We start from the raw sequence: 115,892 nt of genomic DNA, 5'->3' as shown, positions 1-115,892 counted from the left end.
CAGTGACATTGTGCTCAGGTGGTTTGGGTGTTCAAATATTTACAGAAGTCAGTTTGTTTAGAATTTTCTTTCAGTAAAACCTTAACCCTATTTTCTGGACTTAAAATGTTGATTCAAAAATAATTACAGGGTCCTTGTAACATATTTCATCCCTTAATACTGCTGAATACTCCCAGTTTTATCTCTACCATTTTACTGTGGGGATTATGATTGTTTCCTATTTGAATATTTTCACCAACATTTGCACAGAAATTTGCTTTCACTTTTGTTGTAACTTGTTTCCTTGGCACAGTCAAACTTTCAGAATCTTATATAGCACAATAAAAACTTTTAATCTGATATTCAGGTTTAGGTGAGCAGCTGGACACAAATATTTTTTAGTGCTGTTAGAGTCAAGACATACCATGGTACAATTTTATTTTAAAAATGTCAGCACTTAAAACACTGTTTTACAATATGTGTGGCAAAAATTATTCACTGAAACAGAAAAGAAAAAAACATTCTTAATGCACTTAGAAAAAATTAGAAATTCTTCCCAGTAAACTCCAAAGTAATTCAGATGCACAAACTAATTTTGTGCTTCTGTCAAAGGGTCCTGAACAGCACAAGTAGGGAAACAGGTAAGCCCAAGTCAAATGTATTTATCCTCTTTTCTCAGAGATTAGAGCTAAGGCCAATAGTTCATTGGGATTAACATTTTATTTGCTATAGATTTTGAGAAATAATTCAATTTCCTCTCTAGTTTTTATGTTGCAGTGTAGCTGTTTCTATCTAAAAGAAACAAACCATCCAAAAGAAAACCCCTGTCCTCGCCCTGCTTGCTGTTTTTGATAAGAAGTAAAGCAAACACATCTCCATTTGTGGTTTATTCCTAAACCATCTTCTCCCTCCCAAAAAACAAGACAGGCTCGTTAATATAAGCAAGAAGACTAAGGAAAACAACTTTTCATTGTGTCTCATGTGTTAAACTGCCAAAAATACTTGAAAGTCAATTTGACAGGGAACTGAAATTGAATGGTCTCTGATGGGAAAAGTAGATATTTTATAGCAAACTACACTAAGAAAAAAAAATCAAGCATTTGGAAATTGGGACTTTGACAATTTTCTGGTTCTGCCTTGCATTTTGAAATGAATGGATGGAATTTTCCTTCTGAGGAAAATGTGGAAAAGGGAAAAAGGGACCACTTGAAGGGTAACTAGAATTTTGGTTTTCCTTTTACCTTTACACCAGCTAAAATACTCTCTGTTTTTACCAGAAATCATTACATGTCTTAAGTGAATATTGGTCTTGTATCCACAAAACATAATCATTACAGACACCAGGCCACCATGGTGCTACAGTTCACTCCAATTTTTCAACCTCTTATGCATGGCAAGATTAAATTTAATTCTGGCCTACCAATCAGTCTCTTTAGCCAAGCAAATTCTCTTCACTCTTTCAGATTGCTGGGTGTCAGGTGCCTAAAACTTTCCTGTTGCCACATTAGTGGGGCAGAATTATGCCTGCACTTTGAATGAGGAGTCAGTAAGAGAGGAGGAGCTGAATTTGAGGCAGTTGATGGCCAGGCAGAACCTGTATAAGTGCTTTTAGGTATCAGCATTATCATTCCAATTCAGCCACAGGCTTAGTGCCCAAGTAGGTCACCTCTGGGATGGATCTTGACTTTGGGGCACAGTACAAAGGAGCAGATTAATCTAAGAGGCATTTGTATGAATGGATGGAAAGACTGCATGTATATTACTAAACCAGGAAGAGTTTCCTGGTTTCCAAGTCTGTGCATCTCATTTTCCTGTGGATTTCAGGTTGGTGTGGACAGAAGGGCACAGCAGCCTTTCTTTTCATCTCTGCTCCACAGCCTGGCCTCTGCACAGAGCAGAGGTGTGCTGATGGAGCAGGGCCATAGCACACACCGTCAACACTCTGGGATGGGTGTTTACAGGAATAGGGCTTTAGCAGGAAAAACAAGCTCAGAAAAATAGACTCTCTGCCAAAACAAGGCACATAAACTCATTGTATTTCCACAGCCAGACTCTGCACATCACAGTTGGTTTAACTGCACTTCATTAACTGTTTCATTAGCAGGAGCTGGTGTCTCTTCTTCCAGCTTTCACTTTGTCTGTGCACTCTGATCATGCAGCCTCGTCACTTCTCCCTCAGTTCACAGCTTCTCTCTGCGATAGCATGCATAAGTTACCATACAGAATTCAAAATTTTCTCCTGTCAAAATTTTGCCCAGTTGTTCTTCTGTGATGTTTCTTGTTGATGATTTAGAGATTTATGCACCCAATAGCCACTGCCACCAGGCAGTCCCATCAATACTACCTGGCTAGGTTTGGGTTAGCCTGGCTTCATGGGCAGTTTCTGTGGCTTTTGGGAACTCTCCCTCCTAGATGAGGAATGAAGTCTGACTTGAAAGATGGGAATTGTTTCAGAGGAAGAAACTGGTTTCAGAGGTGCTATTTGTGTATATTGTGTGGTGGTTAATGTAAACCAAGGGTTAAATTTCTCATTGTCCTGTTCTATCATATTTTATATGCACAAACCCAGTGGCACAGGTGTCAGGCAAACAGAGGAAGTCAGTATATCCCACACCTTTTTCTGCTCCTGAATTTCCATTTCCTTCTTTTTTCCCTTGCTCCTCTTCTGTTACTGGTTTGTTTAAATGATGTGCTCTGTAAGGCAGGACAAGGGGCTTCACTGAAAAATATTTGGCACTTTGTCAAAATGGAACATAGAACCCTTAAGAACCATATCATAGAGATTAATGAGCTCAGTAACTGCAAGAGAAGCAGCAGTGGTTTTCTGAGGAACTGGATCCTGTGTCTCAGGCCTCCCAAAGAGCAAGAAGGTTAATTAAATCCAAGCGCTTTGTTATAACATTAAATCCTCAAATATGATGTCAGTCTTCAGGTTTCTACTGAGACAACTCTTGGTGAATTTCTTTCAAATATTTAAGCAGCAGGAAAATGAAAGGAAAGCACTATAAGTGTATCCCTAATTGCCTTATGTTTTGAAGCAATGTCCATTACAGGGGAAAATCCACATTTGAAAATGCTCCTGCTGAGTTTGAAAATTATGCCAGCCATCCTATTTTGGGGAGGCAGGGAGAGAAAAGATAAACAGGAAGAATGGTGTTGATGAAAGGAAATATCACCAGCAGCTGAGGGTTTGATAGGAGGAGAGTAAAATTATTATAACAGGTTTCAGTCAGGATGAAGACAAAACCAGCAGTGTCTACAGGACATTTTGATTCCCCTTCTCCAGTGTTACCTGACTGTAAGATAACCAGGGTCCAGGGGTATCATGGTAGATGCTAGGATCCCAGGATTTGCTAGTAATAGCAGTCATGAATTTCTTGTATCCTGTCATTCATATAAAATCCAAGTAAAGATTTGCCATGAAAAATTTTATCTTTATATTCTCTATATCTGACCACAGTCTAACATTTCTGCTGGATGTAGTGGGATGTAGTGTGCCTGGCCAGCAGCCACACAAACACTCACTCTCCCATCCCCAGCAGGACTGGGGAAGAAAAGAAGAAAAACAGTAATAGGAAAGCACATGGTTTGAGATAAAAACAGTTTATTAGGTGAAGAGACAGAATGAAGCAAAGGAAATCACTCACCACCTCCCATGCTCAGAGCAGCCATTCTCCAAGCAGGAGCCACCTTGGAAGCCAGAAGTTTCCCTTTCTCTGTCCCAGTTTTTCCTGGTGACTGTGACCTTATGGCACTGGATTGTATGTAAGGAAAAGCCCTTTGGCCAGCTGGGGTCAGCTGGCCCAGCAAAGTCCCCTCACAATCTCTTGCCTATCCCAACCTACTTGCTGGAGAACAGTGTCCAGTTCTGCTTGCTTTTACAATAATCTCATTTAACAGATTGTGTTGGTTTCCCTGCAATGACTTTGTATAGGAGTATGCCAGAGATATTAATGAAATACTATCCAGACTGACATATTGTCACCACTACTTAAAACTGAGCCTGTAGATGGACAGTCCTGGATAGGATGGTAGGAGAGAGCTTATACGTCTGCTTTTTTACCCAAGTTTTAAGTTCTGTCTGACCTGAAAATTATTACAGATGAGAAACTTTATGGGGAAGATGAATATTTGAATGTTCAACAGTAGCAAGGTTTGGAATGAAAAACTGAAGGAATTTCTAGAAAAAGCCTCCCTTTTCAGGCTGAGCATCAACTTTCACCTCTGGGGAAAGTTCAAACAAATTTTTCCGATGAGGTTGAAGGATAAATCTTTGCTTGTAGGGATTTCTTACATTTTCCTTTGATACTTTTGGTAATTAATATTTAGGGAGAAATGGATGTTGAAGTCCATGGGCTTCCACTGAGATGACCATCACTCTATACAGTGTTTGGGCTTAAAAATAAATCAGTGTAATAACTGTAACTAAGTTTTACAGAATTAGTGAGGGAAACTTTATCCCAAAGGAAGAATTATTCAAGGAGTCAGGAGAGAAGCAAATGCATAGTTTTATGTTTTCACTTTGACTTGTGTCAGCAGTCAGAAAACTGTCACCAAAAAGCACAGAAAGTTTAACTGAGGAAATTCTGGTTTTAATTAACTAATTTCATGAAATCACAGCCACCTGCAGAAACAGCAAAAAACAACAAGATTTTTATATTTGGGAAAATAATTTTATAATATTGTCAATTCCTTTTTTTTTAATTAGTACTTCAAAAGCCACCTTGTCTTTCTGAATTAGTATGTCAGCCACAAATCATTAGTGGTACATAATAATCAAAATGTTGGCTTTTTATTTCATATTGTTGGGAATGAATCATTGACAGAAATATACTTAATAGCAACAAAACCAGAGTGGGGAACCTATTTCCATAGATGGTCTATTCAAGAGTATTTTCATTCCATCCATAGATTTCTGCAGCAGGATCTGCTGTGTTTTGTGAACTGTTGCCAATCACCAGAGTTAGGAAAATGTGGGAAAACAGAGAAGGTGACAGTAACTGTGGAAGAGCTGCTGTGTGTCCCTGTTCTGAAACCTCTAAATGACCACAGACAAACCAGAGGGAAAAACCATTTCAAAATTGAAATGTGCAATCTAAGACCTTCAAGAAGAGTCAGGAAAAGTGGACAGCCTTTAGATGGGGAAGGAAAAGGAGAGAAATCATAGTAATGCTGAAATTCTTTAAGAAATGAGTCTACAGAAATATGGGCCAGCAAGCCAGGGCTGAGCAGCTGGAGCAAGGAGGATGAGATGCTGGCCTGGAAGGGAGAATCAGTACCTTGCTATTTGTCCAGCATAATCTTCACAATCTTTTCAACATCAGTCTGTGCCTTCTGGGACTCCAAGAAACCTCCTTTCCTGGCAGTGCCTCCCTTCTAGTACCCCTTGAGGCAGACTTTCCTCCTCCTCCAAACAGTTTGCTTTGAATAGTTCTCTAAAATCCTACTCATCCAGGGAGGATGCCACAAAAAGGCAGCGCATTTGAGTTATCAGAGACAGCTCTACCTTGCAGACATGAGAAAGGCATTTGGACTCAGATCAAGTGCTGAGTGTGTTACAAGCACACCAACCCACCTCAGTAAAGAGGAACAAGTTCAAAGTGTGAAATTTTGAGTAGGAAAGTATAAACATCTTTACCAGGATGTTAATGTTACGTGTCTAATGGTTTCAGCAACTGCTCTTGCTCCCCCTGTACCACATGAATCACATAAAAGAAAGAAGAGGAAAAAGCAGACATGACAGCCCTTACTACAAGCTAATTCTGAAGACCAGAAGAATTCAATCTGCAGCTGAGCTACCAGTGCCCTTGCCTCCTTTTCTTCTCCCCCAACATGTCATTTAGATCCATTTCCCAAGCCACTCAAACATGTTTAGTAACTAACTAGAAATAGTGCAGTGATCTTGGAGCCTTTCACAGCTCCCTGAAATCCAAACAACTTTTCAACCAGTATGAGTAGAAACAAGGTCAGGTGCCAGCAGGCAGAGAAGGCTCTCAAGCCCCAGAAGTTCCTGCAGCTCTGGACTATTTTCACAATAGACCCGAGCTGCAAAACAGAAACATTTCATCTGCCAGCAGGGAGGCACAGGGCTAATTAGCAGGTCTTGAACAGCAAGATTCAAACTGAGAGCATCCAGCACTCTCCCTGTTTTTTCATGGATGCTATTTCTATCACCTGCCTCTGCTCCCTGAGCACACACCTCTTCCCTGCTATCCAGCCCTGCTGAGCATGGAGCTGTAGTAGCTGTCATGAGAGCATCAGCTCAAACTGTGGAAATGGAAATCAATTCTCCTCACTCATGAGAGAGGTTTGTGTCAGGAGTTCCATTCTCATTTATGCCATGAGTATGAGTGGCAGAGAGCCCACGGTAGAGTCCCAGGACTGTCACGCCCCAACATAATTCTGAACTTCCTCTTGAAACTGGAGACCTTAGAAGAAAAGGGTTGTTTGTCTGGAAAGTTACCCTATCCTGAGAGGAGTTAGAAGCACAGAAAGATAAACATTTGAACACTGGCTGTTCCTTGGAAGAGGGAGAGGTGAAGGGACACCACCATGGGATGTTTCCATGCACAACTCAAGTGCAGGTGCTTAGGTACCACCACCAGCAAGGGGATTTCATCACCAGACACAGGAAACCTGTTATGGCCTGCCATGAGGGCCTGGAGAGAGCACGGTGTATTTAATCTGTGCACAGCCAGAGAGCTCCCTGCTCCCAGCTCACAAGGTAATTCACTGTTCTTTTATCAGCTGTACTCTGCAGTCTGCACCTGGACTCTCAGCTGGGGACTGACAACCCTTTCCTCCAAAATATATTAATTTCTTTTCATTTTTAGTTACTACACAATTAGAAACATAGATGTGTGGTTGCTTTAAAAAACACATTACAGGAAACATTATTAAATTACACCTTTACTAACTATTATGCTTTTGTGCAAACATATAATAGTTCTGGGTTGTTTATTTATTGTCCTTGTTAGGAGTAGCTTCTGAAGAGTACTGAAGTTCGTAAGAATGAGACCATAAAATTTCTAATTCAATTTTCTAGACAATAAGGATCTATTCTAAGGATTGTCTAAGGATGATTGTTTAATCTCTGCCCATCACACCAGCCTGAGGAAGAGCTCACACATGTCCAAGGGATAATGTAAAACTGATGGGAATAAGGAAGGAGGGAATCTTAGAATGAATTACACCATTATTTAAATACTCTTCTCTGCATTCATCAAGGGAAAGCTCAATTCCAAATTAGAATGTAAAATTATTAGTAGTTAAATTAAAATGCATTATTAATTAGAAATTAGATTCCCTTGCAAGCTTATCTTTGGCAGGTCCTCCCTGGGTGGCAAAATTGAAGTACTACAAGAATAATGAAGTCTGAAGAAGAGGCCCAGAAAGCCATTTGTAATAAGCACAGAAGTAAATATTCTGATGAGAATCCTCCCCTTCAGAATGCTTCTTTTTATTTTTGTGTCCTACCATGACAGCAGGACCCTCTCAGAGGGTTAAATGGATGGAGTATGTGTGATTTCATGGAGAAGGAGAAGGGCTAAAAACCAGAGACTCAGCAGTAGCATTAAGTTTTGAGATCGTAAAGACATCCAGGCCATACAGGATATTTCCACTACAGGCTTCTATTCCAGGCTTTGATCCTATTAGACTCTGTTGCTCTTAGGAATAAAGCTACTGAGACAGCTGTAAAACAAAATATATCATTGATGGGAGAGAAAGGACAATGAAATCTCTCATCAGTTCTTGCTCTGACCCCCCAAATAATACAGCAGCAAATATTTCAAACAGATGATGCTGCTCAGATCCAGATCCTGTAGCAGCACTGCAAACAAACCTTCAGTACTTTTAACACCCTGTTAGTCCTTTTCAGCTGTGCCTGAAGACATGAAGATACTGAGCCTCGCCCTGAGCACCAAGCTGAAGCTGAGTATAACTAAGCTTGAACCCTCCTCAGTGAGCTGTTGAGAAATGAGATTTCCTCTTGCAAGTGGAACAAAAAAATTCTGATATTTCATTTTTGTAAATGTGCTATATACTTATGATGTTTTGTATCTTGAGTGGGAGTGAGTACTGTTTTGTCACAGGTTGCACACCAAGTACAAGGCTCTTCTAATGGGTGGAATAGCAAATCTCCTTGTCTGGGGGACACAGAAGGGAAAATCTGGGTGTACTGATTGTTTGGGTGACACTTCTGAACCTGTGCTGAAATCTCTGAGAAGCCCAAGGGAATTAAACACTGACTCCCATCAGACTGAAAAAGAAGTCATGTGCCTAATCCTATTAGTGCCTGTAAAATTCCCAGGCCTAACATTAGCTCCAGAGGTTACTCCACTGAGAGTAAGCAAAACCCCCCATATTGGTTCTGTGCAATTTGTTCTCCCTAACCACGTTATCGCTTTGGAGTTAACAGCAATAATTTATGTTCCATTATGTGCAGTACTTAATTTAGATAGGCCAGCTGCCTTCCTGCATGGCTGCCAGCAAAAGAGTGTACGCTCTCAGGAAATAACAAATTTGCAGGTTTCCCTTGCCTGCCTTTCTAATCTTACTGGAGTTCTGGGCCAGGGTGCTGGGGGCATGTGCTCTCTTTGTTCCCATCTAGCAGGGAACTAACCCTGGTGTGAGCAAGATTCCCTCCCCAAAAATACAGAGTTCCAGTCTGTAGCACAGGGTTGTGTCTTTTTCACACCTCACAGCTGAAGAATATTCAAAAACCTTTTCATAAAAGCATTTCTTAACAGTTTGAGGTCTTCTCCATCCTTAAATTAATCAGAAAATAAATATGGGATTTGCCAGATAAAATCTTCTATTGTGTTCATTTAGAGACTCTTGCTCTGACCCTACCTGCTGACAGAGAGGAAGCAGTGCATCCTTCTGGCAGATTATGCCATTATAATCCCAATATATGTTCTGTATTGAAAACATTCAACATTTTAAATAACAGAAAATAATTAAATTTTTAAAAAATCAGAATGTTGCCATAAAACTTTGCAATTAATGAGAATTACGTGATTATGTGCTAGGTGGAACATGAGAACAAGAAAGTAGCAAAGCAGGAAAGAGTTTTGCCTACCCTTTCAGCATCAATTGTATTTTCCCTATACATCAGTTTTGTGCAATTGCTTAAAGTAAAGCCTTTCACAGCTGTGAGAAAGCCCAGCTGTGCCTAAAAGAAGTCAGCCTTGTTTGGTCAAACATGACAGTTGCAGCAGTTGTGTGAAGAGAGGAATAACCTTAGAGAGAAGGATTTTCCCCCAGGGAGCCTCAGGGGATCGGCTCAGCTCTGTGGCAGAGTGGACCCTGCTTTTATCACCTACAAAGCAGCTTTGCTGCACAGAGGCAAAGGGCAGCAGTCTCCTGCCTTTGACAAGGAGCTCTGACCTGATAGGAAGCAAACAAGAATTATAATTTTCCTGAAAGTACTAGTGGAATTCATATTTCATTGCAGCAAAGGTGGGAGGAGGTTTGTATGTGTTCCTAAACTGATTTGTTTCTTTCTTCTACTGATCTTCCTTATAAATGGAGCAACCACTAGCACTTAACTACTTGTAACTTCATTGGAGAAGTGAAAAAAAAAAAAAGAGATGTCACAACTAAGCCAGCACTGAATTTGGCTTTTACAAATGTTGCCTGACATCAGCAGAATGAAAAACAAAGGCAGTTCATTTTCACACCACAAGTCACAAGGCAAAGTAAAAGAACCTGTCCTCAGAGTGAGCTGTGCTCCCTGTATCCCATCAGTCACATGCCATGTCTGCACAGAGGCCATGACCACAGATGGCACAGGGGCACCTGCTTTTGGCACTCTGCTTTCTAGCAAATGCCTCGGGAAGCAACGTGCTTTGTCTTTCCAGCGGTGAGCAGAAATGCCTATTCCAGCCCTGTCAGCTCAGGCGTCACAATTCCAGCTCCAGCCCCAGCAGCCTCATCATAGCAGTGCTGTCCCTTTGGCACAAACCTTAATCACAGCAGAACATAATGATGTTGGCAGTATAGGGGACTGCTATATGTGCACGTATCTCATATCATGTGTTGATATCATATATGACATTTTTGTAACCCCTAGCAGGAGAGAAGGCTCGGTGGAGATCAGTGAGGGTGATGCGTGTGGGGGATGAATAATGGAATCATAGAATTTTAAGAGGTTGGAATGGACATTAAAGATCATCTAGTTCTGATGATGAACCTCCCACTAGACCAGGTTGTTCAAGGCCTTATCCCAACTTGCTTGGAACATTGCCAGGGATGGGGCATCCACAACCTTCCTGGAAAACCTGTGCCAGGGCCTCACCACCCTCACAGTAAAGAATTTCATCCTGTCTAACCTAAATTTCCCCTCTTTCTGTTTGTACCATCACTCCTTGTCCTGTCACTACAGTTCCTGACAAAGAGTCCTTCTCCAGCTTCCCTGCAGCCCCTTCAGACTCTGCAAGGTGCTCTGAGGTCTCCACACAGCCTTCTCTTCTTCTGGCTGAACAGCCACAACTTTCCCAGCCTGTCTTCAAAGGGGAAGTGCTCCAGTCCTCTTATCAATGCTGTGGCCTCCTCTGGACTTGTTCCAACAATTCCACATCCTTCTTACGTTGGGGACACCAGACCTGGACACAGCACTGCAGGTGGGGTCTCACCAGAGCACAGCAGAGGTGGAGAATCTCCTCCTTGGACCTGCTGCTCATGTTCCTTTCCATGGAAGCCAGGACAGGGTTGGTTTCTGGGCTGTGGTGCTCACTGCTAGTTCATGTTGAGTTTTTCCTCAGCTATCACCCCCAAGTCTTTCTTCACAGGGCTGCTCTCAGTCCTTCCCCACCCAACCTGCAGGTGTGTCTGGGATTGCCCCAATGCAGATGCAGGACTTTGTACTTCACTTTGTTGAACTTCATGAAGTTCCCACCGGCCCCACCTCTCTGGCCTGCCAAGGTCCCTTGCTGTGGGCTGTGACACACCACAGCAGTGGCACTGCAAGCTGACTTCAGCTCTGCACAACAGGGACAGGGGAGGCCTTTGGTTCAGATCAACAGCTGCTAACAGCTGAGTGGATCAACCAGTGGTCTGAATATTTCCCCAAATCACACATGGAGTGATAATTAAACATTATCCCCTCCATGTGTGGGATGGCTAAAAGAACCTGGGCAGGGAGCACTGGACTCTGACATACAAGATAGGATGTGATGAAATCCAGAAGAGCATTTCGTTAACTCATACCACAGCTATTAACCTTGTATCTACCTACAAAATCCTGTTGCACAAAGATTTGTTTCACAGAGGCACTCTGTCAAGCCTCTCAGGAACAGATTTCAGTTTTAGAACCCTGCAGAAAGTGCATCAGCCTGTTCCTCACTCCAAAAGCCCTCTGTCCAACATAGCACTCAGGAGGGTGGCACATCTGAACTATGAACTTGCTCCCAGTGCAGCAGCTGATTGTATCTGGTGTTGAGAACAAAGCATTGCTTTTATGGAGTTCCAGGCTGCTTTCCCAAATACATTAATGCAGTATTGGAAGAAAAAGAGTGGAATTAGTGAGATGGAAGTACATACAGAAAAAACCACCACCACAAGCAGCCTCCAACGGTGTTTGCAACTTAAAGAGAGGGTGTGTAAGAAGCTCCCACAGCCTAAAGGTCACTGTGATGTGAACTGCTTAGCACAGAAACAAACCACCTGACAGCATTCCCTGTGCCTTCATTCATGGAGCAAACGTGTTCTTCCATTTCCACAGCTCCCTTACACAGTGCTGGCTGTCAAACATTGCAGTGCCACACTGCCCCACTGACCTCCCCTTGCCCATAAACCCCACTGCTGACTGCTGCTTACAGGTATAGTTGTGACGTCTGACACTGGTTGGTTCCAGATCAAAATTATCATCTTCTAAAAATGAATTATGGATCCAAGGAGATCCGATAAAGGCACTGAGGTAAGAAAAGCTGTATGCATGAGAACACAAAAGGAAGACAAAAAAGTTTCTGCTTGCATACTCTTAGAATGGAAACCTATCCTCTCCACAAAAAATAGGTCCTCCCACACAGTGACACACGACACCACTCATCTGTCATCTTAAGGCAGCTCAGCCCAACCTAGAGTGTTCAAAGGGGAACAGATCAGGGAAGAGAAGACCTAAAGGAGAAACCAAGAACCCAGACCTTGCAGGGTAGCAAAAAGACCCAGGAATGTGATATTGTGACACAAATGTCATTTGCTCAAGGATTACATAGGCTAAAGAAGAGCTGACGGTCCAGGGAACAGAGCATAGTAACAGTGTATGATGTTGGAGTACACAGGAGGAAGTGCTTTATCTTCTAGTAAAAAATAAAAACTTTAAAGATGTCAGATTTGAAAAACTGGTTTAATCTACAGCATTTCTGCACACAGCCACCCTACCCTGCTGCAGTCTCAACTTTGGTTATAAGCTTTGGGGTTACTTTGGAGGATTCTTCAGGAAAGGCAGAAACCTCCCTCCCCATTCTGATCTTTCAGAGGAGCCATACAAAACTTTATATATTGCTGCTCTAAGTGTCTCAGAAGTGAACCATCCCTCTGCAGTTCTCAAGGACTGGCTTTGTGCAGGGAATGCCCATAGAGTTAATCTTGTTCTTGCCTCCCATCCCCACAAAACGATCCATCCAGGTAATTGCTGCAGACGTGGTCGTCACATGGGTCAGTTTGCAGGACTGAGATCAAAAAGTATAAATGGAAATGAAACCAACCAAAGCAAAAAGAAAATAGCCCTTAGTGCATGTTTAGTTACAAAAACCAGAGTGGGAAGTAGGAAAAGGATGCAGATCTCCCAGTTACATTATGGGCTGCTCAATAAACACTTGAAAAAAAGCCAGATGCTGGGCAGTCACGATTTCATTCAAGCACAATTAAAACCCCTCTATTCCATCATAGTATGTACAAAATCACATAAATAAACAACTGAAAGTGTGAATGAGATTCTAATATACAGTACTTTCACACAGCCAAAGCTATTTTATTTTACAAGACGAGGCTTTTGCGTTCATCTTTTTTCTGAAAGCCCAGTAAAAACAGCGTAAACTACTTAAGCAAAATTTAAGAGACAATTTACAAAATAAAATTTGCATAGCACTATAAATTTGCGTGTTAGGGCACAGTTCTCTGTAAAAACTACAGTAGGTGACAGGGTCAGGTTTTCTTAATAGCTTCTTGTTTTTCACCAGATTCAGACACACTTCTTCTGAACATCATAAAATCAAGTGTAGGAAACAACTGTAAAAATGTACAAAAATATATACACATGCACAGTAAATGCATACCCTGTATACAGTTTTATTACTCGTTAGATTTGGCTAATAATGATCATCTGTTGACTTACGCTTCCCTCTGAATGACAGATTAGCAACACATCAATCAGCTTAAGGAGGGTGATTTTCCTCGAAGAGAAGGTTTTGATTAAAGCTACAGTACTTGCTGGTGATCTGAGGGGTGAGCGAGGCGCCGGCTGGCAGCGGCCGCCGGGCATTCAGGCGAGTTCAGCATTCAGATGTCACAAGGGACAGCTCGGACACAGCTGAAGCGAAGGGACACGAAGGGACACAGCTTGGCTCTCTGCACAGATGCACATGCACGGAATAAAGGAGGTACACAGAACCCGCTCATGCCTTGGGGAGTAAAATTTAATTCCTGATTAGGCTCTGCTACCTACTCTTCCTTCCTTCGCAAATTGTATTTTAGTAATTTGTAACTCAGTGTGTTTGCCTTAAGAATGCATGCTGGCCAAAATGAAAAAAGTTGTGTAAGACTGAAAATTGGTAGTGGTATTAGAAGTATTCCCACACCAAGGAATACTTCTGATTTAAATTTTAAAAGTACTATTATATTCTGATTGCTGCTGAAGTGTCTAATTTTAAAATACACTTTTCTCCTAATAAGATAAAATGATGCTTCTGCTAGTGGTTTTTAGAAATAGACTATCTGCACTCAAGTGCCCTCAACAGTGAAAGTGCACAAATAATCTTTCTTTATAGTTTCAAAAACTGAACAGTGGCTGGTAACTACAGCTATAACATTTTAAGAAACACAGGCAGCTTTCTAAAAGCCTACAGAGGCCAAGATCAGAGAAACACGTTTGTCTTAGATGCCAATCCCATGTCTTCCCAATTCTGAAGTATGAAATATTTTCATGACTTTTTCTAGTGGCTAATACACGTGGCACAGACCCTGTAATGCTGACTTCCAGAATGTTCTCACTCCAAACCACAGCAGGTAAATAACACACAACCAACAGCCTGCAAGCATCTTGTTGCAGAGACAATCAGATAAACCAGCCTTAAACAGGGCAGAATGAGAGTCCCTATCTGAAACAAGCCCTTAGGAGGAATTCGGATCCAAATCACGTGAACGTGGCAAGGGTTATTTTGTAAGTTGTTACACGGAGATCTCACATCCCCAATAGTCAGAGCTTGGCTCCCACACAGTTGTCTCTGCTTTGCAAAGCTCCTGGTGATCATTCAGTTTTCTCAGAGCAAGAATTTGGCCGGACCTGTCAGTGTTCCTGCTCCTCCCAGCGATGCACCTTGCGGTGTTCCTTCTCCCTCACAGCTCCCAGCAGGGCTGTCACCTGCTTCAAATCCCAGCTTCTCTCAGCACCAGCAGCCCTGGAGCACCGCCTGTTATGATCAGAAGGTTCAGGAATATGGGAACAAGCAGCTTTGACACACTGGGTGGGAGTATAAATTCAGCATTCCCATCCCAGGGATGAGCTTCTTTGTACAGGCACACAGCAGAACTTGCAGCAGTCATCTGCTGGGAATCAGAACCTTCACACCAGAGGACAGAAGCACATGGCATCCAGGAGATGCTGTGAGCTATCCTGCTGCATCCCATCTTCAAAGGAGATAAAGGAATGGATTCTTCACTTTGATCTGTGTTGGCCTCCAGCATCTGCATGAAACACTTGGGCGAGGTCTGCCCAAGCTTGGATTTAGATTTCCTAACAAATACTTCTCCAGGATGCCAAAGTACATCAGACTGTGTCTTCAATCTGAAACGCTCTGTGTAGTGTCAAGCCAGCATTATTAAAAGCCTCCAACCCCACATTTCTTCAAAAGGTATATGAAGCAAAACCAGGTTTGGGGTAGTCCCAAGACAGAAAGAGTACTTTCAGCAAATATCCGATGGACAGTGACTCCCTGGCTTTCTCATTATTCCAACTCTTAGTAAAAACCTTGTCCCAACTCCCTTTCACCAGAGGGACCTGTTGCTAGGTAGGGAGGGCCTGTGTGAACAGGCCTGGGAAGGTCTTCTCTTCCCTGCTATAAGTTTTGCTTTGAAGCAGCAAAGTTGCATTATCACATAACACAAAAAACCCTGTCAGTTCAGACCTAGAGCTGTCAACCAGCACCAAAATTCAGGAAAAGAAAACCCCAGCCATGTGAGACAACTGCTGTAGGACTGGTTGAACTGGTGAGCTCCAAGCTCCTGCTAAGAGGTTGTCACCAAACCATTTGCAGAAGATACAGGTGAGCAAATATACAGACATTGGTGATGGAGACAAGAGGTACCACGTGGAAGTGAGCAGTCACACTCACTTCTCCTGTGAATACCAGGCAATTAGGACACAGGCAGCAGTCAGATTCATTGGTCAGCAATTAAGTGTAGAGCCCTTCGAGATAAGTTAAAGCAGAACAAAGGAACATTGCCCATGCTCTTTGTGCCAGAGACAGATATTTTGCTCAGTGATGCAAAGTCAATTGCAAGAGCACATTCAGCCCACAGTGAGCAAGAGAGAACTGTAATCCTACCGAGCCAAGGCCTCTGGATACCACATCCTTCTTCAGCATCAGCTCTTTGTGCCTTTCTAACTCAGAGATGCCACATGGCCAGCAGTCCCCAAGCTCTCACCAGGTTCTCAGATGTAGGCCAATGTGACGCTCCTTTGGAATTGTGAATCCCACTTGGAGAGCAGCATCATTGCTGTTGGTGACAATGACAAATGCTGCCAAGGCCAAGAGCATACATCTATCATCTGTCCATGTTAGTCTGAGAACCATTCCTCTTCGGAGTCAGTGCTGAACTCCATAGCAGTCAGCTTGCAAGTCCACACTGGAAAACTCTATTTACTCCAAACAAATAAGCAATGAATGAATATTCTGAAAGATGGAGAAAAAACCACTCCCATAGCTGTAAGTTTATTAAACCTAGCATGGTTGAAAAGCAAAAGACGAAAAACATGATATATTTTTGTTTATTATTGCTCTTAAAGGGCTTGGTAGTCAAATATACAAGCTATGCTCTATTAAACCAGAAGAAAATAAGATATAAAATCTATGCTCACTTTTCCAATCCAATCCATCTGCTAATCTTCATTAGTGACATTAACTTCAGCTATTTCCAGTCATTTTAATTTATACATACTCTGTGTACGTGTGCGCGCGCGAGTATAAAAACCCCTATTTGAGAGATAAAATTCAAAATTAAGAGATTTGTGTTGGTTTTGTACTGTTTTGTGCACTGCTGTAGATTTCAGTTTTTCAAGTGGTTACTGATATGTCTGTTTAGAAGAGCAGAATTTAAGTATCTGATGATGTATTTATTATATTTTCAAAAAGAAAGCATGACCAATAAGTTATGATAAGAAAATATGAAATATTGATTATTCTCCTCTTGATATACATGCACTAATCCCATGATCCTGAATAGGGAGTTACATGCACTAAGAGGAGAAAAGGATCCTGTAAAGAGAAAGGCTATTAATTCCTTTCTCCTCTAAGCAGCTCCCCTCTTCTCAGCATTAAGAAGGGATTTATTTTGTGAAATTCTCATCATGCCCATTAATATACTGTTCAAAATGTAAGTATAAAACATAGTCAATGGTCAGCCTGCTTAGCAAGCCTTTTCTGCTAAGCCAGTACAATTTATATATACTCAGTATCATCTTCAGGAAGCAAGTATACAGCATTAACATCTTTCTAGGAAGCAAGAACTATACCCATTACTGAATTACTTAAGAAAAAAAAAAAAAAAAAAAAAAAAAAAAAAAAAAAAAAAAGAAAAGAAAAAAGAACCCCACACTGTTCTCAGTCCTCTGGTTAAAAACAGGGAAAAGCCAGAGTTAACTTTATCAGCATTTGGATGTCTGACTGTATTTGAAGACTAAGTACAAAAACATCCAGCAAGGAAAACAGAGTTATGGCTAGGCTCTGCTCTCCTCAGTTCCCAAAGCATATTTCAAATCCCACTAACATTTGCAAAAGATTTGCAGCCCCTCTCTTAGGGAAGATTTATTGAGGGGACAAAGATGACACACTAACATTGGGGGTCTGGGTACAAGGATTCAGTGAGGTGGAGTCTAACAGGAGACAGACAGAACTCAGGTCAGCCTTCAAATGCTCTTGTTGAAAAGACCACAAATAAAAATCAGGTGCATGACAGAACAAGTGATTAATGACCCCAAGTAAAATATTTTTCTAAGTTACAAAATTGCTCTTCCAGTGTTTGAAAACAGAAAAACCTGTGGGAGAAGAGGTTACATTCCAACAGTTAAGAGCAAATTCGGAAAGAAGGTAAATTATTACTCTCTTATCTTGGTTACTGGAGCAAAGATGAAAACAACAACCAGTGCTTTGATAAAATCTGCTCTTTACAAAAGCGAGATAAATATTCTAGTGGCAGCTGGGTTAAAGATACAGACCCTGAGGGTTAGCTTCTGCCCTCAGCTGTAGATCTGCAACTCATTTCACCCTCTTCTGTGAGCAGCCAAATGCAGATTGTGACCTTCAGATTTGAACATACAGGTATAGTTACTACCTGTTTGCAAATAATTCTCCAGCTATGCATACAGCAGCAACCTACAGAAACCTCCAAATGTGCGTTTGTACAAAAGGGAAAGGAAAGGAAGAAGGGAAAAAAAGGAGACAGGTACAGACATGATTCTGAGCTCTGATTTTCAGTGAAAAAGACCAAAATGTCAACAAGCAAAACTAAAGATACTTAAAATCCCTGAAGAGACCTTGTACTCTAATGCTTTAACAGCACAGCTCACCTTGCAAAAAACTTCACATGAACATCCAAAGCATGACCAAGTCAAAAGAGCAGCACACCCTATCCTGACACACACAGGGAAAAGTCCTGGCCCCATCTCAATCCATGCTGAAACTCTCAGCAGAAGTTCAAGAGATGCCAGCATTCAAAATTTGACTGCTACAGACCTCTCCTTTTCACATTTTTTACAAAAGAAGACATTTTGAAAACTATTGTGCTGTTTTCTAGTGCTGCCTCCCAGTTTAGTGAGAGAGGTTGGACTTTGGTAATGAGAGATGCAAACAGAAATAAAAGGAGAATTGAAAAAATGTCCTTCTTTGCACAACTCTAAATCCCATGGTCAACCACTAATTTAAAAAAAACAGCCCAAACAGATTCAAAATTATGGAACATGTTTGATGTGAAACAGGGCAAACAGCACTCAGGACTCAAGACCTAATTTTGAAATTAAACAGCCTTGAGCAGTTAGCAGGAGATAGGATGAGAATGTTATCCTATTGGATCTGTTCTATGGGATGTGCTGATGGATAACATGCTGCTTCCAAACTCCACTATCCATTCTTCTGCATTACAGAAGTCTTTAGATGTTGCCTGAAAATAAAAAGTGTCAGTGTAACATACAAACAGGATTTCATCTGTAGCCATGACAACACAGCCAAAAAGACTCTAACCCAATGAACACCTGCCAATTCATTTAAGGAGGGTGTTTTTTCCTGGCTCGTTAGTAAGAGAAGTTGGAAATCAATAAACGTTACATTGGCTTTAGCAAGAGGAAACATTCAATGGCTCCTGTTGTAAAAGTGAGTGTAGTGCTCTTGACAGAAACCAGTTTTCAGTCATCTGAAGATACACATGGCCATGGCCAATGCCCTCTTTTCTCCCTCACCCCAAGTCCCCCAACAAAGCAAGAAAAATTAGTTTCTTCTTCCACCCCACCCCAGATTTTCTCCCACATCTTGACTACAGTAATCCTTGAACAGGCAGAAGGTTGGTGCATTCTCTTCAGCTGATGCCTCCAACTTCTTCATTCTTGGCTCAAGTTTTATTCATTAATATTAGTCATCAGTTATTAAGAAAAAGATAGTTTCTAAGTGTTTGTTGTTGTTTTTTAACTGAAGTTAATCAGATACCATAGTCTGGTTATATGTGCTGAACTGCAGCCATCAGTTATTCCTTTTTCTTGAATTCCTGGTTGCCATAGCTGGAGCCTTTTTCTATTTCAGTTACTCCTATCAGTCTACGAACTCCAAAGGAAGCTTTAAAATATAACAGAGAAACGAGAGGCACATTAAAACCAGTCCAAGCATCTAGGCAGTTACATGTAAGCACACGAGCAGAACCCAATCCCCAAATCAGCAGAGACCAACAGTGCGCTCTACGAGGCTGCACAGGGACCACAAAGAGGGACAGTCCAGATTTAAAAATAAAATTAATGCTTCTCTTGGTTAACAGGACATGTAGCATGAACACTGGAGCATATCCCCTCCCTCTACTTCCCCTTCTTTTATTAGGGCTTTTTTCTTGCAGGGGTGGGGAGAGAAAATTTGGTTGTATTTATGTGTTTTTTGTTTGTTGTGCTGGTTTTGTTTGGGTTTCTTTTTTTAATTCACAGACAACTTGTCCAGTGAAAGTATTTTTTCTTTCAGGCACCATAATAATGGGATACAAGACTCACGTGCTACTACTGCAGTTTTTGCTTAGGATATGAAGGCAAATTTGCCCAGATTAAAGCTTTTGAAACAATAAAAATGCTGTACAATAGAAAGACTAATGAGTGAGCTCCAAATATTTTCCTGCAAGCCCCATTCTCATTAATTAATACACAGAACTTATTGGAGGTAAAGGATCCTGTTATGTGTCACTGAGCTTAGCATCTTCTCTGCTTTTATTACCTGCTCCTACAAGTCCCAGGAATGCAAGGATAAGGAGAGGTGATCCACTTGCAAAAACTCCGAAGCCAAATGTGAAGAGAGGAGAGAGGAGAACTGTGGCCCAAAAAAGAAAGTTTAGGAGAGTCCATGGTCTCCTAGGAGGTTTAAACTGCTTGCCAGGAAATACACCTTCCTGATTATACATCTCTTGCAAAGCATCCTGGGGCAAAGAGAAAAGAAAATGGGTTCATAATGTTTGCACCAAGCAGCCCAAGATTAGTCAGCTCCAGGATATCACCAAGGACAGTATCTATGGTACAAACTCATCAAGGGTGCACAGCACCCAATTCCATCTGCTGTCACTTATCTGGGCATCTCTGTTGATCACCCAAGTGACCTTTAAGCCTTTTGAAGGCAATTTTGGCACCATAAAAAACTGAAACCTTATCATCTTCTCCACTACCAAATACCTTCATTTTGCCTGTTAATTGCTTAAGAATTTAGGGCAGCTTCAGGCCAGAGACCATTTCAGACACTACCAATCCCCTTAGCTGGGTGCTTTTCCTTCCTGTTTTTACTTCCAGAAAGGTCAGCATGATTCAGCAAAGCACAGCAGAAAAATTCTGCATGGAGAGCCAGGAGGGGAGGGCAAGGAATGAGCTGAGAGCAGAGACAGCACCACACCAGCCCTAATCCCAGCCCTGCAACAGAGCCACTGCATCCCGAGCTGTGCCTGCAGAGGTGCAATCCTGGAACACATCAATCAAAGGAACAAGGTGCTCACCACCTTCCCTCAGTCTGTAAGACTGTTCTTTAAGGTTCCCAAGCCATTACCAAGGATGGCTCAAGTCTGGCTAATTTTTTTTTTTTTTTTTTTTTTTTTTTTTTTTTTTTTTTTTTTTTTTAATTTCGCTTACAAAGGACTGAGAAGTGCAAGGCATTCCTTGCCAATAACAGCCTTTGGGGGACACACCCTCTGTGCAGGAAGAGGATTCCAGTTACAAAGTCATTGCAATAAACTGAATGAGAGGATTCCAGTTACAAAGTATTGATAACACTGTAAGATCAATATGTAAAATACCCATGTCCATAAGCAATAACTCCCTGTCAACATCTCCCAACAAAGCTGAACAGAGGTACAGCCAGCATCAGGAGGGATGAGAAGAAATAGTGTCATTGCACCAGAGGAGAGTTAGATTGGACATTAGGAAAAAAAAACTTTCATGGAAAGGGTTGTAAAGCAGTAAGACTGTCCAGGGAACTGGTGGAGTCATCATCCCTGGAAGTGTTCAAAAAACCCACATGGATTTGGCATTTGAGGACATGGTTTATTGGTTAACATGGTGGTGGTGGTGGTGGTGGTGCTGGGTTGACAGTTGGACTCTGTGTTCTTAGAAAGCCTCTCTCAACCTCAAAGATTCTTTGGTTCTATAGATCTGCGATGGGGAGGTGGGGGGTGAAGATGATGAGCTACTGCTCTTTGTAAAATAACCTCTCTCCTTAAATGAATCAGAATTCAGATATTCAAACAAATTAGGTTGAAATAAATATAATGAAACTCAGAACAATTTGCTGCCTACCTAGAGACTGAGCATAAGTCTGGCAATGCTGCAGGTCATCATAGCTGGGGAAAGCCCAGGATACTTTAACTTTCTGTTCTCTGCTGTCTTCCCACAAAGACCAGCAACACAGAAATCAAGATAGATTTTTCAAGTTCAATAATCCACCACTTAGGGCTGGACAACAATTACAGCTCTCTTGTACTCCCCACAGAAATGTTAAATCTGTGGTCGAGAAAAATGGATTTTTCTAACCATCTAAGGTTAGAAAAAGAAATGACACAAGGAAAAGCTCTGAGCCATCTGAAGGCATGCTGGGCATGTGTTTTATCAGTCCCTGGCAGCAGATCCCAGGGACTGTCTGTCCCATGTCACACACCACTGCAGAAGTATTACCAGGAGGCAGAAGGAAAGTGACAGTGGAAGAAAAATGAAAGCAAAGAACAATTGCAGCTGAAAGCTGGGACAGGCTGTCCCTGACAGACAGTTATCACTCTTCTCAAGTGCCTAGAAACACCCACAGGGAAAATGGAGCCTTTAGAAATGCATGACAGAGATCCAAGCATTGAAAAATATAAAAAGACAGTGGATTGCTATTAGTCTTCCACAGCTCAGGCATATCTCTGAATTCTATTGTGCTTCCTGAAAGCCACTCACTACCCAGCCCTCTGCTGCCAAGGGGCTCCTCGGTCCTGCTCCTTCCAGCACTTTGAGGGATAGCTGCCTAGTTATACATAATATCCTCTCCATCCAGTGCAAGAGTGTGTATTACTCACTGCCTTAATACACTCCCCCGTGCAAGTCCCGAAAGACAGAAAAGAAAGTGAAGCTATTTACCTTTTCCTGGTAAAGCTTATGAAGCCAATTTGCAGCTTCCTTTTCATCTTGAGGGATATCTTCCAGAGGAAATCTCCTAGTTTAGTAGAGAGATTTAAAAATGGAAAGAAGAAAAACAAAAAAAAAAAAAAAAAGAAAAGAACAAACAAAAAAAGAAGAAAATAATTAAGGGAAAATCCAGGTATTTGGTTTTATGCCTCTCCTCGGGAAGATCTTCCATTCAGTAAAGGGGAGAAATCAAAGGCAAGAGTGTCACTGATGGCAGAGATCTTAAAAACAGGGAACTGGGACTTAAAATCTGAGGTTTTAGGTTGGGAATTGGGTGCTATTTAAGACAAAAGAAACTGTACAAGCTCCTGTCAGTTTCAGAGCACATCAGTAAAATAAACATTTCCCATTCCAGCACTGTTCCTCCTTCACCAGATCCATCACTGGCTGATTCCCAGGGAGCTCAGACTGACGCACTCGGAGCTGGGAAAAGACAAGCAAGTGGAAAACCCAAGGATAATTGTTTGCTACATTTTGGTAGTGAAAACCCTATTTTGGAAGCAATGGGAGAGGCAACTAAACATTCACTTTATACCATCTCTAAGGCAAACATCTGCAGTGACTACACTTGTCCCTCTTTGCCTCTGCAGCCCCACAGACTGAGGCACACAGTTCTGGGGGTGGGTGACAGTTTTGCCCAGTGTCAGCCCTGACCTGACCTCACTGAGAACAGGTGCCTTGTCAGAGCCTCTCTGTAGTGGTGAAGAGCCAACCATTCCCCTGCATTCTTTTGTTTTCTGAGACCAAGCCAAGCCAAGCCCCTTCATGATTCTGTGAATTTGTTCTAACACGTTTCTAATGATTTCTGTATCCCATAAGCCAACTGAACACCAGATCTGGCAGATTTACTTACATGAGCTCTAACAAGAGAAACTGCTCCATTCATATAAATAATGCTCAGTAAAAGCTCAGTGAAAAGTCATTTGCTGAAAGCTTTCTGGTGAAGTTGCCATGGTGTTGCTGTCACCACTAGAGGGGACTCACAGCAGTAACATTTGGTGATTTCCTGATGATTTCCTCTGGAGGCAGTCGGGATAGAGACTGGATCCACTGCAGAGCTAAGCTGCTTACCTCTGCACAGGTAACTACGTCTGCACATACCAAGAACAAGAGCTTATGTGCTTCCCTTCTCTGAGCTATAGTAAGTCTGTTGGCACAATAAGGACATGTTCCATTTTCAGCAAAACATCTGTAAAAATAGTCTCCTAACTCTCATAGCTTCTTCCCCAAAACAGAGAAAAAGTGTAGAAAAGCACCTTGAAAATATTTATTCCATCCACAACTATTTTAAATCAAAATTATCTAAGCACAGCAATTTGTAGGGTACAATTAGTAATTTTACCTGGCAACATCATCCTCAACAGAATTTTACAAACCTGAATCTCTTCTAACTCTATTGAAAACTACATTTCTCTTCTTTCCTCCCATTGCCTCTCCAAGATATAAAATAAAATTGCACCTCCATTAGCAAAAAAGGATATTTAACTGAAGGCTGCCACAGTTCAGTGTATAATTAATAATTATACAGATGTGCCTCCATGCATGTGCACCTCAGATCCATCCAGATATCCTACAGGTACCTGCCATCAGTGTGGAATAACAGGTGGAACTGCCTGACCAGCTGTTTTGGTGGCTGGCAAATTGTCTGCTCACTTTTCTCATCAGGAATATGTTTGGCAAGTGTAAATAGTGAAAATGAAACCCCTTGCAAATGAGCAATTCCACCTCTCCATGGACAGCTCCACAGTCATCTTTTCAGCGGACAGACTAAAATGTTGTGGATGTTGCAGCAACACACAGACCCAAGGTCACAGGGGAAAGATGTGGGGGGAAGGAGAAAGGCTTTTTTTTTGTTTGTTTTAAACTTTTAAAAACCAAGCATCAACCTCATCACCAGAATACAGCAATGTTTTCCAAAGGGTGGGTGAATCCCCCAGAGAAGCAAACTGTCTAAAGAACTGTGGAAAGAACAACCAGGTCATGTCTCAGGTCCAAACATAAAAGGGAAAAGAAGAAATTCAACAGGATTGGTCGTTTTTATGATCACAAGGAAGCCTTTGAAGCAGAAGGCAGCAAGGAGAAAGCAAGAAAGAGAATGGGCAGACGTGCATGCAAATTTGTACATGCTGCATGGGGCTAGGTGTTAGCAGCTACTCTCAGAGGCAAAGGAACAGTGAGGAACAGTGAGGCAATGTCCCACCTCATTCATAGGATGTCTGAACTTCAGCATTTTTAAATTTTTAATCTGCTGATCAAACCATGTGAGTGAGGGAGAGAAACTGGCATGTAAAGGAGCTTTAGACTATTTACTACAAGGGACCACTGAAGCTGAAGGACAAGGAGAAGGGGACTACAGGAAAGGAAATGACCCTTTAAAATTTGAATACACTTCAACATGCTACACTGTGCATCTTAGGGCTCACCTCCATCAGTATATGCTCACCTTACACACATATCTGCTTCATATTTCTTTCCATAAAGAATTCCTAATAAAGATGGGTTCTTGTTTCCTCTGAAATTTAGTGTTACATCATACACTGCTGAAACTGTTGGGGAAAAAAAAAGTAAACAGGGCTGTTACACCAGCAATTCTAGCAAGCACCTTCTGGCATCCCTGCTTGAGACAGCAACAGAGCCTTGTGCAAGCCTTGCATTAATGATGTGTCAGAGTCCTCCACTATTTTGTGTTTACACATCACATTTATCTGCACCAGCCCCCTGACACTCCCAGCTCTGTAAAACACCAGATGACTTGATGAACTAAGCAACAAAAAAAAGGTTTTTAGTATTTTTTAGGACTAGTATCTGACAGTTCTGTGGCAATTTACAAATTACCAGCTGACACATTGGATCCTCATTACTGCCAGCTCACTAATTGTAATGAACAACAGAGCAGACTATGCTGGTGCTAGGTAACACATTCCAAGTGCTGCAAAGCTTGGCAGTACCTGTTCCCCTGAGACACTGGACAGCAGTGGTGAAACCTTTGGTTCTGGGCAACAGGTGGTATTTCAGTTTAGGCAACCCCTTGGATTCAGCTACTTCCATACTGATGCGGTGCTTGGTCTCTGTGAAACGAGTTCCTTCACAGTACAGCAGAAACTGTGCAAGACAAAAGCAAAAAAAAAAAAAAAAAAACCCAAGCATATCTTGAGATATCAAAAGAAATCAGCAGTATACTGAAAATTTGACCAAGAAAAGCATACATGTGCACACACTTCAATTGTCTCATCTCTTCACCAAGTATTAGGCATAAGCACCAACTCCCAACTCATTTACCGTTACCTTTAGATCTAACAACACTTGTACCAAATTTAAGGTGACAAAAAGACAGCCCTAATTGTGGCATTTAGAATGCACAGAAATTGGGAAATTGATCCGCTCAAGTCAATTTTAATCATGATTTCAATTACCAAGCAGGAAGTCTTGATTTAAATAATCAATGCTAACTACATTTTGCACTTATATTTTCTAGTTGTTTTCCCTAGAGACTCATCCTTGGTTCTCAGTTGTAGAATCATTAAAATGTATAGATTTGAAGCTCAAGTTCAGTCTTGAGATTTTCTAATTGGTAGGGTTTATTCTGGTTTTTTTTCTTCCCCACATTCATCAGGAAGATATATTCAATATAAATCATATCCATATATTCAAGCAATTAAGTAGCTTAAAATACATTTTCCAGATTCTTACTTTTTCTATCTTTGTAATGGTAGAAAATTACAATGGATTCACAATGTTCCAGTTAAGGCTTAATGTTTCACTATTCATTTTAACAAGCTGTACTGGATAATACTGAAAACTCACTTAAAATGCATAAAAAGCCTCTTAATGTTTTATAAGCCAAATAATTGTACATTACTTGTGCTCCTATAAAAGCAAAACTGGGAATTTATCAAAACCTTTGCATTCAAAGCTCTAAGAAGGTTAATGGGTTGATTACACCACTGTGCTGCTGCAGTGAAGTTCAGCAGCATTGCACACAATGAAACAGAGATGTTTTACCCTTGGTTTTAAATAATGTCAAAATAAAAAGGAAAAAATGTAACTGCAGAAGGAGATATAAGCTTGCCATATGTTCTCACAGAGACTTTTTGGGAAACCTGTAATTTCACAGATCAACGACCACACTAACAGGAATTTTCTATCAAAATCCCTAATCTGTGGAGTCAAATTCACTCACTTCTCCAAAAAATATTTTTTGTTTATGTGTCTTTTCAGCCTACCTGAGGAAATATACAGACATAGCAATCTTAGTTATACAGATGTAGTAATCAAATATAAGTTTTTTTTTAAATAGGCAAAAATAAGTTTGGACAGAATTGTTAGCATCACACAAGCCTGATTTATAAATGATTCTCAAGCTTCTGAACTGTTTCCCAAATAGTCTCCCTTTCCAACAGACAAACAGCAGTTTTCTACCAGTATATCCCAAAAGACCTCCTGAAACAGAGCATGGCTTTTCTGTGACAACTCTTGGAAGTGGGCACACCTTCTCCTGACACACAAAGCCACAGGCACCAGTCTGTCACCGTTTCACTTCCAGCAGCCAATACCAGAGGTGGGACTCACCACTTACCCACATATATTCAGGATAATCAGACAAACGTTTCAATCCCTCAATAACTGTATCTCTGTCCTCTTCCCATTTCCTTTTGCAGAAAACAATCTCAAGGAAGTACCACGTCCAGCCGATTAGGGGCACATATAGCAGCTCTCTCTTAGCAAGAACTTTGGAACTCTTGGAGAGAAAACGAAAGCGACAATCCAAAAATGTCATTTGCTGATTTGTGCAACGAGATCAAACACATTAAAGCTACGATGATGGAGGTGTATCTAGGAACTTAAATGCAAAGAAACTGTTTATAGAAGGGTTTTAAACAGACCTGTGACCCTACAGAGGAAGGGAAAGCTCATGGTCCACATACCCCCAGCACTCCGAAGCGCTCCGTCATCGTCCAGCCGCACAGGAAGTCGATCTCAAAGTTGTGGTTCAGGATGATGATGACATGTTCCTTCCCAAAGGTTTTCACCGTGGCCTCGTCTGAGAACAGGGTGCACTCTGTGCCTGACCACCATTCCAGCAGCATTACCAACTCTAGCAAACATGATGAAGGTGGAGAGAGGAGTTAGGGGTACCCCTACAGAAAGCATTTAGAGTTTCATCCTCAGCCCCATTCACTGCCCAGCCTCTCCTGACCCCAAACACAGTCAACTTCCCAAATCCACCCAGCAGAGATGAAAGAAAAGCTTGGAAGGGTACAGACCACACCATATTACCATCCCTAAGCAGTATTTAAGGCACCAGACATATGCATTATGGATAATTCAGCAAGCTTTTAACAGCAACGAGTTTGGGCATTGCATTTCAAATGCAAAATTTCATGGCCACTGGAAAAAAAAGCCCAAAGACTTTTATGCCTGAAAACAGACAGTGGAGCTGTTGATTGCTCCACTAAATGAGCACAGTTCCTCCCAGGTGGAATACAAATTATGCATAGATGCAGCCTGATGCTTTTACTCCACATGAAACAAGCCTTATGGAGGTAAACAGACCAATAAAGGTCTTCTAAAGGGATGCAGTGACATAGATCTTCTGTGATAGATTTTAATATTACAACACAGGGCTCTAATTGTTCTGCTTTATGATCATCAACACAGAGTTAAAAACAGCAGAAAAATGAGTGAATTTATCAAAATATCTGGGCAAAGACAGGAATGGTAAATTTTGTCTTTCTTTTACTGCAAAAGAATGAGCCCTTTTCCCTCCATTTACTCCAACTTTAAAGTATCACAGCAACTCTTATTCCACCCTGAACATTTGTTACCCTTTTTTATTTTCCACCTCCCCTTTTTTCATCATAAAACCCCTTTCCACTTAAATTCAGCATGCACTGACTGTAGTTGCTATGGTTAGCTTATTTCCCTCATTTCAGTACATCGAGGCAGATGGAAGGCATTGCTTGCATCATGGGACAACTATAAAAAGTATGAGAATAGTTCATCCTCCCAGTAGGAAGATTTCCTTCCCTGCAAACCGTAGTCATTGGTATTTTTTCATTTCAATGAGATATGGTTGAAATAAAAATGTGGTTGCACAAGTAAGGCAGTTAAAAGGAGTCCAACCCCTCCCACATGACTACACCTGCAGGCTCCCCCTCTGTTCCCTCTATCAGGCTCTGCCAGGAGGTTTTTCAGCTTCCCATTGGGACTTTCTGGTTTTGCCAAACAGGGCAGCACCTTCCTGCACAAGGACCCTGATCAGTGGGATCAGACAAGGTCATCTATCCACACTGCTAAGCAGAAGTTTGGGATCCAGTCTTGCACCACACCAGAGAGAAGACAAACACAGGATTTAGGTGAATAATGGGGAAAACCAGTCCTGGTCTGCTGAGGGTACCGAGCTCACCTAGCACTCTCTTTTTCACTCATGACCACTTACTCACCCACCAGGTTATTCCCCTGTATCACTTTCAGCACTTGCTCATTTGGAGGCATGACAAAGTTATGTACCTTGCTGGCCAAGAGAGCTTAACCCCTGACAACTGGAAATATGGCAGAGGAAAGACAGAATTGTCTTGTTCCTTTACACCAGGTACAGGTTTCTATCACTGCTTCCCAGCTTTGCATGCTTTGTGTTCACTCACCTTCCTTTCTCTGGTTATCCTGGCTCAGTAAAAGGGGAAAGAGGACAGCAAGAGTGTCCTCAGATCACCTTCCAAGCAGGTGGCCAGGAGAATGGAGCAGTGGTACCAAACACATCGTGGTGCTCTGAGCAATTTTCCCTTTCCATTGCTGACTGTGTACCAAGGAGGAACATCTCCAGTACTTGCTACATTTTCTCATAAAAATTATAATCACCTGGTTGTGTTTCTTCTTCAAAATCAGGAAAAGAAATCTGCAGAGGCCAAGTGTGGATGTGACTTTCTGCAGAACCTTTCTCCCTAGAACAGTGGAGGATTTGCCAGAGCTCATACTGAGAGAGGAGAGTTGACGAGCCAAAGGATTAACACGAGGAAACAGATTGTCCTTAACAAGTGTGCTGACAAATGATGTAATTATAACCAGGAGTGGGCTCGTTTCCTTTTTTTAGTGTGTGGGTTACAGCTCCTTTGCGTGGCACTGATCCTATCAATGCTACAGCAAGAAATCCTTCTGAATGAAGGAATGGCAACACTTGCACTGCCCAGGACAGTTCCTACAGGGAATAAGCAACACCTTGCTTCAACCACCCCCTGCAGCTGGGGGTCCCACACACCAAAGCAGGTGCATTTACAGCCTCACAAGCCCCCCAGAAACAAAGCAAACCAGGGGCACAGCACATCCCTCAGCTGGAAGTACCAACATTTGAGAGGTCAGTTTTGCAACAGGACTAACCCAAACATGCTGCACTCTCCAAGGGTGTGATTCATCTGAAAGGAGCTGACGTGGGAGAGCTGCAAGTACAGACTACCTGTCACGAATTTATGGGTTTATGTTGGGGCCAGAGCCCGAGAGACTGCCTTCCCCAGATGTCTGTCAGGAACATTGGATAGAGTCTCTCTCCCTCCCCTTTGCAAGCTGGGCTTTACGTATTTGAGAGGAGATACAGTAAGAACAGAGCCAGGTTTTCAGTACAGAGGCACATACAGGATCACCTGTGTATCCCTCCCTGCACACTGATCCTCTACCAGCTGGGCAGAGCATTTTCTCTTACAGACCCTCAGCCTAAAACCACAAAGAGCTTGGAGAAAGTGAGCAGAACGTAGCATCCAGAGCAGAACACCAACCTACAGGTTCCTTGCCAAAAGGCTTCTTCATACTGAAATATATTTCATTATGAATGGCAACACTGGAGCTACTACACTTACACAGCTTACCTAAATTGCTATAAATCACAACTGAAGAGCATATTCTGTCAGCTCTTCCATTACAGGCCATCAGCTCTCTGCAATCCCACATAACATTTGCATTGATTTTCATAGTTTAATTTCCTAACGTGTTAATTTATAACAGGCTATAAACTAGGGGTTATCCTACATACAAGCCATTATCTACTCAGCTTCTCCAAACCTCTTTGAACAATGGTGTGGGTTATTTCCAGTGTTTAGAGGATATAAGACAGCAGTATTTAAAGTGTGTTTTTTTCATGCACAATGCTAACTAAGGGTTGAGCCTAAAGCCTTACAGGAGCAAGCAGCTCATACCCTCAGAAAAGCCTAACTATTAATGCAGCAATAGTTTTCAGCATGAGATCAGATTCTAGATTATTAAAAGCACAAAAAATTCTTACAAGCAAATTAAAAATAAAAACTACTATATGTCCCCACTCTCATCCATCCAAACTAACTTTGAATTTTCTACTAAGCTCTTCTACTACAATACCTTTTTTTCCTAACAATTTGCCTGTTAGTCTATTTAATTTCCTCTCTCCTGTGCTTCTCAGTAGGAAGGACAAAAAGCACAGTAAAGGTAGGGACAACACACTTAAAAAGAGACAGAACCAGACACCTCAGAGAGGTTTTGTTGGTGATACCTCATACTGATGATTTACGAAATGTGGGTGCCTGTCAGTGGACTGCTGAACTGTAATTTCAGTGTTCATTCTGGTGACTCATTTACCCACAGTGGGAGTTGGATGCTGAGCTGAGCACTAAGGTAAGTGGCCATGCATACTGGGAAGGGATGGGGAATGGAAACCAATTAGATGATTCACTGCTGAAACAGGAGGTGACATTTGGGCTAAGGAGTTTTCTAAACTCTCTAAACATTTTCAGAATCCAGCTCTGTGAGGAGAAGAAGAAGGCATCCGTAGGGAGGAAGTTTTGCAAAGGTCTGACAGAGGAGAACAAAGAAGCTGCACCCAGTGCAGAGCTGGCCCATGGGCAGAAGAAGAACCACTGAAAAAATGTTCACAAGGAGACCCTGGCCTCAGAGATGGGCACTGAAGGGTGTAAGTGGATTCTGAAGTTTGTCACAGCTCAGCTACAGACACATCTACAGGAGATACTTTGGGATAGACCTCTCCCTCTGCAGCCCACACAATAAACCTGGGCTCCTACATGATCAATACTGCTCACATGCTCAGTACCTGAGCCAGTCTCACAACTGTCCCTTAGCTGATACTGGATGAAGATGGCACTGAGACACAAGTAACAACTCCTATCAGTCCAGATAAGGTTGGAGGTGCAGAGGAGCTTTACTTCCCACTTTTCTGAATAACAGAGTGACAACACACATCAGACCCTTGACTTCTGTATGATTTCCCAGTATTCCAGAAAAAAAAAAAAAAAAAAAAAAAAAAAAAAAAAAAAAAAAAAGGCTGTTCTGACCTGCTCTGAAAGAATCTACATCTAACTTACCACTTCTCTCATCTCTGTGTGCAAACAAATACATGTGCATATATATATTTCCTTTGGTAACAAAGGCAAAAGCAAGAAAAGCCCCTCCCCAGCCCAGCATACTCACGGCTCCACAGGGAATAGGCAAGGCGACAGTTTACTCGGCGATAAAGCTGCTTGTTGATGGGCCAGAGGACCAGCGTGCATAGTTGAATGAAGTTAATGATCAGCCCACTGACAACAAAGACGAACCCAATGAGGAGGTGAACTATGAACTGGGTCTTCAGGAAGGCAATGAAGCCCATGATAACCACTCAGAAGCGTGTGCAAGGGCCGTCACTCAGAATAACTGTCCTGAAAGAGTGAAAAAAAAAAACAAGAGAAGAGTCAAATGGAATTGATTTACAAGCTCTGAGGAAGGACATGGCAAAAGCCCTGAAACAGTCCAGGCTCATTCATCAAGAGGAACCCAACCCAATAAACACTGTGCTCTCCAAGCCTGCCTCATGCAGGTCTTCACACAAACTGGTGATGGTGCAAATCCCTGCACAAAATAGGAAGGAATCTTTATTTACAATTTACAGCCCACCAGGAAGATTATTGTTGGCTGAAGAGACTGATCTCACACTTCTCTTCAAACAAATACCACATAATTGGGAGTTAATGCTGCGAGGAACACAGAGCCCTGCACTCACAGTGAGCAGTGGGCAAACAGGGGCTGTACCTTTAGGGATGCTCTCCAGAACTGCAACAGGAGCCTCACCCTGCAAAGAGCAGGGCTGGTCACACCCAGCATCAGTCTGGCCAACACTAAGGCACAGAAATGGAAATGTGGTACTCCCACATTCAAAACCCATGCTGGAGCAGGTTTAATAACTTCTCACCTTGTCAAGCCACAGTTCTGTGATCAAATATACCAGTTAGTGTGGGGGGAAAATGTAAAATGATAAAAAAGCCTTAGGCTATGTAGCAGTATGAACTTGATCTGGATTGGGCATTGGTGTAGAATCTTGATTCCACCAAATTAAATTAGCACTTAACTCTGAGCATGTTCCATATTTATACCAGGTGCAGAAAGACTGGCAACACCTGAACCAGCAGAATGCCACAGCAGCTTAGACAAGCCTGATCCACCACAAATCCTGCCAGCACGAAGTTAACCCAGCAAACTGTATTTACCAAGCCACCAAGCTGAGTTTATTGCAAGCCCCACATTATCCAGCACTGGCCTGTTTGACCTGTTGGGTACTGGAAGCCCTGCAAAGCCAGCCAGGCTGTCAAACTGCAGCCTCGAAGTCTCACCCAAAAAATAAAAGTTTGACCCTGCTTTTCTGCCACAGCCAGAGCTTGCTGATGGTTTTCATGCTCAGCTTTTACAAATGTGGCAAATGACCAGATCTAGCAGTAGATGGTAACAAATATTTTTGACAAATCAGGCAAAGGTGATGTGGACCTGCTGTCTGAAAATAAAGTCCCTGCCAGCTGTGAGGAACCAAATCATTTTCACTCACCACCTGCTTGTGGTGTGCTGCTATTTATAAAACTCTACAGCAATTTTATTGTGAAAGCTTGTTTTCTATCCTCTCTTCTGCCAATCAGGTACAGCCTTTCAAGGCACAGAGTGTCTAGTTTTTGCACAATTAACATCCATTTGCATCATTAATAACCTACCCACTTCAGAAGCACGTAAGAGAGGCAAAAAAAAAAAGCCTGGTTGAACACAGCCAGTATTGTACCTATCACAGAAAGCAAAACAAAGTAAAAGGAATAGTATTGGAGCTCATGATAAATAATCTAAATTCTCCCAGTGTTTTCCTGTAAGGATGAAAGAAACATTTCTTCCACTAATAAATTACTTTAAGAACAGCTGTTGGGAAGCAGAGACTTTTGTTTGAAAAGGAACAAGTGGAGCCCTCCTTCTTCTTCCCTCCCCAAAAGGCTGCAGTTATCTCACACAGCCAAAACACCACACCAGTGTTCACACATTGCCTTGTGGGAGGCAGCCATGGCATCCAGTGACTCCCTAGCACTGGGCTTGTTTGTCTTTTCCACAGGCACACTCAAATAAATACTGCCAAACATTAAACACCAAGTTCTTCACTTCCAAGAGTCATTCTCTTCATCTGGTGTATCTCAAAAGCCAGCTCAAGCAAACAAGAAAAGAACAATTCCCTCCACCCCCACAAGCTATTTCTTGAGTTCTTGCTTGCCCTCTGCAGAGCCACTTGCAAGCAGCTTTGCTGATGACTGTGTCCAGTGTCAAACCATTCCAAGGTCAGACTTGAGGATCCTGGAAGCTCTTCCAACATGATTCTATCTATGACAGTCATTAGAGCAGCACTTACAGCCTTCTTCCACACAGCCTGGCCCCTCTCAGGCAGGGGCACAAAGCACACACAAATGGCACAAGGAGAAACAGGAATGTCAGGTATTATCTATCCTCAAATCAAATGGTTTGGCTCCACTTCCACAGCCTCTTGGCTTTGAGCAGAGTCCGTGGCTGGTGTCTGTCTCTTCTATTAAGGACATTGCTATTTTGCACACCCCAAAGGACATATCCCTCCTTACACTGTACCAGGATGGTTTCTGCAGCTTTGTTGGACATGGAAAACAGGATTTATCACTCTTGCACCAGCATCCTGCCCCACACGCTGGGCACCATAGAATCAATATGGTTGGAAAAGCCCTCCAAGATCATTGAATCCCATCTTCGACCAACCACTACCTCATCAACTAAACCACAGCCCTAAATCTCACATCCAGTCACTTCTTGAACACCTCCAAAAATGGCAAGTCCACCATTTCCCCAGGCAGTTTCAATGCTTAAACAACACCTTCCATGAAGAAATTTCCCCTGATGTCCAATTTGAGCCTTCCTGGCACAGCTTGAGACCACTTCCTCTAGTCCTGCTGCTGGTGTCTGATCCTTCCAGTTTTGCTGCTGCATATAGAACCTTCCAGTCTCTGTTTTGACAATCCCTCACTTAACTGTATTTGACTTTTAAGATCATTAGAAGTTAACCTTAATCCAGGAATTCTTTAGTTTTCTGCATGCCTGCCCATGTAGGACAGCCAGGCAATTTAGGGACAGGACAACAGGCAAAAGGTGGTCAGCAGCTGTTCTGTTGTATCCCATGGTCAGGGTGGGGGGAGGATGGGGAAATCAGTATTTGCTGAAACGAGGAAAAGCACCACTTCTGCATTTGACATACGTATTAAGATCAGCTTAGTGAAGTATCTAGGAAGTAAACAGCTGCCCCAGTCTAAAACAGCAAGTCTCAGCACTATTTTCTTTTTTTTTTTTTTTTTGAACCTATCCATATAATCAGCTTTTTTAAAGACCTGCTGGTAAAATCTTATTTTTGCCTTTGTTTTCCTTAAACATTGTAACTTCCCAGCATTGACCGTTCACCACAAAACCTTCATTTCCTCCTGTACAGCCAAACTGAGAACTATGGGGAATTTTAGTACTCTCCCTGCTTTCACAGGATCAGAGAATGGTTTGGGTTGGAAGAAGCATTAAATATCACCAACTTCCAACCTGCACACCATGGGCAGCGACACCTCCCACTAGACCAGGCTGCTCAGAGCCCAATCCAGCCTGGTCTTGACCTGTCTGCTCTGATGAAAAAGTTTTTGAATGCTTTGCATCCTTCAGGGCTCTCTCCCTTGTTTCTGTGCCTCTCAAGAAAAGGGCAAGGAGACAAATGTCTTGGTGTGGTGGGCTGACCCTGGCTGGAGGACTGGTGCCCACCAAGGCCACTCTATCACTCCTCTCCTCACCTGGATAGGGAAAACACAACAAAAAGCTTGTGGGTAAAGGTAAGGACAGGGAGAGATCACTCACCAATTACTGGCATGGGCAGAACAGACTCGGTGTGGGGAAATCAGCTCAATTTATTACCAATCACAGCAGAGTGTGGTAATGAGAAATAAAACCAGATCTTAAAACACTTTCTCCCAACCTCTTCCTTTTCTGCTCAACTTCCTGATTTTCTGTATTTCCTCCCACCCAGCAGTGCATGGGGACAGGGAATGGGGCTGAGGTCAGTCCATTACTCATCTCTGCTCCTTCTTCCTCCGAGTGAGAACTTCTCACACACTTCCCCTGTTCCAGAGGGGAGTCCTTCCCACAGGAGCCAGTCCTCCATGAGCTTCTCCAATATGAGTTCTTCACCCGCTGCTCCAGCCTGGTTCCTTTCCATGGGGTGCAATCCTTCAGGAACAGGCTGCTCCGGAGTGGGTCCCTTGCAGGGTCATAAATCCTGCCAGCAAACCTGCTCCAGCCTGGGCTTCCCACAGGGTCACAACCTTCTTCAGGCTCTCGCGTGGGCTCCTCCAGGGGCAGCAGGTGGATCTCTGCATCCCCATGGATCTCCCTGGGCTGCAGGGGTACAGCTGCTTTGACAGGGTCTGTAGGGGAATCTCCACTCCAGTGCCAGGAGCACTTCCTGCCTCTCCTTCTGCACTGACTTTGGAACCTCTTGGGCTTCTCCCACATATTCACACTCCTCTCTCTGGCTACAATTTCTGCTCTGGAGTTCTTTCCCACCTTTCCTGTTCAGTACAGAGGTGGTGGTACCACCACCTCTGATGGGCTCAGCCTTGGCCAGTGGCTCTGTCCTGGACTCGAGGACAGAGTTGTGTCTTGAAGCCCCACGTTCACATGGATTCTCTGGTTTCCAAAAGATACAACCTGCCTCAGTAGAAGTCAGAATATAACCTTTATCCTTTACCCAGCTCTCTACAGTCATGCAAGTCCTAATGATTAAACTTCCTGGAGACTTCTACCTCTGCCAAATGTCACTGGAATTTGCCACCAAGTTCAAAGTCATTAGAAGGGAGAATGACAGAGAAGTGTGACTGCATTCATTAAGGAATCAGTCAAACGCACAACCTGCACATTACAGCATTTCATGACATGTAGCTATTTATAAACTCAAAGTTAAAAATTAAGCCACTAATCATTCTGTAAGACAGTATATTCACTTTGAACTCCAGATTTTAATTAATTTCTTGCTGTCATGTGTGTGCAGTCCCTCTGAAGTTCATGATGTTTGCATGAATATGAGCAGGAAATTAGAAACTGGTCCACTGATCCTAATACTACAATCAGTGAGAATTAATGTGCTAGACAACAACAAAAATTGTGGCAGGCAGCATTTACATCTCCAGACCTTTGCATTCAGTTTTTCTGAAGATGCTTTTGCCATCTCTGCTGTGCCATACTTACCTCCACCCATGAAACCTATTACAGATATCTTTTGCCCTGAATATTTTGCCCCTGCCCTGAAATCTGGTATTTTACCTACTTTTGCTATTTGAGAAATGAGTGAAACTTTTAGATCACTGAATTTTACCTTTTACCACCACATTTTAAAATCAAGTGAAGCTTTCTAAGCCTCCTTGATGTCTGTACAAACTTGGCAAACCCTGCCTGTGAGGAAGGGTTAATGATGCTGCAAGTCTGAAGCAGTACAAAAAAGGCATTTTGTTGCCCATCAGGAGTTTCCTGATGATTTTTCAGAATTCTACAAACACTGTTCATCAAAAACACACAAGGAAAATAAAATCTGTTTTTTATTCAAAGTGAGATCTACCTGTTGCATGAGCTGCTTCATGACTATGGGGACAGATAAAAGCAGCAGAAACCAGGAGCTCAAGAAAATGGCTTTTCCTGAGTATGCTTTCTACCTATCCAGCCTTTCTCATGACCCAACTCAGGCTACTTCTTTTTCAAAAGCATGAAAATCGCCAGTCTAAGTGTCTGTTCCCTCACCTCCCCTGAGATCAGAAAACCCAAGAATACTCAGCAGCTACCCAAGAGTCAGAGCAGAGATATGAGGGACAGCTTCCAATGGCCCTGCCTATACTTCTTTGTCAGATAAATAAAAGTACAGATCCCAATCTGGTTATTTTAGAATCCTTCAGAAATGCCACATTACCACATTGGGGGAGCAGGTTATTTCTCCTGGACACTTCTGGGACATTCCACACAAAAATATGTTGACCATCTTATGACCAATGCTTACAAGTATTCAGTTACTGCTAGTAAATAATTATTCCTTGCAGAATACACAATACTCTTCTAAATTGAAAGACAAAAGTGCAGTGGCTATCCAGCTTTTAAAAGCGAAATGATACATTCATAGCAAACAGCTCTGATAACAGGGCAATATTCAGGAAGACAACAGGTCATTGATGGACTCCCACTTCCTGCATTGTACCACATCTCCTTCTGGGATGAGGAATTTGGGAGCCTGACCCCTGTGATGCAGAAGCCACACAAAACCAATGGAGAGAGTATTTACCAAGGGCTTTGCCCCAGATTTCAAAAAAGCATCCCAAGACTCCTGCCCACTCTGCCATGGCACCACTAAAAGCAATCTCCACTACTCAGGCCTCATTTATTTTAGAACCAGAACTGGCAACCACAGGTGTCTAAGTAGGCTGGAAAACAGAGTTAAGATCAACTGCAGTGAGTCAGAGAGAATAAGCAAATAAGCAAATAAGGTATAACAACAGTTTTGGTACCCATTTGAACAGTCTGTACCAGGGATTCTCCAGAAAAGCTGTAAAAATAGGGAGCTACTCAGTGGCATCCCACACAGCATTACAAACTGTCTACTAGAGACCCAGCCTTTTTAACCTAAGCATGACAGAAAGATTATCTTAGTTTCTCACACAATAAAGGTCTAATTTCCCTGAACGTGCCTCAGTGACATGCAAGACTGATTCAGAGTTCATTAAAAATCCTGCTTGCCATGAATTTTTAAAATTGAAGGGTATGGAAAAAAACCTTAAGCTAACCTGAGGTCACAGAGATGTAAGTTTGTTTTTGAGTTGTAAGAACTAGTAATAAGATCTCAAAAAGAAAAAATGGTACCATAATGAAATCAGATGAAAGCTCATTCCTTGAAATGTTGTCCATCTTGGCCTTGAAACAGCACCACAGCCAACTCCCAGAAAAAGTCAAGAGTGGAAGATTATCACCACTATCTGTCTGAAATATATTCCTTACTTTGGGCTTGATCTGAAGGCATTCAAGCCACAGAAACTTCCACTCATGTCAATAGGTTTGGCTCAGTATCTGTAGAGATTTCCGATAAGACTATTTCCATCAAATAAAAAGCTTTTGGTTTGACTCATCATCCTAATGAGACGCCAATACTTTGAGGTTAATAAAAAAAAGAAAAAAAAAGTACTGTGCTTATGGCTCTGACATTCATCATCATTTCACAGGCATATAGAATTAGACTTAATGAGAAGTTTTTACATTTCCTTCTTATCTTCAAGATACAGGTTGCTCTAAGAAAAACTACCAAGATAACCAGTTGTTTAACTCGCATTTTGTAGTGAGAAGACCACAGAATATAATGACAAAGAAAAGAAAAATATTCAAACAACTCAGTCCAATCAGAAGTGAAAAAAACCAGCTCTCAATACTACAGATCACTGCACCTGAGGGGCAGATTTCCCTCTTCCCTGCCCTAAATACAATGTTACTGACATGACTGAGCCTCCTCAACAGCTGCAAAAAGCACTGTGCTTATGCCACCACTAGGGATGAAATTATATTTTCTCTAACTTGTTGCTACAATATTACAGGTGAAAACACCAGCAATATTAAAATGGCTGTTTTCCAAATTTAATTTCAACCATTTCCTTGTATCACACTTGGCACAAAAAAGAGAGAGCAAGTGTGCACAAATTCAGTTTCTTCTCAGCATACACCCTTCAGTTAACATTGCTTCTATTGAACAAATGGATTGAATAACCAAAATGAACCCTGACTTGCTTAGAAATCTGCTGGCTGCTTGACAACCCCCACAAAGAAGCAAAACTCCTTGCAGAATTTCTCTCGCTGTGAGCACCTCTTTATTGACAAAGAAAATAATGGTATTTTCATAGGGATTTTCCATTCACAACAGGGAAACGAGAGAGATTTTGTCACGAGTTCCCTGGGTAAAACCAGCTCAGACAACTTTGAAGTCATGGCTGAGTCTCACCAAAGCAGGCTGACTTCACTTTTCCCACAAAACAGCCTCCCATACTCACAAGACATCACAGGGCTCTCTCTGCACTGAGCTTTCCAGGGAAGGCATCACACAACTTCAACACTTGGTTGTGCACCTGGCAGAGTCCAGCACATCCCTCTGGCTGCCCTGGCTGTCTCCAGACCCTGGCAGGGGGCTCAGAGACCTTGGCACGAAGTCAAAAACACCTGTGGCTTCAATTTTAGCCTGTGGGAGAGGTTGCCAACTCTGTATGAGGAATTACAAGCCACAAGGCTTTGAGCAGTGTGATAGGTGAATTGACACAGGGTGAAAAAGTAGAATTTTGGGCTAAAAATGTGATTGGGGTAGAATGTGATTCAGGGGTACAAGCTGGAGGAGCTTGGGCATGTCCTAGTCTTCTTCTTCTTGCCCTCCACGTCTTGGTGTGATGGTGACACTTTTCTATTGGTTTAAGGTAGAAACACACTGTCTAACATAGGTGATAAGTATTGGCACAGAATTGTAAACAGACTCTAGGTAACTTTTGATATAAAATGTAATCACCGCCCTGAGGGCAGGCAGATTGCCATGGCCTCCTTGCTAGACAGAGCTTGGCAGGTCAGAGAAAGAATGTTATAGATAAGGAAAAATACACAACCTTGAGAACTCGATCCTACACATTTCAGACTCCTTCTCTGGCTGCGCAGGCAGGAAACAAGGACTTCTACAACCTTGGGGTCATTCCAGCATCGCAGACCCCAAGATGCCCCCAACCTTTTTTTCCTTCAGGAAGACAATCACTGCCTTATGTTTAATAAACTTACAATAGCTCCTATTAGAGTATGTCACTCACAACTGCTGGTAGGTGTTTGTGTGCTGCTTCTCCCCTGGATACACACATTTGTCATCCCTCAGTCTGCAGTCTCACACTTTTGTGTCACTATGAGCAAAGCAAAATTAATTTTTCTTATAACTATAATTACAAAACCTTAATGGCTATTAAATTTAGATTAGATAATAACGGCAAATTTGGCAAGTTTGCCTCATTTCTCACAGGTTCAGATGGGTCTTGTGGGTATATGCATATTTACAGATATTTGTGAGAGCTCTTGTAGAACTCAGCCTTAACAAACCTTGTCCCAAACTTGAATATTACTGATCACCAGGGTTTAACCAACTGCAAGTTTTTGAGCTCAAGTTTTCTTTTACCTGCTTGCTATCAGGAGGAAAAGTAAACAGCCTGTAACTTACATTGTTCTACAAACCATACAACCACATAATTAGCCTGATTTTGAAAACCAAAATCAGGTAGACACAGATTACTCCTGGGTTCATCTTAAGTGGAAGGCACAGAGACATGAGCCAAGGCAAGGGGCATCCATGCTTCCACCAGCACAGCAAGACACAAGCAGGATAGAACAGCAGAAGATAAGACTGCAACTTCAAAGAAAAAGGGATTAAAACCAGGGGAAAATACCAGCCCACTGCAAGACATTTACACTGAAACACACGAGCTAGAACGCTGTCATATTCTGTATATTTTAAGAAATAAATAGGAACAATTATTCAGCTTTGCAAATTCCTCCTGGCTCCAGACAGACAGCTTAGCGTGACTCACTGAGGAATGGTTGTCAAACACCTTCTGCCAGCCTTGTTCCTCCTCTTGGGAACTTTTCAACTTCTCCCTGGCCTTGTCTGCTTGATGGCAGCTACTCTCCCCACTTGGCCACTCTGGATAAAACTCCCTCAAGGGAGAAGCAGGATGCTAATCCTTGGTAGCTCCTCAGTTCCCTATTCCTTCCCTTGTGTCGTACCTTCCTCTTTCTTTTACACACACCAACAGCTTCCCAGGCCTGAGCAAGAGCCCTGCTTTGTGCCACAGTGGACCTGAGCCCATCCCATCACTGCACAGTGCTGCAGGCACTGCCTGCCCACCTGGTGTTCAGTCTGTGTGCCAACCCACAGTTCGGAAAAACGCTTCCAGCTTGCTTTGAGAGTAAAAGCAGGCTGGGAGAAGCTCTTGGAGAGCTCAGCACACTCCAGCAGGTCTAGCAGGTCCACTGCACTTCTTTAGAAGACAGGCAAATATTTTCAGTCCTGGTAAGTGCTCCCTGGACTCTCACCCCGAGTGCAATGGCAGGGTGTCCTGCCTGAGGTAAAACTGGGCGGATTATGGCAGCACTGGGATGCTCCTGCTGTTGAACACTCCCTTTCTTTCCTCAGACAGGTTCACTCACCAGGGATAAACAAGGAAGGACATCACAGAATCACAGGATGGTCTGGGTTGGAAGGGACTTTGAAGCTCATCTCATTCCACCCCCTGCCATGGGCAAGGACACCTTCCACTACCCCAGGTTGCTTCAAGCCCTGTCTAACCTGGTCTTGGACATCGAGGATGGGCAGCCACAGCTTCTCTGGGCAATCTGTGCCAGGGCCTCACCACCCTCACAGGGAAGAATTTCTTCCTAACTTCTAATCTAACCCTACTCTCTTCCACTTCGAAGTCATTCTCCATGTTGTGTCACTCCAGTTCCTCTCTGGCTTCATGGAGGCCTCTTCAGATCCTGGAAGCTGGTCTGAAGTCTCCACAAAACCTTCTCTTCTCTCTTGTCTTATCCTGTCTCCACAGGGAAGGTGCTCCAGTCTTCCTCTGAACGTTGTGGCCTCCTCTGGACTCGGCCCAACAGCTCCATATCCTCTTTGTGCTGGGGGCACAAGAACTGTACACAGTATTCCAGCTGAAAATCCTGGCTGAAGAAGCAAGCAGAGCACACAGTGCACCCCTTTAACCCTGTACACAAAGGGAGGGATATTTGGGAGAGCCAGGAGCCAGCTGGAGCTCCCTGCACAGCCCACACATCATTTAATGCTGCACTTGCAGTGAACAAAATTGCCACCAGCAGCACCACAAGACATTTAAACAGTTTCGAATGCTCATTGTGAAAAATAAGCCATCAAATCCCCCAAATCCACAGAGTTTTGCATGCTTTCTACTCCCAAAGTTATACCCAAGGCATGGGAAATCCTTTCCTTAGTGACAACACACAGCTTTAGGATGTTGCAGATGTAAAACACATCCCCAGAGGGACCTGCTGATTGTCCACTTGCTCGTGTTGCTCTCTGCAGCCGAGCCATGACTGACCAGTTTGTGTCCAGCACCACACTGACGTGGCTCTGAGGTTTATGGAGCTGCGGGTGAGGGAGCAGGAAGCAATGTTTCTCCCTGAAAGGAGCAGGATGGAGGGGATGACCAATTTCAGGCATGTGCTCACAGTGTGGGTACTCTGGAGATCTCATCGATTCAGCAGGTAGCATTGTACTGACACACCAAGGAACGACCCTCAGCCAAAGGCAGCTCCCACTGTCAGGGCAGAAATCCCTGGATTTGAAAATCACTTTGCTCATGTATCAATATACACGCAGATAAAAAAACATGCTGAGGTCCAGCAATTTCCAGGATAGGTATTGTAGGCCTGAGGGAACTTCACTTTAGCCCAGCAGTTATGCTGGTATTTGGCAAGAAATGATCTGTAGAAAATCAGCATAATCAGAGAAAGGGTGTGAAGTGGAAACCAGGAAAGCATGGATCTCACGATTGAAAAGTAATGCCACAATTATGGCTGGCCATAATCAATGCTCTTCTCAAATCAGCTCATCATTTATTCCATCCTGAACACCTCCGTAAGTGCTACACTCTATCAGCAATCCCACAAATCTGTGATAAAATTTGCATTTGGACTGAAGCACTAACGTTTCTTTTTTACCGGCAATGTGGCAAGAGCATCAAATCTCTTCCCTCCCCACAAAAGTGAGTGCTGCCAGTCGAATTTTTCCTGTTAAGTCAATGCATAGATCAACCAGTACAGAGTAGTAGGAAAGTTAAGATGAACATTTTAGACATACTCCTGCAAAAAGGACAGACAAAAGGAAGCAATTCTTCCCAGTTCTCAGCTGGAACAGACTCCTACCCTGAGCTTAACTTCTCAAATGCTAATAAAGTGGCACATATTTGGTTTCTCCACTTTTGTTCCCCATGCAGGTCGCTGTTATCTCTGCACAGACACCTTGAATATTGTGAAACCCTGACCAGGCTGGGTGCTACAACTTCCCCCTCCACTTGACACGAAGGTGGGCAAAACCAGCAATAAAGTACATATCGTGAGTCAAAAATACAACCCAGGATTTTAATTTGATTAAAAAACAAAACAGTAAAACACACCAGACACAAAAAAGCAAAACAAATTATCTGCTTAAAATGATAAAAGAGGGCAGAGACCAAAACTTATAAACATGTTATTTCACAGAAGTAGTTGGAGTTGTAAGTTACCTCTGCAAGTTCTTCTCATATAGATGAAAAATGGGGACTTTTTTTATTTTGAAGAACTCAGGACTTTTGCACCCCGACTGGAAATCATGTCAAGATTTAACCACCAGGAAATCATATTCTGCATCTAGCAGCTCTGTTATTCTCAGCCTTTCCCATGGAGCAAATGCTGATACTGACATTTTTCCCCTCAAATGTAAGCATTTTCCATTTCTCTTGCAAGGAAAGACATTTTGCCTTAATTACTTCTGGTTTTGATAGAGCTAGCAGGTGTAGTGAGTATTTTCTTCATTTCAACTAGTTCATTCAAAGTTGAAAAGCCAACTGGGAGTTGGGAAAAAAAAAAGAGTCTCTTGCAACCTCTGAATAAAAACAGGTGGGAGAAAATGAGGTCTCTTAATTTTAAAGCAGCCAGACTTACCTTGGCACTTGGGTCTTGTTTTCTCCCTTACATTCTGGCTGTGGCTGCTCTTTAGTGAGAATACTATCCAGAGTGGATTTTCACAGTAATTCAATATCTTTCCAAAGCCTTTTATTCTTTCTGAAGTTATTAAGACGGACAGTGTGACTGCATGGGTGAAAATACATTTTTATGAATACAAAAACCTGAAGCTATCACAATTACAACTGGCACCATAAAACAGGATTTAGTCAGATTTACGTCTAGACTCTGATAGTGACACTTTTAAAGTATTAACTGAACACTGTGGGGAAAATACTAAGAAATAGTTTGAGAGTAACATGCTTAGATAATATGTCATCCCCTTGACTCCTGATTTCTAATTTGAGATTAACATCTGCCTTGTATCTGGTAATTAAACCTCTCATTAGGTCCCAAATTCTGAAGTTCAATCAGATAAAAAAAAGTTTTCTTTGTTAAAAAAGACTAACTCAAACCAAACCAAACAAAGCAGGCTGAAATACAATTATTTCAGAGAGAAACTTTAGCATTTCTAACTTCAGCATTTCTGTATTCCTATGCAGGGATTTTCAATTTCAATAGTAGATTTGCTGAAGTGTCCTTTCCTGAGTCACCTGCTCTGCTTTGTGCAACTCTCAGGTTGCAAAAAATTTCAGTTTCTCCACCCTTGTTGAAGTCAGAGTTTCACTGACAGCAAGTGGCCAGAGCAGAGCTATGGAGCAACCAGATGAGCTGGAACATAATCAATTAATTAGACACAGCAAATAATATTGGATTTTTTTTCCAGCTTGCCCCAATAAACACTACAAAGCCAAGGCTTTAAAGAAGTTAAATATTATATAGAATGGCATCTTTTAGAAAATGTTGCCTGTTTCCAGATGAGTGTATGGTTTCCCCCAAAGACCAGAGTGCACAGCTCCAAGTGTCACTCCCCTGGATGGAGGAACAATTTCACAACTGCTGAACAGAAAACCTGACCCATGGGGCTGCCACTACCAATATCACCAGTAAATTAAATCCAAGGAGTGCACAGGTACAGCCAAACCTCCTGCAAAACAGCAGCTGCCCCACACCCCTGTGCAGCAAGGGGCCCAAACCTCATTCACAATTGCTCAAGTGAAGAGAAAGGGGAAGATACATGAACATGGCTTAAGAGCTGAGAAACTGAGGAGGAGTACAGACCATGCTCCCCCCCTCAGTCCACAACATGAACAAATCTTCCATCCATCACTCTCCACCTCCATGCCAGAATATTTAGCGTGTTATTTCCGTCCCCTCACTACATGCAACTACAGGAGTTATTTATACCTCAGAAGAAACCCGCCTGACTTTATTTTTCCCCTACTTGCTGAATCCACAGAGTAAAATGACAATCTGGTGTCCTGACACCATCAATCTGATGCTAACTACTATCATGGCACAGAGACATAGTATTATATTAATAACCATAACCACTACAGCACTTGGATTTAGTCAGACAAGATGAGCTTACTAATTGCCAGAAAAACCCCTCTGAGCTGGGCTGTTTGTTTCCCAGTCCACTGAGCACAGAAGGAAGCTGCATCCATCCCCACACACATCACCCTGGTGCAGCTCTGCCCTGCTCATCCGCTTCCTTCCACCAGACCTGCTCCCACTGGACAAGCAGAGCAATCACCAGCTAATCCAAAAACTTCCCAGACGTATCAAGAGGGTAGTAAACCTAAAATATCCTTGCTTCATCTCCTTCTCCACGTCAACATCTATTTTCAGAACTGTAGCTTCTATTATTGATCTCTCGAGAACAAATGATTTGTTTTTAATTTTCCCCTCACCATGGCAATATGTGCACCAAGTGGAAAGATGGTCTGTTTAGTAAAGTGCATTTGATGCTATTTCTGAACTCAAGATACAAAACAGTATCTTCATGGTTTGCAAGTTTTATTTCTACAATAATTTCACAAGAACTCAAGTACTCATTAATTTTTCTGACATTACAGGCCACTTCCCCAGTCATGTTTTCGTTTCAAAAGAAGTTTTGAGCAAGGCTATTATATTTTAAGAACAACAATTTTTTCCTGACATTTCATACCATCATTTCTAGTTAGTTTTCTCTGCAAAGTTTCTCCCTCTCCTCTGTGTTAATGTATTGATTTTTGTCATCCTACCTGCTCCTATGTACACAGTGTTGGTCTTCTCAATCCTTCCCTGGATAACAGCTCCTATGAGCACTTTATGATCTCTGTTACACACATGAAAGTTTTGCTTTCACCTTCTGGTTTTATAAATGTATTGGACTGTGTAAAAGCAAAAAGAATACAAGTATGATAGGGATCTGAGGGAAAGCATCTTCAAACAATTACAGATCCATATATATTTCAAACTATAGGACAGACAGGAGAAAGGGAGTAACTCCAGCTGCTGATAGCATGTGTTTCCCTGGCATACTCCTACTGCAGGATGAGAAATCAGCACTTCATACAGACGAGGCCAAACCATGATCACCTGCATTGTTTTGAGTCTCTCCGGGCAAAAAAGGGCCACCAAAAAAAGAAAACCCACAGGCTTCTCCCAGGTTTACTTCAGTTTCAAAGTCCACCAAACTTTAGATGTTGGCATTTTCAAGTGGCCTGTCCCAAGCAGCCACCTCTGGAAAAAGTGACTCATCATTCCCTTTTGGACATAGACTAATAAGATTCTCTTTAAAAGATGACACCAATTTATTTTACTGCCAGCAGTGTTAACAACACAGAACAGTGGGTTCAGCACTGCAGCCAGTTGTGTGCAAAGAGGCCGAGGAAACACCATCCTTGGGCATTTTCAAAACCCAACTGGACAAAGCCCTGAGCAAACCAACATATTTCTGAAATAAGCTTGGCTGAAAGCTGCCTCATACTCAAATCACACCCACCCAACTATAATCTATCTTTGCCTTTTTTTTTTTAATGACAAGCCCACAATGACAATCTCCATAGAATAAAAGATGCTGAGTTCTCTCATTTGACCGTGTGAAGCCATCCTGAGACCTCTCTCCTTGAAATGTCATCAGTGGGCTGTACAGGAAGGCAGGCATTGCACATGGAGCAATAATAATTAAGTCCAAACTGTCTGAGTTTTCACTCCACTTCCCAGGTGTTTTTTGCAGCCTGCAATGAGCTTTAGGTTGCCATGGCTACTATTACAAGCATTTCACCCCTCCTTTAAAACTAATCACATCGCAGCTGCAATACAGACACACCCTGCCAGGTAAACTCAGCCACAGATTCATTTTTAACTCTACCAGCTAAATCTAAGATGTGATTTGAAACATTCATCATTCTTAAGACAGACCAAAGTTTAAGTATTACTTACATTTATTTTGCTGCTCTTAATCCCTTTGCTAGCACTGAAATGATGGGTGTCTCTGGCAGTGTCTTCCAGATGTCACAGTACTAAATCACATCTCTCTCACATCACAGCCTGACATCATTTGTTTGCAAAGAGCAAGCAAATCAGCCATGGGGGACCAAATGCCTGGGGAACTGTGCTGCTGCACATCCTCAGTGGAAAGGGAACTGCTGCCTCTCTGGACCAGAGGTCTGTAGCAGAGCAATCACTGCATGAAGCAGGATCAGCCAAGTCCCTGAGGTCAACTTGGTTTGTGTTCAAAAGGAAAAAGCAGCCTGTGCAGTGTCAACAGCTGCTCTTCCAGCCTTTCCTCCAGCCTTTAATATCTCATGTTTTATCTAACCTCCAACTCAGACCCATATATAGGAATCTCTGTTTAGTTCCTGGATAACAATTGCTCTGGTAGCAGAGAAGAGCTTAAGTAGCTTAGAGAGCTGCCTGCCAGAGAATGGAATTTAGCATGTTGTTCCAAAAGCCTGGCTCCTTATGAACTTGGATTTTAGTGTTGACAGTGCTCACATCCATGTAGAGACATGGGCAGCAAAAAACATCCAACTTTGTCAGAACAGGCTCTTAGCAGCCCCTTTCTCCTCTCCCAGGCTACTTCCATGAAACTTGTAGTATTCCAGTTATTTTGGAGACACCCTCATAGACACTTGCCAGCCAGCCAAGTGTGTCTGGAAATTCCTCCACGAGCTCAAAAGATATCACTGCAGAGAGAGACAGATAAATGTATTTGAACAGGACAACACTAAGTTTTATTTCCATAGCAAAGCAGCCTGAAAAGTCTGCCAAGCTCAGCCTCTCCAGCTCACCACATTTAAAGACACATCAGTTCTATGTTAGCCCAGATAAATTCATGGTTTAGGCACGTGGGCACGGTCACAAAATTCTTTGGGTAAGGAGCTTTCAGTTGAGGTTTCCGTATTTTCCACGAGCAGCAGCCACAGCACAGAAACAACCCCCTGAAATCCACATTGAGAGCGCTGCTCAGAGCTCCAACTTCTCTGCAAACTCCTGACTCAGAGGAATACTCTTCGCTCCTCAAAGTGCGTGGTTTGGTGCTACAGGCTGCTTTAATCTCCAGGCACTTATCTCAGAGACAACCACTCAGTCAATGTAGGACACCTATCAGCTCAGTGCTTCACTTTAAGCTGCCTAAATAAAGCAGCAGAGCACACAGTGGCTTTTACACAGTTATATTTCAAGCACAGGCCACTAGATTATGGGCACATTACCCAAAGATGACAGATAACACAAACCCAGCCCTAACGTGACAGGAACAGGGCTCAGTGCTCACATTTCACCAGTTTAGTGTTTACAGTGCACTCCCCAAAGCACCAAACCATTCCCATGGCCAGGGGCTTCCCATGGAAACAACCTGTCCCCACTGTCTGTGCAGCACCCTCCCAGCACGTAGAAATGAGGAACCTCCAGGTTATTGTGGCTGAAATACCAGATAATACATTCAGTCCAAAAACACCATCATGGGACTTGCTAATAAAATCCAAGTGAAGATAGACATCATGTGCTAAACTACTGCTTCAAACAACAGAAACAGAGACAGCAAAGCACCGGTACAGTCAATAAGCAAAAAAAAAAAAAAAAACCCAAAAAACACAACAACAAAAAACCAACCAAAAAAAAACATGGGGCAGTGAAATTATGTAGTTCATTAAAACTAGAAGTCTAGCATAGGTGTCCCTTCTCAAAAAACACTAATCTATTGCAGCGCAAAATACAACAGCAGCCAAAACTTTGTGATCTGAATTATTTTGCTCTTAAGGTACATTAGTAAAATCAAAGCATTAATGGCAATTTCAGGCATTTGGGCACCTCACTCAAGCAAAAGGCAGCTCTAGGAATGAGGTAAAATCACTGTGTCAAATTACCTTCACTTCTAATACAAAGTACACCAATTAATCAAACTAAATACATGTTAGTATTCCAGGCTCCTTTGGTGGCCAGAAGCTGAAACAGAAGGCAGATTTGGCAGCAGGGGAAAAAGAAAGGAAAAGCATTTCTTCCAAATATTTTGTAGCTTGGAAATGGTCAATTAAAACACACACAAAGAAGTAAAGAGGATTCTTATGAGTTTATCCTATATATTAAGTGATGACAAGCCTACACATAGTGATAAATACATTATTTATGGGCTAAGAGATTTCTTGATTGGTGAAAAAGGACAATTCTTTTAGGAGCTCATGTGGTGGAGAGAATTTAACCAAACAAACTCTCTGAAGCGACAATGAGCAAAGAAGAGAATGTGATGCCTAATGCTGTTATAATTTCTGCGTGCTTTGGTTCTGCACTACTGGGTGCATCCTGTGAGGATTCACACCTGGTATCAGAAGGAGCCTGCGTGCAGGGACGTGGCTGGGTAATGGAAGAACCCTCTGGATTATTCCCTAAACAGCTGCCTGTAATGTTGAGACTGTGGTGGTCCCTCTCCCTTTCACCACTGCCTGAGCACCAGCCTTCACATATCCAAGAAATGCATATTTATCTTTTTTTTTTTTTTTTTTTTTTTTTTTTTTGGGTGGAAGTAGAAGGGACATGCTGATTTCCAAGGCTTGGGGTGATACTGCATGAGAAATGCAACAAGGGAGCCTCAGCCTTGAGGGTGCCACAAGTCCCAGAGGAACAAAGAATCTTCACTTCCTCAGATGAATTCCTTAGGGAGGACAAATTAAATTTAGCCCAGAAAATGACCAAAATGCATCTGGTCCAGCAAGTAAATAAGGGTGCTCCAACCCAGGAGAAGCAAAAGATCAGATGGAATTACAGAAAAAAAAAACCAACCAAAAAACAAAAACCAACCCTGAGTTAATCTCTCAATATTCAAAGTTGATTCCCTGCTGAACTGGTGATCTCTGATCTTAATCACCCCAGCTCCATCTGAGCATATTCTAAGGGAATTGCAGCAGCCAAACTAACATATTTAAGAATAAAAAGGAAATAATTAGTCTTTCTAGCTACTTCCTACAGGGCAGACTTATGTTAAAATTTAATGAACTAAAATATTTTTCAAAGTCAGCTTTCTTCAAGCAATAACAAACTAAAGAGTTAAAAATACCCAAACCAACAAAGGCAAAAAAGCACTGTAAGGTACTTGCATCAAGTCTCATCTACATCTAATCAAGAGGTTTGAATGAGCTCTCTTCTCACAAACAAGCAGGTGATGTAATTAATTTTCTCCTGAACCATGAGGTTGTCGAAGAACAGGATCTGACCTAATACCAGCTAATTCCTGCTGTGTGCAGAATTGTAATCTCTCCTGCAAACCAGATTTGACCTGGATTCAAGTCAAGAATTTTAAGAGGGAACAAAATAAGGGGAACTAAAGAATTCTAAGAGATGTGTGCATGTTATGCTTTATGCACAATGCACACAAATTTATATTTGCATCAGTACGAAATCTAATTGTTGTCAGATGCACACATCACACCCCAATACTGAGTTAAGACAAGAAGAATTAATTAAAAACTACACGGGGTTCATGTATGTACTTACCACATTAAGTTTCTTTTGTTAAAATAACATTTAGCAGGACAGCTATAGATGTCCTTAAGCTCTAGATTTCCTGATTTTTAATGTTAAAACTGTAAAGTCACTTACACATTTGTTTTCTTGCACATTTTGAGGACTACAGAGACTAGTAATCACATACTTTTTAATTCAAGCTGCCACACTGTATAGCTGAGAGTTTACATATCTGCAGAGAATCACTGTAAAGCTTAAATGTAAATAAACTCATTAATATTACAAGTGTGTGCATACACACACACACACACACAGAGGATTGTAGGCTTGTAAGTAGTACAGGCATAACTGCCTGGAGGAAAAACTTGGCAAAACAAAACCAAGTTGATCCTACACAGATTTGAATGTCTTTTGTTTTTTAAACACCTTATAAAACAAACAAACCAACTCATATATCATGCTGGAAGCTTGTTCCCAGCAGTGTCACACCCCTTGGAAAGTTCTCCAGGCACAGCCATATTCATTCCAACTCCAGCAAGCTTTTCCCTTTACAGTTGATGTGTATTTTTTCACTGAAGCCAGTCACCAGACTGCACTTCTCAAAGTTGCTGTTTGCTCCAGACAAGGTTTTAAAAAGTTTCAAGATTTCTTCTGGCTGAACATCTTGGACATGTGTGGAGACACAGAGAAACAAGGCCAGCCCAGAAATGTAGGGGAGCCCTGCCCAGCTCCTACGCTTCCCAAACCCAGTCAAAACACCCAGGCACATGTGGGCTCCTGGCTCTGCTGCTCCCAACCACCACCCTCCCAGGCCCAGCTCACCCTCAAGGGGCAGAATCTTAATTTTCACCTGCCTGAAACATCCCTTTTCCATGCTGAAGACATACATGTCCCACAAACACCCTACTACGTGGTGAGCCTGTCAGCCTAATTTCCGTGTGAGAGACGGCTGCAAGAACACTAAGAGCACAAAATAAGAGAGAAAGAGCCCTATAAAGGCTTGCAGAAAAAAAAATGGAAATACAGTCACCATCTTGCCCGAGTGGCATCCTTAGCCACTACGCTCTCAGCTGAATAAAAACACAAAAACTCAGAAGGCAACAAAACCGAGTCCCATGGTAACAAGGGCACCAGAGCAAACCCCAGCCACAAATTAGTAATACACACCAGCCTTCCAGAGCACTTCAAAAATTACCACCACTCTCCAGCTCACCCCAAGGAAGCACTCTAAAGGACAAGCCACCACCAGCACAGCTGCAGTACAAAAATCCAACTTACCAATACAAGTAATAGGCTAAAGCCAGGACAATCAGTGTAGCGCAGACTCCAGCTAATAAGCATATACTTGACTGGTTTACCAACATCTTCCCAATTTGTTATTGATTAATAAACAGGCAAACAAACAAAAAAAAGGAGAAGAAATGGAACGGCAAAAACACACGATGTGAGTCTTGGCTAGGAAAGCGAATCAGTCTTGACATGGAGGAGGGATTATGGTGACAAAAGCACATTGAGGTAAATCTGGAAGTGCTTCAGCTACTAAAACTCCCTGCTCAGCAGCCCAAAAAATCAGCTGGGTGTCCTCTCTGCTACATGGCTTTGTAAGCCACTGAACTAAAAAAGCCCCTCTTACCTCAAGAATGAAGGCATGAATGGGGCAGAAGTGGACTAATATTTAAAACAGGTAATACTGCTCAATAAATATTACAGTCAGGTGGTGTTGCTGGCAAAGCAAGCTTTTGCTCTAATCCAGTAAGCTCCTTACAGGAAATTACCAAGCTACCATCGACCGGATTCGCTCGCGTGGTCGTGCGTGTGCTCAGCACGGCCACTTGACACTTTCTGTTTCTGCAGGAGCAGATGAAAGATTTTAACAAATTCCACATTTCAGTACAAAGGAGCCTCCCACCACAGCACCCAACAGATGACAATGGCGTTTCCTCTCTCTTCTCCCTGCTCCACAATCAGGGCTTTTGGAAGGCTTGAGCAGGCACAGCCCAGGAGTTTGGTTAACAAAAAGGAGATATCGGAGCCTGTAGAGGGGAGAAATGAGGTGGCAGCAGCTACACCCTGTGCAGGAACATGATGCTGGTGGGGTGGTAAAGCTCAGGGCCCTGATGCCTCAGGTTTAGCTTTTCTATTTTTCAGATTCTGTTCTGCTTTAGTGTGTATGTCTAGGCTTCATGTCAGGGGATGGTGAGCTCTCTTCTCAGAGTAGGTAGACAAAACAATTCCTGCTGTAGTTGGGGACCAAGGACAAATGATCCAAATCTCAGGACCAAGAGCATAAACAACAGTGGACCAAAGAGAAAAACAAGAAGGATGGGACTTAATGGGCTGGAGCTGTAATTAGACAATTAACTCCAATATGCTAATGGACCAAAACTCATAAAAGTGTGAGACCTCGTGACAGGTTGTGCATTTTGTGGCCATTTTGGGTTGTGCTGTCCAAGGTGGATCTATTGAGGCCTCTTAATAAATACCTACTTTATTCTTTAGCTCCACCCAGTCTCTGTTCTAGGTCAGCCTTCACAAGGCATCAGCCCAATCCAGATGCTCTGCACCATAATCTGGACAGTCCAGGTAAAGAGAGACTGGAGGGCACATCTGTACCAGGATGCAGCAGCTGGACTGAAGAGTGATTCCCATTTAACAACACAGTCCTCTATGAAGATGCAGCATAACTCACCTGGTCAGAGATAGGCCTCTAAAGAAACAAAATCCAAACAAAATCTAGCATAAATACCAAAAATAAAAGTTATGTGGAGGTCACAGGCCCCTGACACTCATTTTTTGACTAAACTTTAGCAACAGCACTAAAGAGGGCAAAGTCATGGTGTAAAACCCTCTTAAAAACCTGGCTGCCCTGGAGGTAGAGTCACATTAGAAGATTTCAATAAAGTTGAAAGAGGCAGCACAAAACCACTTAAAATGGAATAAGTAAGAATGTTTTTACATTCAAAGAACAGACAGCGCTTTGAATTATTTGGCTAAAAAGGAAAAAAAACAAAAACAAAAACCAAAGAAACAAACAAACAAAAAAAAAAAACCAACAAAAACAAAACAAAACAAAACCAGAGGCCGTGAATGTAAAAGTTACAGACAAACAGGAACTTTTATCTGATTTAGCAGAGCTGGGTAGAATAAGAATGTCAAAGCTGCCTCTGAATCTAAAGCACACAAAAATTAAATACAACATACTCCAGAAAGTGTGGTGAATAAGAGTTCAGTGGAAAATCAGGATAGAAGCACCACAGCATTCATAAAATAAAGGAAAATTTCAGGTGCTCTCCATGCACCAAGTCAATAGGTCCTCCTGTCCTCTTACATCCTGCACAAAGTCCAGGTCTGTTGCAAAACCTTTTGCAACCTCACCTACCGCTCAACCACATTTCTCAAGCAACTCCAAGGTAAAAGTCTTACTATCTACATCTTTGTCAATGAAGGAGATAGCTTGCAACTAAATTCCTTGCTTAGAGATAATCAGTTTCTGTGGGCTCCAAAGGAATTTTTACTGATTGTGTTCCCCAATCTCATTTTGAGATTGGTCACACTGCTTCTGTTCTCAGTTGCAGAAATCAGGTTATGTCAAATAACATCAAAATAAACCCCAAAGCCCAAGAGACAAACACACACACACAGTTCAAAGATGACAGGAGGGTTTGAGGCATGCAGAGTCTCTAAACTGGCACCTGCAATGTTTTCATAGGTGAAGCTCAATCATCAGTTTCCAGGACTGCTGATCAATACTTTTCCAATGCACAACATTCATTAGAGAAAATGCACATAATGGATTATGACTGGGCACAGGACAGCATTGTGATTTTTTAAATGAAAACAAAACCCAAAGTAGCAATTATCAAGAGGCCTCATTCGGGAAAAAAAATAATTACGATATTGGAATAATTGTCTATATTTGGAACAAGGCTTACTTGGTATTTCTATTATAAAAGCTATTCTAAAATTATAGTGCTGGTATTCAAACAGCAATTCTATAATACCAGCCCTTACATAACAAACAGAAAAGGAGTTATCTAACAGAAGTCCTATTAGTACAAAATTATTTGAGTAATAGGCCTCTTGCAATGTATAAAATAGATCAATGTTATGTAATTACAAAATGCTGCCAGTCTTAGTCTCTGATTATTAAGAAAAAACCTCAGTAGTATCTGCTCATCTCTAAGACTACATACAATGCTCCTCTTCACTCCAAGTGGTTGAATTTTCAGGACAAATGGGAATTCATCCTTTGTATTCAGATAAAAATAAAATACAAAGGCAACTTCAGGAGTGTTAAATGCATTTGCACACCAAGCTGTGAAACCTAGGGAGCCACCTGCTAGACAGATTGGGTGAATCTGGAAAATGCTGGGTGGCACAGGCCCATCACTTATTGAAACAGGGATGCAAAATCAAGGAGAAACAAAAGAGTCTCACCTGAGAGATGTTATAGGGAAAATGAAATACTTTGCTTTCTGGATGGAAAATTATGCAGAAAAAAAAAAATTAAGCCTCAAACATATGACAGAGAGAAAGCCAGCCAGGAGACATCTGTCTGCATGCAAATGTGCTGTGGCTGAGCAAGGAGAACCCTCTGACTGCTGCTACAGAGTCTCAGCAATCACCATATTCATGCCTGCCAGCCCCTGCCCAGGTTCAAAGCTTCCCTTTGAAGTACTGAGCACTAATTGGGAAGAAATGGAAATTCTGTCTTCCAAGAAGTGCTGAGCTGCTTTAAATTTCAGGTATAAAACACTGCCTTCTGCAGAAGAGGAGCAGTGTGATTTGCTCTCTGATCCACGGCAATGCAGGATCCGTGATGCAAGTGAACGGGCAGGGCAGGAAAGCTCCTGGGGCTGTCTGGTGGCAAAGCCACCACCTCCTGAATCTGTGTCCAGAGGCAAAGCCACCACCTCCTGAATCTGTGTCCAGAGGCAAAGCCACCACCTCCTCAATCTGTGTCCAGAGGCAAAGCCACCACCTCCTGAATCTGTGTCCAGAGGCAAAGCCACCACCTCCTGAATCTGTGTCCAGAGGCAAAGCCACCACCTCCTGAATTAGTGTTCTCAGAGGCAAAGCCACCACCTCCTGAATCTGTGTTCTCAGAGGAAAAGCCACCACCTCCTGAATCTGTGTTCTCAGAGGCAAAGCCACCACCTCCTAAATCTGTGTCCAGAGGAAAAGCCACCACCTCCTGAATCTGTGTCCAGAGGCAAAGCCACCACCTCCTGAATTAGTGTTCTCAGAGGAAAAGCCACCACCTCCTGAATCTGTGTCCAGAGGCAAAGCCACCACCTCCTGAATCTGTGTCCAGAGGCAAAGCCACCACCTCCTGAGAGCCAGCTTGGAGACAGAGTAGGGCTCAGCACATCCCCTTTGTTCATTTACGTTTCTGCTCCAGAGTTTGCTACCACGAGCTGTACTGCCAGGATGGAAAAGATTAAATAAGATAATTTATTACTTTTATGATTAATAAGATAAGGTAAGAGGGATAGGGTAAAGCCAAGGCCCCAGGTGACACCTGAGCTATCCACATGCTGTGGGAATCACAGCTGCAAGACCAAAGAGAGACAGAAGGAAAGTTTTCCCCTGCCAGTGCCCTGCTATACTAACTCTAAAAAATCCCCAGAAGAGTATTTGCATGATCTCACCTAGAAATGTACCTCCAAACCAGAAACTGCTCACAGCTTACCAGCAATAAAGAACAGCAGCTCTAAAACTGAGAAGCAGAATATATGCCATGCAATTTTGACTTTACAGTCCTCAGTCTTCCTGACAGATCTGTGACAAGTGATAAAGACAACTAGCCTCCTGTCACCAAGCTGACATTTGTCACACGGACAAAGACACCTTGTCTATACATTTTCATATACATAAAATATCTATACATTTTCATTTTTCTTCCACCATGAAATTTTCCATGGTTTGAGCCTGGAAGGAGGCAGGGGCCATGTGAAGAGTGAGGGAAGACAAATGCCACCATTCTTCCAAATCCAGGTGTTTCAGATCTTCATCACAGGGGAGACACAGAAGCAAAAATACCAACACCAAAAGTAGGCATTCTGCTGAATGACTGTCACTGAGGCAGCTTCAGATAAAACCCACTGTTCTGCAGTCAAGAACAAATAGTAGTTGAAAAATATGACCTGAAAATGCAGCAGGTACACAAGCAAACAGTTTCTCTGTAAGTTCAGTGAGCTGAACTGGCAGCCTGAATTACAGTGGGTGGGGAGCTGCATCCTGCTGAGTGCATTCACACTGCTCACACAGAGCTGTGCATCTGCTAGCACAGCCCAAAGGGGGAAAAAGCAAGAAAGGAAGAGCTGTGCAGCAGGGCAGGGACCCACATCATCCCCTTCCTCCTTCTATGAGATCCATCTTCTACTCTCTTGGATGTCACCCTGACTGCCATCAGCAGCTTGTTCATTCCTGAATAAGACATCCGTTCTTCTTTTGGATTATTTCACTGACAAATATTGCACAAGGCTGTTATCAGCCTGAATCCATAATTACCCCTGTGGTCACATCTGTTTTTGCATATATACAAAAGCAGGTATCTTCCTAAAAAGATAGACCAGACTTATCAAGCAGACTGATAGCAAAAACAAATATATGCTGAACAAAATTTTATTGTTCTGTGTTTTCTGTCAAGATCACACCAGCCCCTTCTGGTCTCTGTACCAATATTGGCAGCAGCCACTCACCACACAACCTTTACAGTGACCTCTTCACCCAACAATAAAAACCCCTCAAACCCCCAAACAAGCCACCATAAAAAGAAAAAACCCTTCTCCTGTGTGAATTTGAAGATTGTGTTTTGAACACGAAGCTGAACTGCATGCGCATAAATGTGCACTTTTGCTCGTGGTGGAATCCTTATACATTACAACCAGAATTCTTTACAAATGCAGTAGCCCGCAATTCAAAAATATTAACTTGTAAGTAGGAAGGCTGCACATTGTGTAAATTCAGGGTTTTGTTGGCCATTCAGCTGGGAAACCAAACAGCAGCCACTCTGTAAACATCCCATCTGTCTTTAAAATCCGTGTCAGACAAAAACCTGAAAAGAAACATCTACAGCTCTCACCTTTTCTTAATATCTCCCATCTCCTGGGTGGCTTTGGCATTCTATTGCTAAATAGGCCTCTAGCAGCATATATAGCTAATTTAGGCCATCTGGATTCTGCAGAGCAGAGGATCCTTCTCTGGTAACACACAGAGTCTTTGAAATATGCTGCCAACAAAGATCACAAATCCAGGACTGGTCAGCCCTGTCACGATTCAGTGTCCCTTGTTCATCTTCTTCTGCACAGTGGCTTTTTAATGCAATGTTTGAGAGAGACATGACCTAAATACCCTTTTACTGAGGGCTGCAGGAATCCCAGGAATGACTGGCCCACTAGAAATCCACACTTGCCTTCCACCAGCAACATTCAGACAGCAACACAGCTTATAGTGAAACTTTGGGAGTTTTCACAGATGCTCTCTTTATTTTATCATGGCCTCATGTTAAACTGGCTCTGACAGACCCAGACAAAAAGGCATTCAAATATTCTGCCACCGTGAGTACTTTTTCAGTCCTACAAGTGCCACAAATACTGACACTAATCTGACCACAGGAGATCTCTCAGTGATCATAACCCCAGTCAGGTGGGGGCAGCTGCCTGAGTGGAAATTTCTACATCTCCATACATTGCTCTGTATTGCCTCCACTTCTGTCAGACACAAGAAAAACCCCACCAAAGCAGAGATTGTTTCCTGCTGGAACAATTATAAAGTCCTGGAAGAAATGCAGAATGTGAAATTACTGGCATAAAAGTGAGCACCCACTTTTCTTGAAGCTGGCAGCATTTCTGAACAGTTTGACTGCCAAGTCAAAAACCGCTCCCCATCACTTGAAAAAATAGAAGCTAATTAGTAAAGAGAGGTGTTCACTGTACCAAAGCTTCATAGTCAAAAGACCCTATGTGCCAAACTGGAATTATGGATGTCACCACTGCTAGATTGGCACTGCTCTTCAAAAGCCCCTCAGTGGGGCTGAGTAGCAGTTTGAGAAGCAGCATTTATGCTCTTTTGATTCATTTTATCTGCCAGAATAACCCTCAGCTCATCTGCAATTATATGCCCAAAAAATCAGATATTCAAGGGTATTACAAACTGCCTGCAGTTCAATGCAATGTGTTAATACAGGACACATTTATAGACAATGAGTCTAGCAAACCAGACTAGCTTCATTTAAAATAAACAAACAGGCAGCCTGGTCCAATTACCCGAACTAATCTAAATGAATCAATATTTCTCCAATCAAGACATAGAACAAGAAACCTCTGCTATTTACTCAGCAATGTATAATTACTTCTTGAATCTGCAGATTTTGTTCACTTTTAAGCCCATTAAACATGAACTACTTTTTTTTAGTTCTATTTAAATTCTTTTTACCTTAACTGCAGTAAACCAGATCTCTAAATAACTGGAATAATTGAATCTTCACTGCCTTAATCAGAAGTATTTTACTGTCGGTAAGTTCATTACTTCCAGGCAACTGGGAGCTTTTTCTATGCCTGGTTTGACTGACTGCTCATAAGCCTCTCCTCCCAGGCACTACTACAGGCTCACTCTAAACTCATGCTTAAGGTCAGCATGTCCTCCAGGTTTGCTTGTATAACTGCTTTTACAGTTATTACTCATCCCACATATCTACCAACAAGATATGTCTTAAGCTAAATTGTTGGGTTTGAAGTTTTTTGTTTAGGGTTGGGTTTTGAGGTGTTTTGTATTTCATAAAGTAGATAATTTCAGCAGACACTAGGGAACAGTTAACCCAGGACACACAGGACATTGTAATAAGAGGCATTATTATATCTTCAGCACAGGAAAAAGAACTGCACAAGGTGATGCTCAGGCATTTTGTTCCCATCTTGCATCATGGATCCAAAGTATCCAGATGACTTTGAACTGAACACGTTGAAAGCTCACAAAGCCATGGCCAAGAGCATCCAGAAGTGACCTGCAAAATGTCCCAGCACAGCCAGGTCCTGCAGTGCCACAAGGGCCCAGCAGCCCCATCACCAGCTCACACTGCAATGAACCTCTTCCTCTCTGTCCTCTTCATACATCCCACGGGGGGGGCTTGTTCAGCTTTTAGAGGGTGTTCCTCATCAGCCCTTTGCAATCACAATTTGGTTATGCAATCTTTAACTCCCCAGTCCCAGGCTGATAGACTCTTGTGCATCACTTATCCTGGTAAACTTTGTGGAAGAGGTTTTACAGCGACTTCTGTGAGCCAGAGAGAAGTTTGATCAGAGGATCCATGTTTACCCCAAAAGAATTTCCTACCAAGGTCGTTGACACAGAAACCAAGAAAGAAAGAAGGAAAAATTAGAGAAACCTCCAACTGTCTATTCCAATAAGCATTTTGCTTGTCTTTTTTGACCAATGAGTAAAGTGTAAACTTACAGTTTTGTAAGAATGTATAAAAAACACGCATGCTAGAAAAAAAATGGTTTGAAGCCTTCTGAAAATGGAGTGTGTTGCTTTGCATTGTCTCAGTCTCAACTATGACAAAACTTGAACAGCACAACCAAGGGAGGCTCTTTCCAGAGGGACACACAGGAGCAGAGATTGGGCAAATGAAGCCTTGAATCAAAAGTGGCCTTGCTGCTAAGGCACAGTAATATTGTCCTGAAGCACATCCTGTGACAGTATTTGTATTTAAAGCTGCGCTTTCTGCTGCTTTGGAAAGTACTGCCAAAGGTCCTGAATGTGTGGCCTTCACAACTTCCACATGTGAAAACAACTGTTCCCACAACAACACTGACATTTTCAAAACAATTATGAAAGAGTAAATGCCATTATGGCTTCTAAGAAAGCACTCTCAGTTTGGATTACTTTCTTCTGTTCAAAATAAACATCCCCAGGAGATCAAGTTTGGTCCTTGAGTTCCACCAGCAGATACCCCCAGCTGGAAGAGGATCCAGTGACCACTCTGGCAAGGCTGACAGGGCTGGGTTCCAGCCATAAGCATATCAAGTATTGCTCAGCAAGGCTGCTCTTAGGAAAGAGGCACAAAGCTTAATGGGGTGCAGTTTTTGAAGAGTAGGAGAAGTGAATGCTACAGAAAAAAAAGCACTGTCCTGCTCCCTTCTTCCAAATCAAAGGTGCAACGACTCAGTGCCTATTTATGAAAACCAGACAGGAAAGAACAGTACTTCTGCAAGTTGTGCAAAACTGACTCTCCTAAAACCCAGACCACACCAGACTAACACCAGGGATCATACCTCTTGGAGCAGCTTCTCAGAACATCACTCTGCCAGCGGAGAGGCCTGTCTTACAGGCTTTGAAACCTAACCACAGCCTCCACACTGGTAAATTAAATATGAAAACAGGGACTGTAACTGGTCTTCCAATATACTTTACATTTCACCTTGTTTGAACTGTAGAAACTCTTGAAACTGTGACTGCCATAACTGCTTTTGTGAGCTGCTTTCAGGTCTAGCCTGATGAATCCAAAGATTATTTTTTTCCTCTTTGTGGTCCCAACCAAGTTTTTATGAAAATTGACTTTTCCAGCAAATTCTACAAATTATAACATTGATAGGTCAGAGAGACAAATCCCCCCCCAGTAAGACACACAATAAGGACAACAGCAGCAGGTGACAAATCACAGAATCACAGGATGGTTTGGGCTGGAAGGAACCTTAAAGATCATCCAGTTCCAACCCCCCGGCCATGGGCAGAGATACCTGCCTCTATCCCAGGTTGCTCAGAGCCCCATCCAACCTGGCCTTGAACACTTCCAGGGATGGGATATTCACAACTTCTCTGGGCAACCTGTGCCAGGGCCTCACCACCCTCACAGGGAAGAATTTCTTCCCAATATCTGACCTAATCCTACTCCCTCTCAGTGTGAAGCCATTCCATCTGTCCTGTCTCTCCAGGCCCTTGTCAACAGTCTCTCTCCATCTTTCTTGCAGCTCTCTTTAGGCACTGGAAGGCCACAATAGGGTCACCTTCTCTTTTCCAGACTGAACAATCCCAATTCTCTCAACCTTTCCTCACAGTGGAGGCGTTCCAGCCCCTTCATCATCTGGGTGGCCTCCACTGGACAATGAAGAAAGCGAAGGCTGAAGGAATTACTCAGGGTGTTTGTTTTTCCTCTTTGTGGTCTCAACTAAATTTTTATGACAATTGACTTTTCCAGCAATTTCTACAAATTATAACATTGATAGGTCAGAGAGACAAATCCCCCCCAGTAAGACACAGAATAAGGACAACAGCAGCAGATGACAGATCACAGTGAAGGTGGAGGTGTTCCAGCCCCCTTATCATCTGGGCAGCCTCCACTGGACAATCAAGAAAGCAAAGGCTGAAGGAATTACTCAGGGGGTAATCCAATCCATGCAGCTTCCAGCACGGCCATTCATTCACTCAGAACAGTTAATTTCCAGATTATTCCTCATTACAGGTTCTGGTGACCCAAGACAAGACACCCAGGCAGCATCACACAAGGGTACAGGTAACAGGCCTGGCACCCTGCAGGCTGGGTATGAGAAATTCAGATTTTCTCTTCTCTGAACAGAAGCACAGCTTGAGAATTCATGAGCTGTCACAATCCAAAATCTTGCTCCCCCCACCCCAGCATATTTTAGCTTCTCAGTAACTCATCAATGGCCTTTTCAAGCCTTACACACAAAGAAGAAAAGCAAAAATTGCAGCCATGTGAGTTGAAAAGTATCCTACAAAACAGCAAATGCATTAAAAAAAAATGTTTTCTTGTGTTTCTGTGGAATTGCTCCCATACCAGTGTCAAGGAGCACAGGCAAAAACATTTTACACACCCAGCTGTGAAAGCAGCTGGTCACCATGGCACTGGGACAAGGCTACTTCAATAAATCAACCTACTGGGTGTCCCTCCACACACCAAAACTGCAGGCAGTCAGCCAGGTTCAGCTGCAATCGTTAATTTTTTAGGGTAAAATTTTTGACCCAAGGATATTTTGGGCTTGCAGAAAGTGTCTATTTGCCCACCTAATGAGCTGGGATCAATGCTTTCCCTTCCTTTACAGCAGGAAAATGTACATCTTAAAGGGATGTAACTTTCCACAGGGTCAGTACATGCCCTGAACACAGATTGTGGCTGTTCCAGAATGTGCTGCTTTGTGAAACACAGCTTTGAGAAATATCTCACAGAAATTAACATTTTTAGGGAGACTACTTATCCTATAATAGATCTTGAAAGGTGATAGAATATCAAAGCAATAATTCAAGCCTTTGCAAAATCACCAAGATTAAATTATTTTCTTCCAAAAAAATCTACTAATAGCCCCTGAAGTGGCAGGTTATCAGAGATCACCATTAAAATGTCAACATCTGACAGTAACCACAGGTTTTAAGATCCTGTCCTGAAAAAAAAACTGTCCTACTGCTGTGTCAGCAGGGTCTCAGCAGCTTTCCACCTTCCCTGTCACTGTCTGTAGGACAGACTACAAAAAAAGGCAGAAAGTAAGAAGCTTGCTGATATACTTAACATTTTCATACCCACTTATTGGATAAAATTGAAAGATGTTCAGATTAAAGGCAGCCTAGGATGACCCCAGTCAGCATTGATGAGATTTCTATGAACCCCACAAAGGAGGTCCTTCAAGCACGGTAAGGACATAGTTCCCCTTCTACATTTAAGGAAGAAGGAGACAGATAAGTATTTCTAGAGTCCCACGGAGGTTTATTTGTGGTTCAATTCCTGCTACGATGACTGCCAGCAGATACAGCATACATGAGACAGCAGAAGCAACAAGCTCAAGTGCTGATTTAATTCCTAAACTGAAATTCTCCGAGTGGGAGACATCTGACACCTCTCCCAGCAGTTCATGCAGCTCTATGAAAAGAACAGGATCTGCACACCCGTTTTTTTCCCCCCCACCAAAATCATATTGCTACAGACAGAACGCAGATACAGAAACGTGGGGGAAGATTTCTTTCTTACCACCACCACTGGGGACCACTTCTGGCACCTGGCAACACTCAGAGCAACAGGAGAATCCCCATCTCCTCCCTCCAGGGAAGTACCACTGCTTATGTCTCAAGAGATTTGCTTTCTCATTTGCCTATAAGCAAAAAAGACATTCTCCAGTGAATGAAAGTAAAAATATTTTGTTTAGAAACAAAATGCAATGCAAACAAGCAGCTGACAACCCAGGTAATGAATAACTCAAACGCTTCTTAGTAAAATTATGAGTCTTTCCTTTCTCTGAAGAAAAAAACCCTACTTGATCCTTCTTCATCTATCTATTACTATACTCAGCTCCACAGGTACCAACTACTATTGCTTTCAGAGGGACTAACTGGCACGTATCTATGAAATGAAAAGCAAGTGCTCTGAATTTACCAATAATAGTGAAATTGCAGCTTTTATTCAGACGGGAGCAAGGGCTTGCATACATAAGAACTAGCCTACTTTTCTTGGCTTTACTAATCAGCATAACAAAAGGTTATTTTATTTCTCTTACCTCCAAACCCTGTCTTGAGAGAAATTACTGAAAATGAAGCAGAAGCAATTATCTGCTCTCAGAACACACACTTAATCCCTATATTTTATTAAGAGTGTTTTTTATGATCCTCAAGCAATTAAGCCTATCATTATTTAATTTTAGATTACTGAACTGGAGATTTACTTCAGATACAAGCTCACTTTCCACATAATTTAGACGCAGTAATTAGAGATTACTTTACCCAAAGCTGGCTTGTTTGAAGCATGTTACCTAATTTCACAAGCCTCACACCATGAAAGTTTCATGCAGAAATCTACAACCCAAACTTCAAAAATGAGAAAAACCCCAACGACACTCAGATTTACCAGACTGTAAACTTGTTTTTCCTTGAAAAAAAAGGAAAAAATACTCTCTAAACATGTGCCCAGCAAGTTAATGTATCACAAAAGCTAACACAAAGCATTTCTATAACCCACCACTCCTTTAGCAAGTTGTTAGAACAAAGAGTGCTCCTCTCACATGGATCACTTCATTTATAACTTATTTTAACCAGGATGCAAAGTCTGCAAATATAAATGTTTGATTAGGACACCCAGCAGGTACCTGCCAGAGGATGTAACCAGTGATGAAACACTCAGACACTTAAAGAATTCTGTGACAATGTTACCAGAGGAACAGAAATAGGGATCAGGCAGGTGGGTTCATACAGTACCTACTGACCCTGGACATGATGCCATTGGAAAACTGCTCAATTCCAACCTACTTCAGACAAAACTGTGCTGTAGAAACCTAACGGTACCAGGAAACACCAGTTATCCTGGACACTCCTACCCACCCAGCTCAGCTTTAGTTCTGCAGAGTTAATGTCAGTCCATCCAGGCTGGGACATTGTCCAAGGCCAGTTTTATGTCAAAACACATTTCCTGGCTTTTGGAAGGGCATCACCTCACACCACTGCCACTAAAGAGAAGGAAAACATGACCAGGCAAACATTTGAAAAACACACACTGCTTTTTGCAACTTTTTGCCTTCTAAACCATCCAACAAAACCAACACATGCATCTGCTCAATGCTCAATTAAAAGTCAACTATATTTAAATCTCTAAAAATGCAGAAGATGCAGATTTATTTCAAGATTTTAGTGCCAGTACTTTCACAAACCAGTTTGACTTGCCACATGTAAGAAAGGCTACAGAACTCAACAGCATGTGAGATTTCAGCAAAGACTGACAAAGAGGAATCAGAACATGAAGCTACAAGATCATAACAAGACAGGTTGGTTATTGGGAATGTGTTTAAAATAAATACAGGTCTCAGCTATCTGGATATTCATGAAACATACTTTTCCATGTGGCATCAAATTAAAAGTGTAAACTTGGAGACAGAGGAATTGTGACAGCAGTAGATTCTGCCCAAAAGAGATGGTGCCTGACATCACAGAAAGAAAAACCTGCAGTCTTCTTGGAAGTAACTGATGAAAAGACAAACCCCAACTACCAGTCTTCTGGTTCTTTTTTAACTGATTAATGGCTTGCATACAAAAAATAGTAATTATGGCAGCTGGTGACAAAGCTGGGAAGCAATGTGAACATGAAGGTGCATTGAGGTGTTAACACCACAGGCACCATGGCCATGAAGAATGGAGCCACAGGATTGGGATGCAATTGCTCCTCGTAAGACAGTAAAGACAACCACTAGGAAGGGAAATAAACCACTTCAGGCAAAAAAGGCTGCTGAAACCAGAACAGACAGGTATCAGCTGGTCCAAGAGTAAGTTCAGGCTTGAATCCTTGAGAACAGCAATTGTTTGGGAGAAGTTTTTGGGGACAATAAACCTGCATGCTTAAGGAAGCCCTATTATGACACATTACCAGCTTTCTTTAACTCCAACTGTTTTTGTAGCTGTTCCATCTAAATATTCATCAAAGGGTCTATGAAAGTATCACCAAAAGCAGGTGGTTCAGTTGTCAGTGCTGGTGGGGGAAGGTGATACTTTGAGTTACAGAGCTGGGGGGAAGCTAGCTTATAGGCTAAAGTATAAAAAATTACCATAACATTCCTGCATACCTACACGACAAATACTGTTAAATTTAAAATAACAACATTAGCCATTTTGTTTTCATTAAAATCCACACATGCAACTATGGCAATAAAAAGTGTTCATTAAAAAAGCTCAGCAAGTCACGAGCAGTATCTCATCCTGCTTCCCATTATCCCACAACAAAAGGCATCCCTAAAACCAATGCAACACAAGTTGAGCTGCTCCTTGGAACAAGCACATTCTCTGGTCTTGAAGCAATTCTTAAAAACTCCTTCCATGGGCTATGAAAAGGATCTTTGCCTTTTTCATTGCCTGTGTAGAGCAACTCTCATGCAGACATTTTAGTTACTGACAAAACTGAGGTCAAAGTTCCTGGAATGAAAGAGTGCAAGTGCTAAGAGAATAATTTCTGGTTCAAGACTGAAGCACAGCAGCGTTATGCAAGAGAACAGGATCTGAAAGCAAGCTTTGATCTGGCACTAGTTATTGTACTGGTGCCTGCTAAGAGGTACCTGAGCCCCAAAGAATGAGAGAAGCTCTTCCCATTTGAGATACTCATTTTTCTCACTTAGAAAAAGAATTATTGAGAAATATATATAAATATATATATATAAAACACCATGTACTGGGCACTGCAAGCTGTATCAATTTGCTTTTCTAATGTCTTCTAAAATGGAACAAACACATTTAGGCAGTACATTGAGGATGAGAGCCACATTTGGGCATACACGACCAAGTATTTTTCCATTTCAAAACAGTCCTGCAATTAAATATAAATGTGCATGCATTTAAACAGTTTCTTTCTTGCACTGTACCTTGTACTGAATTCAATATAACCTTCAAATCCATGTTTCCATTAGCTACTTTGTGATACAACAGCTTTGAAAATATTCTCAGTACTCCAACAATCAAGGCATACAAGACTTAAAAGTGGCCATTCAAAACTCTATCTTCAGCATCATCTCACAAGGAGAACATTTCATTCCTTTTTATTTCCTCCACCCCTTCTTTCCTTATTCCTAAATGATTTATTAAAATTACTGAAAGTATTTTCTGGTCAGCTTTCTTCCTCACTACAGGAAGCATCAACATCCTTAAATCCCTGGTTCCCCTGGTTCCACAGCTTGGTTCCCTCTCTAAAGGTCATCTTCTTTATAATAACCTGATATTGATGGACTAATGTCAGGGGGAAAAGGGGGAGAAATGATAATGTATTTTTAATCACAAGCTGAATTTCTCCCTAGATAGCAAAGCTGATTTCATGGCACGTCCCTCTTTCAATGTCTTATGGAATCATCCATCACTGACAGAATGACTTCAAGAAATTCCCTCTTGTTACCATCCCACAACTATGACCATCACCTCTCAGAAAGAGAGCCTCTAAAAACAAAACACTGCCCTAAGGATAACTGGAAATTATTGACTTGAAGGCGCTTTCAGAAAAATAAGTCTTCACTCACAGCAGGAAAACCAGAGAGGATGTTAGCAAGTTATGACGGGTGTACAACAAACAATCAGAAATGGTTTTCCCCCTCATAATCCATAACTGACCTGTGAACCTTCTTGCCACAGCTGGCAGAGGTGGTGTAAGTAGAGAGAAAAGAGAACTGGAATCCTGAATGACACAGAAATGACAGAGCAAATACTGGCCACTGCTTTGACTGTAAATCCTTTAGCAGGGAAATCCATTATAAGCCAGACTACTGACCTAGATGGACCAATGACAGACAAATTTTTTCCTTTCCAAGATGGAAATTAGACTTCTTCAACAAACAAAGCTATTCATTTTCCATTGCAACTTGCAACAAAACCCTTCAGTTCTGAGCTTCTCTCAAAGACAAGCAAAAATGAGGTGGGTGAATGTATCCTGTGGCCTCATAATTCCACAAAGCTCTGTGTTCACTCATCAGGAGAACTTGAGCACCAGCAGCCCACCAGTTTCATCTAACTCTGTCCCTAACCATGTGGAGCCAGGGTTCTGATGGATAAAGCTCCTGGAGCAGGTTCAGCTGTGGCAGCCTAAAACATTACTGTCCCCTCTTGTTCATCCCAGCCTTCTGCCAGGGATCACTGCTCCATGGCACCCACCTCAGCTGCTCCAACCCACAGCACAGTGTCACTTTAGCCCCCTGATGAAGGTGGGTTCTTATCATCATTCATTTTTTATAGGCAAAGTGCTCTGTAATTTCCCAGCTGTGAACTGCTGGGGCTGAAGCAGCTGCACATGGTCCTTCCTGCAGTGGTTGGCAACACCTGGAGGAGGTGATGTCTGAGGTCATCGCAGCAGGTTTGATACAACTCTGGTCCAACTTGAAGAGGCTGAATTATACTTGGTGAAAAGAGTGTAATCCTCATGTTGCTAGAGCCCAGAATCAGGGTAAGTCCTTGGTAGGTTAACTCAGTATAGAACTACAGTGCTGGAAAACTTTCATCTCACTCCGAGTTTCAAATGGGAGAGAATTTCAAATACAGGACAGGAAACCACAGCCATGTGAAAATGAAGCTGGGAAACACACAGCTGCCCTAAGCAACCAGGGCAGAACATCTTTGAACCAAGTGAAGTGTGCCCTGTCCTGGGAAATCTAATCCCAGTTTCAGTCCAGACAGGTTTAGTCCCAAGAGTAAATTCTTACAGCCTTGCAATTTCTTACAGCCTGGTTACCTCCGAGGTTTTTCCATGACTTATCCCTGATTAAAGGCCTACATGAAAAACAGCATAAGAGAGTAAGAGGGGAATTTGAGCAGGCTTAGCCAAGGTTTCTGCATTTCCTTGTGTCTGGGAATGCTTGGGGGTTTAGATGGGTTTATTAATGAAATTTAAATAGAGAATAAATCTTGAACATTGATGCAAGCTCATCCATAAGTGCTGCCTAAATTGTCTTCTGGGAAGAAGTAGGCTCTAAGAATGGACCTAAATTATTTTTTTAAATGACCATTAATTGTACCCTTTTTTTCCTTATTGCGATATATAATGTAAGTCTGTCAAGTTCAGAGTAATTCCAAGAATTGCTTTTTTCTTTTAAACACTGGAATACTCCTTTGCTTAGAATAAGCCCATTACAGAAAATGTTTATGGCAATAGCAGAACACAGAGCTATGTAAAGCACAGCCCTCCACAGAAACAAGGAGAGGTGCTGTAATCAGACCTGAGTGGAGTGAGTGTGGGATACAAACACAGGAGTGATCTGCAGAGTAAGGGATAAGTGGAATTTATTAATTTCTCTCCTCTCTCACTTTTTCTGAAATAACAAACAAACAAACAAAAAAAATCAGCTGCAAACATCCTTCCTCTGGCTTCTATCCTTCCTCATCATTTCCTCTGGCTGACCAGCAGATCCCTTTCACTACAGTGGTCCTCTGCCACCTTCATTTTGTGCCCTGCCTCAAACCCTGGGGCTGAGGGTCCCTGAACTGCCCCCAGGTGCTACATCAGCTTTTTTCCTAATGCTGTGGTGTTTTCTTTGGTATGCAATAGGATTTACAGGTAGCTTTTAGAGCTGGAGGTCTTTAAGTGGACTTCAGTCAGGAAAAAAAAAATCCTGAACACAATTCTTCATAATTACCCAGTAACAAGAAGCAATTCATCATTAACTTTCATGCTCTGATCTTCCACAAGCAGACTTTCCAGTTACTCCAAATTAATCATTTCCTTAGGAACTCCCAGGCAAAGCTATCAGGAAGGAGCTGTCTCATGGGATTTGAGAACTGCAGCGAGTCTTTGCCAGAAATATCTTTCCTTTACCAGCTTTGAATCTGTGAGGATCCAAAATGAAAATCGGTAGGTGACGTGTCAGTGACATCAGGATTAAAACTCTGAGCCACCTGTACGTCCCAGCACGCCAGACTTGCATCACCCTTGAGCTCACCCACACCCTCTCCCAGCCTACCTTAAGGTCCCTTTAGCAAGAGACTGTCACCAGGGTCACAAGTCAGGCAGGCTTGGCTAAAAATATCCCCCAGCATTGTCCCTGGTCTGCCTCACTGTCATCCACCTCAGCCTGGACATCATCCAAGAGACACTCGCATCCCAGCACTGGGCACAAACCTGTGTGAAGCTCAGGGATCCTCGTCCTCAGGAGTTACTTTACTCCCCTGGTTCAACTATCAATATTTGTTTATTCACTATGCATAATTCAAGTTGGAGTGAAATTAAAAGGCCCTAGAATGGCAATCTGGTTAAGAACTTTAATGAAGTGCACTTTGGATATAAAATCTATTATAAAGCACTTAAACTAATGAAGGTTGCTCCCTGTCCTTAGCATTCTGCACTAAGAAGGTAAAAGTCTTTTAAAGAAACCTTTAAAATTCTGAACTGCTGCAGGTAAGATCTGAAGAGGCAACAGTGAAACAAGCTGCATTTGCTATCATATCCCATTTCTGGACAAAACAAGGGAAAAAACCAGTTTAATACACCTTTATCCTGAGGAAAAAAAAATTATTCTTTGTTATGGGTGAAGGAATTTCATAGTGAATGAGATTATAATTTTGAATGCATCACCTCTTCAGGCTCTCAGAAAAATTATACAATGCACACTATAGATATTCATACTCATACCAGGGAACAGTGTCTAACAATAAAATAATGATGATAAAAAATTCAAAACACAAACTTCAATAGAGCTAACAGTGGAGGTGGAGAAGGCCTAGCTCATCTTCTGCAGGAGGACCTGTACACTGGAGTTTTGAACTGCCTTTTTCCCCCTTGTTTACACAAGGGAAGTTTTTTAATACCATCTTAATAGCATTTTTAATTAACCAGAAATGTGCATAAACAATAGATTTCCAGAAGCCTGATGAGGCTTGCAATCTAAAATAACAATGTAATTAATTCCTACGAGGAAGCATTATCTTTACACTGCCCTTCCTTGGTCAAACAGAACGAGAGAGTAAATTTGGTTAAAAGCAGGGAGAGGGAGGGAAAGAAACCAAGCCAAACAGAAGAGCACGCGGCTGAGGAGACAAAAATACTTGTGATCAAAGGGTGACACAGCATGGGTGTTTTATTAATCTTGCAGAGCCCAGGGAGCAGCCCTGCCAAGGGTCTGTCCACGCTCCTCCCCGTGGCCGCGCCACTCCACCTGTGACAGGCAGAGGAATCCTCACCAGACCACTCTGCCTGGCCAGCCAGGGCTGGCACAGACCCCAGCTCACCCCAGCCCAGCCTGACTGAAGCAGGTGCTGGCTATTTTGATGTCTACACTGCAGTTTGCACCTGCCCTGTTCTCAAGTTCAAAGGCAGAAGCAGCCCCTCAGGGAAGGCAGAGGGATGTGCTCCTGGCTCAGCCACGGAGCAAGGGTGGCTGTGGATGAGCAGGTCGTGGCCCTGGAAGGGTCTGCAGGAACGGGCTGCTGCAAGCATCACAAACCAGCATCTGTCTGATGCTGCACAACCTGGGAGGTGCCCAAAAGGCCTGAGCCCTCATCCCCCCTGCACCACACCACCCACCCCTGGCAGCAGCAGAAGCCATGCGGGTGAGCCCGGGCTGATCCCAGGGTTTGCGGATACTGAAATGTCTGCAGAGTTTGTAAATAAAGAAGCCTGGCACTGAATTCATACATTTCGAAGGGCACTGAAGTAATAATTTAATCTTAAACTGATTTACAAGTGTTAACTGATTCACCAGTTCATTCTCTCCCTATTTGGAACAGAATCAAGTGGCCAGGAATGTGCAAGGAATTGTGTCCACAGCAGCTCATCTGCAAACTGAGAATTACTCAAAAGTCCACTTCAAGTAATTCATCCTCCTGCTAGGAAAATCTCAGCTTCTAGGATTAGAGACCTTTTGGAAGATTATTCATTCCCTCATCTCGCAGTTAAAAGGATGCCAGAATTACTGTATCCCAGACTGTAACTGAAGCCATTCGGTGAAAGCAGCTTTCCTATCAAGGGACCATGTTTTCACTGACATCCATTACATATCTCAGGGTTTGATTGAAGTATTTAGTATCCTTTTTTTCCCCATAAACACAAGAGCTGAGCAGTCCTCTAATCTTTGAGATCATAAATGCCCAGCTTCTACAGCTGCAGTAATTAAACCAACTTCTCATTCCATTACCCACATCAAGTCTCTTCCTCAGCATCTGCTCTATTCCCACACTGCACTCTTCAATCAAACCAAGATAAGCTATTTTCTAAGATCAGCTGACTTGTCTGTCCCCCAAGACATCACCGGAGCCAAAAGGATTCTGAGCAGATATGATGCATCTTGCTAAATATCCAAAGGTCTCTTTTAAAGGAAAAAAAAAAAATAGACATCAATGCAAGTGGTTATTTTCAGCATCTGAGTTGTTCTATATTTATTCCTTTTTGTCTTTCTAAAAGAAGCACAATCTCTGATGAAGCATTACCATAAAATACACCCTACTGGGAAGTCTGCTTTATGACTCCTGGCTACTGAGCACTGCAACAAGTACATCACACCATCCATTCAACCACACAAGTTTAAAATGTCAAACCATGACAGGCTGCACACGGAACAATGCTTCCTCAGTTCCAAAGAAGTGCTTAAAACAACCCAAACACCAACCCAACCCATCCAAAACACAGAAAGAAAACTCCTCAGTATCATTTGTCATTCTGATCAGATACTCTCTTCAGACTCAAGCTTAAAAACTGCCTCTTTTAAGTATTTCTAACTGTCTAACCACCACCCCCCCCCCAAAAAAAACCCCTTCAAGACACCTTGTGAGTTACCTGTTAAAAACAACACAAACCACAACCCCAAACTCCAGGACACACCATACTTCAACAAACTCTTAAGTTAGCAGGAACAGCAGCAGCTCAGCTCATACAAATAAACTATAAAAGACTACTTAATTTCTTCCTTATCCTCTTCCCTTATAGCTTTTACCTTCTTGCTCTGAAGACTCCTGGCCCTCTACCTCCAATATATTTACCCCAATAACCTTGTACCTCTGATCTTATGCAAATTAGCTGAAGAATTATTTTCAAGGACAAGATACAGTTAATCAAAGGTGTGGTGTGGCTTATTTGTGTGGGAAGTGATATGTCAAATGAACAGAAAAAGCAGAACTGTGTCAAGGAAGCTTCTGCTAGTTGCAGTTAACTTTCACAAAAAGAAGAAAATAGTTTAAGACAAGGTCTTACATTAACAAAATGGGAATAAAACTTGCATTTTGAAGCTAACAGTATTTTAATTTGCTGCTCTAAAAAGATAACAGCTATCTAGCCACAGCTATTTTTGATTTCTGCATTATGCTAGATCTCTCAACACACCCATTGGAACAGCAGGAGTTGGGATGAGGTGGGTAAAGACAATACATACCTGTGTGTGTTAACCTGAAACCTCTCTCTCCTCTGACCTTGAAGAACTCTGTTTTCCTTCCAGGTACCCCCTAAGACAGACATGTCCCATCACTCAGCTGTGCCCTTTAAGTATTTTACCAACTGGCATTACGTACACGTTGACAGCTCTCTGATCCCAGGGTAAACAACAGATGGTTGAGGGACTCCAGAGTATGAAACCATGCTCAGCACACACACTGACAGCAGATAAATAGGTTTGGTCAGTGGCAGGTTATTACCGCCTTCATGCAGTGCAAATCACCCACATCGGAGATTTTCCACAAGGTAAAAGTATGGCTCTTCAAAAAAGAATACACTTTGGAAGTTAAAAGCATACATGCCCTAATTACCTCAGTCTCAGACTGACCTTTGTATATTTGTCTACAAAGACCTTGCACTACGTAACTGCTGCACTATGGAAGCCAGAATGACTCCAGGTTAATTTTAAAACAAGTTGTTCTGAAAGGTTTTAACTGAGCAAACCCGCCTAACTCTATCTTGTTGTGAAATATTTTCCCTACTGATTAAAATGTTTCCCATGCAGCTGTGATTTCATTTTAGTCTTCTGCAGAAAAATGAAGATAAGAAAATATCTAGTTTGAAATCAAGGACCCTCTTCTCATAGCAACATAAAATTCACCAAAAAAGGCAATTCTCTCGCTGTTGCTCCTTCTCTACTAACAAAAAAAAAAGTTTCTTTATCACTGTAAAGTACCCCAAAACAAGAAAGAAGAAGCATGCAAAACCTTAGTGAGAGATGAGATGATTTTATCCTGATTTTTAAAAACAAACAACAAAACACATGCACTAAGCAAAATGAAGTTAGTTTTGCTTAAGGAAAGTTCATCTGTGGCAGAAGGAGCACATCTGATTTATTCTTATTTCCTAGATTAAAAGCTATTTAGTTCACATGAAAATTCTGAGGCAGTTTGTCTATCTTTTGTGAATTAGATAATCCCTTTTTCAAAATGGATTAAATTCCAGAATAAGCACATCAAGAGAAGTTTGCTCAGAAACCTGCACTGTGAATGAAATGGGGTTTGCCTCTTGGCAATCTTCACTTTCCTCTATTACTTAACACCCAACCTTAGCTGTTCTGTGGATTTTTTTAGGATTTGGGTGTCAAACTGACCACATACAACCTGTACACCGAAAGGCAAACACACAACCAGGTATGAGCCATTTGTAATTACAGTAGCTCACACGTCCTGCTCAGCTCCCTGATGTGCTCCTCTGAGCAGACATCCCCCAGATCTCAGCTGGTTCCTCAACACAGGAACAAACACAAAGCTCCCAAGGACACAAAAAAACAAGGGGGTCACTCCCTGGACCAGCCATGAGCATACGAGGGACAAAAATAACTTCTTTCAGAGAAATTAAGACTGCAACATGACCTCTGGCACCTGCTCCTGGTATAAGAAGGTGGAAAAAGCAACAAGGGAAGTCCAGCAAGAACACATCCAAGTCCCAGACACAGCCAGCATCAAAGGCAGTAGCTATACAGAGGGCTAAGTAGCTCCCTTTGCACTTTTATAAGTAATGCACTTTTGTATTTGATGTTAATAATCATTTTTGCAGCTCTCAATCCTTTGTGATCTGCTTTGCCTTCTGCTGAGGCCCCTCCAGTCTCTTGTGCCACTGTTCTTTCCTCAATATTTGCCCTGCCTTCTGTTATCTTCCTCATCATTGCTGAACACCACCACTATTTTCAGCTTTATTTTGTATCATTCTGCTTCAAAATGTCCTCTCCCAAGACAAAGATCAATCCCCTTTACGAGCACAGAAGCATGGTCTGCTGGTTTATACTGCCTTCCAAATAAGCCTGGCCGAAATCCCCCACAGGCAAACTCGGGATTTGGGACACCTGGGTGGTTTGTTATATTCACTGGTTATCCCAGTCCTAAAAACTCTAGGCACCACTGCCTTCCCTCAGCAACTCCTTCCCTCGAGACGGCAACAGCTAACAGAGGTTCTGCTACATTTGCCTTCCCTTCCCCAGCCCAGCAAAGCAGAGACACCACTCCAAGTGCCGTGTCTCAATGCCCTGAAGCCCACTGCCCTTGAGGTCTCCTCAAGGAAGGTGACAGGAGTCAGAGGCACAAACCTGGGAATGAGGAAGATCCAAAGGGTTGGAGGACCAGCAAAAATGCTGTATAGGATAAACAAAAGGGACAAAAGGTTGGTTGACTTGAGTGCGCACACACACGTGCACGCACAGGCATGAAAACATGGGGAGGGCAGGTTAAGTAGATTCAGGATCATCTCTTTCTTTTTATTCATCAGTGCTCACACACCAATAAGTCATGGCACAAAGTTTTGTTCCCCTGTTCCACTATGTCCGTTCCAAGACACTGATAACAACTGTTTTCCTCTGTGACAAGTGTCTTAGATGAGACCCATGCTGGGTACTTTAACTTTTTGGAGCAAATGTGCAGGGCTGAAATTACCTACTCGGTGTCACAGCACTCACACAGGGCCCTGCAGATATTTGCACCCAGCCTTTTTGTGCAAGCAGAACCAGGCAGAAGGTGACACCTCCATCAGGCAAGACGTGAGGTCCTGGCCTGGAAATACCTTTCCATGGCCTGCAGTCAGCAGGACTAGCAAAGAGCTGCCCCCACTGTTTATTTGACAGCGGTCCTGGTCAAGGTACCAGGCTGGAATCAATACCGCTCATGCTGCCTGGCGATCCACAGAAGGCAAAGGCCCAGGTTACCTTGCTGATAACTCCCACTACATGGAGGTAAAAGGCCTGGAAGACATCATTGGAAACCTTGACCACAACTACACCTACCCCACATCAGCTTACAACTTCGAGGGACTGAGGTTCACGAGACTTTACAGGTGACAGTCACTCTCTTGAGCAAGGCCTGAGCTGCTAAAATTCTATTCAAAGACACCACAGGGTGGAAAAAGGCTTTGACTATGCCTCTTCTCACAGCAAAACTCTGTGCCTGCTCCTTATCATTTCACATATTGAGAGGAATGGCATCCAACTGGATCAAGCTTCTTCACTGGGCCAGAGAAAAAGCAGCTGCAAAACTTGAGAGAAAGCTCCTTTTCTGTCTTCCCCAAACAACAGGATGTGCAGAAAGGTGAGACCCTGGTCTTTTGGGTGTGCTTCTGGAGAGCTGATGGTGAAAAACATCCAGCCCCTGACACCACCCTCATCTCAGAAGCTGAGTGAGTATTCAGGCAGCAGGTTCCATAGGTCACTCAAGTGAGCAGGAAGAGAAATAAAGTTTGTTCCCAGAGGGGCTTACACAGACACCACTGTCAGGGGAATGACACTCCAGCTTCATCCCTGTGAAATGGGGAAGAGGATAATTTGACACTTCCCAGAGCAACAGTCCAAGGAGCAGAGATCCAGGGGACAGGTTTCCTCCAGAGAGCTTGGCTGCACATGCACAGGAAGGACAGTCAGTCGAGGGAGCAGGATACCTCAAATGTAAAGAACATGAAGATAAAGCAAGTAAAACTGAAATCTGCTCTCCTGGCCTGCTCATACTGCACATGGGATCAAAGCAGATACAGCCACCCAGCTCCCATGGCAAAGAGGTCCTCTCCTGTGTGGAGAAAAATCCACAGAGAACAGCTCCAAAATCCCAGCCAAAGCCCAGCATTGGCACTCAGGGGAGGAGAGGAGCTCTGCTAAAAAGCATTATGAGAATTATGTGCCATACTGCAGTACAGTTCTGTTGCTTGGGGGTTTGTCTTTATCAACTTTTGCTTCAGATGGACAAGTAAATTTTTATTTTTTTTTCCAATCTCCCTTACAATATGTACCTTTCTCACTGTGGTTATAATCCCCACAGCTACTAGAAAAACAGGGATTAGCATGTCTATTTGAACTACTGATAAAGACAGAAAACCACACCACATAGTCCTTTGATTTCCAGTTTGAGCGATATCCTGAGCCTGAACATTTCACATGGGTGTATTTTCCCCCCTTCCTCCTCCAAACACGACATTCAAACACCCAGAGGTTATGAAACACAGTATTAACCAGCCTCTCAGGAGATGAATCCCATGGGCTCAGGGCAAATTGCTGTAGAAGCCTGTTTCTTCTTCAGTGGACTCTGTGCTGATTCACAGGGCACATGAAGAGCTCAAGGCACGGGCAGGACTCCGCTTTGGCATGCACCCTGCCAGGCAATGCAGCCACTACTTGGAGTTCTGCTCTTAAGCTTGACCAGTGCTGCTACAAGAAAGGCCAGAAGGTCAAATTTGGTCAAAAACAAGTTAGGGGGTAACCTAATAGGGTCTAAGTAGGGTGGATGACAAGGGACCAGTCCTTACAATCATTTTTTTGACTTTTTTTTTTTTTTTTTTTTTTTTACAGATTTGTCTTCTTGTGTCCCAGCACAACCAGAGCACTGCAGCAAGTAACACCACCAAGTGCTTCATTGAAGCACTGCTTTCCAAACATCTCCCTTCTACAGCTTGCTGTGAGGCATCACCAACTCCCACTGCTTCAGACATGCTCTGAAGATGTCTCCTACCCTGACCCTCCCTGTTGTCACTGTTCTGGATGAGTACCCAGAACCTACAGAAAGGAGATATCAAAGGAGAGAGGGAAGGTTTCCTTACATCCAGGCTCATCCTGACACGAGCGACATAAGGAGCAATATTTAAACTCAAGTGTGTGAGGGAAATCCCAAATCTTTATGAATATATTAGAGACTGAAATAATTTTTCAGTAATCTGTAGTTCTGTTTCTTTGCTTTCTCTGCTCCTGCTCTATATATAATAGATGCTGGCCTATTCTCCAGCCACCGAGCCACTGAAATTGGAGAGAAAGCAGATCTCTCATGCATTCACATTATCAGCACCTAGATGTAAATCCTCAGTGTTGGCTCCCCAGCTGCAAGACAAAAGGAGTGTATCTCTTTATCAGGCAGTTCACTTCTCTTACAGGGGTTGGACAACAGAGAACAGCCAAACTGGGGGGACAGGGATGAAAAGAATAAAAAAGGTCAGGGTAGGGAACAGACTAAGCAGATCTGGCAGCTGCCTGCAAAAGGGGACAGAAACAGTTCTACTTCCAAATGGGATAACAGGACCCTCGTAAACATGCAGGATAAATCCCTACCAGAGCTGTACACTCATACTTAGTGCCATCCATTCCTGTTCATGTCTGGACAATACTCTGAAGCCTGGGGAAAGGACTAATTTGAGCACAGCTCTTCACTGGGCTGATGAATCAGCTCTCCAGTGTGCATTCTCCTTAGGGAGAAAAGGGAGAATTGGCAGAGGACAGCACTGCAGAAGACAGCAACACAAGAAAACAGCTGCTGAATTTGATGCAGAAGCAGCCCATCATGTGGGGAACATTTTGGTACAGTGTTCTTGGCCAAAATCCTCATCCCCAGCCGAGCACATCCTCTAGCATGAAAGGAACGAGCACATTCCCTTAGGAAATTCACAGGCGTTCCAACTCCAAAATGCTGGCACAGCAAAACCCAAGGCTCTTGGTACTGCACATGCAAGTAATAACAAGACAGGAAATATTCTGTAACACATGGCACATACCAAGGGAAACACATATCCATGATACTATCCTTGAAAGGACTGCAGTTGTGTGCACCCGAAAGTGACGAGCTTGTCACATGCCCACATCTGTATTTCATGAAACCTGTACAAGACTGAGGATAGATTTTACAGCACCTTGAGGTCCACTGATTAAGTCTGTACTGTTAACTTCACTCACTAACCTTTCATAAGATTAAATGCCAAATGAACTTCAAGTCTTTTCTATAAAATTATTTTATAAAACCCTTAAAAATCCTCAGAATAAAACAGGAGTACAAAGAACCAGGTAGGGCCTCTATACTCTGTATGTCCTCACTTCCACAGGCAAAAAACATCTTCAGGAGAGGCTCCTACAGGTAAGGGATGCAGAATCAGCAGTTCAATTTCCTCCTCTCCATGCACAGGCAAAAACCATCCCTAGAAGTGTTCAAGGCCAGGCTGGATGGGGCCCGGACCAACCCGATCTAGTGGAAGGTGTCCCTGTCCATGGTAGGGGTGGAGGAATGAGATGATCTTCAAGGTCCCCTTCCAACCCCTCCCATTCCATGATGCTCTTGATGATTCTATAAATCATGTAACAAAAAATTACAACTGCAAATGTACATGTGCTCCAAGGGCTCTTCACACCATTCAATCTGTTCCACCCAGCATTTTTTATACTTTGAGGAACAGAAGTGGGTTTATATTCCTGTGCCAGACTGACTACTCCTCTCCTTTTTCTTGGAAGTAAAAAAAAAAAAAAACCTTCTCTCAATTCTGTTAGCACAGAGATAAGGACCTAACTTCAGAGAACTGCAAGTAACTCGACCTTTTAATTTTTCCTAATGCTTCACATGTGTCTCATCAGTAGCAGACTAACATTTTCTTTATTTGTTCTTTTCCTGCACAGAAGAAAAGAGCTTTCAGTCTGTGTGAAAGACGATGCCTTGGGCACTCCCCATGGGCCTCTTATTGTTCACTGTAACTTATTTCTCCTGCTGGAAACTGGAGACTCATTCACCAGATTTCCCTGGTGACAGGTATAACAAGAGACAAGCAGATAACTTCTATGGCATCTCTGGACACCTGCTCTGAAAGGGTTTTCTGTTCCTGCACACTTTTATTTGAACACATATTTGACCTTTCCAAGGCAAGCGCCAGTTTTCCACAGAAAAGCCTTGTTCTGACTGTCAAACTGAAGGGTGGTAGAAAACCACTTGTTCTCCTCAAATATCTTCCAGCACTACCTTCATGAATTGAGAAACCAGCATCCTGAAGGACTTATTTCCAGTCCTGCAAAACACAGGGCTTAAAGCAAACAGGGCCTTGCTGTTGTAATACAAATACAACTATGACACTGCCTATCAGGATTGTAAAAATACAGAGTCCAGTGTGAAGGAGTCATTTTTTTCACGAGTTTTTTTTCCATGTGACCAAAAGGTCTACTTTACACCACAAAAGCCTTGACAAGAACCTGGAAAAGCAAAGCAGATTTTTTTTTTTTTAATTCTAAATGCTGAGCCACTGAAAACTAAGGGAGGGTTCTACATACACAGCAAATTTCTGAGCCTGGTGAGACTCGGGACTTGGGATGATTGCTTCCTCCACAGTCAGCCTGAAGAGTAGAACCATACTAACAGTCTTCTAGTTCTCACTCAGTGGCTTTCAAACCAGTCAGTAACTCTACCCAAAAGGCATAAAAATTGGGTCCTGAAGAAATGGTGAAGAGGAAAACATGCACATGAGGTCTGGGGACAGTTCTTGAGCGAGGAAGGAAGAGCAGATAAAGAAAACTCCATCAGAAAGGCAGAAGCAGCAATATGAGTGAACAAAGATGCTGAATGAAACTAAAAAAAAAAGAGGTCACAAGCCACATACTTCAGCAAAGACCTGGAACAAATTCCCAAGGGCCAAGATAGTCTTTGTAACCAAATTTTTTTTAAATCAAGTTTGAAAGCTTTCCTTGGAGGGAAATTACAATTTGCACGCAGATTTATGAGACATGGGTTTATACTTGGGGTAATTCCTACACCCTCTAATTTTGGCTTGTGACTTGAGAAGCCAAGGGGTGGCTCTGCAAAGGGATCAGGGAATGAAAAAGGGGAAGGAAAAGAAAGTAAGAGAGAGTACAGAAAAAGATACAGAGGGAAACAAAGAAACCATACTGATAATGAGGAAGAATGAGTAAAAGCAACCTAAAAAAATAAAGTAGAAGTATGCATGCAGTAAGTGGATTTCCTTTAGTAGAAGATGTGTGGGAGAAAATAAATGGAATAAGAGAAAACAATTCTGTGCAGGAAACAGTTCTGAGGCTGGAGCAGGGCAAGCAGGGGCCATGAGGGAAAAGATGACAACTTTATTTGCTTTTTCTCATAGATCACTTAGTATTTCAAGGATGACTTTTCCAAGCACAGAATTTCCTGTACCAGAGACAGGGAGCCTGGGTCCAGCTGGCCATGCAACACACTGAGCAGTGTTGAGCTGAGCAGCCAGTGCACAATGCCACATGACAATAAGCCAGAAAAATGCCACATATTCACCCACACTCACCCTGGCTATTCCAGGTGCCAAATCCTTAGTGATCCCTTGTTCCAAGCAAAATGTGGGAGCAGATACTCTTTTAAACTCTCTTTATTCCTCTCCATGCTGCCCTGATCAATACAGCTGTTGTTCATTTACTTTTTTTAAGCTCCACGACAAGGGAAAGCAGCGAAACTTTACCTGGACACCAGCTCTAGGGGGGGGATCAGATATGTGCAGGCATTGTGATCTATGCAGAGGGAAAGGGGACACCAGAAACAGGGACACAAAAGCAAGGGACTGCCCAGCCAGGCTCTTTCTACTGGATTCTTTAAGCAACAGCTACAGGATCCAGTAACAACAACCAAATTAAAAGGGTTTGCCACATAATGGTGTAAGTCCAGGTCTTTATAGTCAAGAGTAGCTCAGGTGGAAAACCATCTAGGACAGATCAAAACATCCTGACAGATTCATTAGGCACAGAGGTTTCAAAGAAGGCTGGTTTGTCTCGTTTACAGCTCTATCAATGAAACCAATCAGCCTCCCTGAACACAGCAAGAAAGTTTATTTAGGGCAGCACAGCAGGCTTCTCTCACCCCTGCCAGGAACCAGCTTCCAAGGGGTGCTGGACACAGGGATCAATTCCCTCACCAGATCCAAGTTTACCCCTGTCTTTGCTCTAAAAACCACATCCAGCAAAACACACAAACAGAAACTTCCAAGTGGATAAACACTGCATAAAAGCTTACTGCAGCTGAGCCCTGTCTTAGGCAGAAAATGCACACAGCATCGTATGCACACAAAAAGGCACAGGCAAAAACTAACTTAGGGAAAATAAGTCTGCTGAAAGTCTTAGGGAAGTAAAACCAGGCAGATTTACTACATCCTCTTTTGCTTCCACCTATATGCTTCATCCACTGAGAAAAACAAAACACACACACAAAAAAAAATAACAAACCCAAAACAAAACAAACAAACAAAAACCCCTGCAATAAGCAGAGATATTCAAAAATATGTTTTGCCACCCATCAATCCTAGAGAGTCTCTTTGCCCTGGATCACCTCAGCGAGCCTCACACTGCACGGGGTGGTGCCAAGCAGAGTTCACTCTGGAGGTATCAGAAGAAACAGAAAAAGCCCTGCTCATGTACAGATAGACTTTAACAAATCCAGAATGACTCTAGGAGAAGGGAATAATTATTCCTGAGCACTACAGACAGCTGGCAATTTACTCACACCACATGCAGAAAGACTTGAGCATTCAGCAGCACAGTCAAAAAGATTTATTCATTCTTGCATGTGCCTCTCTCCCTGTGCTCCCAGTCTCTCTTGCTCCTGGGAGCTCCATTATTTGTGTTAAAAGTGCATTCCTTTTTAATCTACCTACTGCTTTCCAGATTCATTTCACAGCATGGTTTTTAAAATTTTAAAATCAAAGGGGAAAAAAAGAAATCACAGCATTTGACCACAGAAAACTAACACTGCCCAAATAAGCAAGTTGTTGGTTTTTTTTCACTTTCTCTGTATAAAATTTCTAAACACAAAGAAAGGCAATGGGGGAAAAAAAGATAAATGAAGAGTTAAATCCCAAAAATACAGATTTCTCCTTGTCATTTAAATTTGACAGATCTGGGTTCTGCAGTAAGACTGACTGCCTTCAAGCTCCACCAAAAAGACTCAACTGCATCCACATGTCAGTAGTCTGTTTTCACACCTCCTTGTCAGCCTGTGTACAGGGTTAGGCTTTTCCTGATTCCCATTTTTCAGGTGCCACAAGAGGCTAAAATGGAACAGTAGAGCCACTTCCTACACAAAGAAATTAAAAAGAAGTGAGGTGCCTCTCTACATCCATCACATTAATTTATTTCCATGCAGGAAGCAAAAGATGTCTCCTTATTATCCTCAGAGGGAACAGAAATGCATGAGTAAAGACAACTTTTCCTAAGTGGATGAGAAATTTAAAAAGTAATTGCTGTTTCAGGAATATGGAATCCATAAAACAGTGTCAGTAAGTAAAGGTTAAAATATTTACTGGCACATGGAAAATAGAATTCCATGCTGACAGAGCATCCCAAGTATAGCACATTCAGTGGTAAATAGATTAAGACCACAAATTCACTCCAGAGGTGACATGTACGGGAATTGTAGTGACAGGACAAGGAGTAGCCAGTACAAACTGAAAGAGGAGAAGTTTAGGTTAGATATTCGGCAGAAATTCGTTACTGTGAGGGTGGTCAGACACTGGAACAGGTTGCCCAGGAAGGTTGTGGATGCCCTGGAAGCGTTCAAAGCCAGGCTGGATGGGGCTTGGATCAACCTGGTCTAGCAGCAGATATCCCTGCCCATGGCAGGAGGGTTTGGAACAAGACCATCTTTAAGGTCCCTTCCAACCCCTGGACATTCTCTGATTCTGTGATTACTGCTTTTCTTTAGTGAGTTCCCAACTTCACTTTGCCCTCCAGCACAATCATCACCTTGAAATAGCAAATCCCAAACCACTTCTAGCAAGCTGAGAAAGGAAGTTACCCCATTCTTCCTACACAGCAGGGAACCCTGCAGCACCAAAGACCAGCTGTGGCAGAGAAGCACAGAAACCAGCCCTGGCTTACCCACTGCAGGGAAAGCTGCTCCAGGAGAGAGGAATTCAGGCGCAGCCAGAGGAGCAGCTGCCCTGGCCTCACCAACACCTTCTGCTCACACAGCTCACCTCAGGTTCAGTGGCCCAGAGGGATGGCCAGCTCCACGTTCATGGCCTCTCCTTCATCCAGCGATCTTTGGCCAAGGGAGTGCCCCACAGTACCCCGGGCGCAAGGCTGGCCAGAGGCCGCGTGTTTGCACACCCTGCTCCCTCCAGATGTGTCCAGCTGCACGCCAGGAGATCAGGGAGGCACCGCTGGGATGGCCCGTGCTGCTGCGGGCAGGCTCAGGGAGGAACAGCCAGTGCGCTCTGAGCGCGCGTGCAAAGCACCCCTCACGTCCTCCACGGGCCCAGCGGCAATCCCGTGTTGCTTAAAATAAAAATACCCCTCGGAAAAGGCACACAGCCAGGGTAAAGGGCACAGGTAAAGCAAACACACAGCTGCCCTCTGGACCTCTGACGGGTTTTTTTTCACGGTCACAAGGAAGGGTTATGATTCCTCAGTGCATTTTGCCAAGAGCCAGAACTGGTTTTTGGTTTTTCAGCCCCGTGTCCTGCCCCACTGCCCGGCCCTGACCACAGCACTGCTGGCTCTGCTGTCACCTCCCTCCCAAGCTAAATCCACCCCCTGCAAACTTTACCAGTCCCACTGCCAGTGACTTGTCACACCGCCAAGCAGCATTTCGTTATAACCCTCAAACATAATTTGAAATATTTAGAAAGCACGAACTGCAGTATTACTTACCCATTACAATTCTGTAACACACTGCCGTGAGACTCTTTTTCAGTGTAGATACTGGCAAACAGAAGATATTTTGACCCATCCTCAAAGTAGTGGCTGAATTTTAGACAAAGAAAATTAGGTAAAAATAAGCAGAATGCCTTCTGAAATCAGGCACATTAACCACTACTGCAAGGAGCATTTGATGCACTTCAAAGGAAAGAATGTTTACTTTCAGCAGTGCAATAACTTGTTTGAAGCATCATTTTAAATGCTGGTCACTAGAGAGATGGGCATGAGTTACTGATCTGCAGGGAAGATTTCTAGTTACTAATTTCTAGGTTTAAAGCTCTGCTTAGCAATTGGTTCTTAAAAACAGCCAACCCTGCTCCTTCTTTCCCTTGGACATAGGAAAAAAAAAACTAAGAGAAAAGGAATATATATGTCAACTCCCCCCCCACCCTCCATTCTATGCCTTGCCTCCCAGAAGGGTATTCAAAAATAGGAAATACTTACTCAATAATACTAAACAACTGAATCTATATAGACCTATGTAAGAGGAGTCATAACAAAACCAGAGTCTTAGTGACCAAGTAACCTGTACCACCTTAACATCTGAGAATTATTCAGACAAAAAGAACAACAACATTCAGAGACTCCTTGAACCTTACCCCAGTTTGCACTATTGATGTGGCTGCCTCTCAGAGACTGGACTTTCTCCTACTATCTACACTCATCTTTCTTTCCACAGCTCAGGATGGTTGTCATATTTTTTGTTCTAAGGCAGTTTGCAACAACAGCCCCTTTTGTAAGTCGAAGTCACTCTGTAGGAATGATGATAAAATTAAAAATAAAAAAGCAACTTCATTCAGGACACGTAGGAATCCTGAAATCAAAAGGACTTAAACATTTATCAGAGTGTTATCCTCTGGATAACAGAGGATTGGAAAGCACAGAGGTGCAAGTAATTTTTCCTAGGGAATGATTTTTCTCTTTAGAGGACAAGTATTTTTCCAAAGCTGCTAATCACTGGAGTTGTTTTGTTTCTTTAGACCATCAGAGCTACCACTAAGCTATCACACAGTATTTAGTTTGGAAGTACTGTGTTAAAAGACAATGGGAAAGTAGGGGGGGAAAAAAAATCTCACCATACCAATCACCACCTTATTCCTTCTGCCTTGATCATAGCAGAGGAATTATATTTCACTGAAATGGGGATAACACTGGGGGCCAGAAACAGGGGAAACAGAAAGCAAGCACACACTTTACAGGCATTGCTCAGCTGCCTATAAACTATTTAATGCATAATAAAAACCTTGATCACAACAATAATGAAAATACTAAGGCTTACAGCACTTCCAGTCCCATAAGTATCTATGTTTCAAGGCAGAATACTCCTACTCCTACGCACCTGTATTTTTGCAATGTTCCTTTATTATAGATTACTCAGAGACCTTAATTTCAGAGTGGTTTTAGAGTTTTATAGCCATGAAATCACATCTTCAAGACAGTCAAATAGTCTCAAACATAATTCATGCACTGACCTATGGGTGTATTTGCATATTGGAACTTAAAGCATTTGGCTTTGAACACACAGACGGGGAGGCAGGGAGATGAAAAGGTGACTGAGGTTTGAGGAAAAGGCTTCTAGGTTAAAGGGCAGAGAAAAGGGCTCCTTGAACTTCTAACCAACATTTATGGAAGAGATCTGGGTTTCTAAACATAGCACCAAGAGATGTTTTTAGATGTTTCCAACACACATCCACAACATCCACACAGGACTGGCAGATGCCACACTAGAGCATTGGGAAGCCAGTGCCCTTTTGAGAGTCGTGGCTCCAGGCCAGGACAAATTCCCTAAACTACCTAAAGGGACATTAGATGTTCAGCTAGACAAGCTGTGCCACAAGTCTCTACAACATTTAATTAAAGCAGAGATAACAGTTTAAATCAACCTGGTCCCTCCAGACAGTTCATTTGGTGGACAGACACATGATTTCAGTGTGCAGGAAAAAAGCTGTCTCAGTGTATATATTTTTAATATTTTGCGGGGTATTAGCCTGTCTGAATAAACTTCCGAGAATAGTGACCATGAGAGAAGGAGCACATAATAAAAAACCTGAGCTGCACAGGAGGAAAATAGAAGGTAGCAACAGAAAAGGTCTAGGCTTTCACAACACATCAAGGGATTTATAACACTATTTCCCTCTATTACTTTGTGAGAGATCATGCTCTTAAAAAAAAAAAAAAAAAAAAAAAAAAATCAATCAAGCTCCAGTATGAAGAAGTACACATTATGAACTCAAACCCCTCCCAGGTTTTAGGTATCAGACATTATAGATATTAACTACCTGATATGCACACTTCACGATTTTGGAAAGTGTTTTCTAACCTCACAGAGCCATCCTGGTTTCCAAGGCCACAGTGACTGCTAATGGGAACCACCGTGATATGGTGAACAAAAGTGACATCTTGTAGACTCCAAATACTCTGCCTTAATTTACTTGAGTGCTTTACAAGTTTACTCTGTTTGGTGGCAAGAACTTTAAATCTCAAGTTCATACTAGTAATGAAACAGGTCAGAACAAAATATGTCCATGTCTGATCTACAGAAAAAAACACTATGCCAAGATGAAATGGTTTTGTTGCCCTTTGGGCTTTATTACTTTCCCCAACACATCTATGTTAGTAAAAAGTACATTTAATGCAAAATAGAAATTAGTGTGCCGAAGTCTGAAATGAAACCATGTCAGGAAAGCCAATCATTGCCAATGGGAAAGGCCTAGTAAAAATTAGTTTGAACACTCCAGTTCTTCTGACTTCTATTGTGAGCAGTGCCCAGCAACCAAAACATGCCCATACAAAATGAATCAGCCCTGACTGAAATTTGATTTTTGACCCGATTACATTCCTCCTCCCAAAATAACCTCTCATTAAAGAACTAAAAAGGCAGCAGTCAAGAACCGGCCAACATAACCAAAATCTTTAGTGGTTAGCACAGCCCCCTCCACATGCAGAAACTCTCACTTCCATCACAAGAACTGCAAAGCTGCCTGTGATAAGTTAACAACTGAACAAGTTTCAAGATAGGATTTCTACATAAATTAGGACTGCGTCCAGACCCGAGGCAGAAAACTAGGACTCCCAGAAAAAGGAAGAGATAATGGATCTTAAAAAATGGGCAGCAGCTCTTAAAAGGCTGTAAGAGCCCTCCAGGGAGCAGTCTGAGCCTCTTGACTTCTGACAAAGGACAAAGTGCCCAGGTGGGACACAGGGGGGAAGAAGCAGCAGAAACAACTCCACGAGTTCCTAGTGGAGAAAATAAAGAATTTGACAAACAGCACGTTGAAGATGTGACAGATCCCAAGGAAGCAAGGCCAGGGGAGACGTGCCACAGGAATTTAGAATAAGACAGGCAACAGGAGTCCCAGAAAGCAACAGGTTGAACAGATGATGCTGCACAGGCCCCACAGCATCTCCGTGAACACACTCTTCCAACCCAGACCACCTCCTAGACCTGCTGGCTTAGTTCACAGCTGAAAAAACAGCAGCAGCTGCCCAAATGTGGACCTGCTACATTCAGCTCTACTGGTTGCCTACAGATGGACTTGGCAGAGAACAGAAGCCCCCACCCCATGGCAACATAAATGTTAAACCCAAGAAAAGACAGGAGTAAAGGCCATTTTCACCCCCTTCATGCTCCTTGTCCTTCCCCCATACACAACTTGTGCCAAAAAAAGGTCAGAGGTACGGGAAAGAAAGCCTGATCTGAGTATACTAGAAGCACAAAAATGAAGCATTGCTAGTACAGTTACTGCATCTGTCATGCTGTGCAGCGTTAAACTTACCTGCTTGTTACAGTAATTTGGCAACTGATTCTAAATGCCTAAAATAGGGCCCTGACAAAGCCCACAATAAATGGGATGAAACAAGGAAGAGAAGGAGGAGGAGGAGAACAAGAGAAAATTATACCAAGATAAGTTGGAGATGCACAATTTCACCTGTCTGAGAAGATCAGCCCTCCTCTCTAGTAGACATACAAGTTAAAATTTCAAGCAAAAAAGCTCAGTGCAGGAAAAAAAAAATCCCCACTTTGTAATCAGGTTGTATTTTCTTGATGCTGGAACTTGTTAAACACCACTGCTGTCAGCCAGACACCCCTGCAGAGAGGACCTGTACCAGTGTAGTGGGAATTTTAATTTGTGTAACAACTATTTGCAGGTTTAGAAGCACACAGCTAATGAGGACTCACTGGCTGTCCAGGGCAAATATGTACTGTGGAGTGCAGGTAACTGGCTTTCTGTTGCTCATACCCTCTCTCATACGTGTAATTCCACCAGATTTGTGAACTCCAAACACTACATTATCTGCAAAAGACAGTCTTCCAAGACGGAGGGTCCATTTACTTCACAATAACATCCAAAATGCTTCCAGTGGACAGAACCCCATCTTAATGTTGTCCTGGAATTAAGGCAGAAACACAGCAGGACTCCCCTCTCAGAAGAGCATCTGGTATTTTGAAAACCAGCAAATTACAGATTCCCCCAACAGCTACTGAGTTATTAAATGGAGGCTCAGTTTATCTCAGTTCTGCCTGCCCTATGTAGGCACAGGCCCCACTGCCAGCGACAGAAGACTGAATTTCCTTGTGGTCAGGAGGCAAGCTGTGCCTCATTTACATTAGAGATACACACATTTTTGATGCTTTATTAAGACACAGCTGATGAGAGCTCAGCACTGCCAAGGTGACATGCTGGTCATTGCTGGGAAGAGAACTCTAAGAACAAGATGCTCCACTTGCACTTCCTTGCACGGAGCATCCCAGATCGCCTGTGTTTTACCAACACACAAAGCCCATATGTCCTGCCAAATAATTTTAGGCTCACCACGCACCAAAGAAATCAATTCAGGAAGCTGGATGGTATTTCTTTTTTGCTCACACAGAGTGACAGACCATCACAGTCCATAAATTTTCTGGTACTTCATCTCAGATGCTTGCTAGCAAAGCGTTCGCTGGTGCAGTGAGCCAGGAACTTGACTCAGATTTTAATTCAGTGCTTATGGTTCTGCAAAACTCCTTCAGCACCCACCAGCTTCGTGCAATGCCTGCAATACCAAAAAGGTAAGCAGGTCTGTGCTGTAGAGAGAACCAGAACCTGCATTTAAATTCTGTGGGCACTTTCAGCTTTTGTTCAGTGCCCTCCATGCATTCCTGGTAGTAACAACTCTCCTTTGGCTGGTCATCAGGAATTCATTGCGCCACAGAAACTCACTGAGAGCCCAAAGGCTGAAAAAAATAGCAAGCTGAAGGCACCATGGTCATTCTGGTGCACCTGTTTTGAGGCTGATCTCAAAGGTCACCACCTTCAAGGCTTTGTTCCACCCTCTCCATGGAATACACACAGATTGCAAGTGAATTGCTTCATGGTCTCAAAGAGGAAGATAAGAAGCAGCCCCTATCTGAAAGGACCACTTGACAGCAAAGCAAAAGTACCAATATCCTTCCCAGGGTCATTTGATCTGACACTCAGATAGGTCAGTGTTGCCCTGTGCTGGAATTCACAGAACGTGAGGCTCCAAGAGTGGAGCAGGGTTGCAACACAAGTCTCTCCCAATATAAAATTTCAGAGTGTGCAGCTAAAGGAGATTTCCATAAGTCACCTAACCCAGTTGTCCCCAACCTTTGACAGCAAAGCTTCTCCATCACCTTTTACTTCTCTTCATCATTTAGAATTCTACTAATTTCTTGCCCCCGACCCCCTCCTAGCTTTTTGGTTTTTTGCACAGCTACATTAGGGATGAGCAGGGGAGGCCACAACTCACATTCTTTGGATCTCCCCTGCTCCTTGCCACGCCTCATGAGGGCTCATTTCCCACCAGGGACCAGGCACTCCAGTACCCAGTGCAGAAACACCAAACCCCAGCTCTTCTCCAGCATCTGCCAGGATCTTTTCTTTTTGAGTTGTTTCCGGCAACATCAATTTTACAACTCCTGCTTGGCAACAGAAAGCTTTTTCCAAAGTTTTGCAGCTCTCCATTCTGCATCTTAGATCCCTAACTTGTCCTCTCTACAGCAGGCACAGACAGCAGTTCACTTCCTTCTGCTCCTGCAGCAGGCTTTCAGGTGTTCTCTACATAAAACCATCTTGATTCTTTAAACCTTCCCTTTATTAATGTTTTCTAGACATCTCTGTGATTTTTTTTCCCCATTCAGTTTTTCTTACAGCTTGGTCCTCAGGAAAAGGTGCCTTCAGCTGCATACCACAGTCCAGCTGATGCCAAGGAGAACCATTTTGCACGTGTGTGTGTGTGCACCATTATTTAGGGTGCTTGGTTTTTTCTTTTGGAGTCAGAGAGAAAGGAAGAGTTTGGGCTCTCGGGCATCTTGACCCACATTCAAGTTTCAAACTGCTAAGTGGAAGCACTAAATTTTTGGTTATTATCAAAACAGGTGTTTGGTAGGAATACAAGAAAGCCTAGAGCTTTTTCCACCTTAAGAAGTTTTGCCAACCTTGCTGTGTTAATGAACAGCTTTAAAGAAAAGCCTCCAGAGTAAATAAATAGGCACAAATTAATATAGGCAATGGTATCACCAAAAATTGAGGCTGTTGTGATTAATTTTATTCAAAGGGAGGGTTCAAGAGCACCAGCAGACTCCACGGTTCCAGACTAAACAACAATCCCACTGTAAATGATGGTGCCAACCTTTTTTCCCCAGTGTTGGTATTCCTACTGCACTGGGGAAGAGCAAGGAGCCAACTAGATAGGAGGGAGCCAGTTTTATCTGCTCACTGACAAAATCCTCCTGCCCAGGAGTACTCCACCATTCCACACACTGGGTCAGGCAGAAACCTCAAAAGAGAGGAACATGGCTCTGTTCCCTCTTTAGGGATCCAGGACAGTTAATGGTGGCCAACAAGAAAGGACAGGCCTGTGAGAGGAATGGGGGGAAGAAAAAAAGGAGAAAAATTTTAAGTTGGTTATTTTAGGTCACCCAGTAAAACCAAGGCATCTGTGCAATGCTGCAAGGTTCACATTTAGAACTAAATTCATGAGGTTCAGAAGGCAGCTTACAAACACCACAGTATGCCTCAGACCATTCTTAATGCTTTTTGGCCTGAACCCACCTCTTTAAAAGACAGCAATTTTTTTTTTTTTTTACCAAGCCCACCCTCCCACATACCTCCCTGCCAGAGGGCAGCAATACAACAGACATTTCTCTCCAAATTAAATCCACTTCTTCTTGAATGGAGAGGGTCAGGAGCATTAGGGCACTACACTTTAAAAAAGGTCATTAAAAAGTAATTATGTTAAACCACGTATCAGCATAAATTAAAGAGAGACAGTAAAATGCCTGCTTTCAGCTTGCTTAAATATTCAATTAAAAAAGCCATCTAGGCAAAATTTTATTAAAATAAATCAGCAGAGGAAATGCCTGTTAAACCAATGTAAAACCACATTCTTTTGGATGTTCTTTCACTGAGAAGGAAGTCTTCACTGCCAATATCAACTCAATCATGTTCTCAAAGGATGTGCCTTCCTTGACAGCAGCAATAGTGTGAAGAGCAACCAGTGTTAGTTTCATATGCAACGCCAAGTGCAGTAAAGCTTCTGCTGGCTTCCCTCGTAGAGAACCACATCCTCCTCCTCTCTCAGGCCCAGCAAGCCAAGTTACCCACAGATAACCCTTCACAGCAGTTTATAGCTTCCTTTGGGAGCCATCAGGACAGGTTTAGAATTGGAAGAGTTAGTGTAGGTGGATGTGAAGTACAGCCTTTGCACCCTTCAATGCCTTGAAGGAAAATCAAAGGTTCAACCTCCAGACCAGATCTACCAAAAATCATTGAGATCATGGCAGAAATGCAAAATGTTTAAGGTTTAGGAAACTTAAAAAATGATGAAATACAAACAGTGCAAGACAAAAGAAAGGTAAGAAAGGATTATACCACTTGCTTTTGCTGTAGAGAAAGGTAAATGCTCATTGAATGAAGTAAAGCTCATAGTGGTTGCATACAGCAGTCCTGTTATTTCAAAGATGAACAGTGTCTACTTGGTTTTTACTGTGAAGTATAACTGGGGTGATGTTTTGAGTGCCCCTGGACTCATCACCACCACTTGCGTCAGCTCTTGCTCTCCAGCATGATATTGCTTCTGAAAGGCCAACACACCACTCCAGCAGTGCACTGGAATACACTAGGAAAAAACTATAGTACACAGACAAAAATTAAATTTCTCCATATTGGAAAGTTGTTGGCAAAACTTTCAAAATTAAAAAAAAAACAGAAGTACCATCAAGAGGGTTTTGGTATAGGCAGTGCTGCACCCAGGAGAGCTTGCCAGCAGCAGTACACATCTAACACCATAAACACACATTCTTCATGGACATGTCTTCATTCTTGGACTCTGTGCTCCAAAAACCTTTACGGTAAGTTATGGCCCTCAATTCACAGCTACAGCTGCAGCAAACAAGCTGAAGCAATGCCATTTTTAACCAGTTTATAAAGGTGAGGCTGAATGCTTTTTCTGGGGGCTGAGCAGGACCCGGGCAGCAAACAAGCACGTCTGTAACAGGTCAGAGCCAAGATCCACCCCACCTCTCGACACATCCCTGCAGCAGACAGCAACTGATGGCCAGGGAGGAGCAGAGGACCAGGGCAAGCACATTGTGACCCTGCTGCTGGTGTCTAACATCCAGTGATCTGCAGCCAAGGTGCTTCTCTGCTGCTGCCCTCTAAGTTCAGTGTAAGGCACCACTGCTGTTAGGCAATGAATGCAAACTCAGTCTTTGCAGAGCAGGCAGAGGGCTCATGGAGTGTTTTCTGATGAATATTTGGGCAGGAAAGCTTGAAAGGAATCAGCAGTGTTTGGCAGCAATAGGTCTTGTACCAACACAAAAGACACTGGGGAAAAATGCAGCTGGAGTGTTAGGCCAGCCAGTTCAGCTTCCATTGACAGACACAACTCAACTTGAGACAATAAAAACCAAACTGAATTAGTCAAAGTGCATCCTACTTCAGATTAAGCCATCTCAACTCCTAAAAGATTATACAAACGACATCCTTGCTACAGTGCTAGCTAAATATGATATACATCCGTTTTCTAGTTGTCCTCTCCACAAGTAAGAGCAATACCATAGGCAAATTCAACATTACAACCATTTTCAAGTTTCAGAAGAGTTAGTTGTGAGCAGATACTGCAAAAAGGCATGGCCCTGTCCCCTTGCCATGGGGTGGCCAAGAAAACAAAAGACAAGATAAAAAACCTCAAAATGTAAAAGCCCAAAAGCCATCTCAATCCCATGATCCCAGTGATGATATTTCATCATGGAAATGGAGATCAATAACAATCTGCAACCTGGCCCAAAGTCCCATTGCTACTTATACGTTTAGCCAAATAATGTACTTTACAAACAAAGCAAGTTTAAAAAAAAAACCCAAGAAAAAACCTCAAATAGAGAGGAGACTCCTGTGCTCCCTAGGAAGAGAGGGGCTCCAACCCTCTGTACTATGAGTAACCACAGGAGACTGTCTGAGGAACCAGAGGCACCACCTCTGCTGTGACCACAAGGAAAAAACATCGCTCAGGGCGTGATTTGGGTCACAGCCTCTTCACTGACCTCAGGAAATTAAAACCTTTCTTTCCCTTTGGCTTCAGCCCTCTTATAATTCAAACCGGGCTAGCTACATGGTTAATAACCCAAGGGCCATCAGCATCAGAGGTGCAAGAGGAGAAAATTCAGCTCAGACACACTGGTAAGGAGATCAAGGCTTCAGAAAGGTATTTGGAGCAAGGAGCCCACAGAAAAGAAGACACTGTGCAGCATAACCTCGGGTCAATCAATCACAGCTGGGAGACGAGCTCGTGCCCTAGGCATTAAAAATGTGTCAAATCTAGAGTTGCACATCCCTGCTCAGATGGGAGAACAACATTCACACTGAAATCTGCTGGAAGGTTATCTACCTACCAAATAAACTGATTATGGTTGTGTTATTTAGCAGTATGTCAGCTGTTACCAAAACCTGGGTCCATAAGCAGTCTAGCCCTACCAGGAACATGAAAGCTGACCTAACAGGAGAAGACTGAAAACTGATAACACTAAAGCATGATATGAATTATGTCAAGAGGAAAGACAGGCTTCTTTTGAACCAGCACATAAATCACACATTTCCTCTATCGAGTTCCCCTGAAAAGACCAAATCTGCATTTGAAGTACTGACAACTTTGAATCTCCAGGGGGGAAAAAAAGCGTTCTTTGTGCAGAGTCAAGCTTCAGGGAATCTTGCAGCAGTAATTACAGACACTGCCTCCCCAAGCCATCTGCTGTGGCATTTATAACTCCTGGAAGGCCAGCAGGCAGAGCTGGTGGAGGAGAAGAGGAGACACAAGTATCTCAGCAGCCACAGCCAGGCTGCACAGGAAAGCTGTGACACTGGTCTGACCCAAACAGGAACTGATGTCCTGGTTGTCCAGACCTCCTTCAGCTGGCACATACGGCTGGTGTTCATGCAGCAGAGGGAACAGTGGGATCTGCACCCTTTTCAGATCAAAGGACATCAGGAGACCACCCTCAAGCCAAACTAAGCAAGCCCAGCCTGGCAAGGCTCCAGTGGGAAGTGTCTGGCCAGAATCTCATCCCAGGAATGAGGGAACTTGTGCTCTGGAGCCAGTCTGAGAGACCCAACTTTCACACTCAGATGGACAATCCAGATGGCAGCGCAGCCAACAGCTCCACACACCTCTCCTCCAAGAAGCGATGCCAGTGACGTGGTCAGAATAATTCAGAACAAGCTAAATCCATCCTTTATCAGGACATGCACGTTCCACCCTGACCTACACAGCTTCACACCGATGACCACAGCATCTGCAGATTGTTTTCAGCAGCACAGATACAGCCAGAAGAAGAGGCAGCAGGACAGGTTCACCCACCCTTTGCTCACACAAGCAGGAGTTCCAGCAGCAGGCCAAGCCCCAGGCATGCTGTAAATCCCACTTTCTCAGTACAGCTGGAGACAATGCCGATTAATTGTTTTGCCATCCATACAAAATTACTACAATACTCACTTCATAGGGCTGTCACAAGGATTATTTAACATCGCTGAAGAGCTCTGAAGAAGAAATGGTGGCTATTGTTCTCAGTACCATAGAATTGGGAACTATCTCACATGAATTTTGCATGACTGTGCATGTGTGACAGTTGCAGCACCAATAGATTAATTTTCTTTACCAAAAAAAAAAAAAGTGCCTCACAGTAGCTCATTTACTCTGGGCAACATTTTAGTCAGAAATGTATTTTGTTTTGCTTGTTAATATATACTAAATAGAGATCAACTTTGACTATTTAATTAACAGATTCAGGTGCTGTTTCTAGTCTCTCTTAATTAAGGGAAACACCGTGTTTTTTACAAAGAACTCCGTTTAGGCTGTCAGGGCTTCTGTAATTACCTAAGCAACGCTAGCACACAAGAACAACAAGAGGAGAAGAAAAGGAACTAAAAATGTCACTGAAATCTCATTTCATTTACAGCAAATGAGAAAGGCTGCATGGAGAAGAGCTGCTACACAGAGAGTGTCCAATGTCATACTGCTTATGCCTGACCATTAAATAGCTCTTAGCATTGATGCAGAACTTTGTAGCAGTTTAAGTAGGTTTTTTTTTTTCCCTGAATAAACAGGCACTGTTGGATTCTAAATGTTCTGCAATACACTTGGATCCACCTCATTGGTACGGAAAACTTTTACCATTTCAGTCCAAATGTATAAAGAATCTATATGCCTTTGCTTTCTCATAAAATACAGGGAAATCAACATCTACTTCAAGGATAAGCATTTCCTTTTTTTTTTTTTTTTCTGAGCAATCTGAAACTACAGCAATTATCACACAATTAGGCAACAAGGTTGCAACCCAGGGCGCAGCCCATTTTTGGCAGAGAAAACTACGATTTCCACTACACCAAGCTTCAAATGATCTTTAAACTCTTTGGGACCCAAACCACATCTTTTGTTTGGAAAGCAAACACCACATTATTGATACTACTGCAACATAAATGATAGTATTAAGACTAATCAGCTTTCATTCCCCATCCAAGAGGGAACAGAAAGCTCATTCTCTATTTCATGCTGGCTCTCTACAGAGGAACTAGCACCTATGGGTGCACAAAAAATGCAGCATTGCAGTAGAAAGCTTCACAGAGCCTAGGTCTCAAGTTCCCCAATTCCCAGAGGAGGAACAAGCCCAAAATTACATACTTGCTCTCCCTAAAGTTGCATGGCTCAGAATACCCACAAGGGCTGGGGGGAAAGAAAAAAAAGAAAAGAAAAAAAAAAAAAAAAGAGACAGAAAAAAGCAATAGGAGCAACTGGGCTCTTTTACCAACGGCAAGGAGATGTACTACCAATTCCTGCTTTGCCCAGGTTTGTCTCATAAAGATCAACAACTTTGGAATGTTCAACACTGACCCTTTCACAAAACAGGCACAAAACAGAGAGGTCACTGATTGTCTCCTCTGCCCATCAGTCCAGTGTGAAGTATCCTCATGTACCCTGAGCTGTGAATTACTTCAATACCTTCCAGGGAAAAGGCCAGGAAAGCTTTATCATAATTGCCACCCAACACTTCCTCCTAAATGCACTGTCCTCCTAAAACTATTTGGGTTTTACTTGGGTTTATCTGCAAAAAGGAGCCCCATAGGCTCTCAGTTCTTTCTTATAACACGGAATACTCATTTGGACAAGAACAAAACCCAAGTCTCCTGCTTCCCAAGACAAACATCCCATCCAGCACAGTTATGCTGGTTAGACAGCTGCAAATGCATGCAGAGAAGGCAGAGCCGCTGCAAAGGACTGGATCCAAAGGCAGCACTTGTAGATTGGTCTTCACAAAAAAAGACAAATATTTCTTTCGCCTTTGCTATGGCTTGTGTGTCACACATCTAAGTGTTCAGCTTCTCATCCCTGTCATGTCTTGCATACTCTTATATGTGCCCAGACTCACAGGCACAAGGAAATGTTATAGATAAATCATAAATATACACTGACTTTGGAGGCATCAAAAAAAAATTCATAAGCAAGGGTTCACTTCCTTTTTAACCATTTGAAATTTGGACCTCTGCAATTAATAAACCAAGTTTGGTACACCAGCAAATTAAACACTTCCTAGGCATCTTGATTTTTCCCACAGGTGCCTGTGTCCTAGTGATAATCAGTCCCTAACTTAGGTGCTGACTCATGCCTGGAATCCTACCAGGATCCTGCATCAGATGGCAAACTAATTTTCATGCAACACATTTAAGACTATCTTCATCAAGCACGCAGCACAGGCCTGGGGATTAGTGTTCCTTTTCCTTATTTTATCTTGGTTAATATCATGGGTAGTGGAGAAATTTGGATAATGCCTCAAAATATATCTCTATTCCCTTCCTTTTCATTTTGGTAATAAAAAATGTTATCAATTACTTGTTAAGAGCTACCCACAAGCAAAAGCTCCCTGGCCCTAACGTGGAATGCCAGTGTAGATAGAGAGTACTTATTACTGATGTCTCTGCACCAGAAGGTAGCAGAACAGTCTGAGAAACAATGAAGTCCTAGGTTCTCTCTGGGTTTTGCCATTTCTTTTGTTCTTTATCTCCTAGCACTCCGGGTACCAATTGCCCAGACACCTGGTCTTTGTTCAGGAATCTACTATAACCATGCATGCACTCACCAAGTATGAACATAAAAACCCAGTGAAAGAACAGGACCTTTTTAACCACTCCAGATGATAATTAAGTTTCTTCATTAGTAGCCTGGCCATTCTTACCAAGAATAATGTTCTCATAAGCCAAAGCAGCAAGACTGAATGCAACTTTTTTTTTTTTAATTTAAATACAGTATAGAAGTAGCCTCCCAAAATTTATGGCTATCATAAATTTAGAACAGGTGAACTCATTACAATTAACAGCAATACTTTACTCACACTAGTTCCCCACAAAATGTAAGCCTCAAATCCAATTATTCTGTAACGGTTTTGTAAGCAAACAAAACACCATTTAGGATTTGAAAACAATGCATCTTTCTGCTAAGAGAGGCAGAAAGGAAAAAAAAAAAATGAAGCCAGCACAAGACTATGCAATAATTTCATTTTGTAAGAAGATTAACACAGAGCAGAAAGCTTTAGCTCTGGCTGGGAAAAGAACATATACTTTGTGCTAGTAGAGTTCCCTGTAACTTTAAACAGAATTCTGTCCGGTTTGTTAATGCACCTGTTCAGAGATAAAAGAAACCACAAGGGGAAGAGGAAAAAACATAAAAACATTCTTTTTTTCTGTCTAACATTACCTCAACTAAAGCCCATTCTGATTTCAGCCCTTGTCAGGCCCAACTTGAGCACTCTCAGCGGAGCATCTGCAACGCATTGTTAAACTGCACTACAAAGTTTTGATAAGTGGTCCTGCCATTTTTATCATGCTCAGCGGGGACAATCTGGTCAGGTGTTTTTCCTGTGCTTTTTGAATTCCAGCTATATTTGGAGACCAACTGTTCTCTGTCCTGCTTTCTCCAATTAACTGTGTGTATAAGGGTGGAGAGGTGAAGGTGGGAATTAGGCAAGAAAGAGATAATGAGACTTTCTTAAGAGAACATAAAACTGCTCTTAGAAAAGGCTGAAAACCATACTGAAAGTAATGAGCATAATCTTAGTCATGAAGGCTCGGTAACAATAGATGTGATAGGGAAAGAAGACTAGAGTACACAAAAGGAAACCAAAGGCCAAGGCTCCTGTGAGTTACAGGAAATATTAGAACATTTACGTTTAAAATCCAAGGGTCAGAACTGTTCGCAGCACAAGGAGTCCTGTAACAGCCCAATGCTCAACTACAACTTCATCATCTCCTACACAGACGCAGTCTTGCAAGAAAATTAATGGAAACCATACAAGTTCTACTGCTTGTAGAATCAAACTTGGAAAAAACCCCACATATACCTGAGATTACACCGAATTTCACCCAAATGACCTGTGGTTCAAGCACAGTCTCAAGTGAAGAGCATCATCACAAGAGAAACAGTGCCAAGTCAAGAGGAGAGCTTTACCACTCTGCTCCCAAACACACTTGGCACATCAGCAATTCACTGACAGCAAACATGCCATCTTGGACTCCAGCCTGTTTCCCTCAGAGCAGGACAGGGGGAAAGGCCATGAAGTTTATTTTGGCCTTGAAATTAATGAGTAAGATAACATGATGAGCTAATGAGATTATATTATGCTGCTTTCAAGAATGAGCAACAAGATTCTTGGAAACTCTGATACTTTCCTTTCTCATACTGCACAGGCTCTCTGTCTAATCAATGAGGAAATATGAATATTAAAAGAGGAAAAAATACTGGAGGGGGAGAACATACAAGCGTGGCATCAAACACGTAACCATCTCAACACAAAAAATTTCCATCAGAAGACAGTGTATTAAAAGCTCAAAGGGAATAATCAGCGTCCTTATTTATTTAGATACCTACACGTTAGGCTAACACCTTCATATATCCATCAGCATCCTCTGAACAGAATCCAGGCACAACAGCATCTCATTCAGTTGCCTCTCTCAGATCAATAGGGTTTGCTCTTCTCCATTTTGCACTCCCAAGCCGTGCACCCGGGCACAGCCCGGCTCTTCCGAAACGGGCTTTCCTTCTTTCTTTCTTTTTGTTTTAAACCGCTCCCCTACTTTTCGCCCATCCATCCATCCATCCATCCCTCCCACTCGGCGGGGATCCAGCTGCCCTCCTCCCGGCAGCGAGCGGCCAGCCTGCACTCCCGGGACGGCGTCCATCTCACCCGGGATGGGCAGGGTGCGTTCCAGCCGGGACCACTGTGCCCTTCCCCGCACCGCCGCCGTCCCCGCGCCCCGGGTACCGCCCGCCGCCGCACAAAGCGCTGCCGCCGCCGGCGGCACCGGCACCGCCGGACCGAGCCGGGCTGGGCCCGCCACGGCTCCTGCCGAGCCGCCGCAGCGGGGGCGGCGCGCCGGGGCCTTTCCGAAGGGGTTCCCGGCCCCCGGCGTGCGGCAGCGCCGGGCGGGGATGCTGCCCCGGCCGCCGAGGGTCCGCCGCCCGTCTCACCCCCGCATCCCGGTACCCGCGCCTCGCCGGCGGAGCGGCACCAACCTGCAGTCCCCGCCGCCTCTTCCTCCTCCGCCTCCTCCTCCTCCTCCTCTTCGGGAAGAGCCGGAGCTGCCTCTGCCCGCTTCAGCCTCCAGCCCCCGGCGGCGGCGGGCTGGCTCGGCGCCGCTGCCCTCGGGAGGCGGGGAAGGGGCGAGCGGGGCGGGCGGCTGCGGGAGCGTCGCTCATTGAGTGCGGCAGCCCCGGCTGTCGCTGCCGCCGCTCCCCGCAGCCGCTACTTCCTGTGCGGCGATGGTTCAGTTCCTCCCGGGCCGCTGGGGGCAGGAGAGCCGGGGGGCGGAGGAGGAGGAGAGGGGGAAGGTCGGGTCAGATAGCGGGGGCGGCAGCGGCCGCCGCCGCCGCCGCCCCTCCCGCCCGGCGCGGCTCCGCCCCGCAGCGCCCGGCCGGGGCTCGGCGCTGCCCGCGCCGCAGCGGGACGCGATGCGGCGGAGCCGCCCCCCCTGCGCCCGCCCCGGCGCCCATCACCCCGCGCCCCGGTGTGCCGGTGGCGGCGGCGGGGAGATTACCCAGCCCGGGGACGGGAGAGCGGCTCCCCCGCAGCCCCACCGCTCGCCCCGTGCCGCTCACCGGAGACATGGCTCTGGCTCCCGCCGCTGCCCCCGGGGAGCGCGGTCCGTGTGCGCCCGCCCGGCCGGCAGCGCATCCCGCGGCACGCAGGGACGCAGGGACGGAGGGAGGGAGGGATGCGGGCGGGCAGGCAGGCAGGCAGGGAGGTGCCCGCGGGCCCGGCCCCGCCGCAGCCGCCCCGCGGGGCTGGGAGGGAGCGGGCGGCACCCGGCTGCGGTGGGCGAAGCTCCCGGCGCGGGGGATCGGTGTGCGGAAAGGCGGAGATGGAGCCGTGGGGGATCGATGACGGAAACTCTCAGTAAGGCACGTAACGGTGTTAATAAATGGCACAGTCCCGGCGCGGGACGGCGGAGAAGCGATGGAGGGGTGCGGGCTCCATTGCGGACGTTCTATGCGCTGCAAATCCGTGCCCTGCCGAGGACCGGGCGCGGTGGAAGCGCTCCCTGAAAAAGGAGCAGGATCTCACCTGGGCTATTTCATTGGTGCAAATGTGACACCAACAGACTGATGGTGTATTTTTGTTCCTACATAACAATAAAGGAGCAGGTCGGAACACATCAAAGTACGAGTTCGGTCCGTTTTTCAAAGTAAGTTTGAAAAGGCGATGGTGTTGTTTGGAAGCATACTCGTTCTCCTTAGGGTGTGGCGGGATTGCGTGCAAGCTCTGTCCTGCCCAGAGAAATTCAGGATGAAGAGGTTTTTATGGGCAATAATGAGTTGAGATACGGAGGTCTTCCTCTGCTTTCTTGGATGCAGCATGGGAAATGTCAAAGCTTGGAAGCCAAGACCTTTTCGTGAAAAAAAAAAAAAAAAGTGAAAGAAAAGAAAAAAAAGTTGAATTAGAACATTTTTTAAATACCTGTTCCTTCAAACACCTTACTGATGCCTCTAAATAATTGGGTATAATCTCCAAGATGGTGAGTGCTTGCAGCTCTTAAAGCTTTTTCTTCAAGATCACATGTGTTCATTACCTCTGAAAGGTACTTCCAGAATACAGATTTTGAGGACACTAACATTAGGCAGTAACATGGAAAGAGAGGGTCACTGTTCTCTGAATCTTCACAATAAAGCAAATGTTACCCTCAGCAGCTATGGCAGACCTGTATTTTAAAAAGTGGATTTGTCTGTGTTTTAGGTTCCAAATGGTCTCCCTCTTTTGCCTGTGATACATGACACTCAGAACATCATAACTCGACCTACTTTTGAAAGGTACACACAAGGAATATCTAAATATTTATGTTCTGCGTTTACTTGAAGTGCCATTAAATGCCTTTGTCGCTGTGCCTTTACTGCCATCCCAGAACTCTCAGCTGGTTTCCAGTTGTAGGATTTCTGCCCTTAGGTCAGGTGGGTGTGTTGCTTTTCCTTCCCTCCCTGTCCTCCAGCACAGCCTCCTCCTGGCAGTTCTGACTGCCTCATGTAATGCTGCTCAGCCCACGCCGCCTTGGCCAACCACAAACCCTTTGGCTGATCTCCTGTGCTGATGTGGCTTTATAGGAGGCTGCATAAACTCCAGCAGCCTCCCTGGCTTCCTGGAGAGCGTCACAGGTGTATTTCAGACCTCCCATGGAATGGAGACAGGACAAAGGCAATTCCTCTGAGGTTCTTTTGAGGAGCTGAGCCTCCTCTTTGTCTTCATTTTCCACACAGGTGTTTGCAGCTCATTTTTTCCTGCAACTTTTGTGTTAGGAGAAGGATGCTCATAGAGTAGCGCTTCAATTTTTTTTTTTCTCTGTGTGAATTTTAGTGTACCTCACAAATCCTTTTCCAGATAAGAAGTAGCTCATTCAGAGAAATGATCTCATAGAAGTAGCTCATGCCAGTTTGACTGCAGAAACGGAGCATGATGTAATTCTTCAGTCAGAAAAATACTCAGATTGTATCACCAACAGGATGACAATTAAGCTTGTCTGACCTGTTTCTGGTCTACCCAAATTTTAACTACAGCAAAGTATAAATTCCCTATATTATTACATACTGGCAGTCCTACTTTGCAGTGCTTATTGTGTCCAGTGAGAGTGTTGTGCACTAAAAATCAAATGATCAAAACTAAAACCTGAAAGGATGATGCATTCATGGGGTATTTTAGCATAAGACAGATAAAGAAAAAAAAAGTACTTTTAAAGTTTAGAAATAAAAATGGTGAACACAGAAATAGCTTTTTAAAAATCCCCAAAGGTAGGATTACTTACACAAACTTACAGAGTTTGCCAAGAAATTAGTTTCCTTATTCCTGCTCTGCTGTGTTCTGACATCTTCTGGCAAAGAGATATCTTCTCTTTCTCAGCACTTAAGAGAGCTCTCTGAAGTTCTGGCCATTACCTCTGGGGTGAAACTGAGAGTAACTCTCCTGATATTTATCCATTATCATCGCCAGGATTTAAACAAACTCTTCCATGGAAGAGTTTGCTGTGTGCATGAAGCAAGGTTTCAAATAAAGCACTACTAACCTTTTCAATTGAGCAAAATTCCCTTAACACATCAAAGCAGTTGAAATCTACTTTAGAGCATGAGTGAAGCAGCTATTTCAGAGAACCCCAACAAGCCTGCAGGGTATCCTGGAAAGAAAGTCTCCTGCACTGATATTCACTTATCAATTTTTCTGAAAATGTGAATATTATCAGAAGCAGATTTTCTCTCCCTCTGAAGAGACTCTCTTAGTAACCATTTCACCTGCTAGAGCCCCTCCCTGCCCAGATCTCATTCTGGCTTCTCAAACCATTGGTTAGAAATCACTGGAGAAGGTTTTCATATTAGTTTTCAGTACTGAGCTGTGTCTAAGGCATGTTCAACACCCTGGTGCAAAGGCAGCTCCTCGGTGTTTCCAGTCAAGTGCAGAGAAGCCCCAGTTCCCATCTGGAGTGAGCAGAACCCAGACAATCACTGGCATATTGGTACAGCAGGTCCTGCACAAGCTGCTGAAGGCTCAAGGATACTTGAAGCTGACATTGGACAGGGGCTCATCTATTCTTCAAAATTCAGGGGTGCTCCAGCAAGCACAGATGCACAGCTTTGGTCACATGTGTGAAGCACAACAGCAGCAACACTCATTTTCTAGTGTTGACACATCCTGCCCTAAATTTAAGCTCTAATTAATTTGAGGTCTCAAGAAAAAACCCATGCTGACACAATGCACTAACGTGCATGTGGTACAAAAGATGGAGAAAGCCAGAATTCATCTCCCGAAGTCGTTAATGCTTTAAATCCAACCTAACTGAATATCCGCTTAGCTTGCCAAATGTTCAGCATTGCCTTCTACTCACTGCTGCAAAATTCCCTGTTTTGCCTTGCTCCTGGCAGGGTTGTGCAGCTGTTAATGACAAATGAACAGAAACCTGTACTATGAGCACAGCTTTCTACCAGTTACCTGAAAACTAATTGCTGTTAGAGCTGAGATTTCTTAATGCATAAAACTTTCTTCCCCCCCCACCTTTGGAAAAGTGTAGTCAGCTTTGATTTGGCCATTTTTGAGTTACACAAGCATTAAAAAAAGTCCTAAAGTGTAGTCAGCTTTGATTTGGCCATTTTTGAGTTACACAAGCATTAAAAAAAGTCCTATCACCATAATTACAAAGGCTTCCAGTATGGTAGAAGAAATGACTAGAAATAAAGAAGCTGCAAGCTAAAAATACATATATAGAGGGCATTTCAGAAGGGACTGCTGATTTGGAGTGCCTGTGGATACTTCAAGGGCCCTGCTTTTCAAAAGCTGTTGAGTTTGTATAAACAGTTCCCTTCCAGATGTCTCTGTTATATATATATGCTTGGGTTTTTTGGTTTTTTTTTTTTTCTCTCTCTCCTCTCAGATTTAGTGTTAGCTCAATTAGGAATGAACTCACAAAGTCTGATAGAGTTGCTTATGAGACTGGAACACAGGAATTCCTGTTTTAGGAATGCCAGATGATTTTAGCCAGAGGTGACATCCCTAGATTTTCATCTCCATGTGCAGAGTTTAAAAAACTTCAGGCAACTAAGCAGAATTTAAGCAGAAAACTTAGGCCCCTCTGTGAGGTGGGAGGTGTGGAAGGCAACTTAAATTCCTTTTATGCACTCTAAAGGCCTAAGTGCTCAGCTGCTGTTGTGGTTGGAAATGGACTTTAAATCATATTAAATCCTAGTGTAGTTTAATTTGGATTTTCCTGATGCCTTGTACATTTCTTTGTATGAAATCTTAATGAAAATACCTATTTCCAGCAACAGATAAGTATGTGCATATGCTTTACTTGTCTGTATCTTTTTAAAGGGTGATGAAGTTTAAAAAGATAAATAAAAACTAATGTTAAACTGTTTCATTGGGCAGAACTAAAGAAAATCAGTATTGTCTCTTTTCCACTGGAAAATTAATTCTACTTCTTTACAGAAGAGTCTACCAATACAAAAATCACATGATGCTGGGAAATAGGTCATGCTGCTCAGGGAAGAACAAAACCTTGCACAATACAAACACACAATACACATTTTGCTGTAACTACAATCCCTACACTTTCTCTCAAATTTTCATTTGTTGTCTTTGGGTGCCCTGAGGTGAATTTTAGTTCTGTTCTTCTCACACAGCACTTGGAGCTGAACCAAGCACTCTTGATTTATACTGAAATTGCATATTTTTGCTTGTAGTCTAGGGGCTGTGTTTTGTACATCTTTTTAAGGAAAAAAAGTACTCATTAATGTCAGTGGGAGCTTTTCTGTACAAAGGAAGCAGAATCACAGTCCTATACATAATTGAATCTGAGGAAATACTGGAAAAACACTATTTTGGTTTAACCCCTCTTAGCAGTATTTATTCACTCCCTCTCTTAGCAGTTTATTTTCAGCTTCAGGAGCCTGAGCAGGGCTCACTGTCCCAGCCAGGCCTGTTTCCCACTGATAACACAGGCAGCCCAGGAGTGTAAACATCTGTACTTTAGATGCTGAGTGGGAAATGAATCCAGCACATGCTGTGTTGTGGCTGCAGAAGCGTGGATCTGGAAGGGACCCTGAGATCACTTAGCCCAGTGCTCATTTCTCTGGTCCAGGAGCTACATAACCACTTCAGATAAAACTAAGGAGTCTTGAAATGCACCCATGAAGGTTTTCACTTACCAATAGAAAGCCTTGGGTTCAGCTTTGAGTGACTCTTTACTTGGTTTCCTTTAATGAACTGATTTTCTTGCATGCATGTACATTTGATCCGGAGTTTTAGTGTCCTGTTCCATCACCCACCTTCTGACAGACCATGAGCTGTGCCCAGACCCTAGATTACAGAGTAAAAAAGGGTTCATCCATAGAAAACATCTATACAGAGAAGTAGGATGGGGTAATGAAAACCCCACTAAACACACACTGGTCAAGGAAACAGAAGGAAGTTCACTGGGGATTCTTAATTCTGAATTTCCTGGTGTTTGCCACAGACACAGGAAATTGATTTGACACTGTTTGAGTCTCTAAAGTAATTCTGGAAGCTTAGTCAATTGATTTCCCTTCGCATTGCCAGAATGGTGGACCTGGGCCAAAATGTGAGTGCAAATTAGGTCCCTCAGCTTTGGGAATGCATCAGGAGAGGTTCTCTGCCAGCCACAGTACCTTGCTCTCTAGAGGCACTCACACACTGCTCGGTTCTGCTGTGTTTATGGTGGTGGTCAGCACTGCAGGCAGTGCCTCCAGATTTACAGCTGAGTGTTGACAAACCAGTGCACCTATTTCATGCACTGCTCCAATAACAGCCTCCTCTCTCAGAGCTAAGCTTTCTTCTCATTTTGGCCAGAGCTGCTGGCAGGCTGCCCTGTTACGTATAAACATGTAAACCACAAAAAGATAAAAGACTGCATCGTGCCAGATCCCTAATATAGATGAAAACTTGATTGCATACCTCTGTGAGGAAGAAGTTGCTTTTTTCCACTTTTTGGAAGCATTTGCAGCTCAGTAAGCTGCTGTTACATGGAAGGGGATGTGCTTTCCTATCATGGTTTTGATTTACTTCAAAATGCTTTTCTGGAGTAATCGATTGCTTTGCCAACCTGAAACTCTATGAACATGGTTTTAAAAGGGCAAAGATTTAGTGGTGCTGCAGTCTGCACCATAAATCTCCGTTGATTTATTAATGAATGAATGAGGCCAGAGATGATTGTCCAATATTATCTGCCATCATTGTTTACAATCCCTGATTTATGGGCCTGACTCCTTGTTTTCTCAGGTGTGGTTTGATGATGCTTCTGGAGCCAGACTGGCACTGTGACAATACACCCAAGAGGAAAACCAGCCCCTATTTCTGCCACAATGAATTTGTAGGTACAGGTAGTAGATAAGCCCCCGAGCTCAGGTGGGAGCTAGTAACCAGTTTGTGGCAACATTGCTCTTAGTCAGGCTTGTTTGTATGGTTTTCTCTATGTGTTAATCTCTATGCATGAGTAATTTTCCCCATACAATGAAATGAAAATTGAATGTCGTGCTATCTGTTTGTCTGTACGTCTGTTACTGGTGCTCTGTTTTGCAGAATGGTGAATTTTTCTACATTTTTTATTGCAGATTTCAGCGTCATTGTCACATTTCTGAGGCTAAGAGGAGAAGAGAAAGGAGCCAGTGGACATCCCTCCCTGCAAGAGCATGGAAGGCATTTGTAATTCACGCAGCCTTAGAAATCCCATGGCTGATGTACTGCTGCTTCAAAATCTACATTCACAAAATGCAAGTTTGGAGAAATGCCAGTTCCACTGTCACATTACAACCTGGACTTGCCAGAGCTGGGAATGGCAGATTTGGTGTCATCAGCAGTGCTTCAGCACATCTACAGTTGGGAAGAAATGTTTGGATGTATTTGTGTCAGAAGAGGAAAGCAGCAATTACTGATAGGGAGTCTCTGAGGCACATCCAAGTGCATCATCACGTGAAGCAGCCTGTCAAATAAAAAAAAAAAAAAACCAAAAACAAACCAAAAACCCCAAAGCAACCATATTTAAAAGAACCAGGGATTATTCAAGTGCTGGTAAATGAAATGCACAGTGACCAAATGCCCAAGTAAAGGAATCTGCTGGAAAGGAAATGAACAACTGGTGCTTCCCGAGTTCCCTATGAGAAACTGGGGCTGTAAAAGCCTGCTATGATTGTACTTGCTCCCATGTATACACTGAGAATGAAGAGGCCATTATAGTGAATTAAGAGTGGGACTGTTAGTCTGGAGTCTAGATTGGAATATGCCCCTTAATGCAAACATTTTCTGGTCAGAAACAGGATATCCATTCATCCAAGGGCAAGAACTGTGACTGACTTCACAATGAGACATGCCCCTGTGAAATCATATATATAAGTCAATATTTGGAGGATTCATGGAAGAAACACTTCCCATTGTAAATGAAAGAATGAATTTGAGGAACTACCAAACATCCTTGTTAAGACAGAAAAAAAAGTTACTTTCAGGTATCTTGTTTGGAAAATGTTTGCTATGGATGATCTGTTGGTAAAAACATAGCTGACATTTTAGAGCTCAAACCAAGCAAATAAAAAGCAACAGAGGCAATGAATTTTGAGCAGAGCAGCATCATGGCAAAGAACTGACTTCTCTAGTAACACCCTGTGAATCACTGTGAGGAAGAGGACAGGCAGAAGAGAACAGGAGGCCAGCTGAAACCATCCCAGGAAATTGCTGTGCAGTACAAACTGAATCAAATCAAAAGGATGAGTGGATAAGTGCAGACCTTCCAGAAGTGTATTAGCACTCCAGAAGGGAAGTGGTGGATTTCACATGGCATTTGATATCTGCCAGGAGATACCAATAAAGGCACTGCAAGAAGCAAAGGAAATTCCTCTTCTGTACCACACCAATAAGGCACAGTCTGAGAACGGAGACCTTTTTGTGTAGCCCTATTTACAATCCAGGATTCATCAAATTATCACTTGAGAATGGAGGAGAGTCTAGTGAGAAGCTGCATGGCAAAGATCACTGTCCCAGACATGGAACCTCACCAAAAACCACTGAGAGGAAACTGGGCTTCTGAAATCAGCACAGGAGACACACACAGATGTGCTGCTTCACACGTTCTCCAGGATGAGGGACCAAATCAAACCTCACTAAAGGCTCAGAAGCCTTGGATTCAGCAATGCTGTGCTGCACTGGAATATTGGGAAACTGCTGCTGCTTCCTTCTTGTTTTTCTGAAACACAGCCTTGGGCAAGACTCCCTGACAACAATAGTAATAACAACAACAATAAAGCAAGTACCCCGATGAGGGGCTCTTGGCATGAGACACAGCTTGGAGGTGTTTCTCAGTCAGCAGAGCCTCGGGAGCCCTGCTACTGACAGACTTCTTGCAGGCTTGGATATCAGGGCAGTTGCCACTAGGAGCTGTGGCATTCCCAAAGTGCAGTGGCTCGGGACACTGCAAGACTCTTGCCTGTGCCAGAGTGGGTGCAGGCAGAGCCAGGAGACAGGGATTAACTCCAGACAGCTTTTGTCCACAGCAGTCACCAGTATGCCTGGAATGGGTGCTTGGAAGTGAGAATCTGGAGACAGCTGCGTGGTGTGTGCGCTGTTTGTTTTCAATTAAGGTTTGGAGGAGAAGAAAAACAACAGTATTGCTGGAAGTGTGCAATCTTGTATCATAGTAGTGTCTTGCAGTGTACATTATGGGCATTCATCAAGAAAGAGCAATATTCCATTTGTGGTGCATTTAAGCATGAATATTGGTGCTTGTATTGCAACTTTACCTTCTAACTATAACTTTGTGAAGCTCAAGCATTTTTGCACCAAATACATTTGTCACTGATGGGAGGAGGTTGCCATAAATACATTAATTACTAGCTGATAGACTGCTACAAAGAGAAGGTGGTTATATCTAAAACAAGCCTAAAAATATAGATGTCTCCAAAAAGCATCTTTAGAATTTGCTGCCTTCAGTGATACCAACAGCTGATATTTCCAAGCTTGTCTCACCAGCTGCATGACCTTTTAAGAGTGAAAGTGTGCTCTGGCTTTGCTGCAGTTTTATTGTAATCTCAACAGAATTCCATGTCATCAAAACATGAAACAGGTAAAAAAAGTGAATACCTGGAAAATATTAAAATCAGCAGCTGTTCAGTTCTAGAATAAGTGTAGCTGAAAGATTTTCTTACCCAGTAGCTGAATAAAGTCTTGGAAAATTCTAAAAATATGAAGAAGTTCAATTACTTGAGCAATCAGAATATCTGAAAAATACTTTCTGAAGCTTTTAAATTAGAGGAAGAGAGTGAGTAATCATTTGTTTGTCTAATAATTTAAATGCAGGCAGGTACCAGAGAAGGTTCTAGGCAAATAAATCACAGATGTGAAATATTGACTTCCCACATATTTTTCAGTTTCATTCTTTATCAAAAGTGCTTGGCATGAATTCATATCAAAATAAATTTCTTTTTTTTTTACTGTCATTATATCACTCAGCACATTAGGAATGCAAAAATTAAGCATTTGGATAAATGTATGTTAGAGCAGGTAATTAATTTAGTAAGTATATACACAGATCTTGTTTACAAGAAAAACATCTGACAGTGTAAAATGATGCAACCTGTTTTAATGGCTTTAATGCAATAATAACCAACTTCTTCAAATGAAAATAGCAGAAGGATGAAGGGCCAAAAAAAGAAAAAGCTTAAGATTGAGTATATATATCAGTAAATATCCAACCAAACCACTTCAATGATGATTGAGGTGACTATGGATTCAAAATTAGAATTCTTGGGTACTACAATTTCCAACCCATGAAAAATTTTTGCCTATAAGAAAGGCCTTTTTTTCCTTGTACAGAACTTGAAATGGGAATATACCCCAGAGCAGAGCTTTTGAAACTCTACTGTTAAAATGTAAAGAGAAGATACAGACACAAATACAGCCCTGAAAATATGCAGGTACATTTTGCCTCACAGCTGCCCAGTTACTGTTCAAGTGAGAAAAAAATATGTATTTAAGTGGCAACAAAACACAAAGGAAAAGCAAATCCTTCTGGTTTGGAACCTGAAAAAAAAATCCTTGTGCCATAGATCAGCATGCATTTGTTGCCTGAGTGTGCAGACCAGCTTTCCAGTCATAGGGCTAACTGAAAGTGTGAGAAAGGAAGAGACCAGAAATTAATATCTTGATTTTTCTTTTTTTCCAATCAACAAGATATTACCTCCTTACAATATATTCCATCTACCACGCAGCTTACAGAACAAGTACTGATGATTAGAGTGTTTCATAAGGCAGTCTGAACATGGGTTTTTGAGAAAAACTATGAAAGTTGCCATTTCCAACTGGGAGACAGCTCATTAGAAGGCATGAGATCAGCTCAAATTATGCCAAGAGGGAGAAAGAAGAAGGCAAAAAAATCCCAAGGTAGGCTGTTATAAGTATGGATTATTTGCCTTGCTTTAAATTTATGACATATTTAACAAAGGGAATGTTTTCTGTTACTCCTTGGAGACTTTAAAAATAAATCTACTCTGCTTTCTGTATTTTTTCCTTGGTTTTAATTGCTCAGGACTCCCGGGTTCTGCTGTGGTAGCAGTCTTTAAGTCAGTGACTGATGCACACCAACATCTCAATGTTTATTTACCTACCTCTGAACTTGGTTAGAGGAAGGTAAACAATCTTTCTAGGTTTTAGTGGGTGTTAATTATTTGATTGTAAAGCACAGTGAGGCGTCTGTGCCTGAAAAAATGCCTCCTGTGCCTTTTGAGTGGCTTCTAAGTAAATCCTCCCACGTCTCCCTGGTGGGGCAGCCTCGCTGCTTAAATGGAAAGGCAACCCTAAATTCACTCTGATGTCTCAGGTTTAGCTTTTCTATTTTTCAGATTCTGTGCTGCTTTAGTGTGTGGGTCTGGGCTTCCTATTAGGGGATGGTGAGCTCTCTGCACAGAGCAGGGAGACAAAACAATTCCTTCTCCAGCTGGGCACCAAGGACAAATGATCCAAATCTCAGGCCAAGAGCACAAACAACGTGGACTGGAGAGAGGAAAACAAGCAGGATGGGACTGCATGGGCTAAAGCTGGAATGGGACAATGAACTCCAATGTGCCAATGGAGCAGAGCTGATCCCAGTGAGAGCCCCCGGGAGCGCTCGTGCATTTTGGGACTATTTGGGTTCATCTTGGGTGCAGCCCTGGCCGGGCTCTGGTGCTGCCCAAGGTGCATCCATGGAGGCCTTTTCATAAATCCCTGCTTTATTCTTTAGCTCTGTCCAGCCTCTGCTCTAGGGCAGCCTTCTCATGGCATCAACTCAAGGATGTCCAGTGTGCTGAACCCACCCTGCCCTTCCTTTCTAGCTGCTGCCAGCTGGCTTGTGTCACCCAGCAGAGCCCCACAGCCTTGGCCCTGTCTCCAGTCCATACAGACAGCCCTTATTGGGAAGGGGAGATACAGACACTCTAACCATGGATGTCTGCATGGAAGAGTTTTTTTTACCTTTCTTTACCTTCCTTTAGCTGGTTTTTACTCAAACTTGCTCCTTGGCATTGGCTGTGATTAGGAGTTGCAGCTGGATGGCTTGGGTTTGGGTTTCTAACAGGTTTTTAAATGTTCAGTAGCAATGTTGGACTATCAAGTGCTGTACCTGTGTCAGGAGTTTCTGGCCATCACCATCAGATGATACAGAAGAGAGGAGTTTTCCTTAAGTTATGCTTTTAAATGTCACCAAGATAAGGGAAAATTCCTGCAATCTTGAATTAAAGGTTTTTTATCCTCACTGTCTCAAGATCATAAGCATTTATGATCATAATAGATAGACACACTTAACTATTGCCTTTGGAGCATTAAATTTTACAGCTGCTGCTTGCAAAATCTGCTGTTCAAAGTAGTCTGAATTTATTAAGTCAAGGGTTTAAGGGCAGCTTCTGTCCAGAAAAAAAAAAAAAAAACCAACAAAACAACACAACTAAAACCCAGCAATACAGCCAGGAAACGATTAAGACAGGTCTTAAGAAAGCTTAGTTCAGTGTAATTGCCTTGTCAGAGAGAGGAAGGGAATGTCATGTTCCTGTTGCTTCCTCTTCCCCTAAATCAAGAAATGGAATTAAGTGAAACTGATGCAATCAGGGCTCTGATTTGGCTGTGTTTGTGCAGCTGTGTCAAGCAGTGGCAGCTCTAATCTCTGCCTTGCCATGACACAGCACAGGCTGCACAGGAGGCAGCTCCAAGGAGCTCTCCAGTATGAGTCTCTCCACAAAAAAAATTCCCCCTTCTCCCTTTCTTTCTTCTCAATTTTGCCTACATTAAACTCTTTGCATTATATCCTATAATATGTCAGAAAATATGCAAAAATATTTACAGTAAATCTACACAGTATATGGCAGTTTTGTTGCCATTTCCCTAAATTCGCCCACTAGTTAAAATCAAAATAAAGTCCCCATTAAATGGAAGGGCAGAGGATGCTTTCTAAGCACCAATGTCCTCTCAAATTCAAAGTGCAGAGGAATGAATCACAAAGAGAGGAGGGCAGGGAGGTGACCTTGGCTGCCAAGGGGACAAGGTGGTGTTTTGTGTGGTGGGGGTGCGTGGTTTTTTGGACCCCAAGCTGGGTTACTCCTTGGGGATTCCTCTGACAAGGGAAGCTCTCTTGGGGTAGTTCTGTGTTAGCAACAAGAGATGCATTGGACTTTTTTGGTCTTCAGCTTCTGTTTATTGTTATCTTATCAAAACTTCAGTCCACTGTTTGTACTAGACTCTGCGTGTAGGAAAAACAGCACAAAACAATCTCTTGTTACAAAGTCTTTTAAGCCTAATCTAAAACTAAGCTACTCAATTAAGAAGTGACACCTAGATTATTTTTCTTTTTAACTCAATAACTGACCCCTCAAGACCCACAATGCAGATTTTTCTGTTTAATTTTAAGATACCACCCAAACCCATGAAGAAGAAGGAAGAAAAAGGAACTTGTGACAACACCTATACCCTCCATCTTGTTCCTATCTACAACATACTAAAAATCCTAAAACCTAAATTTCTCACTTAAGTGACATATTATACTACTCTCTATAATCTATTTCACACTTTTGTGGTCTCTAGTTTACCTTGAGGCTTTGGAAGTTTTCTCCATGAATGAGGGTCAAAATCAGTGCTCCCCTGGGGGTCAAAACCCCTCAGAGTGGGCAGAGAAATATTCCCTGTGCCCTGGGTTTCCACAGGGGTGACCAGAGGCCCACATGCTGAGGTGGTCTGGGGAACTCTGCACAGCCAGAAGTCATTATTAGGAAGCAAATAAAAACTGATAATACATTTGATCAAAAAGAGGGGAGGGTGGTTGGTATGGGATAAAACTGTTGATTGCTCAAGGGAAACCTTGAGGCAGTCACGACTCCTTTTAGAACAGTGATCTGACCACCCAGGAGAGGTGACTGGTGTTGCAAAAGTTCACTGTGTCAAGAAGGAAACTAATTTCCTTCCCAAGACAAACACAGAGACCACAGAAGTCCTGCTCTCCCTCTCCTGGGGCTGAGCCTCATGGTGTAAGTCTTCCATACAGCCTTCCAAGTGTCACTGGTGCACACCAGCAGTACTCCCACATGACATTTACAAAATTTCGGGACTTTGGACCAATTTAGAGACACTGAATAAAAATAATTTCTGAATCAGGAGCAGGAGTGCAGACAGCCACAAGCTCTGGAAGCCATGCACACCTAGCAAGTGAAGGATTCAGTTGCAGACAGAAACCTGTGCAGAGTGGCTTCACTGCAGCTGAAGGAGAACCTGTCCCCAAGGGAAGTAAGCCTGACTGAATTGTTTGCTAATGGCAAAGAAGAACCACCAAACAGGCATTGGGTTAGCACAAATTCAA

The 115,892-nt window shown here is 42.8% G+C and overlaps 1 protein-coding gene and 2 long non-coding RNA genes across 8 annotated transcripts; 2 read left to right on the top strand and 1 right to left on the bottom strand.

Annotated features, from left to right (window-relative positions):
- Nucleotides 1–16,173: 16,173 nt before the first annotated feature.
- Nucleotides 16,174–102,258, bottom strand: AGPAT3 (1-acylglycerol-3-phosphate O-acyltransferase 3). Of its 6 annotated transcripts, XM_068179670.1 has the most exons (11): nt 101,556–101,820; nt 74,023–74,092; nt 64,191–64,311; nt 31,745–31,971; nt 27,226–27,395; nt 26,877–27,038; nt 25,249–25,402; nt 24,744–24,846; nt 22,253–22,328; nt 19,878–20,076; nt 16,174–19,241 (listed from the first exon to the last, which is right to left on the bottom strand). In XM_068179670.1, the coding sequence occupies exons 4-11, from the start codon at nt 31,920–31,922 to the stop codon at nt 19,153–19,155; spliced, it is 1,131 nt and encodes a 376-aa protein (XP_068035771.1). In that variant the 5' UTR covers nt 31,923–31,971; nt 64,191–64,311; nt 74,023–74,092; nt 101,556–101,820; the 3' UTR covers nt 16,174–19,152. The 6 variants fall into 6 exon arrangements, with proteins under 6 accessions (XP_068035771.1, XP_068035772.1, XP_068035770.1 ...); XM_068179671.1 differs by lacking the exons at nt 74,023–74,092; nt 101,556–101,820 and adding an exon at nt 102,142–102,258; XM_068179669.1 differs by lacking the exon at nt 74,023–74,092 and having other exon boundaries at nt 101,560–101,820.
- Nucleotides 19,207–20,012, top strand: LOC137468201 (uncharacterized). The gene is made up of 2 exons (XR_010995795.1): nt 19,207–19,306; nt 19,632–20,012. It is a non-coding gene; the product is annotated as an uncharacterized lncRNA (long non-coding RNA).
- Nucleotides 76,550–78,734, top strand: LOC137468202 (uncharacterized). The gene is made up of 2 exons (XR_010995796.1): nt 76,550–77,137; nt 78,385–78,734. It is a non-coding gene; the product is annotated as an uncharacterized lncRNA (long non-coding RNA).
- Nucleotides 102,259–115,892: the final 13,634 nt, after the last annotated feature.

This window comes from Anomalospiza imberbis, chromosome 2 (assembly GCF_031753505.1).
Source record: "Anomalospiza imberbis isolate Cuckoo-Finch-1a 21T00152 chromosome 2, ASM3175350v1, whole genome shotgun sequence".
Lineage (NCBI taxonomy): Eukaryota > Metazoa > Chordata > Aves > Passeriformes > Viduidae > Anomalospiza > Anomalospiza imberbis.
This window is presented reverse-complemented; position numbering and strand designations above follow the sequence as displayed.

What these genes read in the sequence shown, in the direction of transcription:
- AGPAT3 (XM_068179671.1), bottom strand. Translation starts at nt 31,922, where the DNA reads ATGGGCTTCATTGCCTTCCTGAAGACCCAGTTCATAGTTCACCTCCTC. An exon ending in AGCGCTTCGGAGTGCTGGGG is followed by an intron (nt 27,039 to 27,225) that starts GTATGTGGACCA and finishes TTTCTCTCCAAG; the next exon opens with AGTTCCAAAGTTCTTGCTAA. An exon ending in ATAAGCTTTACCAGGAAAAG is followed by an intron (nt 20,077 to 22,252) that starts GTAAATAGCTTC and finishes TCTTTGCCCCAG; the next exon opens with GATGCTTTGCAAGAGATGTA.